Source organism: Lathamus discolor, chromosome 6 (assembly GCF_037157495.1).
Source record: "Lathamus discolor isolate bLatDis1 chromosome 6, bLatDis1.hap1, whole genome shotgun sequence".
NCBI classification, from domain to species: domain Eukaryota; kingdom Metazoa; phylum Chordata; class Aves; order Psittaciformes; family Psittacidae; genus Lathamus; species Lathamus discolor.
Window position 1 is genome coordinate 57,537,044 of NC_088889.1, and position 130,099 is coordinate 57,667,142.

General features: G+C 40.6%; 2 protein-coding genes across 7 annotated transcripts; one reads left to right on the forward strand and one right to left on the reverse strand.

Moving 5' to 3' along the window:
- The first annotated feature begins 3,673 nt into the window (after window positions 1-3,673).
- TUB (TUB bipartite transcription factor) lies at window positions 3,674-75,184 on the forward strand. Of its 3 annotated transcripts, none has more exons than XM_065682966.1 (13): window positions 3,674-4,168; window positions 34,580-34,631; window positions 36,042-36,204; window positions 47,600-47,734; window positions 59,434-59,601; window positions 63,038-63,109; window positions 64,026-64,147; window positions 65,017-65,208; window positions 65,740-65,852; window positions 67,034-67,148; window positions 72,169-72,267; window positions 72,675-72,846; window positions 74,063-75,184. In XM_065682966.1, exons 1-13 carry the CDS (start codon window positions 4,131-4,133, stop codon window positions 74,194-74,196), a joined length of 1,575 nt encoding a protein of 524 aa, XP_065539038.1. In that variant the 5' UTR covers window positions 3,674-4,130; the 3' UTR covers window positions 74,197-75,184. The 3 variants fall into 3 exon arrangements, with proteins under 3 accessions (XP_065539038.1, XP_065539039.1, XP_065539040.1); XM_065682968.1 differs by lacking the exon at window positions 3,674-4,168 and adding an exon at window positions 28,641-28,687; XM_065682967.1 differs by lacking the exon at window positions 47,600-47,734.
- A 10,101-nt stretch (window positions 75,185-85,285) lies between these two features.
- On the reverse strand, window positions 85,286-107,486 carry RIC3 (RIC3 acetylcholine receptor chaperone). 4 transcript variants are annotated; one of them, XM_065682970.1, is made up of 8 exons: window positions 106,464-106,557; window positions 106,244-106,381; window positions 105,572-106,150; window positions 97,646-97,869; window positions 97,006-97,084; window positions 94,764-94,857; window positions 88,711-88,859; window positions 85,286-87,614 (listed from the first exon to the last, which is right to left on the reverse strand). In XM_065682970.1, the coding sequence occupies exons 3-8, from the start codon at window positions 105,987-105,989 to the stop codon at window positions 87,121-87,123; spliced, it is 1,458 nt and encodes a 485-aa protein (XP_065539042.1). In that variant the 5' UTR covers window positions 105,990-106,150; window positions 106,244-106,381; window positions 106,464-106,557; the 3' UTR covers window positions 85,286-87,120. The 4 variants fall into 4 exon arrangements, with proteins under 4 accessions (XP_065539042.1, XP_065539041.1, XP_065539043.1 ...); XM_065682969.1 differs by lacking the exon at window positions 106,464-106,557 and adding an exon at window positions 107,285-107,486 and having other exon boundaries at window positions 105,572-106,381; XM_065682971.1 differs by having other exon boundaries at window positions 88,711-88,856; window positions 105,572-106,381; window positions 106,464-106,558.
- Window positions 107,487-130,099: the final 22,613 nt, after the last annotated feature.

Below are 130,099 nucleotides of genomic sequence, written 5' to 3' on the forward strand. Positions count from 1 at the left end.
TAAATGACCTAAAAAGTAAAGATCAAGTTAGTCTCTTGGATGTCTTATGAAGGGATTAGGAACGGTGAGTTAGGATGTGTTATAACACAGCATAAAACCAGGATGGCTCCGCAAATCAGAAAATCTATGACACGCATTACTGTACTTCTCCTTTTTCTAAAATCAGCCTTTTTTCAGGTCAGCTAAGAAGGCAAATGAGACAGAAATTTAATTGAATACATATCCTGAGCCTATTGTAGCAGCTGTGAGCTGTAGGAAACCTTCTAAACCACGTAACATGCAGACCTTCCCACCGGTAGCACACAAGGTTTGAACAATGCTGTGCTCAGTGCAGAAGCAAGAGTGGCTCTAGAAAGAGGAGTGATAGGAATACAGATAGATAAAAACCTCTCTATAAAAGCTACTCTGTGCACTTTTTCAATTCAGTATATACACTTACTACTTGATTATTTTTTTCTTTCATGGGCTAAATTACAAGGAATTAATTACCCCAACATGGGAAAATTAGACTTTTAAAAGTTATTAATCTGTACATTTAGGAGAGAGCTAATATCAGTTTCTTATTTTACTGCTTGCTTAGGTTCTCCCAACTCCCTTTCAACAGAGTCCTTCTGCTTTGATGTCTTGCTCTCTACCCAGATTGCCAGGAGGCTTTCAATTGCAAATGCAGGTGTTTTCAACTGTTAGATATAGTTGTGTTGTATTATTCATCATCTCAATCAAAAAATGAATTAGTAGGACACTTCCTTTACACAGAGGACAAAATAGGAATAATTGGAAATGTAGCACACTGTACATAGAGCGAGATGGTACTCGGTGAGACGTATTTGGCAGTGGAAGAGCTAGGTTTGCATCTGTGTTGTTGCTTTCCATCTGTTTCATGTATCCATGGCTGAACCTTTAAAGCACTGTTTTCCTAACAGGCTACCTTGCCTGTCAGGCTGGTATCTGAAACTAATTAAGCATGGCTTTAGAAAAGTACAATTCTCTTTACAGATAGCACTTAAAAATCATCATTGTGTGTAAGGGTTACTTGTTACATCCCGGTATTTTTTCCCTGTTTTTGTTGTAGAAGTACTTGGGGAAACCGACACCTGCAAAAACCAGGACTTCCCTGAGCTATTGAAAATTATTAGACATGTCAGTGAGCAGATCTGTACCTCACAGGCCATCTTGAGGCTTGTTACACAGCAAAATGAACACCTTGGTCACCCACCCTGCAAAGATTTTCTTGAAATTTTTGCCCTGTCATTCAGAGTTAGCTCTGTGTGCCATGTAGACAAAGCAGTGACATCCGTAGGAGACCGGTGAGCTGGGATCTTGCTGAGTTAGAGAGGTGCAGTAACCCTCCTCTTAACACTGCCAGCTTTAGAGAGCTCAGATTCACCTTTCTGCTCAGCTCACTGGCTTCCAAAATGGGGGCAGAGCATTGCCAATGAGAAAGAACTAAAGCTGGGGAGTGAAGCAGTATAAAAGCAAGCCACCCAAGATGGTAAAGAGATAAGGGAGAATCAGGGTGGGGGAGGATGAGGAACATGGTTGGAAGCATAAATAAACCCAATCAGAGATTTTTTTTTCCCTCCTCCCCATGCAATTTTCCTGATCTTTCTTCTCCTTTGTGTCAGCTCTCCCTGATTTACATTGTGCTCTGCACAATCCCATCTTCCAATACACCCTGACAGTCTCCCATTTTGAACATCTAGTAAACCCCATATCCTTTGCATTTGTTAACACAAACATAAGTCCTGGGCTGTTTAAATGACAGTGAAGCATTTCCATATTTCATATCCTTTAAAGGCTCAGAGGGATCTTTTTGATGTGTTCACATTAGTTCATCTATCAGACTTTACACTTACGGCTCTTTGAAAATAGATATTCTAATCATCACCTTTGAGAGCTTTTGACTCCCAATGACACAAAACTCTTCTAGTTTTCATCCTTCGTCTTTTCTACAGAAGCCTCAGTAAAAGGGTATGTTTACAAAGCACTCATCTTAGTGCCGGGAGATGGGATCTCTCCTGCAGCTGTCTCCTCACGCTACTACCACTGCCAGGACGTGGTGAAGCCTGCTGGTTTACAGTTCCAGGTTGTGCCTGACTGAAACGGAGGTCTGTGAAGTCCAGTGCCTGATGCTGGTCAAAAAAACCAGCAAACTATCCACATAGATGTGAGGGAATTTTTCCTTAAATGTAGATCTCATTCTGACTTTTGGAAAACGTTTAAATTCTGGTTTCTGGCTTTAAAACAAAACAGTCTCTCAGAAGTTTACAACAGTGAAGAAACTGGTAACATTCGTGTTATCTGTTAAGCATGCCATTTTCTATTGATTCTTGCTGGCTTCCTGTCCCTAGCCATGTTCTTTGGTAGAGAACTCTACCACATGTTCATGTGTGAAAAACTAGTTCCTTCAATTACTTTTTAATTTGTAAAATTGTAATAGTCTCCTTGGGTTTTTGTGCTATAAAACCAAACCCAGAAGTTCTTTTTATACTGTTCTGCTCCACTATTTCTTCACACTTTCTTCTAAACTCCCTACTTTCTTAGGTGAACATTTTTTTTTTTCACTCTCCACTCAGACATGCACCTTTCCATAGCCTTAATCATTCATCTTTCCCTCCAATTCTGCAATACCTTGCAATGGGATAATCTGTGCCATACCCTTCTTCCACATGAATTCACCTCATGAAGACTAATGTTGCAAATTGGTGATGGCTTCACAGGTCAGAGCTTCATGTCTTTGTCACCTCGGGGCCCCTTCCATCCTAGCTTCTCCGTTTTAGCCTCTTCAGGGCACAAAAGATGGCCACACTTAACTCTTTGGTAGTTTATCCCACAACACCTGTTCTGTGTGAAAAGGTGACTTCAGCTAACTCATAAAAGTCTTTTCTTTCAGTATCTCCACACAGTACAAACGTTACCCGCAACAAAACTTCTGAGTTTTGCCATTATTCAAAGAGATTATATATTTCATCCATCTTCATCTTTCACTAATTCCTTCTTTCTTCAGACAATTTTTTCCACAAAGTCAGGAATTGTTTCTGTAAGCGTATAGTCTGACACAGACTAAGGGGACGAGCAGGATTTACAATAGTTTAAATGGGCTTTATTTCTGCTGTGGCTGTAGGGCTAGGCAGAGCTGGTCTAACAGCCTGTAGGACACTTGTGTAGCGACAGGCGGGGGTCTCAGAGAGCCCTGACAGTGCTCTGTGCAGCCAGCCTCAGCCCCCCACCATGGTTTACCCCAAGAACGCTGCCGGTGCTCACAGCCGTGCTGGTCCCAGCTGGGGTGGGCGGCAGACACCATGTCCCTGCGGCTCTGCATCAACTGCGAGGCGCCTGTCCGGCACCAGCGAACAGAAATCACCGCTTTGCCCCTAAGGCCGCGTTAAGCTTTTACAGGCAGACCCCGGGCCGTGGCTCCTCAGCCATTTTGGGTCGAGCTGCTGGCACTGACAGCCCTTGCCGGTAGGGCTGCCGGAGAAGTCCCTGGGCGCAGGATTCGCTCTCCTCGCACCTTTTCCGCCTCAGCCGGCCGCCAGGGCCGCACGCCCGTTAGCCCGCGCGGCCCGGCCACCGCCCGCCCGGCGGGGTGCCCCGCACATGCCCAGTGGCGGGGCAGGCGCCGGCCGTGAGTCAGTGGCGGCGCGGCTGACGGGCAGGGGCGGGCCCGGCGCGGGGGCCGGCTCAGCTCGGCTCGGCTCGGCTCGGCGGGGTCCGCCTCGCCCGGGCGATGCCTCAGCGCGGCGGCGGCAGCAGCGGGGGGGCGGGCGGGTAGCGGCAGCGGGGACGAGCGCTGCTGCCCTGCCTTTCCCTGCCAGCCGCTGGCCCTTCCTCCGCCCCCTCCCGCCCCCCTTCCCCGCTCCGGCGCCCGACCCAGCCGCCGCTCCGGGCAGGGAGGAAGGGCTTGGAGCCGCCTCCCGCTGCCCCCTGCCGCCCCCCTCCCCATGCAGCCCGGCCCGCAGCTGGGAGCCCTCCCCGGGGGGATGTTTCTGCGGCCGCTGCCGGGATAACCGGCGCGCCGTCCGCCCCCGCCCCGGACGGAGGATGCTGCCCGCGCCGTGGCGGGTTCCGACTCGGCCAGCAGCGGCTGCGTCCCCCTCCTCGGCTCCGGGCAGCGTCGCCGCTGAGAGATGACTTCAAGACACCAGGCGGACTGGATCCCTTACAGGTAGGGGGGACCCCCGCCGGGCTGCGAGCGGCCACAGGGACCGGGGCTGCTCCTCGATTGGAGTCGCTGCCTCCCGGCGGGTTCGGGGGATGGCCGCCGGAACCCAACCCAGAGCAGATCTGGCTCCGGCGGCGGAGCCGACGGTCCGGACCATGCCCGGGGCGCTGAGGAGAGGCGGTGAGGAGCGGGTCGCGGGCCAGCCCCGTGCATGCCGGATGGCGGCTGCTGCCGGAGGGGGCCCGGTCTTGGCTCCCAACTTCGGGCGGTCCTGCTCCGCGAAGTTAAAGCGCTAGTTTCTGGGGAGAGCTGTCAGGCCCGCGGAGAGAGGGAGAGCTCTCCTCCGCGCTTCCGCCAGTAGTGACCCCCTCCCGGTGGGCCGGGCGGCAGCAGGCGGAGCGCTGCATCGGCGGCGGCTGCCGTCGCCCCTCGGCTGCGGAGACCCCGGCCCCGCCGTGCGCTGCGCGTTCTGCTGGGCGACACCGAGAGCGGAGCTGCGCAGGGCAGCGCGCGGGCGCTGCTGCCGCTTCCTCGCGGAGCGGAGTGGAGTGCCCGAGTCCGCTGGTGCCGCCATGGCGAGGAGCGGGATCGCCATGGCAGCGCCCGGCGGCCGGCTGCCATTGGCTCCGCCGTTGCCATAAGCTACGGGAGCCGCCGCGCGGCGGCTGCTGCTGTCCGGGAGCCCCGTGCGTCAGAAGCGGCGGGGAGCGGGAGCCGGCCCCGGGACGTGGCGCGGTACGGGCTGTCCCCCGGCCCGGCGGTGCTGGAGCGGCTCCTGCGTGCCCCTCCGTGCCTACCCCAGCGCCCGGCTCCGGAGCGGGAGCGTCTGCTGCTGGATGATGAGAACAGCTCGTTTTTGGGTCGCCGGTGCGAGGGGAAAGCGAGCCAAAGCAGGTCTAGCTCCGGGAGGGCTGGGCTGGGCTCCGAAGCGGGAATAAACCCATTTCTGCTTTTGCTTTTCGGAGTGGCATTAGGTTTCTGAGGCTTCTCAGTCTTCATGAAAGTGTCTTTTCCAAACGGAAACATCGCAGAAAGAAATCACGGGCGTTTAAAAAGGTGTTCTGGATAAGCAGCAAGCGTGTTTGTTTCATTTGGTTGGTTGTGAATAAGACAAGGTAGATACAGTAACGTAATATTTTTCTTCTTTTATTTTGTAAATACTCATGAAATAACAAATATTTCCAGAGTGTGCTTTAGAACAAAGGCAGATGTTTAAACGGGTCAGTTGTAGTTTGCCCTGTTCTAAAGGACAATGTTTATAGCGACCACACGCCACACTAAGTGCAGCGTAAACACAAATAAATCACTCCTTAATACAGAGAAAAAAACCCGACCTGACAGATACACAAATGGAAGTCTGCCACTTCAATCTGTGTGCGTGATTGATAGTTGTAATCAATAGAAGTATCAGAAAGAAAGAAATTGATTGCAATGAACCTGAGAATATTGCTGCTCTGTCCAACAGCTCCTTCAGACCATGTGCTTTATAAGACGTAATGAATTGGCAATAAGGCTTCAAAAATGAGTAGCGGATGCATTCTGATGCAATTTTGAAACCTTGTAATAATGGCAAAAATACCACAGGAACAGCTGTTCGTGGCGCTTTCCAGCAGCAGAGGAACTGTTTCTCTGTTCTTCCGCTGTACATGAGGCTCTGCAGAGGCCAGTGCCAAAAGTTTGCTGAGCAGTTTTGTAGCCGTGGCCTTGAAGAAGGAAATAAAACATCTCTTCAGTTCCTGCTTAGTGCAGTTCAGATAAGCAAAGGGAGGCAAAACAGTAGATTTTCAGGGAAACACAGGTCTGATAATGCTTGTATCTTTTCTAATATGTTATTATTGAATGTTAACCATATCAAATTGCTGAGGACTGCCCCAGACCAAAAAGCAAACAAACCGTGCTTCTGCTCTGAAAGTCTTTGTCTAGGCTTCTAAAATAGAGTTCCCTCAAGAAGTTGGCTTGTTTTTAATTCTTCAGAGCTACTTCCTGAGTTAGCAGTATAGCACTGCAAATCTCATTGAACTTGCTTGTTTAAAGCATCCTCCAGGATGTCCTGAGCATGCTTACCCAGAGAGCAATAGTTTCTGAGTGCACATGTGGCTGAGATTCCACATGAAAACACTGCATTAACAAATTAGGTCAGAGAACCGTTTTGTAGGAGTGAAACACACTATGAGAGGGGAGAGGCCTGATGTGCACCCCTCGGGATAGTTCATCTTCTCTTCCACCTTCTTTATGGCCTGGGTGGCCTGTGACAGCTAGCAATGTCACTGCTGCTAGTGTGGGGGACAGGGCACAGGCTCTTGGGCGTGCTGAAGTCTGTAAAGACGTATGTGACATAGCCTGAGCCTCACTGATGTACAGTATGGTAGAAAATACTGCGAGCCCTTTTCTGAGCTTGGCAAAGCTGTTTCAGCTTTGGCACGGACTTTAAAATGGTAGCAGGACTCAAACCTGTATTGTTCCTCCTGTCAATCGATCGTACATGCAGCTGTATACCTGAATTAATTCAAGCAGAAAAGTGTGGGATTTTTTCTTCAGTAGAATGTCATATTTTTCTTTACAAGTGAAAGGAGCCAGAGGGAATCAGTTCTGCGTGTGTCGTGCACAACTTATTAAGCAATCCACCTGCATGTCTAAAGCTCACAAAATCATAGAATCACAGAATAGCTAGGGTTGGAAAGGACCTTAAGATCATCTAGTTCCAACCCCCCTGCCATGGGCAGGGACAAATCCCACTAAACCATCTCACCCAAGGCTCTGCCCAACCTAGATTATACTTCCACTTTTAAAATGCTGAGAATGTTTTGGGAGAATTAACAAAAAATAGAAGGCAATTCTTTCAATGTCAGTGCTAGCTTTTTATACTGAGGTGGATAAAAGATTGATACTATTTGTGAGTTTGCTATTTTGGCATTTTGCTCTTAATGTCTTCTCTTATATATTCTGTTTTTGAAACACTAGTAGTCATAGGGTGAGGGGATTTGAGTTCACTAATATTATGAAATACAATCAAAAGTTTTTTAGAAATAAATATATGGCATTTATTTTCATGAAACTGCATAGATAGAAAGTGAAATATATGATTAAGCATACACACCAAATAAAATGAGCTAGGAATTATTCTTGAAACTTAATCCATTTCAACAGTATTTCTGTCCTTTATTACTAAGAATCAAAATAGTTTAGACTCAAGTAAAAAGTCAGTTGCAGTTCATGTAGCTGCCCCCAGCCATTAAGGTGGTTCCTGATAGCACTTAAAAGTAAGATGTAGCTTCTTGAGGAATTAAATTCTCAAGCACAGTAGTGTTTTCCTTTGGTATCCTTTGGCAGTTTCCAGTAGAAAGTAGCAGAAATATCTTGGAATCATTACAGATTCACAGGAGTTCGTTATTTTTGTTTTTCAAAAGTATGCTTTGTTTTCCTATCCTTTTCTTGCTGCATTTGCTGCATTTGCAAAACAATCTCACCTGTTTAATGAGAAATATATGAAGACTGTCAGCTGAAAAGTGCAGTCCACAAAGAAATGAATTTGCTGCAAGTCCCCAGAGTTCTTTGTAAAGCTTCTGGAATTCTACTGAGACTTGGTTTGTGCGGGAAAAACCTGCCGTACCCCAAGAGGACCCCATGAACCGTGCCACAGGGAATCAGGCACTTTGTGCAAAGGGCTCTGTATAAAACAGATTACACAGCATGCATTTTGCAGTGGCATAATGTATCTTGATATGTACATGATGATGGTAATAATATGCCTTATTTTGTGACATTTTTTATTATGCTCGGTTTTTGTAGCTTTCATGAATTTGCTCTGAAGTTTCAAGGCTGTGCTTAGATATTGCAGCTATAAAGAGTCACTAGTTATTTACTTGCAAAGTGAAGGATTACAGTTGCATGGAAATTGTGGAGCACATCAGTGTTGTAAATTCATGAATCATGGCAGAGCAGGTAAGATTTCAGAAAGTGTGATGTGTAAAGAAGTTGTGAAACAGAACAGCCTTGAAGACCAAGGGTGTCCCACACTCACTTCTATGCATTTATTTGAGTTATTGGGGTATTATCTACCTTTATGCCTCAACATTTTAAAGGTAACAGTGATAGCAGAGTGCTCACCCTGCTGCAAGGTGCAGTTTGTGACCGAGTGCATCGCAGTGCAGACAGGCTCACTCTCAGCTGCCTGCTGTGGGGAATGGCATGGATAATTTATGAGAGCTGCTTTTTTCTGAGGAAAAGGGTACAGAGAGCATGCGTCTCCTCTAAATTAGGCTGTCTTGTCTCAGGTTATTATGATGTATAAAATTAGCCTAGTCATGTGCTTTTAAAACATTTAAGTTAGAGCTTTCCCTTAATGGGGGTCTGCGCTCTTATACAGGGCGCTACTGCTGTAGTGCATAGAGACTCCAGCTGAGATCAAAGTCCTGTTTTGCCCAGCATTATTGTTAGGGAGCTGTACAAGCACATTGTCAGAGGCAATTGCTACCCTGAAGCTGATAGCCTAAGTCAAGCAGGCGGAAAAGAAAGGCAAGGAAAATAACGTATCTCTTCAGTTTTACCAGTAAGGGAAATAGAGACCTGTGGAAGTTAACTGGCTTAAATGGAAATGGGACAAGGCTCAAGGGATATCAGCCTCGGTAAAACCTAGTCGTCTTGTGCTTTGCAGTGTGCCAAGGGTGGATTTAAGTAATTGGCTCAAGGGTCTTTGCCACTTCTTGCAGGGCACACTGTGGGCCTTACAACAGATAAATGGCTGCCCTAACTGCCCTAGAGTATTGTTGCCCGCCACCACTTTTGCAGTATCAACATCCAGATAGAGACTAAAAGTCATTTATTTCATAATAGGCCAGTGGGTTTGTGATAGTGACAGTCATTTTCAGGTTTCTGGCATGACAATCATTTACAAGCCATCTGTGCCAGATTTGGATCACAGCTGGAAAGTGGATATGAAATGTTATGTCGTCTCTTGCAGTTCCCGGAGTTGGACAGTTTTGACTCTTATGCCTGAGGGTTTTTGGACATTTATGTAAAGCGCCATCCATTTAAACATGCAAGCAGCAGTGTTTCTGGAAGGTGGTACTTTTTGTTAGTAACTAAAAATTGCCATAGTAGAGAGCTGGATTCTTTTCACACTTCCTCCTTGTTCCTCATTCCCTCACACTAATGACTTATTTTCTAATTCATGCTTTTCTGCTCTTTCTCTTCATGAAGAGATTTATTTTTGCTCTTTGTCCCTACATCTTGTTCTCCTTGCCTTTTTTTTTTGTTTTCTTATCTTTCCTACATAATTCATTTTCATGAAAACAGAATTCTACCTTAGCAGCTATATGGTGCCTGCAGAAGATACCTTCTCTGTAGATGTTTGCTAGTTAATTTGTATTTTAGTGTTTGTAACTTTTGAATAAATCCACCTTCTTATTGTATTACTAAAATAGTTTTGCCTTTTTTTTGACATTTATTTTTGAGATTATTGAGATTTTTTTCCTTTTTTTTTTTTCACAGATTCTGAAAAGATGAAGTGTGGATGTTAAAATGAATGTTTATTTTCTATCTCATTGCTGGAGTTTTTGTTACTGTCGTATATGAAGGCCAGTAACTGGAATTAGGAGATCCCCTTCTTGGTCATAGTCTGTGTAATGAAAATGTGGATGGTAGGGAGCAGAAGGACTGTTCTCTCACAGTTCTGTAATCTCTTTTAACATTACGTAGTGGCAGGACAATACCTGCAAGTTCTGAAGACTCTCAGCTGAGAATGTAACACCTCTCTGGGCTCTGTTGCCATCTGTATAATGCTAATAGTATGCAGGTGTACAGCAACAGAGTCTTGAATTTTCAGTTTAGAAGATAAATACAAAAGAAAGGTACAAGTGAAAAAGATCAGGATGATTGTTGGCATACTTTTTGCTTTCATTTTTGTTAGCAGACATGATCATCAGCATCTTTTGACTATCCTGTTCATAAGAAAATGGGAATTAGAGGGATAGTGCTTATATAGTTAAGGAAATGTGCTCCCAGAGAAGGGTGTATTGAGTGTGCAAAGGTAACTGTGGGAGGTGGAAAGATTGGAGTAATTATTTTGGTACCACATGATAAAAAATGAAACTTTTTTTTTTTTTTCAGATGTAGTTGTTTTACACCAGCTCATTTTATCTAATACTTGATGGTAATGTAGCCTTTTTTGCTTTATACCTGTTCAGTAACTGTGGGTGTATTGTGGGTCATCTGTGGAGTAATTTCTGTTTAGATCTACATTGTGTAGCTTTGTGACGTTAGGAAGGTCTTTAAATACTCGGTTTGCTTTGTAACTAAATTATTTGCTAGATGTATTTATATTTTCTTCCTTTACATTAACAAGAACCTAAAATACATCTTTGCTTTCCCTTTCAGTGATTATAGAAGAAGTAGTATCCATACCTTTGGATTGCTAGTAAGTTGTGAGGTTATGTATTTATATATCATTTACTCTTAAAGGGAAAAAGTGACCTAATTTAAACCACTTCCTTTGGGGAAATGCAGCAGTGCTTTATACAGCAAATGATAGTAACTCCTTCTGCTGGTACAAGAACTTAGCAGATCTTGGATGCTGATTCTGTGCGGTCAGACTACCACCCTTGTAGTAGGGAGACTACTTTCCTGGAGGTAGGGATACCGTAGCATCTAACACCGTCCTCTGCAACACAGGTGTGTGATTTCTTGCAGGAAGCAGTCGCAAAGAGGTGCCACAAAAGCGTTTCTAATGACTTGAAAGGGAATTGGATTGGTTCCACGGCCTTCTCTGAGCTCATGTTTTAGTTGAGCAAATAATGGCAAGCAGTCTGTAATATGTTAATATGAATGTGCAAATGCACTTAGTTTGTGGGTGACATACTTACCTTGCTCTCTGACAGTACAAGTGCCCGAGTTATTCTTTCATGGAGTTTTAGCTTGAGTTCTTAGATGTTTACCAAAATTAAGTCTTGTATTGCAGATTTCAGTGGAAACTTCAAGGTTCCTGTTGAGATGCGTGTTAAGACAAGTTTATGAATATCATAATTCATAATTAATATAACTCATTTGACACAGGTAATGAAACCGCAGCATGACGTTTTTAATGGTAATTTTAATTGTAATCACAGTTCTAACTACCTGCAGGTGAGAAATTACAAGATGAAGAAATTCCTTGATTAACTTCAAGTAATGACTAAGTTAGAAACTGTATCTGCAAGTGAAATACAGATACATCACTGTTTCATCCATGTTTGGGGAAGGGATCAAAACAGGTTTGTCTTTCAATTTGGTCTCAGTTTGAAAGCAAAATAAAAAAAGCTAAAGGATGGATATTTCCATTAATGGTACCTGTGTTGCAACAAGAAGCATAAGGAAAATTGGTCTGTGTTTTCTCCAGAGCATGTTATTGCTGACCGATGCTATTGTGGCAGCATTTTCACTTGTCTACAGCAACAGCAACAACAAAATAATATGTTGCACCATGTTGCAATTCTTACTTCTGTAAATTTGAAGAAATTATTTGATATATTATAGAAGTTCAAGAATAAATAACTTGTTCAGACAATAACTTGGACTTACTGCTCAGGTCAGGTTGAGTGGCAACTGAGAGACTAAGACACTTACAGTGCCTTGGAATGCATCCCACTATTTTTGGCAGATATAAATCCTAAGACTCAAGCCAGGAGTGTGAATTTCCAATAACGATCTTTTGCAGACCTAGGGATTGTGTGAACTATTACATGCTTACCTAAAACTTTAAGTTAGTTGTATGGGTAAAGGATGCATCTTTTGGGACACTGCCTCTGTAGAGCAGTGTTAAATAATATTAAAGATGTCTCTTGCCAGTGAGACAGACCTTGACAGTTGACTCTTCCAGGTATTTTTTTTTTTTAACATTTTACTGAATGTTAAATCAGTTCACTGGCTGTTGCTGCAGATTTAGAAAGCGAAGTACAAGGTTTGAGAGACAGATTTTGTGCTTGCCCTAGAATAACACTAGCACTGTTTTATTGCCTGGCCTTAAGGCAGAGTTCAGGTGCCTCTGCACATTGCATATCATTAAATCTATGCAATCATAGAATCACAGAATGATAAAGGGTTGGAAAAGACCTTTAAGATCACCAAGTCAAACTGTAACATAAGACTCACTGCCAAGTTCATCACTAAACCATGTCACTAAGTGCCACATCTATGTGAGGTCTTTTAAATACCTCCAGGGGTGGTGACTCAACCACTTCCCTGGGCAGCCTGTTGCAGTGCCTGACAACCCATTCAGTGAAAAGAATTTTCTTGATATCCAGTATAAATCTCCCCTGGAGCAACTTGAGGCCATTTCTTCTTGTCCTGTCACTTGTTACTTGGGAGACCAACCCTCACCTTACTCCATCCTCCTTTCAGGTAGCTGTAGAGGGTGATAAGGTCCCCCCTGAGCTTTCTCTTGTCCAGACTAAACAACCCCAGTTCCCTCAGCCGTTCCTCGTAACACTTGTGCTCCAGGCCCTTTACCAGTTTCATTGCCCTTCTCTGGACCTGGTGCAGCAGCTCAATATCTCTCTCGCAGTGAGGAGCCCAGATCTGACCACAGGATTCAAGGTGCGGTGTCACCAGTGCCAAATACAGGGGGAAGATCACTTCCCTACTCCTGCTGGCCACACTGTGTCTGGTACAAGACAGGATCCAGCCTGTTCAGACCCTTCTGCAGAGCCTTCCTATTCTCCAACAGATCAACACTGCTGGCCCAGCTTGGTGTCGTCTGTGAACTTACTGAGGGTGTACTTGATCCCCCCCATCCAGATCACTGGCAAAGATATTAAACAGAACTGGCACCAGTCCTGAGACCTGTTAAATGGATTTAACTCCATTCACCACCACTCTTGGTGAATACTCTTGGTGAATACTCTGTAACCTAATTAGCTCCTCCGAGAGCACTGTCTCCAAATGGAGGAGCTCCCCTACCTGGGTGCACCTCCCGCGGGTCTGCTCACTGCTGCCACCCAAAACTGCCCTAAGAGCAGGGCAGACCCTGCAGCCTGGCACCCGAATGGGAGCATGTTTCCACTGGAGCTCTGTCCAGGCAGCTGCTTCAGTTATGCTGGTGCAGAGCTTGATAGGCCATGGCTTTCTGCTTTGTGGATGCCACTGCTTCCTGGTCAGGCTGTCAGGGCTTCAGCGCCCTTCTTGTACATGCCATGCTCTCTTTGTCCACCTTGTTGGCGGCATTTCCTAAGGGATTCTTTCATATGGGGTGGGGGGCTTGGCTGCTCTTGCTCCTGGCCCCACTTGGGTTCCAGCAGCTGCTGTTGCACAAGCTGTGGGCTTCTGGTAGCTCTCTTGGTTCCCCTGGAGGTTCCCCTGATTCAGGAAGTCCCCCACGCACCGGTGCTGGAGCGCACCACTGCAGATCGTGACAGCTTCGGAGTTTCTTGCCTTGGTGACAGATGGAAACACAAAGAATGGTGTAGCTTTACTTGGTGTTGAATTGGTTACATTCTTTCCTTCTGTATTTGATCTCTGTGGTATGTCCATGCTGCATACTGCAGTGCAGTAGAGAGACACTTGGGTGAGCTGCATATGAGCTGACACAGGTATTGAAAGCTGTACAACCACATAAAAAATGCAGGAGTGATTTACTCCTTTGAGGAGCAATGCAGTTCAGTCTGTGAGGAATTAGGGAATACCATAGTTAAATTGTTTCCAGTATATGTGTTAGCATGTTTACAGCTACCTGGGTACCTATCATAGCACAGTTCACAATGTGGATGTAACTTTTAATTTATTATCTGGTCTAAACAAATTTATTATCTGGTCTAAACTTTTAATTCAGTATCAGGTCTAAACAAAGAATGTTAATTTTTGGGTGTTAAGAACACCACCCACCTATGAGAGACCTAATCTAGGCTCTGGCTTTTCAGAATACTGGGATAACTCGTCTTAGATATGCCAGATACATTGGTAAGGGAATACTGTGTTAATACCTAGAGAAACTGGGCCATCATATCAGTGCAGAAAGATCATGACATTGCTAGAAGTTTGAGGCATCCTGGAAGATGCCTTTTAAACGTTAGCTATTTCAAAGAATGATATAATGTAGTATCCTGGCAGTATTGATCCAGCTTGAAAAAAAGTTAATTACTTCCTCAGGGCTTGAATATCACACACAGATTTTAAAGATCAAGAAAAACCAGCACAGGAGAAATTTAAATGAAATGAAAGGTTCTCCCTTTCTGCCCGCCTGCCTTCCCTTTTTCCTTCCTGTCTGATTCTTGGGCACCTTCTGTTATTTATTCATTTAATGCTATATGCCTGAGGCACGAGAGAGGTTGTTCTGTGTAGTATGGGAATGAAAAAAAGTTTTCCAATCCTGTGCACTCTGTATCAGAGTGATTTGCAGATTATTCTATTGGAAAAAATGTGAAATTACATTTCCAGAGCCTGGAAGGTGGGATATGCACGTTCAAGTGTTGAAGTCTCTGCCCTCTGTGTTTCATTCCTTAGGAGGGTATTTCTAATACCTTAGATGAGTGCCTGGACTTTCAGGTTATGTGCTGGTGTGGGCTGGGCCTGTCCCTCCCACCCCCAAAATTTTCTTCTGAAACTCTGGAGGTCATTGAATTTACGAGACCTGGATTTGATGAGCTGGCGTTCTCTTACAAGACTTCTGCAAAAGAGTCCAGTGAATTCTAGACTTGGGAGGAAAGATACTAGGGCTTAGAAAATTGATTTTACTTATACTAAGTTATAATTTCTCAAAGACATCATTTCACTGAAGTAGTACCAAATAATATAAGCCTTAACAAAAACTGAAGGAGACTGTAAGGCAACTAGCAGCTCACTGGCAATGAGTACTCAGTTGCTTCCAGTTTATTGATTGTTGCATTCCATTAAAATACAAAGATTTTGAAGCAGAAGATTTGAGAAATGTGCAGAATTGCTGTATTTTCACATTAGGCTGGTATAGGCCTTTCAAAAGATGGAATGTGATACTACACAGGGAACCTTGTAGAGTCTATGGCTGGATTTCCAAGCGTGCTCAGGGTCACTCTGATTCTCTGCTTATGTTACTTCCTAATCGTGAGCCTCTTTGAAAATCTGAAGTTTCTGATGGAAATACTTTGGTGGAGAGAGAAGAGAGGAGAATGACTATTGTGCTGTCTAGTCAAAATGACGAACTGCATATAGCACGTTGCAGGTTTTAAGTGTTCTTTGGCAAGAACAGCTCATTCTCAACTGAAAAAGCTTATTCTGATTAAAATGTAGGATACATTAGAGGCATTGAAGTTTTCACTGCATTGCACAATGAATTGCATGCCCAACTGACATTGCAAGGAGTCCTCAACATAATTCTCTAGCGCAGGGGATGAAAATTCATCCCAAAGGGTTTGAGTTTACAGCCAGCTCTGCAGTATTGCATTTACTGTGGACTTGGATTGACAATGCCAAACATGACTGCATATGGGTTTAAACTTAAACAGGGGAAGTTGAGATTGGATATAAGGAAGAAGTTCTTTACTGTGAGGGTGGTGAGGCACTGGGACAGGCTGCCCAAAGAAGTGATAAATGCTCCATCCCTGGCAGTGTTCAAGGCCAGGTTGGACAGAGCCTTGGGTGACATGGTCCAGTGTGTGGTGCCCCTGCCCATGGCAGGGGGGGTTGGAACTTCATGATCTTACAGTCCTTCCCAACCCTGACTATTCTATGATTCTATATAGCAATAAATAATAAATAGAAATATGTTGTTCTTTATGGTTTTGCTTTTCACTTTGCTGTTGATGACTTAATCTTGCTGCTAATTTTTCATCATGTCTGTGAAATTGTTTCTGTATTTTCTATTTTCACTCCATTAGAACAGGCCTGTACCTAACAATGATTGACTTACTATTAATAATTCCCTAGGTTAATTACTTTGTGAAATAAAACATCAATTTTCTTTTTGCAACACAAAATGCCTGCCTCTGTATTGTGGTGATATTCAGTACTTCAGGAAACTTATTCAGCTTCTGCGGTTCTTTCCCTTTTTGTATGAGTTCTCTGTATCTGGAAATTGGATCTGTAGTGCTCTGTCCAGTGTTCTGTCAAATGGCTGATGTTGGTTTTGGGGAGAATAGTGTATGTGCTGCTGGGAGAGTGCCCAGACATAATATGGGTTGAGTTACATTTATAAGTAAGTCAATGGCAGTATTTCCTTATAGTCTTCCATCTTTTCTTAAATTAAACGTTTTAATGATCCTAAAGCAGATAAATATTTGAGCAGGATTTTAGATCTGTGCTCGCATCCAGGAGCTGTCATCAAAAGTCTGTCTAAAGCAGATTTCAGATGCAAGCAGAGGTTCCTCTGTCAGCCGGTGGGAGCAGGGAGAGCATGTGTTCCCTGCGGAGAGCAGCATGGTTTGCAAGCACACATAGCTTCAGCAATGTGGGTGAGCAGTCTCTGATCACTGCTGTAGTCACCGCTGTGGGGCTGGCAGCCCAGTGAAGCATGCTGCGTGCTCCCAGTTTGCTGCACATAAAGGTGCAGCATGTGCACTGATAGCAGTACAGTGCTACCCCAGGATAATAAACTGTTCTGAAGGGTCATGTAGAGGAAGCTGTGCTGTCTTACACATTTCTAGCTTGCTTGTGCATATGGGCTTTCTTTCCATAATTCTTGGGCTGAACTGCTCCTCGTCCTGTTACGGTTTTGGCTAGGTCCTGAAAGAGCAAGGACATTGAGCTCTCTACATCTGACAGAATGAAGGTGAATGACACTCAGTGGGTAGTCCTGCAGGCTCACCTTGTAACCTTGTATTTACAATAAACACAAACTCATGGGTTGTACGTTGAAATGTTAGGGCTATAAAAAGTGCCCAAATAACAGTGATTGCACGCTTGATCAATTTTTGTGCAGTAGGCAATTAGTGTTCCATAAAGCAACCGAAAGATCCAAAGCCATATGTAGTTATCTAAGAGGAGTAGAAAAACATCTGCTGGTATATGAGTGTTGATTAGACCCAAAGGGGGATCTTATTTTTACTCTTTTTTTAATGGTCCAATAGCTAAAATGATACTTTCTGCCTTACTCAAATGCATTTGGAAACAGCTTCCCACAGTGCCAGAAGTGGTTTAATTACATCTGATACAGTTAAAAGGGGTCTCCAGCTTTGGTACAGCTTCCTCTCTCTGAGAGTACACATGCTTGCTTGTTATTCCTACTGATGTCTCCTTTTCCTGGTGCTATATATAGTATGGCCGTGGCCTGAGAGCTGAGTGTGACAGGTTCCTCGGTGGTGTGGATGTGCCTTGGTGTGATGCTGTAGTGCACTGCCAGTCCTGTGTCTCACCCTCACATGCTATGCTTTGTGTGGAGCTCTGGGAGATGCTCCAAAAGCAGAGGCGTATTACCCCATATTACAGATGAGGACACTGCACATACAGCAGAAGTGTGGCTCTTCCAAGATGAAATTTCAGTAGCAGGAATTATATTTGCTTTATCTTACACCCTTCTTGCCTCTAAAACAGATTATCTTTTTAATTTCTTTTGTATTTCTGTTTGTCTGCTTATAAGAAGTCCAAATAAGAGCTATGCATGTGTTGACAAGAAAAAATGAACCCAGTAATCTTTCTTCACCATGTGTTGGGGTTGGAAGGGATCTTCTGCATATACCTTGTAAGAATTGGTCCTAGGATCCCTACAGCTTTTGAAGCCAGAATTCCTATAGCTTTTGTACATCATGTTTCCCTATGTGAATTCTCATTAATAATATGATCTGAGTCTAAAACCTTCCTCTCCACAAGAGGCCATTTAAGGTCTTTGCCTCTGCCCAACCACCACCTTCATCATGAACGCTGTTGGACTTTGCTTTTAGTTGAAATTAATCAACTGAAGAAAAAAAAATATGGACATTACAAATGTATAAATCTCTCTTCCTTAAGAAACCAGGCAACCCCCCTCATTGTACAGATACTGAATTGGCAGTGAAGGAATATGAAGTTTGAGTGCGCTGGTCAAATTTTATTACAGAACCCCTTTGGACATGAAAATTGTTCCTGAAACTTCCAGAGATACATTTGTTCACTGCTTTTTGTCTTTTATGTAACATGTAGCGCTAAAATACGTGTTTCACGTGAGACAGAAATACCCCTTTGTCAAACAACTGAATGTTTTGAATTTAATTTCACTTGCATGGTATTATTTGCTTCCTGTTCTAGAAAAACAGCAACCAGTCTGATAATTGCATATTTCTATTCACATTTTACCCACATTTTAACTGAAAATGTTTCATAGGTGGGAACTAGCAGGCTTAGAAATATGTCTGCTTTCAAGGCTGTATGTGGCTCTTCAGTCCCCAGTGGAGATTGATTTTGCTGTAATTGTTGCTAACAGGCATTCTAGCAGGTGAATTAGAAAAACTAAAGTGGCAGCTTCAGAAACATACTAAAAAGAATATGAAGAGGAAGGTAAAAAGCCCTTTCCTGCAATGGGTTGCTTCTGATGTCGCAGCACCTGAACAGCTCTTTGTTCAACAAAAACCCTTTACGTAGGGTATTGAGGTTTAACCCCAGCCAGCAACTAAGCCCCACACAGCTGCTTGCTCACTCCCCCCCTGGGTGGGATGGGGGAGAGAATCAGAAGGGTAAAAGTGAGAAATCTCGTGGGTTGAGATACAGACAGTTTAATAGGTAAAGCAAAAGCAGCACACACGAGCAAAGTGAAACAAAGGATTCATTCACCACTTCCCATGGTCAGGCAGGTGTTCAGTCATCTCCAGGACAGCAGGGCTCCATCAATGTAATGGTTACTTGGGAAGACAAATGCCATCACTCCCAATGGCCCTCCCTTCCTTCCTCTTTTGCCAGCTTTATATGGAGGAAGAAGAAGGAAGAGCGTGGCATTCTGTGGTATGGAGCATCCCTTTGGTCAGCTGGGGGCAGCTGTCCCGTCTGTGTCCTCTCCTAGCTTCTTTTGCACCTCAGGCTGCTCAGTGGTGGGGTGGGGTTAGAGACAGAACATGCCTTGACTCTGTGATAGCACTGATCAACACTTAACAGAAATGTAGCCCATGCCACCTACTATGAGGAAAATTAACTCTTATCCCAGTCAAAACCAGCATAATCTTATTCTTCCATTCTTCACTTTACAAGAAGCTAAACGCAAAGCTTAGGACAGCCTTTCTGGTAAATAGATTTGTATGTTTTACTGTACTCTTTTTATCCACAAAAAATGCTGATAAAACTTTTCTGTGCTGTTTGTCAACATGATCTTTCTTTAGTAGCTAATCTGAATCTACTTCATCTTTGATCTTTCTAGTTACACAAACCCAGCAGTAGTTTATCTGTAGACTTTTTAAATGACACACTGGAGCAAATTAGTTTATGCTTGTTTTCTTTGTTGAAAAATAGAAAGCACAAAATCCAAGACCTGTGCATCTTGAAATTACCTCAGGATCTATTTGTCGTGCTTAAACAAATCTGCTACAAATCGTGTGGCTCTCATCAGTGATATCTCTCTAAACCTGTGCTGATTTTCAAGTTAGAAATGGAGGTGGCTTTGTACAGACATGGTTTTAATTTGTTATTCAAACGCTTGGGGTGGGAAACCATTTGCACCTTTTCGGAATACTTGGAAAGTGACATTTACAAAAATCTAGATTCTGATTATTCTTTCTATCTTGAAGTTATTTTTGTCAAGTTGTAAAGTCATAGGAAGCAGTACTTCTCGCAATATAATTGAGTACTGAAGATTTGTTGGAGCTCCTCAGGTTGAATCCACAGGTTGAAATTCGATGTAGGACTATCATTCATCTTTTCTTTAAAAACCAGAAGGGAATAAAGACCCGAAAAACCCCAAACCAATTGATACCAAATTTTCTGTGTCTGAATTATGCTTTTAAAAAGAGAGTTTGTCTACTCCATGCAGTACGGAGTAGATTTTTGCTTTGTTATTTCTGGCCAATAAACTTATCTCTGTCTTTCTGTGGGTTCATAATATGCCTGAATCTTGGAGAAAAGAGAAGAAAAAGACAAGGGAAACTGTTTTTGTCTTAATTGGTAAATGAACTGCAGTGTGCTCAGTATCTGCATTTAGCTTCAAAACAGTCATTAGAATTGCAGATTTTGCTATCCATTTTGTTTCGAGGAACTAAACCCGTACAATTTGCAATTCTGCATAATTATAATCTGGTTCTAGAGAACTGTAATTTCTACCGATATTCAGAAATAAATCATTTGAGCTTAAATTTTCAGTACACTCTGTGCAGGAAAAAATGGCACAACCTTAATGGAATTAGACTGATTACTTTCTTCGATATCATGCTGGTATTGTATCCTTTATCTATTTTGAGAGGTCAAATTATACTGAAAATCTGTAGCACATGACTGGCAAAGAATGCTTGTGGTTTTGTGTGGTAGCTCTTTGGTTTAGAAAACATGGCACCCTATTTGGTTAGCATTTTTCATATGCTGAAGGACAAAAATAATGCTTACCTTTGGTAAGAACAGTTTAAAAAATAGCAGATTGAATAGATGCTGAAATCTTTTCTTGATCTCATGCCGTTGCATGTTTTGTTACAGTTACAGATAAAACCTGCTTGCCAATTTAAGACCACCCCCCCCCAACTTCAATACACCTTTTTAAATCTAATTATCTTATGCATGCTTTATTTTAAAGAAAAGATTATTCTTTTTGCTTGTAAAATGTTTGTGCACATCATAGGACTTTGAAAAACAATTAGAAAAAGCATCTTTTATCTTTCCCCCTTTTTTTTGGTCATTGTTTGATGGAACTGGTGAATCTTTGACAAGCAGTTTAGAAAACAAAGATAAAAATTAATCATTCGTTATCAGCCTTTTCTTTTGGTGTTCACTAATTCACACGCTATAAGCTTTTATTTTGCAAATACTTACCCATTTGAGCAGGCTCAGATGGCAATATTTAAGACCAACAATAGCAATTTGTATTAGTCTGCTTAGGATCAGAACCCTAAAAATTAGGTGGTGTTCATGTATCAGACCCTATTTTAAGTCTTCTTCAAATACAGTGACATTGGTGTTCTAGAGTCTGAAATGTCTTTGCATGGGGGACCGATGGAGGCTCTCTGACAGTACCACACAGGCTATTTGTGTGAATATTTTCAAGGCTAGAACAGTAATTTGGAAAAGATAGTTGCAGCTAGAAATATGAATTAATTGGGTTTGATAACTAGCTCTTAATTTTCCAGTAATTTGATGACTGTGTCAACTATAAGCTGTGTACTGCAGAGAAGATTTTCAGATGGAAGTCCAAAGCTTTTTAGGGACATCAAATCCCAGTTCTCTGAAAGTGTGAGTCTGTGTGTTTTCTGACTCCTCTGCCACAGCCTTTCCCACCATTCTGATTTCTTGCTGGCAGCACACATTCTTGCATGTCCCATAGGTGTTGTAGAGCAAAATCTTATGTTTTGAAAGGAAGGATTGCTATACCAATTAACTGCCCAGTGCTAAAAGAATCCAGCATGAGTCCTACCAGTTAAAGACGATTGTTTTCCAAACTGCCCTAAATAAGGTAATAGTTTGCTAGGAATTCTCTCCCAGTTTTTTATATATATACATCTACCTATGTATATGTAGTTAAATATGAGGAAATAATGTCTTGCCCAGTTACCTGTTGAGAGGTCAAGCTGGGCATAGCAGATAATGTATTACTTTTATCAAGTCATCACACTTCTTGGTAATTAAATGCTATTTTGTATTTTTCCATTTATATGTCATTACAGCAAGGCATTTCACATAGCTCTTTGTAGCCCCACACAATATATTATAAAGTGCTGAGAGTACAATCCAGAATAATTATTAGACTAAGTGATAACTTCACTGAGGGCAGTCTGAGAGAACCAGACTAAGACAAATTGATAATTCTAATCAGTTAAAGGTCCCATTGTCAGGATAATTTGGTTCTCTTACTTGCTGAAATATTGAGGACATACAGTATATCTGTAAAAGCACTGGGGAAAATCCCAAGGTGTAACCCCCTCCCTATATTTTACATGCTCTACCTTCTGTAGTTTCCCGTCATTTTCAATTTGTGATGTACACAGCTTCCTACTGCTGCCCTTGTCAACTAAGCTTTCTTCAACTGTGCTTCATTTGCCATGAGATTCTGTTTGAATATTTGATTAAAGATTCCCTGGCTTAACATATTAGCTTTATAGTTGAACTTAAAACTTTATGCACCAGGTGGCTTCATGTGTGTTCATGATTCATATCAGGACAGAAAATTCTAGCTGCTGGAATCTTTCTTACATGAAGAAAGACTACTGCAACCCTGAAAACTAAATCTTTGTGTGAGGAAGGATCAAAAATTGAGTCAAAAGGTCACACGGTAGATTTAGATTAACAGTTTTAGTTTTCTGAGTGAACAGGTATTGTTTTGCGTATATATTGTTTTGCAATTTTGATGGTAGAAGTAGGAGACTTAAATAGCTGAAATCTTCCTGTTGTGTGGTACAAGAACATCCCAGGCATGTTTGTACTTCTTAATATCATTTCCTCTAGTATGCTTCCATAGGTAAAAGGTGCCTCATGATTGCGAGATGTAACAAAAAAGGCCTCAGAGCAGTCATCAAGAAGTACAGTTAACAAGTACTTATAACAAATATTTGATGTTTTAATTTTGACTAATTTATTTGAAATACTTGAAGCTGATACGCTAAACTAGGTATATAAATTAAAATTGGTGATTTAAGAAAATCAAAGATGATTAAAATTCATGCAAGGCACACATCTTAGTATACAACAAAAAGAGGTACGCTGCGTAACAGTGCTGCTGTTACTTGTAACACTGCAAGTATTTGTAAATGTAGTTAATGCATTTTACTATTAAAAAAGACTTTTTTTCTCCATTTGAAACACAAAAATGCATGCCAGCATATCTGGGGTTAAATAAAGTATGGTCAGAATACAGAAATACGGGTTTAATAAGACGTTGGATTTTTTTTACCTAAAATGTGTCAAAAAGTAGTATTTGTTCCCTTTCTCACTATGTCGTGTGACATGAGAATCTTTCACAGAATCACAGAATCCCAAGGGTTGGAAGGGACCTCAAAAGATCATCTAGTCCAACCCCCCTGCAAGAGCAGGGTAACCTACAGTACATCACACAGGAACTTGTCCAGGCGGGCCTTGAATATCTCCAGTGTAGGAGACTCCACAACCCCCCTGGGCAACCTGTTCCAGTGCTCTGTCACTCTTACAGTAAAGAAGTTCTTCCTGATGTTAACGTGGAACTTCCTATGCTCCAGTTTACACCCATTGCCCCTTGTCCTATCACTGGATATCACTGAAAAAAGCCTAGCTCCATCATCCTGACACCTACCCTTTACATATTTGTAAACATTGATGAGGTCACCCCTCAGTCTCCTCCAAGCTAAAGAGACCCAGCTCCCTCAGCCTCTCCTCATAAGGGAGATGTTCCACTCCCTTAATCATCTTTGTGGCTCTGCGCTGGACTCCTTCAAGCAATTCCCTGTCCTTCTTGAACAGAGGGGCCCAGAACTGGACGCAATATTCTAGATGCGGCCTCACCAAGGCTGAGTAGAGGGGGAGGAGAACCTCTCTTGACCTACTAACCACTCCCTTTCTAATGCACCCTAAGATGCCATTTGCCTTCTTGGCCACAAGAGCACATTGCTGGCTCATGGTCATCCTCCTATCCACCAGGACCCCCAGGTCCCTTTCCCGTTCACTACTTTCCAGCAGGTCAACCCCCAACCTGTACTGGTACATGGGGTTGTTCTTCCCCAGATGCAAGACTCTACACTTGCCCCTGTTAAATTTCATCTTTGCAGTATTGCTGCTTATTTTGTTTTTCCCTTCTCGTGTTTGTTCTCTCTCTACAATTGTTTTTACTAGAGAAAGTTGGAAACTGACACAGGATGAAACCTGCATGTAGTAGTTCAGCTTTCTTGGCTGGGGATTACACACAGGTGTGGAGAAAGTCTCTTCACACATCAGAAAGGAAAAGAAAGCTGATGTGCCTTACAGTAATGCATACTTTTCTCCTCCACCCATAGAGAACCATTTATAATAGAGATAATTTTACCCTGTGCTACAGCTATTGCACTCTGCCTGATAGTAGTTAGGATTTTGTTGCCTCCTGTCCGACACTGCTTTCTTCCAAAACAGCACCAGGACTTAACAACATCTTTGAAAGGGAGTTACTTGCTACAGAGAAGGGTGAAAGGTTGATGACAGAGTAACAGAATAGTTTGGGGTTGGGATTGGGTTGGGAGGAACTTTTAAAGGTCACCCAGTCCAGCCCCCTTGCAGTGAGCAGGGATGTGTTCAACAGGAGCAGGTTGCTCAGAACCTGTCCAGCCTGACCTTGAACACATCTAGGTATGGGGCATCTGCCACCTCTCTGGGCAACCTGTGCCAGTGCCTCACCACCGTGACTGTAAAACGTTTCTTCCTGTATCTAGTCAGAATCGACCCTCTTCCAATTTAAAACTATTACCCCTTGTCCTATTGCTACAGGCCCTATTAAAAGGTCTGTCCCCATCTTTCTTATAAGCCCCCTTTAAGTATTGAAAGGCCACAGGGAGGTCTCCCCAGAGCCTTCTGTTCTCCAGGCTGAACAGCCAGTGTTGGTTATCTGCCGCTGCTTTTCAATAGCTGTTTGCTTCCCAGCTGCAAAAAAAACCTCTGACCATGTCGTAAAGTTTTCCTGCCCCTTCCTAAGCCTTCAGAGTAGATTTCACTTACCCACCTTTGGCTGAACACAGAAGCAAAGGACAGAGAGTAGCTTGGTTCTGAAATGGAGAATAATGCTCTTCAGGTTGTTTACTTGCAAGATCATCTTTTCATGGAGAACTGATAAATTAGAAAAGATGAAATGTGTAAGTTGTTATGAAATTATCTTTGAATACTTCAGACATTACCATGTTTTAGAAAGAAGTGGATACTTCCATATCATTAAAAAAAAAGGGGGGGGAGGAGGGAAGTCACCATCCCAACCTTATTACTATGATTTTCAAAGGTTGTATTAATACCTGGAAGACTCCATCAGAAAAAGAGTCTCTTTTGTGCAGGTGCTGTATATGCACATTGTGAAAATAATTCTCTGTCCCAGAAGTTTATCATTAAAAGGCCCAGTCTGAAAGGGTTTATACACATGCATCATTTTATGCCATGTGAAATTAGTGGGAACATTTTCATGAGTTTGAATTAATATAGCTTGGGATCAGGGCCCGAGTATGCAGATCAGACTCCATGGAATACCTCATCTGCATAGAGCGCTGTTAGAAATAATGACTTAGTTTTCATTACTGGGTACAAAATCTAGGCCAAATGGTGTTTGTTGCTTTTGACAGCCATAAACATTTTGCCAGTCTTGAAAATCCGTATCATGTACTCAGGTACCAGCGTCTGACAAACTCATTTTCCAGGACTGTCCAGGATTGTCAGAATTTGCTGCCTGTATGGAAGGTAACTACAGAAAATGAACTCAAACCAAAATGAAAAATCTGTTTTCTTCAGTTCCACCAAAAGAGTACTAGATTGCATTATAAAGATAGTATGTGTGGGGGGAAAAGTGACAAAATATTTTGTTTCAGGGTTAGTATTTATCATGAAATGACATGTCTTCCCTTAGAAACTGTATTCCATAGAAACCGTAAAACCACCTGTAAAAAGGAAAAAGAAGCTTGGCTGTTTCACTACACTAACATTTCCTATCACAATTGTACTTCTTATTGTATTTCTCTTCATTTTTGATTGTTAAATCAGCCAAGAGAGACCAGGTAGTTTCTTTCACCTTCACTATTTAAATAAATTGATAGCTTAATTTTATTGTTTCTTTAAAGATCCAATAAATACCACTGTGACTTTTTCCTATCCTGTCCTAAAAACTAGGTAGCAGTGGCACCTCTTAATAAGTTGCTGCATTAGTGAATTACCTCAGATATCATCTCTTTCAGCAGCAGGGTATTTGATCTACATATTTGTGCCTGTGTTTGCATGCGTGCTGCTGGGAGAAGCCTCTCGGAACACCTGCAACATTGACCCTCCTGTTGGGATCAGTGTTTTGTTTGTTAAACACTTCACAATTAGACTATTATTTTGAAGGCCAGCATTGTGTTAACTTAGTTGCTGTACCTGTAATGCTTCATTCTTGCATCACAAAGTTCTTTCCAAGAGGAGTTAAGACTTGTTTGTTAATATCATTTTATGGGTGTCTTGGAAGGTTATACTGTTTGATGTAAAATAGGTCCCGTATGCTGCCAACTGGACAAAACCATGTTTCACAGACTAGGTATAAGAGAGAAAGCAGCCAGCAGTTATCTTATGCGGGTTTTCTCTTGTTTGCAGATCAGAATCACAGAGGTCTGTTCTAGGTGATGCCTTTTACCAGTGCAGCTATAGTGGAATGGGACGTATAGTTGCCACGGTCCTCTGAGGTCCAGGCACAGAGCTCCTGTTCTGAACTGTGTGTGTAAGCACAGTTTTCTTATCCAGACAGTACTTTTCCCTACTTTCTGCTTATTTGATTTGCTGTTTGTTGTGGTTGGCTGCTTTGTACATTAATGGGTTGGTTTCGTTTGTGCATATATTTTATGGTTTTAATGATTGAGATCAGATGAATTTTGATACTGAAAGAGAAATCAGATTGACTGTTAGGGCTGGATCTTTCCTATGGCTGGCAGCAATGTGTTTTCAATAAGCACACTTCCTGAAAGTCATGTCATTTGTCATCTGGATCCATCTGCATTGCAGGTAGTGTGTCTCCAGGTCTGCTTGTTGGTTTTGGTTTTTTTTTCCTTTCCAGTTTGCTCCTATTCAGGCACTTCTGATCAATCGACTTTAAACACAATTTTAGCATAGCTCGTAAATATCCAGAAGCTATTGTGCGTTTGTGCTCCATCATTCATGTTCATTAAATTCACCTCTCTCTTTTGGGACATAGATTTTCTTTCTAACATTGTGTTCAGAGTTTGTGTGTGTTGAGAGCAGGCAAGAAATAGCCCAGCCATCCACTCTTCCCTTAGGTGTTATTTTCATTACCTGCAATTTACTGCTGTGTTATCTTATTCAGCTCTGTGTAATTGCAGAGAATGAATCTGTACAAATATTAGTTCAACTGATCTTTCCAGGGCAATAGTGGCAGCCCTGTAATTCAGGTTATTTAAAATGCGTAATGTGCTTTAGGGAATAGTTTTGCTTTTTTTCCTCTCATTAGATCTCTTCCTGGCTTCTTACCATCCTCACTAAAGCTGTCAGCCTATACATTTCAGATTCTGAACTGTAGTTTCTTTTTCCCAGTGACTTCAGTTTTGTTCTTGGAAGGTGAATGGCAGTTTTATGATTGAACTCAAAACTGGATCTCATTAATACAAAGCATTATCTACAGTATCTGCAGAGCTCCTGTTGTTTCCTTTGGCGCAGAGAGTCTGTTGGGCTGTTTGCTCTTTGTCAGTGCCTGGTGCTTGATCTCCTGTTCCCTTCTGAAGAGGGCCTACATCTTCCCTAGCCTCCCTTTTGTCACTGACAGAAGAAGCTTCTTTTCTTGCCCTGGACATATCTGGCCAGATTGAATTCTGTCAGGGTTTTAGCTTTTCTAACGTGATCCCTGGCTGCTTGGACAATTTCACAATATTCCTCTGTGGGCTTCCTTTTTGTATTAGTTTGCCCAGGAGCTCCTTGTCTAGCAGAGCACCTCTTCTCATTGGTTCCTCTATCAGTTGGAGAAAAAAGTTACCATCAGTGCATTCCCGAGCCTCCTGGATTGCTTGTACCCTGATGTGTTGTCTCTCCAATAGATACTGGGGTGTTTGAAGTTCCCATGTGAATGTGATGCTGCTCCTATATGTCTATAGAAGGCCTCATCCACTTGGTCTTCCTGGTTGGGTGGCCTGTAGCAGACCCCCACTGGAATATCGCCTATCCCTGCCCTCCCTTTAATCATGACACATAAGCTTTCAGTTGGCTCCTTATACATCCCCAGGCAGAGCTCCATGCACTCCAGCTGGTCATTGACTCCAGCTGATCTTCTCATCTACCTTGCCTGTCCTTCCTGAAGAGCCTGTGTCCTTCCATTCCAGCACTCCAGTCATAAGAGGAGTCAGCTTGTCATGTCTCTGCGATGCTGATAAGATCATGCCTTGCAGGCATGCACACATCTCTAACTCCTTTTGTTTGTTCCCTGTTTGTGTAACCAGGGTGCTCAAAACTGGATGCAGTTTTCTAGACTAGGTCTCACAAGTGTGGAGAAAAGGAAGGATGTTAATCACTTTACTTGATGTAATGGCCATGCTCCTGTCAGAACAGTCCAGGGTGCTGTTGGCCACCTTTGCTGCTGGGGCACACTGCTGGCTCACACCCAGCTCACTGTCTATGCAGAGCCAGGTCTTATTTGTCCGGGTGGTCCCCAGCCTGTATTGTTGTGGAGCCTTCCTTCCCAGGTGCAGAGATTTACATTTGTCCTTGTTGAGTTTCATAAGGCTCCTGATGACCCATTCTTCCAGCCTGGCAGGGTCCCGATGGATGACAGCCTTGCATCAGGGATAACAACTAGCCCACCAGCCTGTCATCTCTGCAAAGGTAATAAGCGTGCACTCAGTGACTCCAGGTCACTGATAAAATTTTTATCTCTTGCCCAGGTGCAAATGTGACTGAGGAGAATGGAAGAGAAAAACATTAACAAATAATGTTCTGCATTGACTTACTGGAGTGCTAAGAAGTTTTCTGTTGTTCTTTTTAAATCCCCCAAACAGAACTGTTGGACAGACATAATGAGTATCATAGATCTTAATGTACACTGGACATTTAGATAAACCTTACTGAAGCAAATAGGACCAGCAATTTTGGAAGGACTCAATCATTTACTGATTTTTAAGGTAGTTTTCCAGCCAGGATTTGAAAAGAAAATACAGCATTTGGCTCTGTAATTATTTGTGCAACTACAAATTCAGTCTCTGCTTTCAGCCATCTGCCCTGCAAGCATTACTTTTAAAGCCATTTGGATCACTGGCACAGTGTTGGATCCTCTGCATCATCTTATGTTTTGTCACTGACTTGATGCTGATAATTCTGATAAAAATATCAGCGTTCATATTCCTGCCTTTTCTCCCTGTCGTTTTGTTTTATCTCTTTTAGGCTTTTTAAGGGTCTTCAGAACATCTGGCCAGGCAGGGGGAGCAATTCTGAGCAGGCATACTGTTATTTATTATTTACTGAGATTCACAGTGAAACAATTTTATTCCTCTGAAGCTTTACATAAAGAAATGCAACCTTCATTTCAGTACTTCACTGCTCAGTTCAGTGGTAACCGTTAGGTGTATCAGATAGGTAATAATCTCTGCCGTATGTGAATATGCTTCTGCTCTTGCTGCTGTTGGCAATAGAAGGGCAAACTACAGTTGAATGTCCTTGGGCTCCTTCTCAATGAAGAAGATGGCCAGGCTTTTGCTTGCTTGGATGGCCTAGGAGTGAAGTTACTAATTTTACCATAAAAATAGTAGCTGCAGCTTTTACTCTGAATCAGATGCCTGAGCAACTGCTTTGGGTCAGAAAACCTTGTTGATTCCTAGCATGAGGGGAGCCCTTGCAGTCTTTCAGAGTGATTTGTTTCATTTAAGTCTTTGATTACGGTGTGTGTCTGATATAATAATGTTCTTCCAAGTGGCTTCTGGTGAACTCAGCATATGGTGTGTGTGGAGGAGCAGAACTTATTTTATGTGGGGACTTGCAGGTGTAGGGCTTTGGAGATGTTGGCACTTTATAGACATTGCTGGCTTTACTGGTTAGGAATTCAGTGAATTTCACTTGTTTGAAGAACCTAACTGCGTGCTATTCCCTCTGGAGCATGACTTCAGCCTGCAGGTCCCTGACCCTTTTAATGGGCTTTAACAGTAGCATTTCATCGGTGCTGCTAGAAAGCTTGTTCCTAAAAGCTTAACAGTAATATTATCCAGAGCAGTTGGGTTTTATGGAACTACGGAAACTTCATGGAAGTATAGAGATTATAGAGAAGTGTAATTAGGTGAATATGACAGATGGTATTCAATAAGCCAAGTGCTATCTCTTTGCAGGAATTTTGTTTCATATGTTTTTAGAGACTTTATAATGTTCAAAGTGCACATTGCACCCATTCCTGTCCTTTTGGGGCAGCCGTGCTCTGAGAGATCCCACAACACAGCAGCATACCAGCTTTCTTCACAGCAAGAGTGAATGGAAAAGATTAGTCTGGTATGGTGTATTTTTTTTTCCCCCTCTATGTGGTTTGGTCATCTTTTTTTTTTTCCAAATTGCAGTTGACAATATGACAGAAGAAACTCAAGATGAAAATATCTCCTCTAATTTTCCATTGCTTCTGGTTTAGTGCTGCAAATGGGAGTAATATTTTCTTATCTATCTCCTTATCTTTTTATAATGTGAACTGTTTGTTTCAGGATTTTTCCCTGATGATGTATGTTCATTTTGCTTGCACAAAGGTCTCTGATTTCACATAGAATCTGTGGGTGCTGCTATTAGTAATGTGTTATTGTGAAGTGGCAGAAAGAGAAAATGCAAGGGTGATGCTTTTAAACAGTGTATGAAAGTTGAGTATTATGAATCTTTGCTTGTTTGACCAGGAACACTTCTCACTGCAATTAGTGCTGGGCTGCAGAGATGTGATAGATATGGTTTTGGACCTTTGTCCTGATAAAACAGTTATTGTCATGTAAAATGTTTCTTTATGGAGCAGTCTCAGGAAGGAACAAAAACATCTGCTCATTTGTCAGGCAGAAACAATAGAGATGCTTTACTGAGTCAGAGTTTTTCTTTAAAAAAAAGTAAATCAGTGTCTATATGCAATTTGCACACTCTAATTGGAAACATTTCTTCATTCTTTTTTCTTGCAGTAGCTGACTGAAATGCAAGCAGTTTGCATGTTCAGAATGAAGTACTTACTGTGAAATGTGTTCTTGGAATTAAGGCTTTTCTGATTTTACTTAAATTGAAATCAGTCCATGTGGAATTACAGTAAAATGCAGCAAGATGTTGACTTACACATTCTTCTGCCTTCATCTCAGAAGTAAATTGTGGAGCTTCGTGTAATCATGAAACTTTATCCTTAAAACTTGATTGGTCTTGGGTTTTTCTCTAAATGATTTTTAAGGAATACAGATTATGAAAAGCTTACGATTCTGAAGTTCTTGCTTGTATTTTTGTCTTCATTATTACATGCAGCAGTATAGAAAGCCTGGTTATTTTTTTGTAAATTGAATTTAACATTGAAACTGTCTCTAAAATATGATTTTATGTCTTAAAAAGATGGTATTAAAAGCAATACTTTGACAAAAAGGTGATTGTTCATTTGATGCATTTTCCTTTACAAAATAGGAGGTGGGAATATGTGAATCAAATGCCATGTTTAACTTTTGGAAAGAATACTATCTAAATTTAATACTTAAGTCTCTGTATGCCTTGGTCCAGGCTGTTAATACGAGTCTTTTCAATATATAGCTATACGCTTGACTCCTTAACCCCAGCATCCAGTAAGCTCTAATGCGTATGTTGCTGGAGTTGTGTATAGATGGATAGGGTCTTCCGTGGATAATTATTCGCAAAGAAATATATACAGGCTGTGATTTGTTAACTGAATTTGGATTAGATTATTCCTGCAGAGCTGAAGGTGCTGTTTACAATATTATATATAGTGTAAGATTGCTTTTTGTTTTAAATGGGCCAAAGCCATAGCCAATATGCCAGGTGGATACATGATACTTGATGAAATAGGAGTAAAAATAAACCTTACTGGATCTTCAGGATGCTTCAGCATGCTCAGGAGATTGCTAATATGTATGCATCCTCTTCAGTAATTCAGTTTTCATGAATTTTAAAGTTACATTTCTCTATTAAGACTGACTGAGTTTCACGCTGCTGCTGGGATCTTCTAGCATCATATTGAAGGTGGGGAGGACTGTTGTAACAGTTCTGTATGAGATTATTTTCTGTAGTGGTGTTGCCATATTAAAGCCATAGTTTTTCCACTGTGCTGGGCCTTTAGTCTCTGACTATCCCAGTTATTTGGACCACTGAGCAACAAAAACATGGCTGCTTCTGAAACTGGGCAGAAAAGGCTGTATCCTCACCATGAGCACAACTCTTCTGGAGGAGAAAGCAAATGATTTGTGTTCTTTTAAAAGAAAATGAAAGGCAAAGGCTGTCCTGCTCCTCAACTTTTGTATCTTCCAAAGAAAGAAGAGGGTAGGTTTTCTGGATTTCAGCTCTTGGCCCCTGGAGCATGTCAGAGTGCATGGGCTGACAGATGCTGTGGTAAGCTCAACTGCTAAATCTTTCTGCAAGGATTCACTGAAGTGTGAGAAAAAGGGTCAGTCATGGTTACACACATCTCGGAGTCCACTACAGATGTTTTTGAAAGCAGCAAGAGTGAGGGTCTGATGGAATTGCTGCAGAAACAGAGCTTATTTTGTATATGTATGTATGTGTTTATTGACAACCTGATGTCCGTTAGTGGGCAGTGTTGGGAGTCACGGAGTCTCAGGAGATTGAAAATCTGGGAATGTGAAATATTAGTTGCTAATCAGCAACTCCGAGGTCCACTAGTCCTGTAGAAAATATTAACAGAGTGCATAGTCTCAAGCTGGAGTGCTCTACTAAAGCTGTAGTGCTCTACTGTTATAGCAGAGGAATAAATGGGCTAAATTGGATCCTCTTTTTATCTGGACTTGCATAAGCATTATTTAGGCATCAAGAAAGGATAGAACTGCAGGCTTTTCAGTGATACTCAGCAATCGTTTTCCTGCTCCCTTGTACTATGCAGTGTGTTATGCCAGGATATGGATGGTAGGATGCTATATGCATTGCTACCTCTGCTGTTCTTATGGTCTGTATTAGCATTGTTACATTTTTTTGGCTTTTTTCAAGCATTGTCTTAAATGAGGAGGATTTTCTCAGGCTGTTAAGTCTGAAACTTTATATTTAGGCACCTTTTACACAATTGTTTGGCCAATCCATTAGGGTAGTTTTATTTTCTAGCAGTGCAGCTAATACGTATTGCAGTTGTAGTGAAGAACTATTGAAAAAAGCTGCTGACATTGTATACCATGGAGAAATGTGCATCTTCTTTTTATAACTTGCTTCTGTAATTCATCAAATTAAGAATGCTTGATGTAAAGAACATTTTTGTGAGTGTGACGGTTCTTCCTGTAATATGTTTTTTTTTTTTTTCTTTTTTTGTGGACTATGAGTAATGTTTTGTCTCTACAAGAGACTGTAATTTCATACCCAAGGTACTTGTACAGCACAGCTTAATTCTGTGGAACATCAGCCTTTTGTAACATAGAACTTGAGTGTAAATTGTGAAAAGCTAATGCTTGATTATAGTCTGAGATAATGCTGGCATTGGAAAGGTGGCATTCTGCATGCCTTTATTAGCTGTTCTAAGTCTACAATGTTACTGTCTCCTAAAGTGTATATAGTAATACATGAGAAGTAATATTTTTTTTTGCAGTACAGTTTGGTTGTATGTAGGTCAGAATCCAGGTTCGTTTGTTCTGGAGTTTTTTCTTTCTTTATCCTTTTGATTGCTAAGAGTGTTTATAAAACAAAAAGGAAGCTAATCTTTTATAAAAATGTGTTGTAAGAGAAAATTAATTCTACATGTAAGAGGCTATTTTTTTGCTTTATAGCTCTGTCTTCTTTGTAGATGACATACTACAGTTTAAAAGATTTAATTATCTATGTGCAATATTTAACCATAATGTTCTTACACTAGAGACCTTTGTTCTCCGGAAGAATAAAGTGTGGTCAGTAGTTTGACAAAATGCTTCACAAAAATAATTTTCTGACTTCAGTGCCATTGGTTTTTAACATCTAATTAATAAAAATAATTTAATGTGCCGGAGCGACTCTCCCAACTACCAACAATAAGCAGAAAGATTATATGGCAGTGCGCCATACTGTTTGTCTTGCCAGTCTCTAAAGTTGATGTGCATGGCAATAAGTGTGACTTTTCAGATATTCAGGAATAAATTCTGGTTTTCAGTGTACGAAAGATTAGCCAGTTAATTTTCTTAATGTAATTTTAAATACTGTGGAGTTGCTGAGCAGCTCTTTTGCACTCCTCACTTCTTATATACTTTACCTGCAAATTTTCTGACAAACCCCATTGCTGTGTACCTCAACATTTTGCATTAGAAGACAGTGGAGAAGGCAATCTGTAGACTGTGAATTTTGTATTTCTTTGTGAACTGTCTGAATACATATTTCTGTTGACGTTTATGTAAGCCATATTTATTCAGTTTTCCCTGGACTGCATTTGAATGCTCTTCAGCCAATGTTTGCAGGTTGGGGCACGCAAACTTCCCTGAAACATAGTGGGAGTTTTATATGGATAACTCCTTCAAGAGTTTGCTCCAGTGATTGCTGGTAGGTGTTATTTTGAGTGATAAATTTGTTCCAATTACGTACTCTTTGTCTTTGCAGTGTTCTGGATGATGAGGGGAGCAGCCTGCGTCAGCAGAAGCTTGACAGGCAGGTAAGATTTTGGGAGGGGGACCTTCTTGCTCTCTAAAATATAGATCTTGAAGTAATGAAATCACTGACACATGTATCTGGTAATTGATAGAAAATTGCATCCTCTGATTAGGGAATGCTGAAGAAAGGTCTGTGGAGGTTACAGCTTATTTAGACTTCCAGTAAAATTTTTCTTATGACTGTGGTTTGATTGATTCTCATATCCATTGCCTTGGACTTGTTTTAAGCTGATTTACAATGTATTTGTTACCCCTTTAATGGACCAGAAAGGACAAGAGGTTCTGGCAAACATGCCGGTCCACAAAGGTTTACCACAAAGGTTTTACATCTTTTAATTCCATGGATTTAGCCCCTGTGGCTGTACACTAGTGGCACTATCCACTATGTTGCCTATTTTGCTACTGTATTCCTACATGACTTGTACAAGAAAGTGATTTAGAAACTCTTCAGAATCTCTCCCACAAAATCTCAGGAAATTTTACTATCAAGTTTTAATTTGATGTTTGCACTTTTCCTTTGAGTTTTCTGTGGTCCTTTGTCATGTTTTTAGTTAAACCTTGTGGGTTTAATTTTATGTTTTCTGTGCATTTCCTTTCTCATTGTTTTATCAGCTTGCACGTCTACCAGCATCTCATTTTCAAATTCAAATGCTGTCTCTTAATGCCATAATCCTGTACTAGATTCTGATCATTTTGAAGTCACGTTGAGGTGTTCCACGCAACTTATGGAGCTGAAACAGTCCATTCTCCATTCTTGTTCTTTCCTAAAAGGAGATTTGTGTATCTCCTTTCTAGAAAAGAACAAAAAAAAAAAAAAAAAATAAATCGCTGTACAGGAGCAGGGAAATGGGAAGATAATGGATAAGTAAAATCAACAGTTCTCTGAGGTTGTGGAAGAGGGCTTAAAGAGAGAAGTGCCACTGGATGCTGAAGGTTTTGGTTTTCAGCTGGTCTAGCTGAGAAATTAATGTGTTTAATTACAGCTTGACTTGTATAGTTGTTGGATTAGGCTCACGTCCAGCATTATCACTTGATTCTAGTTTGCAGGTTTCCTGCTTTTAATTTACAGAAATTGAAATTGGTGTCTCTGTCTCATGCCCTTGCTTTCCCTCCCATTGCTTCACAGCCAGTACTCTCACACTGTTGTTTTCCCAAGGGTTATTTCCAAGAGGCTGTGACAGCTGGTAGACTGCTCAGAAAGATCTATTTTAATTATTTGCTGTTTTCAGCAGGTGTTTTAGCAGTGGGTTTTCTGTGGCTTTTTTGGAAAGATTTCCTATAACCCAGTATCCCAATATCCCACTTGCCAACTGCTGACACTGGAGAAGGTGTAAAGGTGTCCATTGTTTTTCATCATAGGTTGCTACTGTTTGGAGTCCAGTAACAGATGCTTTTCTTTGTATTTTCCTCAGCGAGCATTGCTAGAACAGAAGCAGAAAAAAAAGCGCCAGGAGCCATTAATGGTTCAGTCCAATGTGGACAGTCGCACAAGGACACGCAGAATGAAACATTCAGAAGAACAAGCACCATTGGTTGAATCATATCTTAACAGCAACAGCAGCACCATATATCATGGTATACAAATATGATCTATTGCATGTGTATTTACTGCAAGTCATAGTATGACATTTCTATGTTACATGTATGCTAATGGGAACAAAGGTGGTTGTTTTGGATTTTTTTAATAAATAATTGATATCCTTCCCTTGTATTTTGAGATAAAAACATCAGAACTTGCAATGCTAGCCTAGCAGGAGGGAGTGAGGTAACTACCTGCCATTTCAGTGCTGTGGGAAGAGAGAGTGGCTTGTCCCTTCTACCATGTATATACTTAGGTGTCTTCAGCCTTGATTCCTACAGAAGTAATGCTTATGCTGTTCCACTCTACATATTCTTCTGTAGGTAATTTTGCTTAAGCCTGTCAGTGTTAATGATAAATTGGAAACATGTTCACTAATTTCTGCTTAGTTTGAATATAATCAGTTCAAAGATACTGTGTTTCTGCAAGGATCATCAAAATTGGTAAGTAGGTAGAGAAGGACATTTCAAGCTTGTACAATGTGGTCTGTGCTTTTTTATTGAAGATTACAGAATCCAGAAGGGGTATAGATAGAATCATAGAATCATAGAATAGTTAGGGTTGGAAAGGACCTCAAGATCATCTAGTTCCACCCCCCCTGCCATGGGCAGGGACACCTCTCACTAAACCATCCCACCCAAGGCTTCATCCAACTTGGCCTTGAACACTTCCATATGCTTAAGGTGTCACAGACATAGCGAAAAAAAACCTAATGCTATTTCTGTATTATTAGATTTCAAAGAATTTAATCATCAGGAATAAATCCTATGGAAAACAGTTCTTACTTAGTTCTGTTCTCATATGGCCCTTGCTTGTTGGCTCCCCAGTGAGGATAGATGCATACTTTTCCTCAGGATTCCCTTGAGGGAAGCTTGGGTAACCCTTCTTCAATATCGTGTCTCTTGTAGATTTTGTTCCACGTTGCTAACACCTCCAAGGGTTATAGAGAACAGTAATTTTCAAATTTTCTTGTTTTGCAGATTGTTAAGTTGAATTTGATTCATAAGGGATTCATAAATCAGTGGAAAAAGGCTTCCTTCCCTCAGTATTAATGGGCATGTTAATACTCAGGGAATATTTCAGAGCTGAAATCTGCTTGTATTGGTAATGCAGTTGCCTGTTCTCAGGTTGGGAATGCTACTAGGTGCCAGAATAATTAAGGTTTAATGTCTAAAATCCAAAACCTGAGATGGCTTTGTGAATCTGCCTCTGGTAGAAATAAACCCAAACCAGCCAGAATCCTACTCTTAAAACAAACAAAAACTGAATCCATTGTTCAGTTCAGATCTCTGTACTGCATGTGGTTACTTTTCATCTACCCTGTCATTTCATTTTCAGTTGTTCATCACATCATTCAAAAATGAGATGGCAGGTATTTACTGGACTGGGTAATCATGCTGTGAGAAGTGCACTTCCAGAGTCTCTACCCCTGGTTTGCAAATTGGTGGCATTTTTTGCTGTGGTTACGGCTACAGAATTTATTGTTAGAAACTGGAAAATTGTGTTGATACATGTTAAGAAATAGTAACTTATGGTATAGAGGTGCCATTGTATGCTAAACCTTCTGTAATATCAACTGAACAAGGTTTTAATTTTCACAGATCAGAGAAAAAAACATTATCACCCCGTAAATGGGAGTAAATTTCATATCTGCATTGAGCTAAATTTTGAACAGTTTGCACTAGAGTGGATTTTCTGACTTAAGTAAGATTAACTGTCCTCTTAAGGTAAAAGTGACCCTTCCTGTAAAATTGCACCATACCATTTACTGGAATACTTATTAATTTATTCAACTTAAGTAAGTTTGTTCTAAATTTGCCTCTCAAACCCTTTCAATGTTTCATAAAGTTTCAGAGGAGCAAAAAAAATATAGCAGTATTTCTCATATTCAGCATGGAGTTTGTTAATCCCTGGGAACAGCTGTCCTTGTAATAAACTGTGCAGTTAGCAAAAGCCAATTTAGGAGAATTTAATTACCTAGTAAAGTGTTAGGAACATTGCTTTTGAAAATATTATAAGAACTTCAGATTTGTCCTTTTATGGTGTGGTCTTCTCTGTGAATGTGCCTTGTGTCTTAAGTTACACTGCATGGTATGTATCTAGGTTTTGATGACCATTTTTAACTATGGTATTCAGCTTCAGGGTAGGCATTTTTTTCCCTTTCAATGAAAACATTTGTATGTGGCAGTGTCGGATGCATGAGACAGCTGGGCTGTTTCTAAAGAGCTATTCTGCTCTTTTCCGTTCATTTGTTTCTGTTATGGGCATGCTGATTTTAAGTTAAGAATGACTCTTTGATGGGAGCTGATGGTCTACTGAATGAACTACATTGCTCAGATGAGCATGTTTGTGAAATCAATTCCTGTACTGCAAATGCTACAAAAAGATCACTTCTTTCCACCTATCATCCTCCTGTACTCTCTTTTTTTAGCTTGTACTGATTCTGTGTAGCACAAAAGTACTTGTTGATTTCAACAAATAATTGGATGCCTGTGTGGAGGTATCTGTATGGTACTTTGAGCAAAGTAGGTCAGAGATAACAGCAATTCTGAGATGTTAGGCTTTCCGTGCTGGGAAAATTTCTTTCATACACTGCTATAACTTATTCTGATGCAGTTATCTGTGCTGCGATAGTTCCCTGATGGGCAACTCTACTCTGGAATAAAAACTCATTTCATTCCAGAATAATAATCAGTGTGTGGAGTAAAAGGTCAGTCACTGCTGTTCTGGAATACAACATTGGCCTGAAGAGCTATATTGTAGGTAGATACGGTGGAGCAGCATATTTCGCTAGTTAAGCTGATCACAAGTTTTTCCATATAAAGAAGGCTTTAACTGGTTTTGATCCTCTGCAGGGAGTTACAGGGTGATCACTGCTAGTCCTCTGGCTGCACATGTATTTTGCTTCATCTAGCTTGGAGCCAAAGGGAAGTGTAAATAAATCTAAGATGCAGTAGGATGGAGGGGCTGTGACTGAGTACGGCTGGGGCAGCTCACAAAAGGGATAATACAAATGTGACTTTCCTACATCTGTGTTTCTTAGGATTGAGGATGCTGGGACCAGTTTAATTCGCTATGAAACTGAACAGGTACAGGGCTCTCTTGAGGTTTTGGTTTTTGTTGGTTTAATAAGTAACAAAATGGCTCTGCTGAAAGGGTTTCTTCACAGAGTAAGGAGGAATATTGCTGGGATCATTCTTCTTAAATACCTTCAAAACAGAGAGGTGACGCTTTGTTAGGATGAAATTGTGTCTCTTTTCCCTGACAAGTGTTACTAGCAATTCCTCTGCGTGCTGTGAGACTTTGAAGGACATGGGTGCCCTTCCACTGGGGAAGTGGCTCTGCAGAGTTCACCATGCACCAGTCTTCATAAAGATCACTTCTTGTCAGTTCCTACCCATATTTCACCTACAGGTAAAAGTTTTCCAATTCTGTAGCTTGTAAATGACTTGCATGTAATATATATTTTTTAAACCATTTGGTTGTTGGCATAATGACTAATTAATAACAACAGAAGTATTTGAGTTGTTTGCAGGACCTGACATGAATTAAGTTGAATAGGCCAACATGAGATAAAATGAATCTTTGGCACTCTGGTCCAAATGGAAAGTGTTCATGTAAAATGATGATCATAGTGTCTCTCCCCATCTTTCCCCTGCCCTGAAATGCAAGTATTAATATACTTTTGGGACCACACTTGTAGGTTAGACCCTAAATTATCTTCCTGCTGTTTCAAGCAGCAGGTATCCTTCCATTAACTTCCATGATGTTTGGCTCCAATTATTACAACTATTACAAATAATGCATCTGTCTCTTGCACTACCAAATACAACTTCATCACTATTTCATCATTATAAATAGCGAAATAAGAACCAATAACAAAATTTTCTATTGCTATGAAGTTTACATTGTATATAAAAGGCGACAAGGTCATTTATTCACTGGCATAAATTTAATTCTTCTGCGTAGGAGCGATCACTTACAAATTGCTCTCTCTTCTCTTTTTTGTATTCTTGTTTATTTTCAATTCAGTGTCCTTCATGAGAACATATTTAAACCTATTTGTTTAAATTTTTTATTAAATTTTACTTGCCATTCTGTAATGCCTTTCAGTCACATTTGCTGGTTTGTTTTCCTGTATCTCTACACCATGTATTTTGTGAAGTTTGTTGAAAACCTGAACAAACATTTTAGCCTGATATGACATTGCCAAATTCTGCTATGAGTTCTTTTCAGTCTAGATTGAAAATACATACTGAGCATTCCTGGAGCCAAGTAGCATGCAGAGATACAGTAGTTACTGCAACAATTTAATTACATTATTTAATTACGTTTAATGCAAATGATGAAAGCCCATTTTTACAGAGAAGAGTAATTTTACTTCTGTGAAAATGGTGAATATCCATTGGGGAGCAATTTTTCCTTTTGCAGCACTGAGGAAGGCAGAGATTTGAATGAGTGCCAGATATGCTTTCATTAATATTACCATACTTCGTTGCAGCTGTGGCTTGGTTTTTTCTAAGGCTTGAAATTAAAAATGTTTTCAATTACATATTCTCAGAGTAATTTTCATAGCAACTTTCAATTTAGAGATTTAGATTAACCATGTGTAAAAATTACTTTCTTACTTTCCTTCTTTGACATTTGGCAGCACATTTAGATGTAATGGTTGTGTTGTGTGTTGAACAGACTTCTGACGATAAGTCGTAGCTCTGGATGGTTAATTTTGATGTGTCATTCTGTTCCTTTACCACGAATGATGAGAGTTTTTTGAGAAGTATCAAGCTGTCAGTTATATAAGATGACATCAATTAACTACCCGTTTAAAACTCCATATATTTGCATGTTCATCAAAACAGTGCCTTGCCATCCCTGTTTTCCACTGACCTTGAAATGACAAGGTATTTGTTTATTTTTTGAAGATAGCAAGGAATGTTCTGTGCACAAGACTATTAATACTGAGAGATCAGGCAGCACTCCAAGTATCGTGTGGGCAAAATACTTAACTTCCAATAAACATATATTCTGAAATTTCCCTTTCAGCTGCAGTCTCTTCACCTTCATTCTTTAAAGCATCTTTTTGATTTATCAGCAACCCTTACTGTGCTAGTACATTTCCAAAATAAACAAACCAACCCAGCAACAACGATCAGAGAGCAGTGGGTAGCAAGAGGTTTAGAGGTCTTTTTGTGCTTCTTGGTGCTGAAAGATTTGAGATAAGATCCACTTACATTGTATTTACTTTCAGTTACTACTTCAGCACTAGCTGTTATTTTCTGTCCTTGACAATCTCAGTATCTGGGAGGAGAAGGGGCCAGGAGATGAGGGTGACCCCAGCATGGGCGATGCCCTCGCAGATCAACCCACCTGCTTCAGACACGGCATGCAGAACTGGCCACTGCCAACAGGATTCTCAGCAGATTCACAACAAGGGATGAATCCGGGGCTCTCCAGGGTGCTTCCAGGTTGGAAAGGAGATGGGGCTGCAGTGTACATATGAGGAGTCCATCATGCAGGTGAGCTACCTAGAGTGTAGCACCACGGTCCTCCCAAGAGACATAGCTGGGACACAGCACACCTGCATCATGAGCTGAAATAGAGCCCATGCCCATGGGCAGGATGAGGGTGGAAGCCCCCAGGGATGCTCATTGGGGCAATTAAAGCCTACTTGTGCCCTCAGGGCCCCAGTACACTAAACAATTATGTAATTCTTTACTGTCTTTATGGCATAGGTTTTTCATGGATAATTTTAGCTCTCCTTATTAGTTGTCTGCTTCCCAAAGAGTCTAAATCATTGCTATTAACTCCCCATTTCACATGATTCCTTTTCTTTCCCCCCATCCCTAGGGTCAGACAGCAATTATGTGGGGGTTGAGAAGAATTTTTTGTTGAATTCTTTCCTTTGTTCTTTCTGAGGAAATCTTACAGCAGTGAGCTTTTAATAATGACCTTAAGCACCACCAGATTCCCATGTACACTTGTTTCTTTTTTCGCAGCTCATTCCCATTCAGTTTTGCTTATGAGAATTTTCACCTTTGTAGAAGCAGCCTAGTCAACACATCAGTGTTAGATACACAAGCTGCAAGGAGACATAGGGAATTTATGGGCAATACAAGTTTTTGGGAATATGATTGTTACTAACTGCAGTGGTAATGCCTTTGATTATAGGCATTTTGAAGCAGAAATCATGTGATTGAATATTAACTAACATACCAGTGTCCTTGCCCTGATTCAGGCCCTAATTTTATTGTTTTTATAAAACTAATAAAAATATTGTATTGCATTGTAAAATACAGTGGGTTTGCCCATCTTTACAATATTTCTGGTAGAATCAAGTATAATTTAGTTGGATTGTAGACCAGATCAGAATCTCAGTTGATAAATAAAGTAATAGTGAACAGCCCGAATCAGCAACAAGATTCACTAAGGTTAGAACTTTACAAAGTAAAATAGCAAGCTGTTCTTACAGTGAAGCCCAAGAACATCTCAGTCAACTGTAAGAAAAGGACAATCAATTTGCATTGATTTGTTAAGGTACACTGAACTGTAATTTATGGTTTTTTTGCATGGTTTTTATTCTGGATTTCACTTTAACTGTTGAGAGGACATTGGTAAATAAAATGAACACTTGCCTTACCCAGTGGAGCCAATAGTTTTTCTCACATACCTCATCATCTGGTTCGTCCTCTTTCTACTTCGGGTGTTTTCCACAGAGACTGGCAAATTTTTAATGTAGCCATTTAATTTTATTTTCTTTTTCCTTTTTTTTGGTGATTTTTCACTCATGTCATTCTTCAGATAATGTACTGATAAAACCCACTGTTTTTCAGCACATGGTATTCTAATATGATGGAGATTGGTAAGTTTTGATTCATAGAGACTCTTTTTTTGTTTCTTCCTCTAAGACCATCAGAGTGTGCAAGCACTCCTGTCAAGACAAATGGTCATGCAAATGGAAAAAAAACCCTGCATTTTCATTGCATGCTACTTTGAAACTAATGTCCTGTGTGAACTTCTCATCATGAGGGCCAGACAAAAAAGTATGCTTTTCATTTGCTCATATAAATGTGTGTGGATAACTGTCTTTCAAATTTTTTTTCCAATTCTGTGTTATCTGTCACAGATAACACAGAATTTGTCACTTCCTTACAAATTGCATCTTTTTGTTTGATTGTGCACCGTAGCTTTATCCCTGTTCCCTGTAACACGCAGTGTTGTCCAACATGGAACTGCTTCATGGGAGAGGCTTCTTTTTTCCCACTTTTAGCAGTTAGGCCATTGGTGATGCAGGGCAAAGACAGGATACTGCCCTTCTCTGCTTAGATGCGAGTCCTTCTACACTCACCTTGTTAATGGACTGTTTGTTCCTCTTTCCAGCTCAGATCTTGAATTAATATAGCGCTATGTGCTATTTTCTATTTCCCTAAGAGTATTTTTTTTCCTAATCCTGTATTGAGGATAGTAGTCAATACTTGATTTAAGGAACATGAATGAATAACACTGAAATTAAAATCATGTCATTGTTGTATTTGAAAGCTTGCCAACTTTGTCAAAACTGTATCTTACAATTTAGGAGTTGAAATGAGAATGAAACACCCTATCTGAGAGTTCATTGCTATTTGCTGTTAGGAATTCTGTCTCCCCACAACATATGCTCCTCCATTTTTGTCTTGTCCAAATGCAAATTCTAGTACAAATGAATAATTCTAATAGAAAAGGAAAATATTGGAGGGGGTTGGGTGCTTAAGTGAAGATTTTAACAATTTGGGGTGGGGCTCATGGAGTATCAGGCTAGATTTTCAAATGTAGTCTTCTATTGTTTAAGGTAACTCTCATAAGGATTTTTGAAGTTGTCTAAATTTCTCTTTGTACTGAAATGAATGCATTTTTGAGTGACAGTCTTTGAAATTTCATCCCTGTATAGCTGCATTTAAGGTTCTTTTTTTATCCTGTGTTACTGCCTGTCATTGTTTTTTAACTCTTTAACATCCAACTAAGGACGTAATTTGTTGTCATATCAGCAAATATTATCCAGGGAGGCCAGTTTATCCTATTTTCCTTATTCAGACTTTCTTGCGGGGAACTGTTTTATGGGGCTGTCTAAAAGCTGTGGATAATGCAGGTTAGAGTTCGCCTCAAGGTTCCCATCCTGCTGAGAAGGGAAATTCTTGTCAGGCTGTTACTTAGTGATCCAAAAATGTAGTAAAGGGCAGAGGGGAAGACATTTGATCCCCTGACAACATGCTTGGAGATAAACATTACCTCTATGAGTTGCTTCATCTCTACAGAAACAGACTAGGAGTTCTGGTTCAGTAAGTTCTAAGCTCCGCATGCTAATGGCCAGCTGCTGAGTGAGTACACAGGGTATCAGAAATGGTTGTTCTTACAGCTCTCCAGGGCAGGAGAAAGCGCTGGAAACAGAAAACAGAATTTTTTACTTTGTTCCACATCTAAATCTGTTGGACCCACTAAGCAAGGAAGGTCTATAGAGCTCTCTCTGCAGGTTGGCAGGCTTCAGAAGACAGCCCATTGCCCACTCCTCTGCAGGGATCAAAGTGTTGACTGGCCCTGTTGGCAGGAGCTCTGCACTGTAAACTTCACTTCCTGCCTTGTTGCCATGGGCAGCACTTACCCATGAGGAGGTTAGTGCTTATAGGTGGGGGAGACCAGTGCTTATCCTGTGCTTAAATGCATATATGTAGCCAAATGTCCAGGAATTCAGTGCTGTCCTGAACTGAATTTGTACAGTCAGTAGCAAACATACGTAATTTCTTTGGTATCTGCAGTCATGAGAGAAAACATTAGTGAGTAGATGAGCCTTAGTTGAGATTTGCCGAATAATTAATAGCTAAGAACAAGATGGTTTTGTGGTGCAGATGGTATTTTGGGATTAGATTTGGATTTATTTTAGAGGTGGTGCTTTAAATGTAATTGTAAAGCTCAGAAAAGCATCCTTTAGGAACATTTAAATGTAATTTTAAAGCTCAGAAAAGCATCCTTTAGGAGCAGGAAATTCTGTGCCAATTCCTTACATGAACCCAGCTGCAGCATCTGCACATTTATAGTTTAAATCTTATTTTTAAGCCTCTATCACTTAAAGTGAAATTCCTGTTTACCAGAGACAGCAGTGATGGTGTATGCTCAGAATGGCTACTGGACTGATATCTTGTTCTCTGCCTTATAAAGCAACGAAAATATTGCCTTTTCTGCATTTTGGAGCTCCATCATGTATGTACTTATAATCAGATATCTCTTGCTGAAAGTTATAGCACAAAAGTAATTCAAAAAGCTTCAGGCTTTTAGTTGTTAGATCAAAGGATGGCTGACAAGATAGTGAAGAAAAGTCTTTAGCTTTTCAATTAGCAGTGTCAGAATGTTTCATCCTTTGCTGATTAATCGTTGCTTTGGACCAAGTAAATGATGCTTCATCTGAGTGAATGAATATGGCCATATTTAAAATGATTTAGAGAACTGTCTGCTCATTTAATACAGGCAATTTGTACTGAATTTAATTATAATGTGGATTAGCATTTTCAAAACAAAAGAACCCCTGTTTTTTAAAGAGAGACTGAGCTACAAATACAGGATAGATTGCTGGGTTGGTAAGTCACACATTTAAAGACTGTGGAGCAGAGACTCTTTGGTTCCCTGCTTAGCCCAAGGCTGCCATGTCCAGGAATATAGGACCCAGTGTACTGTCTTTAATGTGACATTTTCCCTAGCATCCTGTGCACTCACTCCTTTGGTGATGTCTTATTCATTTCCAGTGCTCCTCTACACTCAGCGAAGGGACTGCAGTCTTGTGAGTAATGGTTGATGAAGACACGTATGAGGTGTTGGGCAGTGACAAGCTATTTCATTGGGCTCTTAGTCACCCCTCTACTAATTTAATGTGTATTTTCTCTAAATCTGGAACTCTTCCGCTGTGTAATGAGAAAAGGAGCGTGTGTTTATTGGGTGCCGCAGATGCTCATTGTGTTGTGAATGTAATGCTACTCATGACAGATTGCTGTGCTGAAGAGGGTAGCTGTGGGTTTGTAAGCTACAGTCTCCACAGACAGAGATAAATCCATTTCATCTTACTCCTCTAAGAATTTCCTTGGTGTTTCTATTGCTGTTCATGTGCAGGAAGGATTCCTGATGAACAGGGAACAGGGAAACAGGGAACAGGGAAATTGCCTCACAGACCAAATTTCCCCCTTCAGAGAGACATTACTGGCAGTCCACATGTCATTGAGCATCATTTGGCCTTTTGGGGTTTATTTAGTTTCTCAGGATATTTTAAAAGTAATTTTATGGGGAACCAGTTCTTTCTGGTAAGGTTCCTTAGTGGACTGTTTTTATCCTTTTAAATAAAGCACTTTGGTTTTGAGAAAAAGAAAGGGATGGTGGGAGGCCGTCTCCATCTGAGATAAACCACAGTCACCACGTGAAGCCAGTGGAGCTTAGTAACTGACAGTGACCAACAGCTGGCACCAACATCTCTTAGTGCCCACTTACAAGTTGTTTCCTTAGGGGGGTAAAGTTGATTATTTTGTTGTATTTCCCAAAGGTAGTTACATTTATGTCTTTGTAAACTCAGTATTATTTCACTTCAAGGTTTGGCCTGGCTAGAAGAAAGAGTTACTGTGTGTTGCTTTCACAGATTCAAATATTGACCTCAAAGTGTGTCATGCTTTTAGAAAATGATAAAGCATCCTTTTACTTCGAAAACAATTGGCATTGCATGAATTACACTGACATTCACAGTTCATGCCATGCATATTATACTGAGACTTCTAAGGAACTAATTAGTTTTTGCATATGTTACAAAATAGGAGGAGTTTGTGGTTTTGGCTTGGGTGTAGTTTCACCATAAAATACGTGGCCATTCTGTTCATCATGCTGTGATATATACAACTGTGCAAGCTGTATTTTGAAAATAACCTTCCAATGATTCCTTGTTTTCAGGGTTAAGATGTAGGTTTAAGCACAGCCAGTACAAACTCTAAATACAATTTTTCTGGCTTCATGCCGCCACAGTTGATGATCAGTCTGGCAGAGCTTTACTGTGAGGAAAAGTGCTTCCTACAATAGCTCAGCAACACATTAATATTCTGATGTCACTTTTGGCCTGAAAGTTAGGAGCTAATAGATTATTGGAAGGAGGAAAAAAGCTAGGCAATACATTCCAGCTAACCTAACACTTTCAGGTTTACTGTAGCTTTGCAAATTATGGTTTATTTGACTGTCCTGTCTGCATGAATTGTCTGAAATACCAAACAAACTCTGCTGTGTCTGCTTATGCTTTTATACCTTCACAGAGTTCTCAATTCGTTCTCTCATCTCTCTTTGTTTCTTTCTTCTCTCTCTGTTTTCTTTACGGTGGGGTACCCTGAATCTCTCAAGCAGTGCAGGAGGCCGAGCAGGAAGATGTAAAGGTGGTAGTGGATGCCCAAGCTCCGAAACCAACTAAAAAAACCAAGGCCGCAGCTGCGAGCTGTCAGACTGGCGGCACCAGAAAGGAGAAAAAAGGGAAACACAAAGGTTAGCTGCATGCAGCTGAATGTCAGATGTGGAATTGACTGCAAAATGCATCTTTCTCTTTTCTTTAAGAAAAAAAAAAAAATATATTCTTTGAATTTTTGTAAAGAGCCTGAAAGTAATTTCTTGAAAATTTTGTGAGATTGGAAAATGTGAGTGGTCTGGTCTTGCTTTGGCATGTATAACCTGGAAGTGAAGGAGGGCTGAAATTTGTAAACTGAGTCTTTTCCTAAAGGAGAGCGTTCAAATTGCAGAGGAGGGAAAAAGTACTGGTGGAAAAATAGCTGGTGTTTTCCTGCTGTGTTAAAGAAATGAGAGTCATCATACATCAATGTGGTTTCTTTAGACTGTCTGCATGTAATGCAGTTTGGCGAAAGAGCCTTAAATTGCAGTCAGTTCTTTCCAGTCTTGCTGAGGCTTGAGCTGTACAAATTAGAAGTGTAAGTAGGCATTTTGTAAATCAATTCAGCAAAACTGGGATAGCATTCTCAAAAGGGTTCTTCAGGTTGTTATTTCAGTGTTACTCTGTCTCACCTGGTCGACATATGGGGGTGTTTGTATGAAAAAAATTCTGTAATGATTTTGGGTGAGAGTAGGTAGACAAAAAATACACTACTGACAATGACAAAGGGGTAGGTGGAAATGACATTGCCATTATTAGATTTACTATTTGAGCTACATAGTGATGGAAGAAGTAACATGATCTACTTCAGAGGTATTCAAATTTTGTGTATATGTGTGTGCGCACTCACAAAGAGAGGTTTTTGTACCACATACAGTTTCTTTTTATTTGATGGTAAATGACTAATAAATACCTTTCCAGTTATGTGCAGTTCTTGGATAAAGTCAGTGTAACACTATCCTGCCTGGACTGTACTGTATTCTTGTCTTGTGTATGTCCAACAGTCTCTCCATTACTGCTTAAGTAAGAAAATAGTGTATATCCTTGACAAGTCTATTTAAAAGTAGCAATGACTAATAAAGGTAATTACTGAGGTCAGACTATTGGGGCTTACCTACAGGGATTTTGCAGGACTTGAGCCTACCTTTTCCAAATCCTTCACACATATTTTACATATTGCAGCTCCATTATTGAGATCTCAATCTACAGCATCACTATGTCTTTAGTCTCTCTGGCTAAAAAGAAAGCCCTAGGTTAGACAGGCCTTGGTCTGGCCCTGAGGCAAGCACTTTATCCAGATATTTAAAAAAAGATGGTGTGTGTCAATACCTAGGCTAAAAATAAATAAAAGTCGAAGGTAAAATAATGAGAATATAAAAATTGTTGGCAAAATAATTGAACATAAACTTAATGTTTCTCAATTTAATGCAAAAAGTAATGCGACTGCAGCATAGTGATACAGCTGCCAAATTTTACTTTGAAGTGCATCTTGTTGAAAAGTAAAAATTCTTTTACTAGTTGAAAGGTAAACCTGTCATAGGCTGTAACTGAGCGTTGTGCAGGGTAGTACTTAAATCATGGTTACTACATGACCTTGAGGCTCTGTTTGATCTTATAGTGCCTGGTTTGCTTCATGGGGTGTCCGTGTCTGTGCTATGTTCAGAACTTCAGAGCTGTGCTGGTCAGTTCCAGCACAAAGCGAGAAGCAGTAATCATTTGAGTGTGATTTCCAGGGCCGTTCTGCAGATGCCAGTCACACGCATGCTGGGGCTGCCCAGGATCGATAGCTGTCTTCAAATTTACTGCTAGATGTAGGCAAGTTAAGTTAGCCCCTGAGCACTGTGTGCTTACTGTGAAGGAGTTGCACAGTTTTCTATTACCTCTCAGCAGGTAACACCTAGTATTTTTCTTATATGCCAATAATATTTTTATTAATTTTCTGAAAAATTCCCCAAACAGGCAAATGTTGACATACTTTAATATAAGCAAGCTGTGTCAGTAAAAGTAACACAACTTAATGTAGACCGAGAGCTTTTGCATGCTAATAACTGCTCTGCATGGTGGAAACTAATATTCTTAGCTGTAAAAACCTCTGCTTTTGCTGCAGTTCTTATTGCTTATCCTGCTGTAGTCTTCTCTCGCCTTCAGCATTTGCCCATCAATGGCATCTTGTGTATATTTCCATGGAGTGGAGGTGTTATTCATCAACTATACTAAAGAAAATTTTGAGTACCTCCTCTCCTGAAGGTTTTGTTGATGACTAGTAACAAATCTCAAGCAACAAGCATCCCTGTCAGTTGAAGTGTGTTCAGAGCATACACGCAGCATCTTCTCATCCAGCTCATCTACTTTTTTTGCACAGTGGTATTTAACTGTTCATTCACGTATAATTTCACCCTTGGAATCATACCTAGTTTACGTTTGATAGTGTTGTAAAACTAGTGTTTGCAGGGGATTATAACTGGATTTCTGTTCTTACATCCCTACTGAAGCTGCAAAATATTTTGGTTTTGGTTGAAAAAGTAAAACCAAATGCAACTTTAAAATTCCTGAGGGATTTTACTGATCAATCCACTGCAGATATAGCTAGTTCATGTTCTTTAGGAATGAAGAAAATGGAAGTGATAAGCAGGACCCTGTAGTAGAACTTGTATCATTTTTTCATTACTGTTAAGAGTGTGAATCTTGAAAAAAAAAATAAATTGAATGGATTTGCTAACGACTTAAGATCTAAGTATTGGAAATGGATGAAGGGTGAATTGTTTTATGCCATTTTGTGGCACAAGAGATTTTGTTGGAGAAAGTTCATTGGTAATTAAGTGAAATCTTGAAAGTTTTAGGTTCTGCTTTTAGCATTGCAGGTTTTGTCTCCACTCTGACTACTCTGGCTGTAACCTTTGTATGTCCTGTAAACAAGCAGGATAAATGCCCTTCATATGCTAAAATAACATTTTAAAGGTTTCTGTTAGAATTTAACTACAGTGAGCATTACCTTTCCAAGCATAGCCAATCTGTTTGTGATTTAAGAAAAAAGAACCTATAGACCAGATCCTGTGAATAATAAGCTAATTCAGAAAGAAAATCATTGACTTATACATGAATAGCTCTTGAAGATGTAGTGTAATGATTGTACTCTGGTCTTAGATGTGTAATGCATTTTTAAGTGGCTCAGAGAACAATGAAACTATGATCAGAACAATGTGCTAAAGACAAACGAGAAGGAAACATTAGGTTTAATGAGGTTACGCTGACATTAGGCAACAAGAGGAATGTGGCTAATTGCTCATGTAGAGCTGTTTGTGCCTCTCAACTTAGGGGTCAGTGCATTTTGTAATTCTGTGCTGGGTAGTAGGGTACTTAGCTTTCTTTTCCCCTATATCGGTGATTATTACTGGTATTTCATTATTAATGGAATTATCAAGTTATACACTCTGCCTGTTTTTAAAAAGAAACATCACTTTGGTGAGACAGAGCCTGCAAATGCAGTAAATTTAGGATGCTTTATAGTAGCTTAGCTCACTAAGCTGGTATTCCTGAAAGCTTTGGTCTCCCAGTTTATTGTTTGACGTAGTATTCAGTATTGGGAAGAAACCCAAACAAAATATGTTGTAGTAAATAGATCAGTGTCTGGCAGGAGACCTGTAATGAGTGGTGTCCCTCAGGGATCGGTGTTGGGACCGGTCTTGTTCAACATCTTTGTCAGTGACATGGACAGTGGGATTGAGTGCGCCCTCAGCAAGTTTGCTGATGACACCAAGCTGTGTGGTTTGGTTGATACACTGGAGGGAAGGGATGCCATCCAGAGGGACCTTGACATGCTTGTGAGGTGGGCTGATGCCAGCCTTATGAAGTTCAACCATGACAAGTGCAAGGTCCTACACCTGGGTTGGAGCAATGCCAGGCAGAGCTACAGATTGCGCATAGAAGAGATTCAGAGCAGCCCTGCGGAGAAGGACTTGGGGGTGTTGGTCAATGAGAAAATGAACATGAGCCAGCTTCAGTGTGTGCTCGCAGCCCAGAAAGCCAACCGTATCCTGGGCTGCATCAAAAGGAGCGTGACCAGCAGGTCGAAGGAGGTGATCCTGCCCCTCTACTCTGCTCTTGTGAGACCTCACCTGGAGTATTGTGTGCAGTTCTGGTGTCCTCAACATAAAAAGGACATGGAACTGTTGGAACAAGTCCAGAGGAGGGCCACGAGGATGATCAGGGGACTGGAGCACCTCCCGTATGAAGACAGGATGAGAAAGCTGGGGCTGTTCAGCCTGGAGAAGAGAAGGCTGCGTGGAGACCTCATAGCAGCCTTCCAGTATCTGAAGGGGGCCTATAAGGATGCTGGGGAGGGACTCTTCATTAGGGACTGTAGTGACAGGACAAGGGGTAATGGGTTAAAACTTAAAGAGGGGAAGTTTAGACTGGATATAAGGAAGAAGTTCTTTATTGTAAGGGTGCTGAGGCACTGGAATGGGTTGTTGCCCAGGGGGGTTGTGAATGCTCCATCCCTGGGAGTGTTCAAGGCCAGGTTGGGCAGAGCCTTGGGTGGCATGGTTTAGTGTGAGGTGTCCCTGCCCATGGCAGAGGGGTTGGAACTGGATGATCTTAAGGTCCTTTCCAACCCTAACTATTCTATGATTCTATGATTCTATAATGAATTAATATGAATATGGTTGTCTTTCCAGTGGAAATAGTGGATTAAATTCTGGTTTGGTTTGTGATGCTAGTGAGGGGTGACTAAGGCCATTACTGAACAGGATTGTTGGATTGTTCAACAGAAAAATACTGCAAACAAATGAAAACGGTTGTGGCAGGAACCTATGAAAAGTATTTACCCTGCATAGTATTACAAGTACAAAACCACAGCATCTTTAGGTATCAAATACCTTGATGATTCTTTAAAAATCGAGATTCATGAAAGTATTACAGGTGCATAGTGGTGTGGGGTTTTTGTTTGGTTGTTTTTTCTCCCCAATGTATGTTTATGAAGAAATTAATAAATATCCTGGATAAAGTGTTTTTTTTGACTATGTGCAATGAATGGAGCAAACACAAATCAGGAAGATAAAATGGAACCTTTAAAAAGACCCATAAAATCTGCAAACCAGGAGTTAAATCAAAGGGAAATCTTTTAAGAAAATTCAGGAATCATTCTGTGAAAAGCTGTCGTTTTGGGGTTTTCTTCCTAGCACTCTTGTACTTACAGCATGTAAATACATTCTACAAAACCCCTGCTTTGAACTGCACTGGTTCACTCAATGCCTTGGGCATTATGATTTTTGTCATGGAAATCAGAAATCTTGATGAATTTAAAATGTTCAAATAAATGATACCTTCCCAGCAACTTTTTTTTTACATTGTACATTAAATGTATATATAGTATGTTGGGTATTCCCTGCTGTTTTTATGAGAGCCAGAAAGCAAGCGAGCTGCTTTGACATACAGCAGTTTTTCTGCCAGGATGGCTATTTCATGTTTTGATTTGGTTTGCTGCTTCTGTGTTTCTGTTCTTTCTTTCACGCTTGTCTGTCTGTTTTGATTTGTGCCTCCTGTTCCATTTTTATATGTAACAAGCAACTGCATTAGCTCTGGCTGCCTAAGAAAGCAGGACCATTTGTTGGATACTTATCATTTCTCACTGTAGCACTTCCTTTTTGACAGGGGGAGGGAGGTTCATGTATAGTAGATTTATCTTGGCTTCTGTTCCTTGCACATTAAAGAGAAAGGGCAGGAGGAACAATAAAAGAGTTTCCAGCAAGAAAAGTCCAGTTATTTCTAGATCTGACAACCCTTTCAGGATGTGCTTTGGCAACACATGGACTTGATTGCGAAAAAGTCATTTTAGCCTCCTCAGGGTAGAGATTTATGAAAGCTGAGTTCCTGCCAGAGTTTTTTAGATTTCATCACAGTGAATGTAGAGCTTGGTGCTCAAGCACTTGCTTTTTAGTGACCTGATCTGGTGTTATCAATAGTCCTTCTTTTGATGGAAGTTTGGGCTCAATCACCTCCAGAGGTCCTTTCCTAAAAAAGCTTTCTATTTGCCCCCCATCCCTATAAACAAATCCCTCTGTGATTTTGCAGTTGCTTGAACCCATATCAGTGAGTGAACAGCTCGTATGAGAAAGGGCGTATACTGGGAAATGGCTTGCAAAATATTGACAGCTACAATGTACTTGAGGTTATTCAGTCCTAAAACAGACTAAAAAAAAAGCGTTTCCCACCTTTTAAACATTCTTGGTTTTCAGTAAATTCTTTCTCTCACCCAGCAGTGAGAGAAAGAGATTATTTTTTTATTGTTATTTTTTTAAGCAATGGAGTTCTAAATTTCTAGAAGATGAAGTTTCATGATACTTGATTCTAACCATTTTCTTGGAGCTTCCTAAGCAATCATTCTGAGAAAGAACCTTTTCCACTTACTGATTTGTGCAATAGTATTTTCTTGTACCACTGTTCTGTGATTAAATGCTAATATACTCGGCTCAATGCTGGCCTCAGCATTGAGCATTTTTCACATGGGTATGACTTCTGTGTCAGACCTAATCTAACCTGGTATCTAGTGTGCCTGCATTTGCTGTCAGCTTGTTTGTAGAGGAAGGACATAATTATTGTATAACCCTTATTGTAGGTAACTGAGGTCAGAAAATGTGGCTTGAGATTTTCTCTGGTTCCAGAGACCTCCCACCTGACCTCAGTCAACTCTTCAGATCTGATCTGCAAAGGGTTCAAGCATATTCTTAAAACTTTGTCTGTGAGCAGTATGCCTGACTTCACATGTTGAATTTGTGCCCTAAGTGTTTTATAAAAAGAGAACAAGAATTTTTGTATCTATCTTGCAGTTCCTCATGTGTAAAGTAGGGACAGAAATACTTGTTCTCTGTGCTGTGTTCCTTTCCTGGTATGTAATCTTGTTTGATGTTCAATCACTGAGCAAAATCAGTTCTCTCTGATGTATGATACTTTTGTTTTAGTTTCTTTCTTAGTTTGCAAATGTCCTGTGAAGAAATTCTTCATTTATTCTAACGGTTATTGTCAGGTAATTTAGGAATCTGTCTTTTCATGGTGTCCTAGGAGCATTAAAGACTCTGTAAATAATCAGTTAATCATTCTTTCCTGTACTTACAAGTTCATGTGAAAGAACCAAGAGGAAATAACATTTGCTGAAAATCTTTTCACAGCAAAATCTTTGCATGTATAAATACATGCAGAGAGGAACATGCTGTGTATAAATACAATTAGATTCTTTTCCTGCAAGATCCAATTACTGGGGATTCATGTTGTATATAGCCAAATACTTAAATAATGTTCTGGAGAGCTGACTCACCATGCTTATGCCTGTAATTTGCTGCTGGGTAGTTTGTCACGTATTTAATCTGTAACTAATTTTTTCAAGACTACCATTGTGCATCGTGTACTACTGTCAGATAGCAAAATCTTTCCTAGTGTTTGATCTCGTGCTCATCTATCAGTGATGGCCACATGCATCAGCTGTCGTACATAGCTTGGTAACAGGTAATCTTTTCCTTCCATTTGACATTGTTCCTCCACCCCTTAAAACTTTTCAGTACTCTTTCTTAATTATTTCTTGAGTAGTGAAATAATAAAAATTGCAGTTCTGCGTATCCTCTTTAATTTTCTTACTTTGCTGTAGCATTATAGTGCCTTTGGACTCTCATGACTGAGAATTTCTCTGGTGCAGTGTCTAGAAAGGCTTAATTTCTATCCAGTTTTGAGGGAAAGTTCCATTTAGACTTAATTCTGTTACAGATTCTAGGTTTAGATAGGACTATTCAAGGGACTGATCTAAGGTTTGAATTCAAAATGACTAGGCCCTTAGTTACCCCCTTGCAAATAGGGTTAGGAAGTGTATTTCTTTTCTGCAAAATAATGTTGAAGATTGCGAAGCTGAAATAAGAATGCATGAAACTCAAATGGGTACCCAGAACTGCACTTGTAATGGTCTACTAGTGCTATTGTGGGGAAAAAAACCCACCCCAAAACTGACCTCTAGATCTGTAAGGTCAAGGAGGAGGGATATACTTTAGGATACATAGACATGTAGTCTGTACTTACTTTGTCAGAAAGAAATTTGATAACTACATCTAGTAGAACTGAGATGGCTCACCTATGTTTATTTTAGCATTTATCTATAGGACATATTAAAATTGTTGGAAGCTATTCAGCGTCCAACTGATGGAGACCTAGGACAGAGAAATTTATGCTCCCATAAGGAGATTTCTTTAAATTGAAGGATTGGAACAGTAAAACAAGCTCTTGACTTCATATTCTTGAAATGTATTGTTACTAAATCCAGTGAGACTGAATGGATTTTGGGTTGATACATCCTTAGAAGCTGAAGTTTCAAATAGGCATAGTGAGGTATCATAAGATGCATAAAGGTTTAGATTTGTTTCTCATACATCAAAAACACTAAGCAAAATTTTACCACTTAATTCCTTTCCCAAGGCTTTCAGTAGCAGTCCTTTTTTTCCCCATACCTTTTTCTCTCTTCCCTCATTCCAGGCCTGGGTCTTGTGCTTTTTGTGTGTAGATAGCCAACATTTTGTGTATTTAAAGCAAAAGAAAAAGATCCTATCTAAAAATCCCATACCTGAGATCAAAATTAAGTGCATGTCCACCTAATGTATTTTGAATTTCTTACAATTTAGATTAATTCAGGTTATAAAAACATTCTACAAGGTAGTTTAGATTACTAGTTTTTAAGAGCATGGTGCTGTCTGTTTATAAATACTCTAGATTAAGTGCTGACAGAATATAGGCTTTGATAAATAGTAGTTTATAGGGTGGAAATGCCAGTGAATGCCAATTTTCTGTTGCATTTTTTTTTCATTATCTCTTTGTTTTCATTTCTGGGTTTCATCCAAGACATCACCATGTTAAAGTTTACCAGAAGGCCGTTACTGAAGGGATTGGTATTCTGGGGGTTGTTTCAAGTCTTCGTATTTCCTCCCTGCCCTCCTTCATAGTCAAAAATTCCCTTTTCTTCTTAGCAGGTGTTCAAGGACATCTCTATCAGGCTTTCTTCTATCTGATTTTTCAGAAAAGCTGTAGAAAATGCTGACTGTATCAATAAAGACTTTCTTTTTTGGCACAGCCTGCTCAGCTTTTTTGCCTCTTTTGACCCTGTCCTTAAACTGGGAAACTTATAACTATAGACATGAACGGTTTGTTTTATTGCACAGTGAACTGTCTTTCCAGTAAGTAGGTAGGAAGGAATCACAAGGTAAAGAAAGTGAGAACATAGGGAGACATCCACCTTGAGTATCACAATTAGACAAGCTTGGAAGTGTTTTCAGACAATAGGTGATGGTAAAGCTGCCTTTTGAACTATGACTTACAAAGATATACACTTATATCTCATGATACAGAAAAAAGAAGCATGTATGTGTGTTTGCATTTAATGCCATTTTATACATCTGCATATAGCAACCAAGATGTGTTCATGCACACAAATATTAAATAGTTAATGCTGCATTTGTCGCGAACCATCTACAGTATTCTAATGCAGTGGAGGTTCTTTTTTTTCCTCCTTTCTGTCTGGGTGCATCTTCCATTCCCTTAAATGGGGTTGCCAGTGGAACTGTTCATAATGCTTAATAACACACACTATCAGTGATGCACTCCTCAGAACACTGAAATTGATTATTCTTCTCTAAAAGTGTGACCTAGCAGTGTAGCCTTTGTCCTAATGCCTAGCAATACGTGATGTTCCTGACAGCATGGGATGTGAGCGCAGATGTTCTGCAGGCATCAGAAAAAAACAGCCTCAGTGCAGTGTCTTAACACTGTTGAAGGCATTTCATTTGCTGCAGGTCAGTGTCTGCTTTGAACAATAAGATGGTTTGTTCCTTTTTGAAATGAGTTCTCAAAATTAGGTTTGTGTTGTCTGAAGCTTAATAATGGGCTAGACAGATATGCATGAGGTATGAGCATTTTGTTAAACTCGTGGATGCTTAATACTTTTGAAATTCAGAGTATTTAGGTAAGAACTTAACTTTAGGCAGCCACTTTAGTGATAATGGTTAATATGGTTAAAGCTGTTGAAAATGCCATGGTGGATCTCAGCATCTCTCTGTCTGTTCTAGAGCACCTTTGCTGTAGTACTTATCCTGAGGTTTTAAGAAGAATGCTGTTCTGTTCACTGCCGTATTATACCTGCAACGCAGGAAATTGTATTTTGCATCACACAGAGCTTCTGTCTGAAACCATCATCCTACCAAAATGAAAGAAATATTTTCATGGACTTGATTTAGTCCTTCAAGGTTGGAGAGACAGCTTGTTTATTTGTAGCAAGTTGTTATTAGCTTTACTGTAAGTAAATCAGAATTTACAGGGTTGGTGCAGAAACTGCTAGATAAGGGTCTGTGTGATGTAGATGAGTCAGGAATTCCTTGTGGTCTTGAACTCTGTGAATTTAATGTTTCTGCAGTGTCGGACTGCATGCTCTTAGGTAGTTGCACAGCCAGTGCTGTTCCTCAGGGTGTGGACCACTCTTTTTTCCACTTGTGCTTTATACTGCAGCTGCAGTGAGAGCAAGTATGGAAAGTACAGTGAAGCATGCTAAATGTATAATCCAGTTGTCTTTTAATGCAAGTTGACAGCGGCTGGCAGAGCAGGTTGGAATGGTGTTCTTGGAGACTTCTGCTACAGCTCACACTGAAAAAATCCCAATCCCTACAGCTCCTTCTTACAGAATTTATTTAGCTCTGTTTGGTGAGGGAAGCACCAAATTCTTTTACTCAACTAGTTCTCTATAATGTTTGTTAATTCTTCACTGTGTTGCTTGCTTTTTAACAAAGTATTTCTGAACAGCAACAGTATACAGTCTGATGTTATTTACTACATCATACGTAATAATACTAGCATTTTTGTTGGTGCAAGTGTGCATTTTTTTATGGCTAACATAGTAGTACATGCTAGCACTAAGTCTTAACCAAGAGTTGAAGTATATTTGCAATCTCATGTTTTAACTTCGTATCGTGAGAAAAAACCCAAAGTTAACTTGTGATAAGAACACACCCCACCCCGTGTTTTCATTTTCTGTCTTTAGAGGTGATTTACAGGTGTAAGGAAGTAGTTTCTTCCTGGCTGTCATCAGAAGCCACAGCATAGCAGCATGAAGCAGTAAGGCGCCCCTGGGGACTCTGGGAACCTCAGAGTGGGTTTCCCAGGACCATGTCCATCTCAGAGGATGGAGGAGTCAATGAATATGTATTGTCTTCTTTGTAGTTTAACTCTGATGTTTTAACTGTATAGCAATTTACTAATTCAGCAAGCATATTTAGGCTTGTTAATGTGCTGCTCTTCCTGTTGTGTACACTGCTAAATATACTTGTGAGTTGTCCAGGTTTCTGAAACTTTGAAGCACTGTTTCATACCAGCAGTGTTGTTTATCAGGGGACATGGAATAATCTGGGACTCACTCTTACCTGTTTCTGCAGCAGTTGTGTGTCCTTATGAAATCTGCATGTGTTTTCTATGTTGATCCTCTGAAGTGCATTTATTTTCTGCTTAGTTTTCAGTGTTTCTGGTGCATGGGTGGGTGTGCTTTAGGGGTGAGGCAGGCAACAGCGAAATCCGGTTCACCTCGTGGAGATTCTCTAGTGCAGTGTGTGGGAAGTAAGATATTTGCCTTGGAGGCTAGTTTAGTCTTGTTTAAGTCTAGAAGTATTACTGAATGTGAATCTCTGATCTCTGAGTCTTAGAAAAGATGCTTTTTGTGAGTGAGCATGTCTCTTTTCAGTAACTCCTTGACACAAAGACAACTGAGGCTTTTGATGTTGTCTGACAGGGATTGATGGCCCAGCTGCTTTTCAAGATGATGTTCAGAAGATAGGAGGTCAGGTACAGATTCTTACTGTTGGACAGTCTAGCCATGATGAAGATGATGGAGAGAAAACAGCTAGTGGCCAACAACAGCAAAGCAAACAAGATCTTAGAACAGCAATGCAGAAAAAAGGTAAGTAGTCAAAGATGCTTTCATGGTCTCATTGCTTGCTAGATGTATGCTGCCTCCTTTTCCTCTTCTCATTCTCGGCCCTAACCTAAGCAGAGAATGTTACTTTGTGTTTCTTCTCCTAAGAGCTTGTTAGGCTCTATTCTATTATCTAAAAAAAATAAAAATGTTCTCACTTGTGCCAAGGAACAAGAGCTCTCCAGGCTTTCCCATCTGCAGTGCAGTGGTGTTGTTAAGGTACCAGGCAGATGCTAACGCTCATATCCACCTGCTCACATTTTTATGTTGTACAGCTCTGGAAATCACTTACTTGAGGGTTAAGCGGGATAGCAGCAGAATAGCAACATTCAAACTAGAGTATTAATTTTAGTTGTGTTGCCAGTTAAACATTGTTCGTGTTTTCATAATGTGTGTTTGTGCTTGCGAGGTGAAGATTACAGCCCTGTGTATTCTGCAGCATTTCCCATGTATAGTCCCCAAATGTTGTGGAATTTTTGTTTTGTGGTTTTTGTTTTTGTAGAGGCACGCATGATTTGGGAGATAGATTGTGTATGTACACATTCATGCATCTGTCCCTTCCTTCCTGTGCTGTTATTAGCTCTCATTAGACATCAACTGTAGGAAGGAAAAAAATTCCCAAAATCCTCACAAAGCTTTTTCTGAAGGCTTTTGCTTTGGAGTTGTTCTTCTTCAGTGTGCAGCTTTTGAAGCAAAGATGGCTCAAGCCAAGAGTGCTCTGAGGCTTTAAGAATAAACTCTTTGTGTATAAAGAGCAAAATGTAAGTACAAACTTGACTTATCTAGAATAGACTATTCATACCTAAATGCCCGCTTCTTGTCTGCAGAGCAGTTCTCACTAAGATTCATTTTTTTCTGGGACATTACTCTGCAGATGTGAGCAGCTTCAACTGAAATGGGCAGCTTTTCTCCAAGTGTGGTGTTTCCTGGGCATTTGAGTCCGAGGGATGCTGGGCATGACTAACAAGTTCTGATCTGTGTGGTGATTGTGTTGCCTTAAACTGTGGCTCGGAATGTTTAATCATCAGGCACACTACTAAAGCTGCTTGATTTAAAAACTACGAACATACTTCTCAAATTAGGTCAGAGCACTCGGATTTTTACTCTAGGGGACATTTCTACTTTTGATGTTTTTTTTCCCAGGATATATTTTTATTCTCCCCAATTTTTTGTTGATTTTTTAATGGAAGCAGTGGATTGCTGTTTTCATTTTGTTTTGGTTTAGTTTTGCTTTGTTGCTCTATATTCTTAAATATATGGTATGATGGTTTTTTTATCAGGTCTGAGTACACACACGGCTAAGAGTGGACCATCAATATGCTTCAAGTCGGGGGAAGGCACTTTTTAAAGCTGGGAATGCTGAGGTTTACTCATTTTAATTAAAACCAGAGCTATGCTCTGTGAGACACAAACAAAAGGTATTAAGACAAGACTGCAGCTAGCAGCACCTCCATACAATATTTTTACTATGTGTGGTTTGCTACTTGGTACCAGCAGAGGAGGCTTGTTAGAAAGTTTTGAGTATCCCAGTATTCATGGGAAACTTTATGTAGAGCTAGGGGCTTTTCATATGGGTTCCCACTGCCACTTCAGTGCTTGTGTTATGTCCTTACTGGCATGTCCCCTTTGGTCTGAAAAGCATTTAGAATTATTGTCTCCCACCAGTTCTTCTCTTGCATGGAGTAGGACCAAAAGGAAAAGAACACAGAAGTAAATGCTAACTGGTGCAATGGGGAAGACTGAGTCCCACCAGATTTGCATAGCCCTGATTTGTACCCATGCTGCTCTTTGACACTAACTTTGTGGAGAGAAGCCTCTCTCAGCATGTCTCTGCTTCCCCAGCAAGTTAAGTTCTGTCACAAGACAAGAACCTATAGGCTACCCAAGTGTGAAAAAAGTAAAGAAAATGCCAAATGTTTTATTTGATTTCTCCATCTGTTGGAAATTGCCATGCTAGAATCGTTTTCTTTTTGCAGGAAGAGTATTTGTCCTTTTGATTTCCGAAGTCTTAATACGTAGAGTTCTTCTGTGGCAGATGAGTCACTAGGACAGAGACAGACTTCCATAAGTTTTAACAGTGAATAACTAGCACTTAGTCTTCACATTTATCAGATTCCAGTATGTCTCTGTAAAGAGTTGGAATGAGCAATTTGGTCTTAGTTCTTCTTTACCACCTGAATTTACAACTGTTTTGAGATTTAGCGAATGAATAGATTTGATTTCTGAGTTCAAAAAGGAGCTCTCTGAAGCATTCTTTCCCACAGATCACGAATGCAGACTTTACTAAGGCCAGCACAGAATTTTTAACACCAAAATATTGGTGGTGAAATAGTGAGGACAGATGTAGAAATAAACTAAGAAATAATGCTTAATATCTATGATTATTAATGAGTGAGTTCTACAGGCTTGAAAATACCTGTTGACCTGAGAACTCAGGCCTCCATTGCATAAGCAGATGCTATTGAAACTTCTTGCTGTGGGGTGTATGACTGGAGGAAATGAAGAAACTAATAATGAGACCATTCATGGTGCGGCTGAATGGAATATAAGCATTGCATATGCTTCTGGTTTACTTTTATCCACTTGCTCTTACCATTCTAGTTTTGTTTCATCATCCAGTGTGCATCTGGTGTCAAAAGCTATCTTATAGGGATGGGCATTGAAGTTATTGGAAGCAGTAATAACATAAAAACTATTTAAAAACCTTTTTCATGTCTCTTTCTTTTCATTCCATTCCAAAATTTGAACTGAAGAAAACCATTACTGATATCATCTCTGATGTTTATATTTCTCTACATTAGTTTGGTTCAGTCTCTGCTTGTTGCAGACCAAGCTTGTGTTCCAAAAGACTAACTGATGTGAAAGTCTCTGTGTATCCTTGGAAGTCCCAGAAGAACAGTTTATAAATCCTGAGAAAGATGATGAGGACTCAGTAGGGACGGGGGTATAGGTAGAGTTTATGCCATCTGGATATGAGTCTAAATACTTTTTTCAGTGTTACTGAATGAGTATTTGTATGGGATCTGTGTATACCACTTGTGTCGATTAGGGTTTTTTTTGGTGTGTGTTAGAATTCAGGAGTAAGCTGAAAACCCACTGTGCAGAGCACATCATGCACAGAAGGATTTGTGACACAACAGTTTAGCGTGGATGATGTTTTCTGAAGCTTCACAGTATGATCCAGGGCTTTTTGACTTCATTCAGACTACTAAAAAAGAGGGTCATAGAAGGTATAAACAGATAGAAGGTGAATTATGATTGTACAGAAAGAGTAAATCTCCATAACTGAGAATTCAGGCAGCAGCATTATGGCCTTATCCAGTAAGCCTTTAGCCCTGTGTGGAGTCCTGTTGGCAAATTAGGCTTGTTCACTCAATTAAGGGTTTGCAGAATCAAGCCCATGGATTTTTTCCTTTCCCAGATCCCCATGCAAATACATCCTGGTCCTCTTCCACCTCCCAATCCAGTCTTGTCGCCCTGGATCATGTTCCTGGTAAGTATAGAAGGAAAAAGTTAATTACGCCCATGCTGCTTGGCTCTGGAAATCTTTGCATTTCATTTCTCCTTCTGCACTGGGCTTACCAATAGTGGCAGTTCTGGACCAAGTGTTTCCTTCTGTTTGTTTGGTTTAGCAAAAAATATTGTGTAGGTAGCCTGTAATGTGGAATGTAGAGTTTGAACCTGAATAGAGGGTAGCTTCATCTGCATGATACTCCTTGAAAAACTTGGCTTGGCAAATGTCCCACCATTGACGCTTTCTGCTGCTAAGTCCTATTTGATGTTCAAAGTTCTATTTCCCTTTGAAATGTCTGAAGCTTTGAATTCTTGTAAAGTCAAATTTTCAAGTGCTGTAAGGCAGTTCTTTTGGCCCAGGCTGATACTGGTTCTTATGTGAAATAAATATGCATGAGAACATTTCCTTGATGTGAATGTTTCTTCTCAGTCTAAGATCTGCTTTTCATCAGATCACATAGGAATAGTTGAAAGTATGCTGTAGAAGGGTTTGTATTTTAATTGCTAAGGTTTCCAAGTGGCTGTGACAGGTTGTCTGCTCAACTCCAATTTCAGGTTTAAGATTTTGTGTTGTGCTTGAAGTACTTGAGTGAATGAAGGAGATCTGGATTTAATTCCTAACTGGATATTGCTCCTGTATCTCTGGGTAACTCAATCCTCCCTGTGGAATGGGAACTGTATTTCCTTTCTCATTTGCTGAAATGTCTTGGCTTCTCAGGGCACGTACTGTCTCATCCTTGTATGTGTAAATGGCCTCACACAGTAAATCCCCTCTCACACACCCTCTCTCACCTGTGAGCCTAAGGGTGCAACAGTATAATAAATGCTGCTTTACAGCAAGTATAGACAGTTTTAATGTATTAATATTTCATATAAGTGTGGTGCTTTCTCCTCAGGCATCTCAAGCAGCATGAATTTTGATGAGGAAGAAGATGAGGAAGATGAAGACAGCTCCAGTTCTTCACAGTTAAACAGTAATACCCGCCCTGGATCTGCCACGAGCAAGAAATCCAATAAGGTAAGGAGTGAGTGCCAAAGAAAGATCATGCAGGCTACTATGTACTGCATGATTTCAGAGTGCAGTCACAATAGGCCTGGCTTTCTTGCTTCATTTTTAATATGCACTAGAGTATCTCCAAGGTGATTTACTGTTATAGCTCTCAGGGTTCACAGGAGCAAGCAATGAAAATAATGACTTGGAGAAAAGAATAGCAAATATTGTCTGAACTTGAATGAAGAGAAAGGTAAACAGTAAATATTTACCTTTCTACCTCTTGCAGGTGCTCAGAAGGACCTTTTGTTTCTATTGCTTATTTCTGAACATTTTCTCACCCTGTTCTTGCTGCTGCTATTCAGACAAAAGAAGGCTTTTTCTTGTTCAAATACTCTAGATCACAAGCTCTTGCTAAACTAGTTCATGGTGCCCCACTCTTTTATGTACTGCACTGACTTCACACCTCTGTTATATCTCTATCTAGTTAACCTGTCTCTCCCTATTTCTTCCTTTCAGCAATGGCCATTACTGTCCTTGGGTATGGCCCTTCTGAAGAAAGCAGTGTGGTGAGATGGGGAGGTGGGGGCCAGGTTTTGCTTTGCTGCCAGTGCAGCCACCCTATTCTGGTTTGCCAGAGGTATCTGTATGCTGAGCACCAGTGGTGCAGGGAACTGCTCCCTGGGCCTTCAGTGGTCAGGAGCTTGACTGGTTGGAGGAGACTGATCCTAAGCTTGGTAAGCTGCCTTCAAGGCTGCTGAGGAGTCAGGATGAGGAAGACAGTATGTCCATTGTTCTTACTGTTTTAATGTGCAGCTTCTATCAAATGTCATTCTTTGGACCTATAACCTTATAAGTGAAAGTTGAGGAAACCTGAATTTTGCTTACTGTTCTAGGAAGCGGCCTCAGCCCCCAGTCCTTCCACAAATGAGCCTCTCATAGATGTCGATGACCTGGAGGAATTTGCCATAAGACCTGCTCCACAGGGTGTCACTGTCAAATGCAGAATCACAAGAGACAAGAAGGGAATGGACCGAGGGATGTACCCTACTTATTACCTCCACTTGGAAAGGGAGCATGGTAAAAAGGTCATAAAATAACTTGAATGGCATACCAATTGCACCTCAATATAAAAAAAAATATTAAAAGTCTGAAGAAGTTTTCCTAAGAAAATATAATCTTGTATTTTAAATACATTTTTGCTTGAACTGAGATCTGCCCTACAGTCTTCAAAAAGCAAAACAATACTATCACTTTGTTCTACTGCCTTTCTTCGTATGTCAAATCTTTGACCTTAAATAATCTCTGCATGGCACCTTTATGGGACAGTCAGCAGTTGGGCTGTTTGCATTCTGTGGCCTGAAAAACATCTATTTTCAATTCAGTTGAAAGAGCTAGAGCAACTTCGAATGAAACATTTAACAAAATAGATACAATTTAATTATTTAAACTGTAAATAATGAACTGAATGGTTGAGAAGTCACTTTCCAGATTTTCTGTTGCTTCTCTAATGATGGTGGAAGACAAAAAAATTGCCTATGGTTTCCTTATGTCAAAGCAGGAAGTGGCGTGTGCTATCTCCTTTGGCATTCTAGAATATGTTTTTTTGCACTGCTTAGGTGTTTCTGTTAGCTGGAAGGAAACGAAAGAAGAGTAAAACCTCTAATTACCTCATCTCTATAGACCCAACTGACCTGTCTCGGGGTGGAGAGAGTTTTATTGGAAAACTGAGGTAAACACTAATACATCTACGAATTGTCTTTATATGATGTAGTTCATTTGAAATTAGGAAGCCTGTAAGCCACTATGACCTCTTAGAGGCTTGACTGTATCATGTGATAGCAGTCTTTAAATTCGCCAGTATGCAAGGCACGTTTTCAAAACTTCAAGTACTTACAAGACCGCATTTTATTAAAAGTTGACAGGATCGAAGCTCTTAAATGCTCAAAGGCCAGATTCTCAAGGGGGTATGAGTACAACTTATCTTAATGAGATTTTCAGGAGTGCACGAGTAGATTGTGTCTAGCCCCTCATGATATAAATACCTTGGAATGGAAGTTCTCTCTGTTGCACAATCTGAAAATCTCTTCAGTTTTGCCTGTTTCTTAAGATCCTAATTAGAGTTATTTATTGGTCTGGTGGGAGGTGTCCCTGCCTGTGGCAGGGGGGTTGGAATTAGATGATCTTTAAAGGTCCTTTACAACCATAACCATTCCATGATTCTATGAAGTAGTGGAATTCTTTCAGAACCATGTTTCTTTTCTGTCTTGTCGCCCCATCATACATCAGTCTGTCGTTGACACCTACGTGGAGCCTCTCAGTGTATGTTTAGATTGTCTGTGCCTTGGGAGAGGGGCTGTGCTGTTAATGGCCACTTGCCTGCATGGATCTTGGAACTTCATCTGCTACTTATTGCAGTACAGAATGAGGATAATGTGGTTTTAGTATGTTCTAAGTTATATTTTGCGCTTCTTGGTGTGATTTCCGTTTAAATAGGAAAGGTTCATCTTAAAACTTTATGAAAACACTCTCTGTATTCTCATAGAGTTAGTAGTCAGGTAACAAAGCAGATAGTTTTGTAGAGAGTAAGCATATTTTTTAGCCCAAGCAAACAACCAAAATAACTCCTCCAGAGTGTTTTCTTACCGCTTTCTTGAATTTACTGCTTTGCAAGGTGTTATGAGAAGTCTCTGGTGTAATGATAATGGACCTTTAGTATACTCTGCCCTACTGTACCTTTACATTTTTGGTACAGCCCTTAATCCAGGAGTTGATACATAGATGGGGTAGAATTAACAGCTATTTGTACTCAGTGTTATCTGTCTTTCCTTTGGGGCTGCAGTGCAGGAAAGGATAGATGTCTCAGGCAGCATTGCTGACAAACGGTGATTGGATTTTCCATTTTTTTGATAGATCAAATCTTATGGGAACTAAGTTTACAGTTTATGACAATGGAGTAAATCCAATGAAAACAACATCAAGCCTGGAGGCGAGTATCCTGCGTCAGGAGCTAGCTGCTATTTGTTATGTAAGTACTGCTCACAGGCAAAATATGCAAGAAGGGCAGATCAGTTTCTGAAATAGCACACTGAATTTACTTCTCACTTATGATTATGTAAATCACCATTCATACTTAGATGTAATCAAACAGCTGCTCTTCACTAGAGAAACCAGGAAACTCAGTGGAAAGTAGAGGTGAATAAAGTTGTGCACAGAACCAGGCTGCCCGGTTCTCACTTTTGGTCAGAAGGTGAGAAGCTTTTACATAACCCTCTGGAAGAGGTAGGGTGCTTGACAGCCTGCAGGCATCATCTGAGAGAGCCTGCTGAACTGGAAAGAGTTGTGCACATGGAATTACTGCACTGAAGTCTGATCACTTGCAATAACATTTTGGAGGAGGACTGATCCAAAACACAAGTAGCTGAACAGCTAGGTCTGCCGCATTGGCTTGGAGACTGAGGTAAAAACCTCTGTAATTCCTTTTTACCAGAAAAAAACCAAACAAACCCTAAACACAATCAAAAATTCAATTTAATAAGAGAAACCAGCCTCTTATAGGACAGTAAATAGCATTTGTCAGGAGCAACACAGACAATTGAGACTTGAAATACAGTTGCTGTGGTTTTCATGATGACTGGATGACTGTTTTGGTGAGAGTATTCTTTCTGTCCAGAAATCTCTGGTCCCAAGAAACTCTTCCAATCAAAATGGGTATGTACACTGCTACAGAAAGTTCTGTTTTCACAAATCAACACCTTCTGACAAAAATACCCAAGAACCACATTTGTGGAAAGCTCCTGCCCAACTCTAATCAAGGATGCCTGGAAATCCATCAGATCGAGATCTAGCATATATGCAGAGAACGGGTTCCTAGAAAGGGCAGCTTCAGGTTGTGGGGAGCAATGCCTCTGGCAGATTTCAGCACATGAAAAGGAAAGCAGAGAACTATCCTTCCCATGCAAAGTGCTGAGAGCACTGGAGGGTGGCTGACGTGTTATTTTCCTGCTGCTTAGGATGCAGTTTTTCTGTGAATATAGCATAAATAGTGCCTTTGGTCACATGTGCTGTTATTCAGGCACATGGCCTGCAGTTGCAGACAAGACAGACAGAAAGATACATATCCCTCCATTGCTGTTGAATTTGAAACTCTCTGAAGGTTTCAGAAAATCCATCCAACAGGATTTAATAAGACTGTCCAGAATCTGATGTTAGTTTAGAGTCTAGAGTCGGAACCTAGGAGACCTTAAATGTTTAGTAAATAGGTTTATGTAGGAGGGCGTTCGCTGGAGGCAGGCAACTAATCTGGTGGAATCTGGAAATGCAAGGAGGAAAATACCCAAACCCAACAATTAAAAAAATAATTTATATATTGAACAATTTAGACATTGCTTGTTTCAGTCAAAACCCACAGCATTTGAACCACTAATGCTACCAACTAAAAACCTCAGTTGAGGTCAGCAGAGGTGAATAGAAGTGTGAGTGTTGGAAAGAACAGAACCATAACCACTGTTTGGAGAATGTGGCGAAGATAAGCTGCTTTCATATGTCTATTTTGAGATCAGCAGTTTAAAACTTGTACTTTTATGTAAGAGAATGATTTGTTGCATTGATATTTTGATACTCATGAAGAAAGGCATCAGGCTTTCAGGTGTGCTGTGGCCAGAGGACAAAAGGAAACTGGAATGGTATTTCATTACTAGCAAAGCTTGCTAAAGTGAGATCACTCAAGATTATTCACTCCTGAAACATCCTTGTCCTAAGGTAACCTTTTAATTCCTGCCCTGAGATTTTTCCTGCAGCAGAACCTATAACAAACAGTACTTTGAAAGCACCACTATGCCTCTCACTGTCTCTCAGCACAGCCAGTTGGCTACCCACCCAGAGAGGAAGCTGTACCCACTTCCACCAAGTTACTGAGCCTGACCTGCTGAATTGTCTCAGCAGGTCTATTTTGTACAGGCAGAAGTTGCTGGTGCATCTGCTGTTAACGGTGGGGTAAATGTATGAGAACTCTCATTGTGGAGCTCACCTTAGGGCATGTTTCAAGCAACAGGAATAAAATCAGTGCAAGGACCGAGTTTTACCAGGCGCTGTAAGCCATTTTTACTCTCTCTGCGGGTGGCAGTGTAGCTTATTAATAAACCTGCAGCAGCACCTAATGGCTGATTTCAGAATAGCTTGGCGAAATTTATCAAGAAGCAGTAAGGTATGACGACCATTTGTACCAGAGTTTTCTGTGCTGGATTCCTTTATATCCGTAGTATCTTACAACTCAGTTTGCATCAGACAGGGAGCTCTGCTAATATTCTGGGGTGTGACTCAGGTTTCAGCAAAGCAATAAAACTGCGACTTTCTACTCAGGCCTCGGTCACCTGCATTCTGCTCCACTGTAGTGGGTTCTGTGTTTTGGGCTTTCTATGGAATGCTAGTTTCTACACAAGTCCAGAAAGGGAAGTGGCTGAAAGAAAATTGCGGTAACTAAGTTGTGAATCTCTTGAGAGTTGCTGCAATATACAGCCTGCTTCTTTTATCATGAGATATTTCCACTTTAGTGAAATGCTCACATAACTTTATGGAAGATTTTAAAAGCAACCTTAAGGATAGACTCCGTGTTCTTTCAGTCCAGTGTATTGTGACACATGCTAAGCTTACCACCTGAGCAACGGTAGAGAGTGCAGCCTTGAAGCAATACTGGGCCAAGTCCTCAACTGATTTAAATCACTGGCATGCTGGCTCTGTCAGTAGTGCTCTGCCAGTTAGCAACCCTTATTTTGAATTCCTGTGTAAACCAAGCCTGTCATTGTCATTAAAATGGTGTAAAATCAGAATCTGGCCTATGCTCCCCTAAAGATTTGTAGTCTTGAACTTACAGACAAAATAGCAGAGGAGGGAAATAAGAGAGAAGGAGGGAATGAGACAGGAGTTATGGGGAATTAATTTTACTTGGGTGCAGGTAGTTTGGAAAGGTGTACTTTTAATTAGAGCTCCTCTTCTGTCCCTACTGCTTTTACTCATATATTCTGTGTTTCTAAAATTTCAGGTCTATACCTTGGTTTTAGCAAAAGGGTTGCATTTGCCAGTAAAATGTTTCATTAAATTGGTGAATGATGTAATGTGCATCTAGAAACCTTCCCTTACCATTTGGTAGAAGTACTGATTTTAATGTTTCTGAGTAACTCCAAAGAATACAGTCCTGTTTTTTTCAGAGTGATAATACTGTTTGTTGGTGAGGAAGTGGTTCAGTGCTATTATTTAATTTTACCTTGAACAAAGTCTAAAACCAGTTAGCATCTAAATTAGTTGTATGTAGCATAACTGCAGCTTGGTGAGAAGAAAAGCTTGTAAGACATTACAGAGAAGACTAAAACTGTCAGTAGTTAGTGGAAAATAAGCTTAAGCATGAGTCTTTTCTTAGAAACTGGCCTCTGCTGTGCTGAATTTCTCCTGCTTATAAAATCTGCTGGCAGTCATTTTAGTTTGAGTCTCACCATGATGCAGAACCAAATACAAATTTTCAAATGAACTGATAGCTTTGGTTTACTCTGCCAAAGGCCATGACACAAATGATTCAGGAAAGAGGTAGGATCTTCCCATTGAAGTACAGACTTGTGGAGATGTATGGATATACCTGGATTGCTTCAATAGTATTCAGTAAAATAACTCAGTGGAATTTTGTTTGCATGCATGAAAATCTTTTAATGGGTTGTGTGAAATCTCCAGATGGTTTGCTGAAACAACCAAAGTTATTTCAAAGGTCTGATGGATGACAGAACTTCTGTGCAAGTAAATCTCAGGCAGGTATTTTCAGATGTTTACAAGGAGCCGAGATGCATGGACTTTTATTTGCGAATGTAGAGATACCCTACAAAGTTGAGTGTTCCTTAAAATCAGGACACCTTAATTAGATATATAAAAGCAGGAATACCTGAAAATGTCACTTCTAAATGTCCCAGTGGTAGAGCCACACCAGCTGGAGCACAGGGGTGGCATTTCATAGTATGATGTTGCTGGGAATAGCACCAATGGGAATTTCCTTCCTGAGATTCCTTTGTGTGTGTGTGTGTCCACAGCCCTTCCCTTGGGAAGAGCAGGAGGGGAAAAATGCATGTGACTGAAAAAAAAAGTAAGTAGCACAAAACATGAGGAGATGAACTTTCAGAAGTGTCAGTGCTTCACTTACCTGATTCATGCCAGAGCAGGCAACCGGGTTTTACTGAGTGGATTGGAAATACCACCCTTTAGTTTTTATTTTTCAAAAGCAGATAGATGATGACTTGCTGAAATAGTTGCTTCTGTGGAGGAAAAAAGGCAAAAGCATAAAACTTTAGGCCTATTTAGATTTTAGTGGTTGTGTTTTGAGAGGACACTGTGGAGCGCTCCTGTAAAATGCTGGTCAGAAAGGCATTGAATCATGTTTATTGGAAAAAATTGCATTTTCTGTGGATTTTTTTTTTCTGCCCATGTTTCTTTACTTTCCCTGCCTTCACAGCTCAAAAATTTGCATTCATGCTAATGTGTTTGTTTTATACCATGCTTGTCTCTAAGCATAACATATCTGAAGACTTTGAGAACCGCAGCACTGCTAACAGATGCTCTTACTGGCAGCTTCTTCTTGTTTGCTTTTGTGCTGGCTCTGGAATAAATGGAGTTGGTCCTGTATATTTAATTTTGTCTCTCATCAAAATGTGTGACTGCATTTTATGATTTTTAAATTATAACCACTTTATTTTAGGATCTAGCAGTAGCCAAGCAATCTGGTTAGTTCATATCCTTTTTAACAAAGGACTAGGGTTTTTTTAATTGTATTAAGGTTGCTGGCAGCCACTGCTACAAATGTTTTTGGAAACTTCTCTATTTCCATTTTTCCTGTTGTCAGAGCTTCTAAAACAAAGTCAGAAAGTTTGGCAGTGCCAGCGAAGGTAGGAGTTTCAAGATGTTTTTTGAGTTGACTAACAAGTAAGTCCCCTGGGCTGCCACTGTGTCTCTCTGTTGAAGAAATTAACTTCAAAAATACAGAACATGCTGAACTCTTTTTAAAACATTTTTAGGAAACAAATGTCTTGGGGTTTAAAGGACCTCGCAAAATGAGTGTGATCATACCAGGAATGAATATGGACCATGAAAGAGTTTCCATCAGACCACGAAATGTAAGTCATACCATCAACCAATGATAAAAATTACTTAAATTCTTTTTCAGTTTGAGTTGGGGTTTTTTGCATTGCTGAAGATTTAGAGGTTAAAAACATTTGAATGATTGAAGAACAATGTGATGTGTGACTAGTTCTGTGACTCACAAAAGTACTACAAATAATAATATACTTAGATAACAAAAGGCAGAACTAATACTTTCGAAGCTGTGGAAAGGATTCTAACGCATATTCCCATTAAGATACTCAAGAGTTCTCAGTTTTATTCAGTGATGCTGTTTTGGAGGTTGAAGGTGACAGTTTAGTCTTCGGGCTAGGGTTTATGAATGGCTTTGTTTTGTGTGCATTAATTTACTTTTTGTCTTGTAAGAGTGTTGAACTGAAGTGTGTATCTGTGGTGTGTGCAGGAACATGAGACGCTTCTTGCAAGATGGCAGAACAAAAATACAGAGAGTGTCATTGAGCTGCATAACAAAACACCAGTCTGGAATGATGACACGCAGTCCTATGTTTTAAATTTCCATGGTCGAGTCACACAGGCCTCAGTGAAAAACTTCCAAATTATTCATGATAATGATCGTAAGTATAGCTCTAACATGTAGAAACACTACTGCTTTCACAGTCCGACAGTCATTTTGCCCTCACTGTCGTTACTTGAGTTTACCTTATGTGGGCTGCTCTGCCTTGTGGCCATGACATTGATGCAAGTTGGTTGTTTACATGCTTATGCTCGAGACAGGTGATTCTGCTATGTGCTATCTTAGTTTTCTTCTTTGGCTGCCTAGCTTGTGAACTGAGCACTACCTTAAGAGTTGTTCCTGCTCTCAGAGCTGCGGTACTTCCAGTCAGCAGTGCCAGTATCACCCCGCTCAAGCACAAGTATCATACAGTCCTTCCACCCTGAAAGTGTCAGGACAGCTTTTCACTCCATCACTAGGACCTTACCAATGTGCTGCTTTCTGCCAGCAGTGTGCAGCCCCCTTTTTTCTCAAGCTTAGGTACAGTTGTTGGAGCAAGGATGAAGACAATTGCTCCAGTGGAGTGATGCTGCCCCACTTTACGCTGATTGTGGGCAGACAATAGTCACTAGCTGCTTGAGCGCAGTGGGCTGCACTAGTTCTGTGCTTAGACTGTAGGGAATATTGCAGTCTGTTGAAAGTAGCTGTCCTGGTCTCTGAGAGCAATGCTGAATTTGAAATGGTGTATGCATTTCCTGCATTTTATAAGGTGAAACAAATACACCTGCTTCTGCAATTAAACATTTAAAATTGTGAATGAGGCTGAGATTTCCTTTTGCATGATAAAGAGTACAAAAGGGGGAAAAAGTTGAGGAAAATTTCATTAAAATGATGTAACAGGGAGACGTGATCACAGTCATGCATTTCCTTCTCCTGTTATCCTTGCTCGTCCACTCACCTGAAGTTAAGTGGGAATAGAATTAATTGGTACTTGGCACACACATGAAACTTGCACTAAATCTGTATAAGAGCATTCTATACAGTAGCAATTTTCTCTCTGTGCTTGCAAAACCCACTCTTTATCTGTGCAATTTTTTTGTCAGTAGCAAGTCTCGCAATCTTTTGTCACTCAGCTGTTCCTCACTCAAGCTACCCTTGCTTCTCTTTGATGCCTGCACACCCACTTGCATTAATAAGTGTTGTGAAGTTTGATGAGTGAACATGTTTTGTTTGCATTTTGTTGAAGTGGGCCAGAGGATGATGTTGAATGCATACTTACTAAGTAAGGGCTGCAAACAAAAATAATGCTTTGTCGCCTTTTATGATGTTTCTTGCAGCTGAATATATAGTGATGCAGTTTGGACGCGTGGCTGAGGATGTGTTCACTATGGACTACAACTACCCAATGTGCGCACTACAAGCCTTTGCCATTGCCCTTTCAAGTTTTGACAGCAAGCTGGCTTGTGAGTAAAGGGGCATGGGTGAGCATCCTCTCAAAGGAAGCAGTTTGCTATATGATTCCCAGTTCCTGCTGATGTCACTTATGGTCCATACTAAACAGGGCAGGGAAAATGTAGTTGTGGAGGATCACTCTGTTGCTGAACAGAAAGTAAAAGGAATCTTCTAAAAATTCAGGACATTCAGGAAATACGTTTTCCTTTTTTTTTTTTTTTCTGTCATATTTTTCTGAAAGTGACATCAAGTTTGTGTAAATAGAAGTTCTCTCTCATGTCCTTGAATATGTTATGGAGATGTGCCATGATGTACTGTACCGTGGCTCTAGTAGCACCATTATAATGGTGTCTTTTTTAAATCCAGAAAGGGCGTGCACGCTCGAAAAGTTCCTTTTTACATTTAAGAATTATTCTGAGGCTGCAATCGTACCTCAAGGTTGCATTCCTACATCGACTAATCAGAGCTTCACATCAGGCAACGTAAAAGAAAGATCACAGAAAAGATGCACTTTTTTGAATGTGCAAGGATCTCATGTAGTATAAAGCAAAGTGTGAAGGTTGAAAACCTATACTGGACTGAACTTGATGCATTGCTATTGCGTATGTAGTAGGGCATGATGAATTTTAATTGCAGTAGGAGGAAACGGAGAAGTAGTAAGCACAAAACAATGTTGCACAAGTCACTTGAATTCTAAGCTGTTATGTTTTAACATCTACATGCTTTTTTAATTTGTTTCAAATGAAAATGTATTTGGAGCACAGAAAAGGAAAACATCTAGATGCCAAGAAAGCATAACTTATGTTGAATTTGGCATGTCGCGTGTTGGGGATTTATATCCTTGTATTGCTGTGGTAATTCAAACACATATTTTGTATGAAGTGATACAAACAGTTGGATAAAGGCTCTCTGCAGAGAATCTTATTATTTTGACCAGGCTGTGTAAAGCTGAAGAAGGTAAATGGAATTATTTTATTAAATTTGTCTGGCCTTTCGCGATTTTACAAGTTGTTGATTGCATTATTTGAACTTTCAGCAACAACCACTTTTCGTATTTATTTCCCATTGTAAGAACACTTGAAATCGATTGAAACTGTGTATGCTGTTCTTTAATGTAAATGTGCCAGCTACTGAGCTAGATCCTTCTAGGCAAATGTAGTGTATGCCACGTACAAATGAGACACTGGCAGGACACGAAAGAGCTTAAAACAGTGTGGATTTTTTGTTTCTCTTTTTTCTGATTTATCTGGAATATAGAAACAAATACCATTTCAGAACTCAAGCAAAGAATAAGTCATTCTCTTCTCTTCTGAACATTTCGAAAGCCAGGAGCTGTAACTGAAAGCACACCGTAAAACACCTTTAAAAATAACGAGTCTTTCTGCCATGTTCTGTACAATGTTATCCTAAATGGTGCACAAAATAATAGAATTTATATGTAGTTCACCCAGAAGGATATTGAAATGTGAATGAAGTAGTTGTGTTTTATACTGTGTGTATTCAGGTCCCCTTTTTTAGTCTTTACAGACTCTTGCATTGCACAACCAAAGATTATGTAATGAGAAAAATGAGATCAAATCTGCTTGTTTCATAGGAGACAGGCCACAAGGAGAGGTTGTGCCATTTGGACTGTTTAATTTCAACTAATAAAAGAAATCTGCTCTCTTCTTCACATTTGCCTTCAGGTGTCCTTCCCAGTATACAAACAAGGAAATTTCAGATAAGAGATGGAAATAAGTAATTGCCAGCATTCTTTCTAATATTTTTTAAAATCTATTAAAAAGTGTCAGCTGGCTTTGAACAGTGTTTTGTTGATGGACTCAGCCTATCAAATGTCATCTTTCAATACCAGGAGGCTCTTTCATTGTTCTATGTATTCAAATCTTGTTGCAAGAAGCCTTCCCATGCAGTGGTATAAAATAGAAAGACACCTTTTGTTTGTGAGAAATGAGCAGTCAATTCCCTCAGTGAATGATCAAAATTCATGCTCATGAGCTGCGGTGTGATACTGAGGCTTTGCACATGGATGCTTTGCTTTCCCTTGTAGTTGGTGGTTTCTCACCACTTCACATCCCCATCTCCGATCTCACTTTGGATTTTAACAGAGAGGCCCTTAGGCCTCACGTCAGTCTTTAAAAACCAGCTCCAGTGATAACCAGAATTTTTATTTAGACTACTGCAAAACCAGATGGGAATTCCCACTGCTGGTATTTAGGTGGGATGTGCATTTAAAGGATCTGCAGCATGGGAAGGGCTGAATCTGCATGGCTTTAATTCTGTGGCTCTCCAGTCATGTTTGCTTTAAAGCCTGAAAAGAGTGGCACCTGAGAGTTTCCTGCCTCTCCCTGTGCACAGCACTGTGTCAAAGGAACCAAGTGTCATATGGTGCAAATACACAATCTGCTGGCTTTAATAGTGGAGTTGGTTTAGGAAGGATTATTTTGAACATGGATCATAACAATGGTCTGGCTTGCATCATGGCCCCACAGGGAATTGGCACAAAAAGGAAGCTCATGTGCAGTGAACTCCTGCACAAGGGTGAGAATGAGAGGCTGGGGAAAGGCAGAGTTCAGTTTCTTGGGACAGTTTTGCTGCCAGCACATTGTGTAACTTCACTCTCCCTGTATGTTCTTCCCAGCCAGGTATTTTTTTAACCTGTAAGCATGCCAGGAGGAAAGTGGTGACTCAAATTCCCATCATCTTAACAGAATCATACAGGGACATCAGCCAACGAGACGCTGAGGAAAAAATTCCCCACCATAAACTGAGGTCACTAGAGGGGGATGTTAACCCGGGACTAAGAGGAATGAGGCGCTCTCATTAAATCTGGTTCAGTTACAGTAGGATTGTGCCTAGTGGCCATTGCCAAAACCCTAATTCCTCACTGATGTTGAGCAAGGGACTGAGTTCTTTTGATTCACTTGACCATTGCCATCTGCTTCAGAAGCACTTGCTTTTTATTGAGCATCTGTATAATTTCCAGTGGACATTTTCTGATGCAGATTGCTTTTGGTGGTATCGCAAGTTTTCCAGCACATCTCCAAATTTTGTTTTTCTAACTTGGTAAAGTCACAGCAGGTTCTGTCTTAACATACAGTCATACCTGAGATTACTCATAAGGTGTTACACAAAACTCACCAAGTTAGTTTTTCCTCCACACCAGTAATAAAATCTCGACACCAGTATGTGTTTTCAGAGCTATATGCATACTAAAGCGACCAAGGAGCGGTTAGTGGCACACTCACATTAGTAAGAGCTTCTGCAGGGCCTGCATGTCAGTGTGCATAACCTTGTTTACTTAGTGTCACAAAGAATATAATGGCACTGAGCTGTGTATTTCCATCACACAGTCCTAGTGAGTGTTTGGATACGGTAGATTTAATATTATTTAAAATCCCAGTATTGATGATTTTTTTGCACCTGCTGTTGATTTTGGCAGAGAGTTGTAAACAACTTCCCTGTCTGAATTGCTTATAGGCAAATAACTGCATGCTTTAATGAGAGTTCTTAATCTAACTTGTCACTCTGTTTACATCAAACAGTTTCTCCCTGGCCCTTTATCTAGTTTTCTTCATCTCTGATGTTCTCTTCCTTCTCATTCTCTTCACAATCCCTTTATCTTTTCTGCAAGGTTGTGCAACTCAAAAGCGTTTGACGATATTACTCAGTGATCTCTCCACAGATGAATAATGCCTTCGGTGCACATCCAATGATGCTTCAACAATAGAAGCCTGATCAGAGTGGTGAATTTGGCCCTTTGGCTTTTCAGTGGAGTAAATTAACACATTAAAAGGTAGCAGATAAAAAAGCTTGCCTAAAATATAATCAGAATTTTTCTCAGTAAACATTCAGTAACCGGAGTTTCCAAACCATTAGTTGCAAGTCAATGAGCAGCACTGTCCACAAGCCTGGAGGCAGGCTGTTAGATTGCCTTTGTAGTGCTGCCTTATTTTTCCTTTTTCAAAAGGTTGAAAGTGATTCTGTGAACTGAAGTGTTTTGATGCCCTAAAATAGAGTTTATTTTTTAGAAACTAGAAATCTCTCCTTTTGTAGAATAATATATGGCCTTAAAACAGTAATGTTGTAGGCCATTGTTAGAAATTCTGATGCTAAGAAGTCCGTGAGAATGTTTTTGTAATAATGACTGGGCAAAGCTCTCACTATTCAAGTTGCCTTAACAATAGTTCTGGAGTTCCCAGCTGGCTGTCCTCGTGAGGTACTAGAACTGAAGGAACTTTAGTAAAAAGGGCTCTGTAACAAAATCTGATAGCTGCACAATTGAAAAACATCATTGTGGAGTCAAATGACACCAGAGTTTTATCGGTCACAGTGAATCAGTGCCATCAATTCAGACTTTCTTATTTTTTGCTCCTTTTTGATGAAAAAAGGGAGGGACTTTCAGCGAGCAGAGCTATCAGAGAGGTCTCTGCAAGTATTGAGCATTAGTCTACTTTTCTACCTATAAAAATCTGACCCCTTCCTGAGTGCTGCCCATTAAAAAAGGAAATCACCCCACTCCTTAGTATAGAAAATCACTCCCAGTTCTTATGGCTTAGCTTTTTACAAATTTATGGGGTTTTTTAATTTAATTTACTAGTGACTTCCCATAAAGATACAACAAGGAGTGGACATCACACAGCAAACAAGAGTTCTTGCCCTGAAGAGATGATGAGTGTAGACCGGTATTTGTCTTTGATTATTCTAGTCGGATAAGACAGGGTGTTGCCTGGTGGTTCGGGCAGAGAGATATTCTCCTGATACTTGGCAGGTGTCTGGAAGATTTTGGGTTTGATCCTGTGGCATTCTAACTAGTTCTCCCATGCTATCCTATTGCTCTCCTAAAACATCATTTGCAAGTTTTTCCCTCATTTTTAGAGAAGCATGTGTTCACCAACAAAGTATCTTTGCTTGGCAAATAAGGACAGCAAATGTGATAAAGCAGCAGTCACCTTGATTAGAATTATAGTCTGATAACTCTCGGATTTATCAAAAGGCCTCATAGGTTACTAGAAGAAAGTAGTTTTATATATATAAATCTTGCACTAGAATTACTTTAACTGTAGATGCAGGCTTCCTTTGTATGTGCTACTTGATGAAAATGAGTTTTGGTTGTTCTTCATGTATGAAATGTACCTACCAAGGTTCTGATGTGTGTTTGAAATTAAGTAGATATTTTTCAGTTCTTTCTGTTGCTTGCCATGGAACTAAGAAAAGGATTTGCACAACTAAAACTTGATGCTTTGTTATTTTGCTACAGACTATAGCTCAGTAGCTGATACTCACAAATGCCTGTATATTGGATGAAAATGCATTAAAACTTGTATGTTGTATTTTATTTAACTGCCCTGAAGCTTTAAATTCCTCTTTTTCAGTAAGGGTATGTTTATCCATACCTTCACTGAGAAAACTTGAATTAACTCTCTGTCTTGAAACTGTTTAAGGGAACCAATACACAGATTTCCTGAATTGCTTTAGGAAGAGGACACATTTCAGAAAAAATTATGCTTATGTTCTTGAGAAAAAACCGCCCTTCTTATTCACTTTGTAATTGGATTGCTCAATAACACTGAAAGCTTATCATGGTTCTATTCACGTCTACAATGGCAGTTTGAATATTACTCTGACAAAAGCTTGCTAGCACATGAACTGGAATGCAGTCCTACTTGAGAGCCAGAACCGAGCAGTACCAGTGGATACTCGTGCATCTATTCTGTGCCTAGGTACTGACTGCATGCAGAAAAACCCCCGAAGAGTCACAAAGCTGTGTTAAAATCATCTAGTCTTTTAGGCTGTCCAGCAGCTGAGAGAACACAGGCCTGCAAATCAGGTCGCCTGGGTTTCAGACCCAACTGACTGTGTGACTGTGCAAATCTTGTAACCTCTTTGTGCCTCAGTTCCAATGAGTTGAGTGGAAATAATGGTTTTGGGACCTGCCTCTGTCTATCCCTGTTCTGCTGAGAGGCTTCTCAGGAGGGTTTTGAGGCTGGCGGGTGGCAGGAGTGGTTTGTGTGCTCAGTAACCTGTTTGATCCTCACTGAAGGAACCGCAGTAAAATATGAACAGTTTTCTGCCACCTGTGTAGAAACTGAATAGCTAACAAATGTCTTAAGATAAAATCTTGACACTGTTGAATTCTATAGAAATCTTGTCAATGATTTTAGTGAAGCTTGAATTTTTAAACTTATGTCATTTTTGGTCACTAAATGTGCAGAACAATACCAGTAAGGACAAACCATCTGATACACTTTCCCTTCTCACAGTGGTATGTTGTTGGTTGTGTTTTAGTTTGCACCATCAGTTGTTTTAAAGCTGTTATTCTTGAACACCTTGCAGAGCTTCAGTTAATGCAACTGCTTATTAATGCTTTTATGTAGCAGCAAGCCGAGACACTTGGCAATTGCGCTGCAAATTGCCTTTGTGCTGGTTTTGGTTTTTTTTTCCTTGGATGCAACTCGGCTGTTCAAAACTGTTGTTACTGCAGACTTTGACTCTGTCACGCACATCTGATTTAAAAATGAGTCTCATGTTTTATGACTACCTTTATACTCAAATGGGATGTTTACAATGCAATCTGTTTCTCACATTTGACCCTGTATCTACGGCTTCTTACTGAGGTTATCCCAGTTGGAACAATGCCATCAAAAGTACCAGTACTTTGTAAAGTGAACTCTTTCAAAGTAACAGGGTGTAATTTATAAACATTTTTAGAGATTTTAACATTAAAATCTAGCTTACAGATTGGATGAAATTGCAAGGAAATTATTTGTTCAAAATTTTGTTTTCCTTAAGCTTGTCTTGACATTTGAGCTCTCATTTAAGCATAAGCTCCCCATCCGGCAGCTCCATCTGCACAAGTGGCATACAGGTTGGCCTGTGCAGCAGACTGCCAGACTTTGGCTGCAGAAATCTGTCAGTGTGATCAGGACACAGTAAGTGATGGGATTTCCAAAGTCCTAACAAGAGAGCACTTCCTAATTCTGTTAGGCATTCTTGAACATCACATAAGATATCATGTACTTTTCCTGTGCTGTCTTACCAAACAACAGCAGGCCTATTTTACTCCCTTTGATTTTCAATTTTTGTCGCCTGTCCAGGCTCTCACAAGTACACAAAACCAGAGTATGTTTTGTGACAGTGGGCTTTGGGCACTGCTCATGCTATGAAGTTCAGTATTCAAACAAGGCTGTGAACTCTGACTCCTCTTAACAGGAGGTTTTCATTCCAGTCTGGGACATCATAAGATAACCCAGTTATTACCATCCTGTTCTGTTCCCCAGGGAGAATCTCCTGTCCTCACTGGCTACAAGTAGAACTGTATTGATCCTGAAGTATCTTTAAACATTATGGTACTTTGTAGATATTTAAAGATGTTTTCAAAGTTATAGCTTGAGCTCAAAGAAGAGAGTCTTTGAAGTAGCTACAGGTGTGCCAGGTTGATTTGGTTGAGTGGCAGCTGCCTTTTCCAGCAATTTTCTCAGTTGACATATGAGCAGTGCTTGATAGTCCTGCTGGAAAAAAACATAACATAGCCATTTTAAAACGCTTGCTTTGGGTTTTGCCTTATGACACTGCTTTTTTGTGTACCACTACATTTATTTCTGAAGGTCAGTACTTACTGTGCTAAACGCAAATAGAGCAGTGTTTTCTACTGAAGTCTCTGCCTCATTTTCTGCTGCCTTATTTGTGGAGGTCTGATATTTTATACTAAAAATAGAAACTTTTCATCCTAGAAGAAAACCATCATTTCTAGGTGACATCATTAACTTGTTGAGCTATGTGCCTGGATTGACAGAGGGCTTTTTTTTCCAATCAGGAATCTCATTACTAGCAGAGTAGTGTGTGCCATGAAACATCCCGTGATACCCCACTGCATACTACATCTGGGATGCAGTGCAAGGACATGGTCAAAAGATACAGCCTCCTCTCACCAAAATGGCACCACTTGCCTTTTGGGGGGGCTTTCTGTTCATACTTTAATGCTTGTAGCAGTATCTTCTATCTTGGGGCCAATCTGTGATTAGGCTGGTAAATACCAGCTTTAACAAACACTCACAAACTAAAAACAACACTTCACAAAGACATTCCATATTAGCTAGTAAAGCCTTACAGCAGCCCAGGAGCAGCAGGTAAGTATTATTACCCTTTTAATGCCAGTGAAGCTGTGATTCGGAGCTTATAAAAGCAAATAGACAAATGAAGAATTATATATAGAGCTGTCACTAGAAATTAGTTCTTAGTCCCTAAGCCTGTCTTCTTCTTGTTTCCCTGGGTGACCAACTAGTAGACAGAGGCTCTTTGCTTTGAACTTTCTTGTGAAGAATAAACTGGTTCATTGCAATTTGGAATCCTGGAAAACCACATTACTACAGAAAGCTCTCATCAGGCAATTGAAATTACACTGAAATCAAGTTTCATGCATATTAATTCATGAGGATGGCCTAGAACAAACGCGAGGGTACTGTACAAGTATCAGGAACTGAAAAGTAACTTAAATTCCTGTTTGGTATCACTTCAAATACTTTCTTGCAGGTGGTAGATGCTTTTCAGTTTAGTAATCTGTGTTACTACAATTTCCTTGTTTTGTTTTAAGCTCCTGCTTTTTTCTTTCATCTATAACTTTCGCTTGTCTCAAACATGTACAGGTTTTTCCATATAGAGACACTCCAGAAAGCTAAGTCAATGAAACCTATAAAGTTAATGCCTGTGAATTAAAGTATGTTAAATCCCTGTGTATATGTTCTCATTTTGAAGTAGGTTGGCCTCCAATTCCAGTTGCATAATCCTCAGCGGGGATATTCATCACATTGCGCAATTCAAGGTTGTTGGTGGATTTTAAAGTGCTGAATACGTTTCTGATCAAGACACGGGAGAACATACGTAAAAGGATTCACATTCTATATTCTCAGGGTGGCAGTTATGACTTAGAGTGCAGCATTTCTAGCAGTTGGCTCCTTGAATTGTATTTGCAAAGCTCAGCACCTACACACTACAGGCCACATTTCCTAAGTCCTCTTTTTCTACTGCAGCGGTTTGCAGTGCTCCCTGATTTATTGCCACCTGTATGATGATGAATTTAAGCTTCCTAACAACACTGTGCTTTCTTCCTTGCATTGTGTGATGCCAGGGATCTGGGGACTGTATGCTGAAAGCAAGTGCTTTACTATGGTTCCAGAGACTGGTATGGTATAAATGATGCCAATATAACTAGATATCTTTTTATAGTATCCATCAGAAATACACTTGTTTCTCAGAAAATAATATTCCTTTCTCTTTTTCTTCTTCATTTGCATCTACCTGGATCTGGAGGATGAGAGCCTCTCTTAGCATTCACACAAGCAGCCACCACATAAGAAACCACACACAACAGGTTTATTACGGATGGGTTTATCGCTAAGTAATGCAACTAATACATGCTAACTGACATTCTGCTGTGTAACAGTGCATGTTTTGACCTGTGTGCTGTTTCCCATCCCATGTGCTTGGCACCAGTCAGAGGATACGGCTGCAAAGATGGGCATGGAAGCTTAGCATAGAAACTGCAGAACCAAAGCCATTAAGATACAGCTCTCCTAATACTGAAGAAAGAGCTCCTCCTGAAGGCAGAAACTGGGACCTGTGGCTCTTAAATTCTTTGAACTTTCCATGTGTTTGTGTTGCACGTAAGACTTTTTTATTATACTTGCACTATCTTGAGCCCTAAGCCCAGAAAAAGGAATGTACGGTCCAAGGAACGCAGTTACGGAGAATCAGACTAAAGTGCAAACAAGTTCCATGTACAGGTTTGGAGGAACTCCAGCATGTAGGCAGGGCAGCAGCATGTGCTGGGGAAGGGCTGCAAGGTGATTTCTTGCTGGAGAATTAGCACGCTGCCTGGCATCGCTGATCACAAGTAATGGATTTTAGTATTCATTGATAGACTGATGGTCACCGCTTATGTTGCATCATATTGATAAAAACTATGACAATACCATTTGTATGTCTCCTAAACAGTTTATGTGTAGATTTCTCCATTATGACATTTTCACCAATTTATTTCTATTTCAGGCCTAATATGAAGCCTGCTGGTGTAACTAAATGTTTCTTTCTAACTTCTGTCGTGTCTCTGTAATGCCCCATTTGCATGTCTCTGCAAGAGTCCTAATGTTTTCCTGTCTGTCTTTGTTTAAAAGTGGGCTTACCTGGATCTCAGAAATTGGGCAGTACTGGCATGAATACTTCAGAAAATTTCATGTGTAAGGAAAGCCAATTTTTGCTCCTATATACAACCCGTGAAGCCTTGTTGACATTCAAAGGGGTATCTAAAATATCTATTGGTGAAGAAGTTGGCATCTGTTAAATGTGCTCTCAAAGTCTATGATGTCATTACTGCAACTAAACAGGGTGTTTAGAAAACAATCATATATAGTCTTAAAACATTTCCTTTGGTGATATATGAAGATTACTCAGTCTTCTCTCCCACTGTTGAGACTGACAACATAAACAATGATAATAATTTCTCTTGGCACTATATATTGCAAAATATCTCTAAAGAGTCTGTTATTTGAAACCCCTCTTAAAATATTGAACAGGTGAAATCTTTCTTTGGAAAAGATTAAAAAAAAATCTCTTAAATGCTCTGCCTATAAGTGTCTGTACCTGTTACAGACAGACATCTGCTTCTCCTTTTCCCTTTGAGCTGACTTCTCAGTGGGCTTGATCCATAGAGGGTGTCTGTCTGTACCCTATCGTTACAAGACCGGGGCTTTTGTTTCTCCTGTTTGAACAATTTCTTTTACTCAAGAGTAGGAGAAGAATGGTAAAACTATCTGTGGAGGACGTTTTGTAATTAGATGCACCTTTAGAAGGGTCTCAGAAAGCAAATACTTCTGAGGTGGTTAATTTCTGAGTGTTCCTAGTAGACACTGGCTTGTTTTTTTGTATTTCCCAACACTGTTTTCATCCCACTTACGACAGTCTGAAAGATCCAGTGTTTGGGAGCAGCTGCAGAAATACCCCTTTTAGAATGTGCTGGGACTGTATCTGCCTGCAAAAAAAAACCAACAAACATCTTTGTTTCTGACTTGTTTACTTAAACTTTGAGAAGTAGAAAATGTCAGTAAGTGCTACATGAATGTTTCCGTCCCCGTAAAATTAAAAAGCAGTTTAGATAGGGTTTTTTAATTATTATTTTTTTTATTTCCACAATTAACAAGTTAGCATCATCTAATTAATCACTTTGCCTTTCTTAAATAAACCAATGATATACAGTAGAATTTGAGTATGTTATGGTCTAGATTTCCTTTACATTATATGGGGTTTAAAGAGTGGAAAATATCAAAACTGTCAAAAGATGTCTTAGCCATGAGAACTAATATTTAACCAGTCATTTTTTTCATGATGTAATACGTTCACTTGTTTGCACACAAGACTGTCTTGACCTGTTTTGAGTTGTTGGAAATCTCATTTTTGTTCAGACCTATATAGAGTTTTAGATAAACCTGCAAGAATGTGCTTTTACAAAGTAAATTTTTTAAAGAAACTCTTTGGTATTCTGTAGTAAATGTATTTATTTACCAGTATGTGCAACGACTGATTTTTGTATTTTCACATAATTTACCTTGTATATGTCATAGAGGTTCTGGTGTTTGTCAATACAGAACACTGTGCAGAAATATTAAACTTGATTTGTTTGAAGCAACTATGTCTTTCCCTACCAAAGGTAGAAACACCGTGGTAAATTACCTACATAAAGTAAGGAGTTTATTTAACATAAGGAGTTTCCAGTACTGTTTATACTGTATTTTTACCTTTAAAGCTAATAATACAAATTCAAACCAAAGGTCAGTGATCCCACTGGTGGGAAGGGGAGACACTGCAGCCTGCGTGAGGTCTCCCAGCATTCCATAGAAGAGCTGCTGATGGCCAAGTGATGTGTGGGCTCTTCTTCCCCAACTCCTGGCCCAGCCCCTGGAGCATGGGGAGGTGCCATTTCCTCCGCATAGAGCCTGGAGGGAGACAGGGGAGAGGCCCTTTTGGCAACATCCTTTGGGCCGTTGTGCCAATGCCACATGAGGAGTCTGTCAGAGGACACTGTGGGAGGTCCTTGGGGCCTGGAAGTGGTGGGGTTTCTTTTCAGTCTGAGGTTCACCCTTACTCTCTTCTCTGCTTTCAAGTTCAGACCTTCCCGCTGCCTTTTGTTCTTTTAAACCGCGGGGGTATTTTTAGTGTTCTTCTCTAACAGTATGGCCTGATTCCTCTACTCATCTGGGAGTTTCACCAACCAAATGTTTCACCACAGCTATAAGCAAACACGAAGAACAACTCACAATGCTTCAGTCTTTCTCATGGAACACACAGATTAGGCTACTGGTCCCGCAGCATGGAATAAGCTGGGAAATGGGCTGTGGTTTGGGGTAGCATGTGAATCTTGTGGACTGTAGTGACAACAGCTTCTTGGGCATACAGCAGCAAGAACTCTTGAGAAAGAGTTACGTGTATGACTATGGTCTGTTCTGCTGACCAGTTAGTTTTCAGGTAAGAGAAAGAGGGTATACTTCCTCCTCCAGCTTCATGGTAATCTCATAAATATTTATGAATTTGATTGATTTTCGTAACTGGTAGCATACAAATAGATGTTTTTGAGAAAGAAGAGACATTTGGTGAACTCTGGGATGACAAAGGGCAAAACCAAGGACTGTTTCTTCAGAATTAGAAAGAATCTGAATATCTGAACCAAATAACCTGCTCTGAGATACCAGTCTCCAAAAAGCAAGGACATATTGCTGTTGGCAAAGCAGTAATAAGCCATGACAAGACTGCATGAAAGAGGGCATTGGCTTCCACTTCAGGTAGATGATGTTATTGATTGTTACCATGGGAATGAAATGGTACAAGGAGATGAACATGAAGTTTTCACACGAGTAACAGTGTGTGACCATCTAGGTAACATCGGCCATTGTCCCTATTACTCAAGTCCTTTTGTGTTGCGCTTTCTCAGTGTGGCTGTTTCATCTGAATCACCAGCTTTTTGCTTTTTCAGTGCTGCATTTTCATTTTCTGATTCCATAGACAGATCCTCTTGGGTTGATTCTTCTGCTTCGCTGCAGCTCTCAGAGTGGAATACAGCATTCTCTGCTATGACAGCAGGATCGTCATCCTCGTAACAACAGCAACACTGCTCAGTGCTTTGGCTTTGATGAAGTTCCCTCTCCTCTTCTTCACTGATGCCAGTTACCTCATCCTTTTTCTGCATTAAATCATGACTGCCCCTTCCCATGATGAGATCAGATAGCAGGGTTTCATTGCACAGAAGATCCTCATCTTCCATGCCCTCCATTCTTTCCGCCAGCTCTTCTGCTGAGGGCTGGCTCAAGTCAGGGTAGTCTACTAGGATTGTGTCCTGTTTCCTCTTAAAGCAATCAGAATTATCATAGACAGGATAGGTCTCTTCTGGATAACCTAAGGATTAATAAAGTGATATGCAACTTGAAGTGTTACCAGCATTTAAAAGTAGAACTGACTTCAGTGGCAGATACATAAGTTTATTAGAACAGTTGATTTTAGCACTGTCAGTATAAGTCTCATCTATTTAATGGCATATATATCTCACAGTATTAAATCCATGGCAAGAATGTGCAAAACATGAGTTCTTGGGTAATGATGAGACAACTCCAGTTATTTTTAGGGAGCCAGGATATCAACCCTACCTTTCAGGAGTGAGTATCTGAGTTTTGCTGAAAGCAATGGGAGCTATCAGGTAAAAATTGGGTAATTTAGATCTTTAAATAGATCAATTTTTTTGTTTGTTTCTATCTACAGATGGACGGATTCATGTTTTGAAGACTTTTGCTTAAACAGCATTATTTATAAAGTTGAAAAAACAGATATGTGAATTATTTTGTGCATTTTATTTTAGAAAATGCAGCATGAACTTGAGAAAACAGAGCTCGAGTCCACTGTTTGTGCTTTATGTTTTGGATCATTTTGAAAGCTTCTTAAAGAGCAAGGATTTAAGTCTGCATTTAAAATTATGATACTGAGCAGCTCAACTAGGGTATCTTGAAAACACATTTATGTAACAAGTAAATTCCAAGGAAGGGAAAGGACATGAAAATACAGAGTTATTGAAAGACAGACTTCCTGGAGATCACTTTTACAACACTGGAACGAACAATTACTAATCAAAAGTAAAAATTGTACGTTACTCAAAATGTACTGACTCTGTTTTCCAAGGGGTTTATGATTTTGCATAAAATCTAGCCCAGCAAAGAAGTGAAATATACAAACAATATAAACAGCAAATAAAATAAACAGCAGCCAAGACCCAGAAGCAGATGGAGTGTGTGTGAATGTTCATATGCCACTTTGGCAGCAGATAGCATAGTGACTACACTAAAGGAAATGCTGGATACCTCAAAATGCATTTTTTTAATTATGGTTGGGAAAACTAACCACCTTTCACAAAGTTTAGAACACTGACTTCTGAAAGGAAGGATATAAGTAGTCCTAATTCAGTTTTTCTTGTCAGGGTAATGGTAAGAAAGGCCTGGCTTACCTTCCCAGTCCTCCATGTAAGGAGCTTCTTCAGCTTCCTTCTCAGGAGAGTTGCCATCTATGAATTTTCCTTCTTTCATAACTCTAGTAATTTCTCGAAGTTGCTGAAGTAACCTTTTTTCCTGGTCTGTTGTAACATTTTGAGTCCTGCTAGAAAATATTAGACACCAGAATTCAGTTCACTATTATTACAAACTATTAACAGGGTTTGAACCCAACTGTTTGGTCTGTCCCAGCAGTACGGTCTGAAGAAACCTGGCTGCAGTATGATCACTGCTCAACATCTGCATGTTGTCTGCACTTCAGCTTTGTATAAAGTTTATCCATTTACCCAGAAAACCTGCAAACTTAAACAGGCAAAGGAAGGTAGGTACAGCCAACGTGAGAGCAAGATGAAAGTGACACACAGGGAAGAGTTATGGTACTAAAGATACTACAGAAATTTCTGGCCTTTAAAAGAGGTGAGAATCAGGGGGCCATGCCTTGTTTAAAGCATTAGAAGAAAATGTAATTCTAAGCCTATGCTACATTTAAAAGAGGTTGTAGGGCTGATCAAAATGTCTCACACAGACTAGTCTCAAGAGTCTGCTGAGACCTAATTATGACCACTACATGTATCAGATTTGCTAGGCTTCATTAAAAAATGTCAGTTGGACAGATCACGATGTTGTTACAGAGAGTCCACAACGCTGCCTGGTGGGGCGCGAAGAAGGAAGATTTGAAAACGAAAAGAAGGTGTTACATTTAACTTTCACTTGCCCTTTAGAATCAGATGGAGAGTGGGAGAGGACTGAGATTTTTATCAGATTGAAAGCAAACTCTGATTTTGACTGGTTCTACACTGTTGATTCTATTAATTACTGCTGCTCAGGTAATACAACTACTGTTGTAACAAGAATGCTTCCAACAGATAAGATCATGTAGTCATTACGTGTTATTTTCTTGGGAAAAAGAAATAGTCTTCTAAAAATATGGGCAAAAATATTTGAAGGGTGTTGATCTGAGCTCTATTGACTAACTCAGTAGGTCAGAATAAGAAAAGATACTGGCTGTACTTACGGGTGAAAACGGTGCTTGTTTCATCTTGAGTTTCAATTTGCTCTTGAGCAGGTGTTTGACCTCTATGTAAGTGCCACTTTGAGCCTCCCAGGGGACTGAGGCACTACTCTAGTGCTCTTTTGAATCCTGATATGTTTCAGGCAGCATTCATTGCCCCTAGTTGCTCAGAGAGGGTGGCCCTTGGGATGTGTGTAATGCTGTACTATAGGAGGTAAGCAAGGTCAGAGCAGTGATCGCTGGTGAGCTGCAGACTATCAGAGAGATAATCTCAGACAGATAATATCAGACAGCTGCTCAGGGAATCTTAGGGGTGAGATGGGAAGAGGGGAGCTGGAAACAGGTTAATGATTTTGGATTTAGGTGATTAGTATTTACCTAAACCTTGTTTCAGTGCCTGAAATCTCATAAACTTGAAAACTTGTGGCATCCATCTTTAGTTTTCCCTCTTACTGTCATGACTACAGCAGCACTTTTAAGAGGAACTTTGTGCTATTCTACATATCCAGGAATGGTGATGACATGATAGTTACTTCAATAAAGGCAGCAGAGTCATACAGGTTTAAAGCCAAAAAAATAAGCATTGTACTGCTGATTTGTGTGATGCTGATCACAGTGCTGACAATGGGCTAGATTTTGTGCACAGTTGCACTCACAGTTGTCTGTAACTGAACTTAGTTTAAGAGCAGGCCCACTGGTTCCATTAGCAGCTACCCAGATTAAACTGTTTGAGATCACAAAGCTAAACATCACTTCTCTGTGCTTCCCCTGAGAGGCCCCGCAGTTTGAAAGGCTGATTTGCCCCCAACGTTTTATGGAGGTTGCGCTGAGTCTCCTCAACTTGTGTTGGCAGTTTGTTCCACAGCACAAGTGAAGGTGTGACACTGCATCTTCTGAAAAGCCTGGGCTAGGCAGATGTAGAATTTGAGATGTGAATTAAGAGACACACAAAAAGAAATGGTTTCATCAGCCAGCTGCCGTTGACAGAAGCTTTAATAGAACTGCCAAGCTAATCCTCCTCTTACAGACAAAAGTGTATGTAATTTGAATATATATCACCTGGATGAAGACAGGCCTATCTGTTTAACACAATGGGGAGATCTGCTAGCTCAGATATAGGATCAATCAAAGCAGCTGCATCACTGTGGTATTTCACGTGTGAAAATTTCTAATACGCTGGATACTCCCATTAGAGAGCACTACTGTCTTACTGCAACACAAGGGCTCCGTATTTAGAGTATTCCTCCTCCAGATACCTTGCTTAAATGACAAATCTCCCTTTAGAGGGGGAGAAATCAAAGCCCATGCACTATTTCTGCTTCATTTAAGGCCTCTAGGAAGACTTAGTGTAGGATGCTGGCAATGTGTAAGACATCTTGCTGCCTGCATATGAGGTACTTACCAAGGTGTAATGCTCTTCAGAACACTAAGGACAACAGATGCGAAAGGTTTACAGTATAAGAAAAGGTAATTATTTTTCCTTTGTGTGCTTGTGGCTCCAACACAGCTGTTACTTTTCATAGTGGCAATGCACTAACAGGTAAAGGTTTCTTATTCTTACACTGAGATCAGAATGTCTCCTAAAGAGCTATCATGACTTCAGTGAAAATCCATAATCTAACATAGTATCTTAGACATGTCAACTAGTGTGTTTTTTCATTCATGACCTGAAAATAATCACTATTAACAATAGCCCAAAACTGGCACTCCACAGATTACAGCCTCTCTCTTTCTTCCATATTACATTTGTTTAGTTTATAGTAAAAGGATATTTTTTTCCAACTGACAGCCTAGTAAAGAAGGTTTTAAAAGCAGGTAATTGAGCTGATTATTTCTACCTCTTACCTAATCAGCAGAAACTGAGAATTTTTCACAAGAGAGCATTGTACAATACTCCCATTGAGAACAATATTTACTAGTATTTTTCAATTTAAAGTGGTTTCAAAATACCAAACTTTACAAACAGTGGTGAGAACAATATGGGCAAGACATCCATGAGAATGGGTAGCGAAAAATTTTGTACCCATTGTATCACTGTTCCAAAACTGAAAGACTGCTAAAAGCCTGGGAAAAAAAGCAGTATGCATGCTTTTAATGTGGAGAGCCCTATTATAGCCATCAATCAAGTCTTTATTTCCGAATCACCAAATTTCCAGCAAAACTTTTCATCTCTGCTGAGAGATACTGGACTATAAAGGTCTACATTTAGAGGCTGGAGATACTGGTGTCCCCTTAGTGATAGGATGTGATGATAAATTATAAAACTGTGTCATTTAAATTTACAACCTGTTAAAAAAGTGCTGGGAAAAGTGCTAGATTTTCTCAGAGCTGTGAATCATTATATCCTTAGGTACTATGTACTACCCATTTAAATATGTGCATTAGGTAACGATTGGCTTTGTCCATCTCAGTTTAGATTTGGTTATGTTGCTAAGGACCTGGCCAGGTAGTTGCTTCTTCCTCTTGCTTTCCTTAACTTGCTTCTAGTCCTTGCTACTACATGCTAGGCCTTTTTAAAAGCATCTGTGCTTTTTCTTTCTGAAAGTAAGTTCTGCATTTCTGCAAACTCTGCTTAAGGCTGTAGCAATTCCAGTTAGTATGCTGGTTTGGAAAGAGGCCTTCTTGGTTGGTTTGAAGGTCGGTCTTCCAGCCTCATAAAAAAACCCCAACCAGCCTACCTTCTACAACATACAGCTGGATGATATGAGCTATCCCATCTGAGAAAACCTGCTAACAGCATTGAGAGGTCTTTCAGCCTCATTCGCTCAAATGCTTTTGACAGAAAAAGAAATGGGCAGGACACACCACAGCAAGAAATCAGCACGTACACTTGCTACAGAAGAAAGAGTGAAAACACACAGCGCAGTATACACTACTCCTTTGGAAAAAGCTTTCTTTGAGGTACAGCATTATCTGAGAATAAACTGTCCTTCCAAACGTATCCAATTTCAAAAGCAACAGCTTTTTTAAGAAAATACACAAAATGAGAATTTTTTTGAATTCTAAAAATCTTCACCAGGAGAAAGCCAGGATGAACCCTGGAGCAGTTTGGTCATGAGAATAATACTCCTAAAGTACAGTGAGAGGACACAGAGGCATGAGCTGAGACCTCAGTGCTGTTGCAAACACTGGGTTATGGTGATACATTGTTTTTGTGACAATGCAAAGTACAACTTTTGGTTTGGGTACTAACACCTCACTTAGCAGGCTGGCAGTCACTTTGCCATATCTATTATAATGGGCCATGGTCTCACCTGGGTTCTTTCAGCATTAGTTTAAATTTGATACCGTTTATTTCTTCCTCTGCCTTTTCTGTTGTATGTAAAAAAAACCCCACCAACTTATGTTCAACTGCATATTAATAAATGAGGCTCAAGTATTTTTGCTCTCCTCTTTCATGTATCAACATCCAGATTGAATAATCCTAGCACTATACTCTGTGCTGTAATTACACTTTCTAACCATACATTTTCCTTTAAGACCTTCATCCAGTATTACCGAACTTAAGGAGTATCACAGGATAGATAAAGAAAGCTTCAAAGTCTGGGTCTTTTCTTCAAAGTCTGGTGTCTTATTTTAAAAGACACCAAGTCTGGGTGTACTTTAAAAGAGCTATTTGCTCCATCTAGAGGTGCTTTTTCCCTTTGCTTTAAAGAAGCTACATAAAAAATTTTTCATTAGGTTCAGATTCTGATTTCCCCTGGGGCCTTTAGATCCATCTATATAAATAGCTTGGTTGAACAAAGAAGGGAAGTTCCACTAAATAGAGGCTCTGAGCCAATAAGAGTGGAACAAACACTGGATCAGACCCTGAACCCATTTTCTCGGTAAAAAATATCCTATCTGAGAGTCAGCACAGTATCTGGGCAGCTCATAAGCCTATTTCTGGCAGCTTAAAGGTAAGCATAGAGTATTGTGTTAGCTCTCCAAAACAGAGATAGACAAAATAGTATCCTTCTGTTTCACTAACAAAAAAAGTGCAGTTTAGGGGGTTCTCCTGCTGGAAACTGGAGTAACACAGGCAAGTCTGGCACCTCATCTTGCTGAGATGAGTGCAGCCACAATACAGGGTGTGGTGCAAAGTGGGCAGAACTACACACTCAAAGAGAATGCAGTTTGAAGCATAAATAAACATCATGTGCAAGTTCAGCACAGATTTATTCCTACAGAATGGGTTAAAACAGGCATTGACAGATCCAAAGCTAACATGCATTACAACCTGAACAGCTATTCATTTTGCTTGCAAGCATCACCTCAATATTCATGATATTTAAATTTTCAACACTGCAGTTATGCATTGTCCTATTGATGTGCTGTTACACTCCTCATGAAAAATGGACTTGTTTCCAGTTTCCTTAGAACAGTGATTTCAGATTTATAGCAAACAATAAACATAATAAATTTTTAAATCCTGATTTTACAACTCTTATTTTTTCTGTTATGTTTAGAAACAAATGCATGGATTTACTAGTTACAGGGTGGAACTAAGTTATGGAATCAGATTATTATACAATTCTGTCCTTTAAGAAATATTTTATGGCTATTCTAGCACGCACTTACATAGATTATAGCAGCATTTCTATTTAGAAAAATAATTCATATAACCATAAAATAATATAAAACGAATGGGTCTCTTAGGAATTATTCAGAATATTACTTTGGTCACATAAGACAGGTTGTTTTAGATACTTTAAATGTAGATGTTTTGTTTTCTGTTTACACATACTCGTTACTGTCTTGCAAATAATGCACCGTACAAAGGGGAAGTTAGGGATAGTTGCTTTTCTGCTTAAGAAGAAAGGAGTTGGAAGAAATTATTTATTTTAAATCTAGATGCTGAAAAGATAAAAACTGCAGAACAAAAAGTGTGATGTGTAAAACCAAATTCCTACAATTTGAAGTAAGAATAAAATGCTATTTTAATATAGCAAAAGTAAGAAAGCTTAATTTCTAATCAGAACAGAATCTGTGTGTAAAATGCTGTAATTTGAAACATACCTGTCACAGTTAGGTCCTACTCTGTTGATTAATTTTTCCATAGCTTCTTCTGTCTCCCTCAGTTTTTCCTGAAGTTGAGTGAGCTCATAGTCAGCTGTAAACCAAACAAAATCCCACGATCTGTCAGTAGAAGCTTTGAAAATGTATCCCTGTCCCATTATCACAGGTAGCACATGCTGCACCAAAGCAGACTGGTTGCGAGTGAACTAAAACATGCAGCTTAAAGAGTTCTACGTACTTTTCCTGGTATAGGAAGGTGAAGTCTATTGCTAATGGTAACAGGACACACAGAAAACACTCCCTTCCAAAAGGCTCCCGAGCAACCCCACAACTGAGTGGGCCACTGTAAATGTCCTGGACATTAAATTTAGGGAGCGGAAAATAGGTTGGGTTTGTTGTTTTTTTTCTCCTAAGGAAACCATACTGTTTTACTGTCTATTGCTGAATTAATAGTTCTCATGGAATTTCCCTGTTAAGTCCATTGGAACAGAGACAAAATGTCACTTGAGCATTTTTAAGAAGTCTCAAGGTTTAAGAAACCACATCTTTATCAAAGAGAATTAAGTTCATGGGCATGATGGCATTCAACTAACCCTGTATAGGTGTGCTACAGCAGGCAGCAACTGCTAACCGTCTACCAGGCTTACCAGGAAGAACAGCTAGCCTGTCTGGGGAGCAAAGCATGGTATGTCCATAGTTGCGCCTCTTTACAAAAAACGTGTCTACACTGCAATAGTAGACACATGTGCAGACATGCAGGAACACCCATACCGGCTTTAATGTAGCCAAAAATGTTAACAGTAAAGATGCAACAGGATGGACATCAATAAGAAAGCTTAAGCTCCTTGTTTGGCTGTTGCAACTCATGCTCAAAATCCTGTAGCTGAGACTTCATTGTTCCCTGCTGCAGAACAAAATGAAGCCAACCTAGCTTAGTTAAACATTCAGCTGCTACAGGTACATCCATTTAAGCAGCACAAAGGCACGAGAGAACTTCAACACAGTAGGAATAGAGAAAGCCATCCACAAACATCCTGCTTTTAGAAAGATCTCTATTCTGCACAGAACATCATTACTTAATGTATCACTGATGTCATTGTTTTGTATATCTGAGACTTTAAAAATAGAGGAAGAGAAACTGGCATAGAAAAAGGAAGTTACTCCCTCCAAGTCCCTATGTAAATGGTCACTCGTCTTCAGGTTCCTAGTCCAGTGACTCGTCCCCTGCTCTGCTACAGCTTACCGTGAATGCTTTAGGAATACAAATGAAGACCTCTAGAAGAAGGCTGAATAATTTTTGTCACTAGTTCTTTGGGTTATAATGATGGCAAATGTTTTAACTTACTGCAAAGTTAGTTTCTCTCACCAAGCATTAGAGGAAAAAATACAATTACTGTTGCTAATAAATTGCACAAAATTTCCAGGCACAACGCAGAACAAGTGCACTGAAAACACAATCTGTAGTGCTGAGTACATTAGGTATTCCTAATATACACATTAATGTCAAGGTAATTACAGCATGTTAAAGAAAATTACCTAGTGGCAGCACTTTCTATAAAGCCCTAAGTACTTTCCTTCCCTATTACAATTTAGTCAGCTAATTTAAATACTATTATAGTAACTACTCATCCAATCTTCAATAGTAAACTTACTAATTTATCTAATAAATATCTACAAGTAGTTGAATCTATCCCACGGATTGTTGTTTAGGTAAAATCAAAATAATATTTCAGAATACTATTTGCTTTCTTTATTGCACACATGAAAACTTCCAGCATTGCAAAAGGGGAAGGGAGAAAGTAGGGAAGTACCTGAAGGTGGCTAAGAATTCACCAATTCAAATAAAGGAAGCTAGCTTTTAATAATATCTTTATATACTATTACTAGAATACCACAGATTATAGCATAATTATAGATGGACATCCTATTATCCCTTTTTAATCATTAGCTACATAGCTTTTCAGCAAATCTGTACAGTTAATTCAGTGAACCTCATGAGAAGCCACTGCTTCCAGGGGGGCTTGGGATAAGTCTGCTCTCGCAGAGTCTTATTAGCTGAATGAGATTAGAAAGTGACAGTGCAGTAATTCACTTTAACTCTTGCTCATTCCAACACAGAAGCTTCTGGCTAGTTCTTCATGGGGGAAAACAACAGCTTTACAGTGTGCCCAGAACGTGAAGAACAGCGTTGGACTGTACCTCCACAGAGCCAACACAGATGTAACTCAGAAATCATACGTACTGATTTTCCTCTTCATGTTTCCATGTGCAGCAGTAGGGCATTTCCGCTCTCCAGTGGTAGTTTTCCCCTTGGAAGCCAGCTAATGAGTGAAAAAAGATGACCCTTCTATGAGTTACTGCAATTGTAAAATATAAGCACCAAATGCAACAGAAAAAGGATAGAAGATTAAAATATGCTAGAAAGTAACTACAGAAAAGCATGCACAGCAGCAAAACCAGCAATCATGAAAGATGCCTGGGAGATTGTATAAAACACAATACACGACATACACAGTATATATAACATGTAGTCACACATTAAAAAAAAGAGAATACTATGTGTATATTGAAAATTAATCTAACGATGTTCCAGACATACACAATTTCCAGGGGGAAAAGAAAATCCTTAAAAAAATTGTATGAGGTCAGAGGCCAATACAGGATTCCACCAACCCACCCCTACATTCTCTGCTACAGTCTTTACAATAGCAAAACCCAGAGGATACACCAATCTTTCAACCGCTAATCAAAGGTCCAGCATGAACACTTGTGGGGTTCATTCTGGAGCTAGGCTGAAATGGAACCAGGCACAGAAATTAGACTGCTGTTTTGAGGGTTTTCAGTTGTTATTTCCCTGACTTTTCCATTTATGTTGGTCTTACCTTAAATAAAATGTACAGGATATATAAGAAGATGCCAAATCCATATATAGGGATAATCTGCCCCACAAGGCCTCTCCCGGTTCCACCAGTGCTTCCACCACCACTTCCACCTGCCTTGGCTTTGGCAACTGCTTCAGCAAGGTGAGACCTTGGAAAATGAGGAGTAGCTCGGCTGTCGGGAGCAGCCTGGTAATGCATCCTCGGTGGAAAGCGACCGAGCTTCCCTGCAAAAAAACCCACACAACCATTATTCTTATTCTGTTACTCTTCACCCTTCTACAGGCAGCCTACAACTGCAGCAGGTGCGGCTGACCTATTCTCTCTACTTTTAAACGTACCATCACTGATGAATAAAGTAACTTGTTGGACTGTAAGTACTAAGTCTGTAAACTCAACCCTCAGTCACTTACTATGTAGGGCTAGGAGTTAGATATATGCAATTACTCTCTTGATTTCAAGAAGAGAAAAAGCTGGCAGGGCAATTAACAAAATACAGATTTTAATAGGTATATAATTGTCTAAAGAATCCTATCAATCAGCATCTCTAACAGGATGAAAACCTAAAGTCTTACTTCTGGATCTCTACCAAAAAAAATAAACCAAACTAGCAACGTATCAGTTTTCTGCTGTGAGCTTCATCTGTCAATATTACACAAAGGTATGTTAATGTATAAACCCATCCATTTACTACTACATGTACTACCCATCTACATCTTGATACACAACTCCAGTGTTTGCCCAGTATAGATTTTCAGCTATAGGCATAAGAAATAGTATTTCACCTGATTTTGACAAATGAACAATGAAAGATAAAGTGGTAGTACCTCAAATGGTTCTGCTTAAAAAGGTGCTAGCTAAAGCAATGTAAGAGGAGATTGAATATAGTTTTGGACATACTATCTTCAGCATTTTAGAGAAAAATAAATAGTTTCTAGCCTTGAGAGCAGCAAAGACAAGAAATGGGAGTGAGCTTACATGAATGCATGGATGCTACAATAAGACTGCAGAGAGCCTGAAACAGTGCTGTGGATGATTTCATTCAATCTCAACAAACGTAAGCTCACACATTATCCTATTTTCTTACTGTTATGAATTCAACACTTTTGCCATGTAATTCACTATTTTACTCCTGCATGTACTTGACTTCTTTCTTTCTATCTCCATATCCAGCTTGGATTTGCACCTGCAGTCCCTCCCACTGGTCGGGACTGAACTGAATTATTCAGCTCCTCTGCCACCGAGTCTGGTGGTGGGAGGCGTTGAATGGAAGCACCAGAGATGGGGAGTGCCACGCGGAGCTGCAGCTCACCCCTTGATGCCAGCTGCAGAACTCTCCAGCCCTGGCACATGCAGCAGGAAAGCCAGGCAGCCTGCTCACTGGCACTGGGGCAGCCTGCATGCATTTGCATAAAGAAAATGAAAAGCAGGTTTGAAATAGCACTGAAAATAACTAACTTTGCTTCTGTGAGTACCCAGCTGCAACTATTTTTTATGAGAAGCAAGACAAGAGAAAATTAAATTAACGTTTACTCCTGCTAGGAAACACCATCATAGGAAGCTAAATTCCCGAGCATAGAAAATTACAGTAAATATATATTAGGAAGTGATATCAATAATTTGTGAAGTGCTACTATTAACAACACATTTCCTTATAAGTGATGGCATATATTCTTTGAGTGCTGTAGGCTTCAGTGGAACTGTCCAGGTATACCACCGCTGACCAAAACCACTCTCAGATTAGCTCAGGGTTAATTGTGAGGAAGCTTTATCATGCACTTTAATATTAGTGAATTATTCAAGGTCTGTGATGGAAAGCATAGCATCTTATATACAAAACAGTCCCATTGCTCCAGCAGGAATGCCTTGTAGCAATAGGTCACTGTGAAAATAAGTGTGATGTCGTGCAGAGAGCAGTATGACTGAGGCAGGGATGAAACAGCAGGGTAGATAAACCTTTGTAAAACATCTTACAATCATGCAAATATTTGTTATTAAAAAAAAAAAAAGAGATAAACAGAAAATAATTGACAAACATGAAACTGTATTTAAAGGAAATAGTTTTCTAATTTATACACAAGGCCTTGTTTGTGCTTTAAAACCTTCAATACAATTAAAGATAATCAGGCCAAAGGGACACATACTAGTCATTTCAATATCAAAATAATTTAAAAGGGGAATTTCATGGCTCGAAGTTCTAAATCTGTTGATTTTTAAACTTTTATAATGATTTCCTTATTAAAATAGACACATATTATTTTTCATAGCTTTTTATTGTGAAGAACTCATGCAAACTGTAGAGGAAATTGGCAGCACGTGACTCAAAAGCAGTATATGCACAAAACTGTCAAGTACACAGTATATAGATGGAAATGAGTAACAATTTGGATGCCACTGTCAAACGAACAAGATACCCTGTGTTATTACAAACGCCAACATCCTAACCCCATCACCGAGTAGGTGATGTGTCCAGATACCACGTTTCCAGGGATGAAACAAACCACTTTCAAATGAAGACAACAACATATATTCCATCAATAAAATCAAGTGACACTTCTATAGGAGCATGGAAGGGCACGCATTGGGCCCTTGTTTTGAATACACCCTACCTGGCTTTGCAATCTTTTTACCTAAGGTTTACCCAATAAATTTAATAATTTGTCTGTTTAATGCTTCAAACCAGCTTTGCAAAGCAGCTACAGGGCAAGCAGAGCATGCTTTGTCTAATCCTGGCCCTTCAATAGCTGTAAGTCCAAAAATGAAATTATGCCCCAACTAACATTTGTGTTGTCTAAGAGACTGTAGATTTCTGAACGTAGATAAAGTCCTTAATAGCAGAATCATGTTAGAATTACTGTGGGATTTTTAATCTCTTAACAATAAGAACACTCAACTGAAAAAAACAACTCTTAGAAAGTGTTTTACACAACAGCCAACAAGCTGGTAATATGCAGACCATCCAAGTATCTGGTTTCCAAGAAAGCTGTTCTGTGGTTCTGTTTGAATGGGATTTAGGAATTGCTACTGAGCCCAACTTGACTATTTAAAAAGTTATTTAGACTTCAGTTATTGTACAATTCAGCCACTCTTAGTCTACATAATACATCTTTCTGTGACATCTGACCAGCTGTAAAATGCTGGGACACATACATATACACATGTATAATAAAAAAAGAAAAGTTTGACATACAGTACATACGGGCTGCTGCTATGTTAACTTTGTACTCAATTCATCAGGAAACTTACAATACATTACTTCATTTATAAAATGTGCATGCACTTCAGACACCAGGAAGCGTAGGAGAGGGGTCAGAGACAGGAAATGGCAATCTGAGAAGTGCATGTGATTCTTCCAAGCTGACAGCAAAGGATGCTGTTCTCATTGCTCCTCAAATCTCAACTGTGGGGGACAGCACCCACAGTTCTGGCTACTCTCTGCATTCGGCGCTCTGCTTTTTAATTTGTTTCCATTCCAAAACCATGATTATACCACTTTGGTTTGGAAATGCTAAGATTAAGTGTGTTTTTTTCCAAGTAACACATTTACTTTTCCTTGCTGTGCATGCAAAACCAACCAACCAAAAAAACCACAGCCCAAGAGCAAACAGCCAAGAACAAACCCCGCTAGATGTTTTGCAAAAGCTTTAACCAAAAAAACCCATGTGACAGTGGGATACAGAACTACCCTCCTTCCTCAGCAATGCAAATTCCAGTTCTCAAACCTGTCTTCAAACTGTACTTGGACTCCCACATTTAGGGGTACTTATTTACATTAGCTGACATTTACATTTGCCTGGTAAAATGTTCATCGTAGTGACTAAAAAAGAAAATCAGCATTTTTTTCAGACAGTCCCAGGGATCAGCAATGAAATATGTTTCTGTGAGAACCAGAACTCACGAGTTTTGTACATTTTTCTCCCCTGCTCTGTTGAACTTGATAGTGGAACAAGATATGTGCTCTAAGCAAAGCTTTTCCTGAGTTGGCTATGCAAGACCCCTCTCTCTGGTAGATGCCAATAAAGAGGCATTCATACTGAAACCTGCATCTCAGGACACTTGAATCAATCTTCGGCCCCTCTCAGCAGTGTATTTTCATAAAACATTTATTTTTTCACCCTCTGTCTAACAAGATGAATTGGCCAAAGGGTTCTAAAGCTGCAAGTGGCAACACACAGGAAATCCCATGGACTCCATGATAAAGTAACTTCATCTTCTCTTGGCTGAAAGTGTCCTCCTAGGTTTTCATGCATAACCTCCATGTTTGGTATAATAGCTTAGACTAATATATACAGAAACTGTTTTCTTGACATTTAATTTAAATCGTCTTTCAAGCCACTATATCATTTCTGCTGCTATTCTTTAACACCCTGTAATTTCCCCAACTCCTCTGCCCACAGAAAGCCCAAGTAACTAATCCTTTATATAACACTACAAGTTCATGTTCGGTTTATTGTTGAGGCCACTATTACATACCATCATGAGACCCATGTTTTAGATTTTTTACACATGTAGTAATTTATATTTTTCTCTTCTAAATCTTTTTATAAATACTTTTCACTCTGGCAGACAGTCTAACATCAAGATAAAATGGACAAACAGTATGCATTCATTTAGTTCTTGTTCTTTTACTGACATTTACAGAATAGCTCTAGCTGTGCTTCCAACAACACAACTTTAGAAACATACACAAAAAAAGAAGGAATGACGGTATTGAAATCCTAACTGTAAACCACCATATTAGTGCTTTTAATGGACACAGTCAAAATGCTTCAACAATTTCTATTAAATGTTGCAGGTGGAGGTTAAAAAGGAAAACACAAAAAATACCCCAAATGGAAACAAACATCTCAATTTTCCTAAGGACAGCTGCAGCCCACTGATACATGCATTGCACAAACCCAAGCTGGACAGATGCATTACCTGAACAGTCATGTATTTTCCTGGTAAAGCTGATGCCACTTGATTGTTCATAAGAATACAGACAGACTAAACACCCGTTGTCATGGAGCTGAAAGGCTTTTCTTAAATTACCATCTCAGAGAGTAGCTTTACAAAAAGCATGGTAAATATTTGTGAACAGTAAACTTAAAAGTACTTTTGAAATAGCTAGTAGCTCTTTCTTCCTCGTTTCCAAAAGATTAAAAAAAATTCTAACGCCTCCCCACAAAGTAAACCAGAAATGTGATACATTCACAATGAGCTCTTTAAAGAAGTTATCTCAAGGCCTACAAGGGTGTTGGGGAGGGACTCTTCATTAGGGAGTGTAGTGACAGGACAAGGGGTAACGGGTTAAAACTTAAACAGGGGGCAAGTTTAGATTGGATGTTAAGGAGGAAGGTCTTTACCGTGAGGGTGGTGAGGCACTGGAATGGGTTGCCCAGGGAGGTTGTGAATGCTCCATCCCTGGTGGTGCTCAAGGCCAGGCTGGGCAGAGCCTTGGATGGCATGGTTTAGTGTGAGGTGTCCCTGCCCATGGCAGGGGGGTTGGAACTAGATGATCTTAAGGTCCTTTCCAACCCTATTCTATGATTCTGTTCTCTATACATGAAACTACTACTGTGATAAAGAACAACCATTCTGTTTGAAAGATCATATTAACCTCTACTAATACAGAAGCCATGTTCATAATTATCCTAGGAGACTTCTGAAAATGGCTTTACTAGAGGAAGCGACATTTCCATGCTTAAAGCCTGTTTGAATAAAAAGCCTTCTTGGTAACACTGAGTTTTAACAAACAGTAGTAAACTTTAAGAATGTTTTATTCTGAGGCATTTTGCCCCCAAGACTACAATAAGCACTTTATTAATTTCAAGAATGAAATGATTACTTCAAGTCCCTGAAACTTTTGCCAGGTAACTGCAGTTACCAGTTCACTGAAGAGGACAACTAATGACAGAGATATGAATTGAACTGTTCTATCAAGATTTATTCTTCCAATAAAAAAATAACTTCAGGTGAAATTAAGTTTGGTCTACAGAGCAGTGTAATGAAATTCTTGCTATCAAATTGAAAATATTGACTATAAATTCTCACCTGAAGTGTATAAGCTGAGGTGAGGTATTGCATTCTCAGCCAAAGACAGGTGCTAGGCTACAAGAGGTGCATGCCAAGCATTCACTCTGTGCCAGGCACACACTAACCCATGCTGAACTGTTATTTCCTGCAGGGTGATGGAGAGAGTATTTAGACTACATGTTTATGATGGAAAGAGTATTTATGTTAAGCATTCAATGGTGGCTGTGATTAGTCAGCTTATGATAGCACGGCTTAAAGCAGGCCATGCTATAGCAGGTATGAACATTGCTCATCATACAGCTGTGACTGAAAACAAGTTGGGAGCAAGATTTTTGTTTTGGCTTGGGTTTTTAAAAGCTATTTTTTCTGTCAGACCAATTCAATCCAGTCCAAAGAAAGAAGCCCCACAACATTAACCACAACTGCCTAAGACTTCAGTGCCACAGGAAAACGGTTTGTCAAACCTCATCATCTGGTATCAGTGCGGGATCAGTCAGGAGCTACACACATCAGAAGTTAATGGACACAGGCACCAGGTCCCAGAGCATCTGCTCCCATCCCTGCTTCAGGCAGGTGTCTCCAATGTCCTTACAGAGCCTCTGTGATACCTTCTGGGCCTCTGCGGGCCCTCATAACTGCTCTTGAAGTTCTGCCAAAAGAACCATCAGCTACCATTCAGGACTTTGGTGTTCAGGGATTCTGCAGTGAAACTATAGACCTGTAGATCTACAGTGATGATGAACCTATACTGACATTCTTAAAAGACCAAGAATACAAACCACCATGGGAGAGTAGCTATAGAATGCAAGACACAGATTTCAGTTCAATGTAACATTGTTTTGGCAGTAACTTCAGCCTAAGGTCCTTAAAAAATCCTGGACAAATGACAATAATGTTGCAGAATGGTACAGTCACATCAGTACCAGGCTGTTACTGAAGATGAAGTGACTGAACAGGCGTCCCTGTGGGACAGCATTCAGTGCCACCCATAAGTTCTCTGTACTTCCACCAGACTCACCTTTCGTTTGCTGCCAGACATGGGGCTATGATACTAGCTACCTGGGGAGAAAAACCTACAGCAAAAGGCAATGGGCATAAAGAAAATGGCAGATGTTTGTATGAACTCATTCTTCCAGAACTTAAAACAAAACATGCAGCAGGAGGCCAGGCAAGGATACAGCTTGAGGGACAGCATGGACACGACCTGACTCTAAATGAGGCACCACGTGCACACACATTATGGTGCATGAAAACCAAGTTTAAAATACCAGAGTAGGAAACTAAACAATGAAGACAATTCAAATGAACCTTTATTTCATGTGCAACAACAAAAGCATTCTGTACAGAAAATAATGAAGTAATGAAGTGTTCAAATAAAAAGTGATGTATCACAATGGGAAAAAATAAAAAGAAAAAAAAGTGGTATGTCTTTCCAGTAGCTTTAGTACCCCACTTACCCAAAACAAAGTGAACTTTGGAAGATTTTAAACTATTTTTTCTGTATGGAAAAGCGAAAAGTAAATCACAGAGCAGTGTCAGCCTCTGTCACGCCACGCATCATTAAGGACAGCATGAGAGTGTCACCGGTAACACTCATGGGAAGGATGCACTACGCTACGTTTCCATACCAGGCGGCAGCGCACCCTCCAGACGCTCCGTGCAACCGAGGCCCGCTCGCACCAGCCCGGCCGCCGGCACCAGCAACCCCGGCAGCGGGGTCCTCACGGGCCGGGCCCAGCGCAGCACCGACGCCCGCCGCCGCCGCACCCCAAACTCGCCGCTGAGCCCCCGAGCAGCCGCCGGAACATGGCCCTCGGCGCACCGGGGCAGGAGACCAAGGCTGGCAGCGGCGAGCGACCTGCCCTCGCCTCCGCGGAGCCGCCGCCGCCAGCGGGGCCCGCCACGGCCTCTTACCCTCGGGCGGCGCGGGCGCTGCGAGCGGCGCAGCCCCGGGCTCCTGCCGCCCGCCGCCCCGAGACAAGAAGGTCCGCGGCAGGAGCAGGGACACGCAGAGCACCAGGCAGGAGACCACGGCCACCCTGCAGCACGTCGAGTACGCCATAGCGGGCCACCGCCGCCGAGCCGTTACCGGGCCCCCCCTGTAGCTTACGCGCAGATGCGCGCATGCGCCCTGTGCTCGAGGCCGGGAGGGAGCATGAGAGGCGAGGGGCTGGGCGTCGCGGGCAGCCCCTCTGGCTCTGCGGGGTGGGCAGCGCCGATCACGGTCTCGTCTTCCCGGAGGCCCTATGGAAACGGCCCTCAACCTCAGGTCAGCCAAGGGCGGGAGGGAGCATTTGCGTCCCTTCTTAACCCCGCCATAAGTGTTTTCCATACTCAGCTCCCCCCCCAGCCTTGGCTGTAGCCCTGGAAGCGCTTACTGAGGGAAGATACCAAAAATGCACACTTGAACAGCTTTTCGTTGCCTGTGAAGGGGTTTCGGTGGTGTCTCTGCTGGTGGCAGTGGTGGCAGGACACAGCCCCGAGTGCTGGAAACTACAGTTACTGGTGCGCTATGAGCTGGTAGCAGCAGCACCAGCGGTGTGGTTAGTGGTGCTCTCGCAGCCTGAGAAGCAGGCAGAACCTTACCTGGGGTAGAACTGATGCTGGGAGGGCAGCAGTACTTGAAGGGGCATGGAAGAGCTTGGCTTAAAGAGCTGGTTGGGGCCGTGGCTCACTTGCATTGTCCATGTGGAACTGTTCCCCTCCTTTGAGCACATGGGACAGCTGTAAAAAAGTCCAGACCGTGTTTAAAATTAATTCAATTTACTGCAACTAAGAAATTTCAAAATTACAAACGTGCATATACCTTCAGAAGAGAGCTTGGGATTTGCATATTGTCAGTGCACTTGGTTAGGTTGCAGCTGCATAGTCATTCTGAAAACACCTTCCTGCTGTACTGACAATAAAAGATGGCAGTAAAGAGGGAAGTTCAGTGTTTGTACTTGTTCATTTGCACCGACTTAAGCAAAAAACTGCCAGTCATGTCAAATTAAATTATATGGTTTTGTATTTCCATTATATTTATATTACACTGTATTACTGTAGTTGAATTAGACTATTTTCCATGGGGTCTGGGCTGTGACTACTGAATTTAACTCACTTTACGCAAGAGCTACCCTTAATTAGACTTGAGCTGAGAGCAGAATTGCTTTGACTAATGCCGCAGACCATTGCGGTCGCAGAATACCAGACTCTTAAATTACTACAAAAGAGATAACTGCTGTCTGAACAGCTGGAACTGGGCGGATGATTCCAGAAATTGTTCCTGCTGAGCATCTCAGCCACAGGGAGATGGCAGTCCTTGGCTAGGTCCTGCCAGCCGTTACCAGACTAACTTGATGGACTGTCTCCTTCCACAGCTCCATCACACACCACTCATTCACCAGAGTGCAGGCACCTCACAGTAGGATTTCTGGGAGTCCGTGCTTTGGTCCTAGAAACAGGAATTTCGGGGAGCTATCATTTCAGTGTCTGTATCTCTTTTCTAAATTGGCCAGCTGTTCTTGATGCTGGCAGTGGCAAAGGTAGCATGTAAGGGCATCAAAAGGAGCATTGCCCTGATCAGAAATGTGTCATCACTCGATCCCTCATGAAAAATACATTGTTCTTTGGCAATGATGTACTTACCAGGAGCAGCTTTTGTCTCTTCATGGAAAAAGAAAGGTTTTTTAGCATAGTAGTGGTGAGATTTTGCAGTTGTTTCAGTCATCCTCAGCATCTGATAACTGAAGTTACCCAAAGTATCAATCCTTCAGCAAAATGCAAACAACCTTCCATGACCACCAGGAGAGCACCACTGGCTTGACACAGCACTCCTGGGAATCACTTCTCTTCCATTGTAACTCTGGGGATATGCAGGAAGGATCACCAGCAGCTGGAAGAGCAGCACTATCACCTGAGCCTTTTTAGGTATTAGCTACAGCTGTCAGAAGGTGGTTTCACCATTGTTAAGTGCTGTGGTGTCATCAAGGCAGTCTAATCAAAATGCTTCCTAGGTAATTAGGTTTGGGTGGATTAGATTGTACCTTTCTACTCTTACCTTGCTCCTAAGAAGGTCACCAGAAGGAAAACATAAATGCTTATGTCAGTTTTATCAGTATTTTTCCTCACATCATTCAAAGCCAAGGAGAATGGGAAGACAGGTGCTCTACAACTAGCATTTTGTGTGGAACCCCAGCTTTCTCATCCCTGCATGGCAGTTGGTCCATGGCCACTCAAGGAGCCTACAACAGCTCAAAGCCAAAGCAAGGAATTTGATACCGGGTTTATACGTAGAGACTGCATAGGTGTGATTGCTCTTTGTGAAGTCTTCAGTCATCAAGAGCTATGTTTAAAAAAACAGGAGGACTTGAGAAAACATATTTTTCTTCTACAGCCAAATACAGAACTCGTAGGAGTTCAGCCTAGGATACAGGTCTTGAACTTCACAAAAAGGACAGGCCCAGTCCTTTGTCTGTGGAAGTGACAAGTGAAATCCTTCTGTAAGGGGAGCAAGCTGAACGCTTGCTGCAGAACCCTTTTCTAATAATACAAAACAACCATTGAAAACAGCATCCTAACAAAGAAGATCATGTTTTAGATGATTTCAAGTTCTGTAAAGAGAAATAGAAAATACCATAAATGTGTTCTGGTCTGAATATGTGTTTTCAGACCACAGTCTGAGTACTACAAATGTACTGATTGCTCGGACAGGCCTCAAAAGGCCAGCCTTATGAAGAGGGTTTTGCTGCATTTAGATTGCTTTGAATTGTGCTCGCCATTATGTGGAAAGAGATGTTTTCATAGAATGATGACCTCATAAGTGCTGGTATTCATAGATACATTGTTTATGTTTCAAAACTGATTTAAGTACAGCCTTGCTAGTATTCAGAAAAAACACTTACCTAGCAAAATAACCTTCCAGGGAGTATAATAGATATTCAGCAGGTATTGATAGCAACCTCCATTAGAGGGTTTTATTTTGAACTTCTGTAAGGGAACATTAGAAATTAATTTCATTTTCTTCCTATTCAGGAGGCGATATTCTCGCACTTATTTGCCTATTATCCTGTGCTTACCAACTTTCCTAGTTTCTCCTTCTTATGCGACAAATGTTGACAAAAGTTTTTAAGGAATTTACCCAGTATGAATCAGACTTTTTTTTTCTTTCTTTTATGTTTGAGTTTTTTTAATTACAGATGTTCTAGGGCTACTTTATTTTGCAAGAAAGCTCAAAACCCAGGAAAATTATAGTGTGATTTGAGGAAACTGTACATGTTCATGCCGCTATCTACACTGGCAATATTGGCACGGAACCAACCATCCATTTGCACAAATATTTGCAACTTACTGTAACTTTTTCCTTTCATAAGGGAAGTGTTGTGTTCAGAAGCTAGAGCCTTCTCCATATGTGTAGGTAAAGATCTTCACAAGCCGCAGACTATGGCCTAATGAATACCAAACTATGGATTATGTAGAACAATATTCAACAATGCTGAAAAACAGGAAGGGCACAAATGCTGGAGTATGATTGCTGATAATTCAGTGAAAAGAATATTAATGTGAAAGAACTTGAGATAATTAATTTCAAGCCTATCTTGTTTTTTGGTGGGGTGTTTTGTTTGGTTTTTTTTTTTTGTCCATTCTTGACTGGCCATATAAAAATTGCTATAAAAATGAATAATCTTTGATATAAATATAAATTAGGAACAAATTTCTTAGCTTAATCAGACTAACAATTATCTCAAGAGCCTTCTCATCTGTCTAGGTTTTGCCAAAAGGTGTGCTATCACATCTGCCCTCACCTAACTTAGGAAGGTGCCTACATGTATGCCGCAAGCATACTTCTCATTGCAGATTATCTTAGTAGTAAAGGGCCAAGTGCTGCAGTATTAGGTAAATGGCAAACATCCATAGGAAGCTGGAGAGTTTTTTTTTGAGGCACAATGTAACGTCTTTGTAATTCCCAAATCTGTTAATTAGCTGCAGAGCAGACAAAAATTGATGGTTAGGCTGCACTGCCAGTATTTGCTGGTAAGACCTCTGTGGGGTATTGTACTCGCTGTATTTGTGGGATCTTGTGCAGCGAGGATTTAGTGCACAGCACAGGAGCTTGCACAGCCAGCATCCTTGCAGCATGCTAAGCCAGTGCTATACCTAAGCACCAAAAATGGGTCACATCCTCTGTGCCTTCTGTGGGTAGCCTGGAACAAGGATGTGGTTTCTTGTCTTCTGTGCGTGAGCAAACCTATTTGGCATATCTTCAAATCTTTCCCACACTGAGAATTGGAGGCTTTGCCCCTAAATGAGCAGTGTTGACTAGAGGCTGCCTGTGTGTTTGCCAACTCCGTGGTGAGTTGATAAGGTAACATCAGGTAACAGATGGGATTGCTTACACAGTGTGATCAGGAACACAATAAGGGGGATGGTATAACCTATGGACAAGGTGTTGCCTTGCAGAGGGAAGACCTTTTCCCTGCATTTTTCTTGCTGTCATTGATCAGCAGAAAGAAAGCTCAGACTTGAATTCTGTGGGCTGTTCTGTCACAAAAAGAAAAAAAAAATAAATAAAGAAGTAGTATTCTGCTCCAATTAATTAAACAAACTGATATAAATTCCCCACTTAAATCGCACTTTGCATATCCATAATCTCTGCACTACATTTTATGTATACTTTACCCTTGGGTAAAAATTTGTGAGCATGTAAATGCTTTCTCATATAATCTTGCTAAAGCACGCTCTTCCCCATAAATATTCATACTACCACCAAAACATTTGCAAGCTTTCCCCAAAGGTGAAATATGTGTAATGTACTTTGCCTTCTGGGTATAAATATTATCCAATACATTTTGATTAATATGAATACACTAATTATTCTTGTAACCCTTTTTAAAAGGGTCATCCTCATGATGTGAATTTTTTTAAAATGTAATTACAGTAATTGGATACTTAATCTAATTAAAATTGGCTTTATCTTTAATAGGAATTTTTCTAAAGAGGCAGAATGACAATTGGCTTTCTGATAATCGCTGTTTTTTTTCAGCTAGAGGATGCACTTAGTACAGTAGGAACCAGAGAAGATGGCCTCTTTACTACATGCCAACCACCTATAGGGCCAGTCAAAATATAATTTTACCCATGACCAGACACAACTTTCACTTCACTTAGAAATAAAATTTCTTCATCCTGAATTGATTTCTTTGTGGCTCAAGTACAGATAATTTAGTGAGTGTTTATTGTGCTGACTATGATGCAAAACTTCCCTTAAAGAACATGCTGGGGGAAGTTGCCAACCTCAGAAAGCCAGCCTCTGTTGGTGGTTGTAGGCACATTCCAATGTATAATGAGCTCCACTGTCTCCAGAAGGTGCACCAGGGTGGACCCCAGCATGCTTAGGGTGCATGGCAGTTCCCACTGAACTCGACAGAACTCCCACACAGAGGTCATTTGGATTACCTCCTGGGTGCTGATCCTGGGATCAGCATTTGTAGTGTGTCCTCTAAAGGCATTTACTTGCACAGTGTGACTGGTAGGACTGTCACTGTTCAAAAGGTGAAAACTATTTTGAGTCCACATTGCCAGGTATAGGGAGCATCCTTTACTGTGAGAAGCTAGGTAGAACAAGGCAGTGGAAAAGCTGGGAGCTGTGTAAGAATGAGACTGGAGAAGTGGATTCACGTTGCTAGCATCAGATACCTGTGATATACGCATTTATGTTGCAAGACATGTTTGATTGGTGAGAAATTAATATTTTAAGGTGTGATTGACCTGATCATAGGTGGAGGTCTACTTTCAATTGTGATAGATCACACTGTATTTTTATTTCTTGACAATAAAGGGTGCAGGGGGCGCCTTGCTCAGAGTTTGGTAGGCACCTTGTAAATGTGAATATTGAGTCAGATTAATGCCACCAACTGAGAAGCAACACATATCCCTGTCTGTGGAGAGCACCAGTTAATTCAGGAAGAGCAAAAGAGAATGCCAGCCTTAGAAGCCAAGTGGAGTTCATAAAGTTTTACTCTCTGGATCTCTAAAGATGCAGAAGCCCAGCTGAAGGCTGAGCTGAAAGAAGTAAGAAATAAAAAGGGAAAAAAAATAAATCTTGAGGAAGAAATTAAAATCTGTGGTAAAGTGTGTGATTTGAACTGTCATTGTGAAACAGTTCAAAACTGGGGAAGAGCTTCCCTGGTGAGCACAACAAATGAAAATCTGGAAAAACAAAGAGAAAAGGAAATTCCTGTGAGCAAATATGACTGACCCATATCTGGTGATGTTACAGAGATGGCACTGTCTGCAAAGACACTTTGTCATTGGATTGGTGTGAGCCCTTGACATGCTGTTTGATCCAGCCATCAGGCTGAACTAATGCAAGCACGACTTATATCATGACCTGGAGAACACAGCTTCAGGTTGAAATATGTGGAGGCAGATCTGTTATAAAGCTGCTGCACCTTTCATGGTCTTTGCTTCTAGCAAAAGGCATTACTGGAAGCATGTTTTCACATGACTAAAGTCAATGCGAGATATTTAGTAGAGGAGCTAATCACTGTTTACTAAGAAGGATAATTATCTACATCTACATAGTGATTGCTAAAAAACCCACCCGAGATTGTGTTGACTGTGCCAAATCACCCCCCTCCCCTTGGTTTCTGAGGTACCTGCTCTGAGATGAAGTCAGTGCCAGCTGGGGAATCATGCAATTGCCAGAAGGGTCTTTTGGGTTTCAGCCCCACAGCGTGGTATCTTCTACAGCAAGACCCACTTGCAGGATAGCTGTGGCAATGTCCAATAGAAAATCTGTGCTCCTGCCTCTGTAAATGCTTCTTGTGCCTCTCACATCTGCCCAACTGCTGCGCCTGGGGAGCCTGAACTGGTAGACCAGAAGCATCGGCCTTACAGTTTCCACGGGAAGCTGTGATTTGTGCCCAGAGAGTTTCTGCTGAGCTCAGCCGTCTTGTAGCGTCCTCCAGCAAGCAATCAGCTAATGAACAAAGAGAACTGGTTGTATTATTGTATTACTTTTTGATGAATAAATATGCATCTAGTTCTGTTGAGCATGATGTAAAGTAGCAGTGACTGCAGAAGAGCTGAGGAAAAGGAGGATGGAGATGACGCAGTGATTGAAATGTTTCAGCACCAACCTGTACATAATACATTTGATATAAAAGAGGCTTCTTAACAGCTATTGAGGTACTGAGAAAAAAAAAGTCATTAATTTTGGAGTGAAATTAGCACTGATTAGAAAAAGTGTTTCAGTTAAAAACAGTTACCAGAAAAATGTGAGCATAAAATGAGTGCATAAGTTCAAAACAGCACCAAGGGAAGCCTCAAGCTTCATCTGAGAAGTTCTGGTGGTCTTGAACTGTAGTTCTCAGCTTATTAAAAATATTTGCCATGTGAAAACCTTTGATGCTGAGAATACTGAAAAGCATGGCATTTCCCATCAGTTTGTTTTACCAAAGTGGTATCTTTGTGTAACCTGAAACATGGGATCAAGAAATAATCATAGAATCATAGAATAGTTTGGGTTGGAAAGGACCTTAAGATCATCTAGTTCCAACCTCGTGCCATGGGCAGGGGCACCTCACACTAAACCATGTCACCCAAGGCTCTGCCCAACCTGGCCTTGAACACTCCCAGGGATGGAGCATTCACAAGTTCCCTGGGCAACCCATTCCAGTGCCTCAACACCCTTACAATAAAGAACTTCTTCCTTATATCCAATCTAAACTTCCCCTGTTTAAGTTTTATCCTGTTAACCCTTGTCCTGTCACTGCAGTCCCTAATGAAGAGTCCCTCCCCAGCATCCCTATAGGCCCCCTTCAGACACTGGAAGGCTGCTACGAGGTCTCCACACAGCCTTCTCTTCTCCAGGCTGAACAGCCCCAACTTTCTCAGCCTATCTTCATATGGGAGGTGCTCCAGTCCCCTGATCATCCTCGTGGCCCTCCTCTGGACTTGTTCCAGCAGTTCCATGTCCTTTTTATGTTGACACCAGAACTGCACACAATATTCCAGGTGAGGTCTCACGAGAGCAGAGGGGCAGGATCACCTCCTTTGACCTGCTGGTCACACTCCTTTTGATGCAGCCCAGGATACGGTTGGCTTTCTGGGCTGCAAGCGCACACTGAAGCTGGCTCATGTTAAGTTTCTCATTGACCAACACCCCCAGGTCCTTCTCTGCAGGGCTACTCTGAATCTCTTCTCTGCCCAACCTGTAGCTGTGCCTGGGATTGCCCCGACCCAGGTGTAGGACCTTGCACTTGGCATGGTTGAACTTCATAAGGCTGGCATCAGCCCACCTCACAAGTGTGTCAAGATTCCTCTGGATGGCATTCCTTCCCTCCAGCGTATCAACCGAACCACACAGCTTGGTGTCATCGGCAAACTTGCTGAGGATGCACTCAATCCCACTGTCCATGTCACCGACAAAGATGTTGAACAGGACCAGTCCCAGCACTGATCCCTGAGGGACACCACTCATTACTGGTCTCCAGCCAGACATTGAGCCATTGACCACAACTCTTTGTGTGCGGCCATCCAGCCAGTTCTTTATCCACCGAGTGGTCCATCAAATTGATCAAATCATCTGTTAGCCTTCATGAAGTTTAAAGCTTCCAAATAGAAATTAAGCATGGAGATAACACTGAACCATCCAACAGAGGCATTTGTAGGTTTGGCAGTACTTCAGAAATGTTGTAGGAGGTGAGGAAAAGGGAGCATTGTAATGGTCAGCTGCATGAACTGTCGTATTTTCAGAGCTGAAGATCCTTCTAGTTAGTGGTTTTGCTTTGGGGTCAGTATTGGCTAGTCAGTACAGGGAAGCTGGGATGATAAAGGCCAGCTTGAAAAATCTGAGCTCTTCAGAAATAATTTTTGGAGTATTGTAGAATACCCATCCCTATTTATTAGGCCAATTCAAACTATGCTTCTTGCAGTACTCTGTGACTGAGGAATCTTGGTAGATGACCATCTGAATGCTTAGAAAAACAAGCAATTTGGTTATGCAATCTGTCTTGGGTAAAAACTCTGCATTGCTGATGTTCTCTCCGGATAGGCTTATTGGAAAACTAATATCAAACATAGCCCTAAGGAGAGAGAACTATTGGCAGCTGAAGGGAATAAATGTGTTCAGGGAGGGAACAAAGTCTGTTGTCTCTCTTCTCTTTGCAGACATACAAATGTTCCTCATCCTTCAGTGGTACACTTGCAGGAAGAGACTGCCAAGTAACAAACCTGGCATGCATGTATCCTACAGTACTACAGGAAAAGTTTTCTTTTCTAGAAAACTTGTAACTTTCTTCTAGGTTGGGAAAAAAATCCTCTTAGATACTGATACCAGTATCAACTGGTTATATGGAATTTATTTAAAAGAAAATAAAATCCTGATGCTATTTTGTAATTTTAAAAAGGAAGCATGGTCTGCAGTTACAGAAATTTTAGCAAGTCTATGACAAGGCGTGATATAAAAATCTTGCAGAGGAGATTAAGAATAATAAAAAGAAAATCCTTAACAGAGCAGGATCAACTTGCTTTGACCACAGTCAAAATGGGTGCCACCTTCCACAGTCCTATTATCCCCAGGATTATTTCAGGGAGCAGGTTGATACTATGCACGAAAAGAAATGCACAGGCTGGGCAACTGAGTGCTAGTGACTTCGTTTGCAGCAGCTTTGACGTCTTGCATGCATCACAGGAATTAAAAAAAAAATATTTGAATCCAGAGTATTAGCAAAAGGCAGTGCAATTTCTGGATGTCTACGAGGCCAGCAGGCCTGCAGCATATGGAGCGTGGTGGAAGGGGGAACTGTACAGCTGGAGCTGTGTGTGACTGGCTGACCGAGCAGCCAGCATACCCATATTCCAGCATTGTGGAGACGGGAATGGGACCAGCTGAGGCAGGTGTGGGAGTAATGGGTTGCCATTACAGAGACTGTGGATAGTAATGTGTGGATAGATCAGGCATAGCTTCTCCCCAGCAGAGAGACAGTAATTGTTAAGAGGAATTTGAGTAAAAATATCCATGGTTGTAACTGGAAATATGAAAATACCCAGAAAACAAGGCCTGACAAATTTTAAAGTAATTAGAATTGTATTTTAATTTGGAGGGTTGGATAGGGTATAAAATGCATGGTCTTACAGGTTACCTGGTAAATGCCAGTGGGGAAGGATTTTATCTTTTGTAGTTGAATGCAATTCGATAATTTGAAGAAGCAGTAAGAGGCTGTTTTGCTGCAACAAGAGCAGCCCTGTCACTATGCAAACAGAAAAGGCATGCATGAAGAAACTGGGCCTGGAGGGAGGTTTCAGCCCTGCTCGTGAGATGCCACTGCTGAGCAGCTGTGTGCTTCACGTGTCTGTCTCCTGGGGAAGGGCAGTCCCACGTGAGACATGGGTGCCAGTCTCCTACTATTTCTGCAAGAGGAAGCTGAGGCAGGGAAAATAGTCCCCTTCCATTGTGGGCAGAGCCACAGCTTCATCCTCCAGCTGGTCTTGGACACAGTCTGGGAAAGCTGAGCCTTGGAAGAGATGAGAGACTCTTACTACGGTTCCTTGACCTCAGGCTGAAGGTCACACATAGCAGCCAGAGGCCCAAGCTAATTGATGGAAAAGCTGGCCCTGGGGCAGAAGACAGCTGGGGATACGGGCAAATGTAGTATCTGAGTAACAAAACTGGCACAGCACCTAGACACATAGAAGGTGTGTTCAGAGCTGGGGGAAATCCTACAGTGGCAGCCAGAACCACTGCTTAATAAGTTGGTAGCATAGCCAATGCTAATTACCACAGGTGGCTCAGGAAAGGCTACAAAAGCAGACAAAAAGATACAGTGCCATATCCTATCAGATGAAGACTGCAGCATAAACCTGTTTACTGCTAAAATTTCATAATCTCAAAGTATCTGTTTCTGGGTTACTAACTGCTGGGGGCATTAAGTAAAGTAATACTGCAGCACTTCTTGGGCAATTCATGATGTATTTAGGGAACTTATGTTTTGTAAAGGAGCACCAAAGCACTGGAGCACCAAGCTGTCCTCACCATCTCCTTTGGATAGGAGTAGTCCACGACACTCGAAATATCACATACATTCTTGTTCCTCAGCAAAATCCTTTAATAAAAGAGTCATGCAGCCATTTCTGACACTGCAACTAGGTATCTCAGCACGTTTGAATGCCTTAAATTTAACCTCTTGTTCTTGAAAAGTTTCTTTCAAGGTGAAAAATTTGGGAGCACAACTTACGTTTTTCCAGGAGATGGCAGTGCCACTACAGAAAATAGCTCAGCAGCTGAGCTCCTGAGGTGACTGTTCTGTAATCTGCCAGCTCAGAACTCATATATAACAAGTTTTGATTTTTTTTTAAATAGACTATCAGATAATTATACCTCAATGACTATCAAAGGCAATAATGATAGCACTCATTACAACTTTAAAGTGTGTCTGGTTTCCCAAGGCTCACAACAAACGTTAATTCATCTGAATGGAAACAGGAGACATAATTAGGCAGTAACTCATTTCTATCGCATACAGTATATGCTATAATTAATTTTTGCTTCACGTGTTCACAGTGGACTTTGAACTGCCCTCCTAATATGTGTCTCCTCTGCCCTTACCTGGGGTAAGCATTGCAGGAGGTTCTGTCACAGGCAGGTAGAATCTAAACCCTGGATTCAATCTGAGGAAATGGCTTAACACATCTGGCAGCACCTGGCACATCTGAACCATAAAGCAGGTGAATAAATGTGTTTAATACTGACCACAGCACTGCACCAGATGCAGTGTAGGCTAAACACATTGCTAAATAGGTTGCAGTATGCTAACTAGACCATCTAAAATGCATTCTTGCTTTTCTTTGTGAGCTGATGCCTTTAATATTCAGGTTGAGCTTGATTTCTGATTATTTTTGTCACATCGTATTTCAAGGATTTTGTGTTGTGATTACATGTGATTTACTAAAAATAACATTTCAATGAAAAGATGCAGAACTTGCTGTGCTTCTCTTTCCATTCATTTATTATATTTTCATAAGTCTTTCATTACAAAAAAAAAAAAAAAGGCCTCTATTCACACTAGAAAGGCTACCTACCAGTTCAGTGAGAAGAAGGCAAGCAAAGAGTTATTCTACACCCTGCTAACATATTCATATAAAACTCATCCAATTTTGTTAAGACCTTTTGTGGAGAATCAAAAGTTAGTGAAGATTGTATTGTAATTCCTCTTCCTGACCTGAAAGTCACACAGCTGGATTCAAGTAGGCCAGAAATATGTGCTTTATAGAAACACCTTGTGGTTGGGGTGTTTTTGAAGCTCTGAAAGTTTATACCGATGACCCTGCCCTCCGTACCAGCAACCCAGTCTCTAGCAGGACCTTACAGCAGAAGACAATTTGTCTCAACTGTCAAATAGCTGGCGGAAGGAAAGATCCACCTTGTTTCATCAATGTCACCCTCTATGTTTTCCTTGTAACAGGGCAAGAGTTATGCACTGCTCATTAGAGCTGAGAGATTCTAGTTTTGCGGGACATAATCAAAATTTAAATACCCTGGAGGAAAATAATTTGCTGCTTGATCCAGCAGCACCTTCTGAAATAAATGTAAAAATGTTCATTAGCATCAATGAGATTCAGATTAGATCCTTGTTTAGTAGTCACTGGTAATATAATTGGCTGTTCAACATAATTTTTTGTAAGTAAGTCATAAGAACTCATGGAAAGCCATGTCAACAGCAATCTCATTTATTGTAACAGCAGCAGCACCACCCCAGTGCTCTTTAGAACCTCATAAGAGTGCAAGTTATTGGCATCCCTCCTAGATGGTGCCAGAACTTGTCGCATACTACACAGAAACCTGTCGCAAAGCAGTCACTGCAAATTTCACTGGTGGGTGCTGGTAGAAGGGAATACGGTATTTGTGATAATGGAGATCAAGATACGAGAAGGAAATACAGATATCGTATAATAACATTTTGTATATCAGTTACTTTTAATTCTCAGTGTTAATGATGATGATGAAGTAACTGGTAATGATACTTTCATTACATGTGATAAAAATATTAGGAAATTAATGTGTGTTGTGGAGAATCTCCCCATTAATTATACCTTTCAATTTATTGCAGAGACCTTATGACAAAACACATAATTAAGGTATTTAAACAATAACTTTTCAAATATAACATTCCATATGTTAAGCTGTGTGTTGGATGAGTAGGACAGGTCAGCACTAAGAGCTAATCAAAAAGGAGCTCAGGTCCTATAAGTGATACTCATCATCTTAGGATAAAGAAGAGCATAAATCATACTGATTCCTGAATAAGCAGCACTCCAGCCAGCCTTGTGAAGTTCATCCTGTAACTCTGCTGGTGGGTAAGAGTACAGGTAAGCAGGACTTCAAAACTGCAGGTTAGTAGAGAGCCATCTTGTTTCATATCCACTCAGGATTTAATTCGTCACTTATATGAAATGCTGTCATTTAATGCAAGCATGCCAGCATACGTGTCATGAACCATATTGTTCAGAGGTGGTACTCTGCACATATGAACAACAATGAGCTAATACTAGAGCACATTTCAGTGCAATGACTAAACAGGCCAAGTACTTGTGGAGTGTGAGGCATCAGAACTAGCAAAAAAAGCACAGCAACTTTTTGTCACACATGAGAGACAGCCAAATATCAGGGATAAAACACTTCCCATGCACATATGTGACAGCACACACGTGCACAGAACATAAAACTCCAACCAGATCCTGGGGGAACTCTCTTCAAATACAAGATTGATATAGGGTGTTTGTAGTCACTTTTGTTATCACCAAGGTAATTTTCTTAAGTGCCAAGCTCGAGTGCAGATTACTTTGGGGTGTGACTCAAATGCCATTCTTCTCATACAAGAAATGCATGGACGGCCCAGTGCATGCATCCATCCCTCTGCAGCACCAGGCAGGACTAGTCACCAGAAGACAGGTGGATCAAAGAGCAGAACATTAACCAAGGTCACAGGGGACTTGTTATTTATATGTGTCCTTAAAGTAAGTCATTCAACCTCTCTGTGCCTTTTTCCTTCTGCTTGGTAGGGCTCCTCCAACGGCTGCCAGGACTTCAGCTATGGTCCCCATTTTATATGTTAGAGCTTGGCTGAAGCCTCTGAGCACAACAGTACTGCTACTGCAGATGATTCCCACAAATGAGGAAAGGAAGAATGACATAAGTACCTTATTGTAGGAAGTCCTACTCTGAGAAGCTGGAAGAGGAGGAGACAGCCTCAACTAGAGACACTATAGCTGCAACAGCACAGGGATGAAGGAAGAATCAAGGGCTTAGGAAAAAGGGTAGAAATAATAGCTCATGATTTGCAATGATAAGGGCTGAGAAGACATTCAAGTTTAAATAATTTTTGGATGTGCAGCTGTAGGGACAGTTAATTCTGAATTCCCATTAAAAATCTCTCAGGAGATCTTGTAAGATTAAGTAAAATTAGCCCAAAGGCTCAAATTCTACCTGCAAATCAGGCATCATGCACTGAAATTAAAAATCCCCATAAGAGCACAAGATGAGCCCAGCTGCCTGGACTGTCAGTCACCCTGTGCTTGTCTTCCCAACTTAGTCTTCCACTCAGCACCTCCTGCCTGTCCAGCCCTGCTGCACTGGTGCTGCTGTGATCCAGCCACTGTGACAGCAGACTATCAGGCTTGAAGTTCTGCTCACAAGCGCAGTTATGCTTTGAAAAATGCATAGATGAAAAGCAGTTAGCTGATCCATATATGACTGCTCTTGAAAACCTGAAGTGGCTGGGCACTCACCTTTTGGCTAGGTATGGCTGTGAGGGCTGGGATTATAGATTCACACCTCAATGACAAATGCGAGCATGTGTGTCTTGTGTTTTCGAACTTCTTATGGCTAAAAATTGATGTAGCTACAAAACCCAGTGCTCTTAATTTGATTAAAAAAAAAAAAAAAGAAAAAAAAGAAACTAAAGGAAGTGGGGAAAGGAAACAGGGAAAGGAAAAAACCCAAAGAGTTATTAAGGAGTATGAGCTGATGATGCTGCAGGTTTTCCTTACTTTCCCCAGTCATGCCCATTATGTCCTTGGGCTGTGCAGCAGACTGCTGCGTTGTGCCGCAGACTGCTTTTCTGGGTGGTACAACTACAGTGATGAGGCGCCTCTCCTGATCGCAGGCAGATATCTGGTGGAACTGCTGCCGAGCTGTGAGCAGGAGCTCTGCAACCCATGGCTTTGCAGTATGCTCAGTTCAACTAACACACCAGCCAAACATTTTATGCCAGTCATCACTGCCTTCATTTGGCAAGCTCTGGGCATTGCCAAGTACCTGCACCTGCAAGCAATTCCCCAGGAGTCACTGGCCTTGCTGGTGCAGCTTGGAGCTCAGCAGCCTCTTTGCTGGTCCATTAACTGTGAGAGATGTTTATTATGAAGCTAAAATTTATCCAACCAAATCTCACGATTAATAGAAAGTATGAGATAAATATTAGAGCTGCGCTTAGTAGAAACAGTAAAGAATATGCTATTTACCGGGGTAGATAGGAAGGCTGTTTAATTTGTGTCAGAAGTAGTTGCAGGAAGAGACCTCATTACATTGCTCCAAAGCATAGCATTAAGCTTTCCTCTGTGATAATTCAGAATGTTTCTGTGCAGAAATTACATTTTTTTTTTTCTTAGAAGGACTAAATGTTGGTACCTTTTCCTTTTAGTAACAGGTTATTCCTCTGATACTTTTACTTTCAGACAGTAACCTAAGATAGTACTTTAGTGCACATTCTTAAAGTGAGGTAATGTCCAACTCCAGTAAGAAATTACACCAATGGGAGTTGGTCACCCATACTCCAGTCACTGGAAATGCTTTAACGAGTTAAAGGCAGGTGCCACGACAGTTTGAGGACCTAAACCTTTATGCCAGATTCTAAAAACTATTGATGCATCTAGCTGACTTACAGAGCACCCCAGGGCAGTCCTGTGCTGGCTTTCAGGCCACCTCCGTGGGGCTGTACCACTCAGGGGCACCAGCAGGACTCTGTCTCTGCTCCATGTCTGCCTATTTTGGGAGTGCTTCCCTGTGTTTTTGGCCATGGGCATTGGCAGTAAGCAGACATGCCAGTGCTTACAAAGCTGTGGTGATCTAAGGACAAACTGGGGCTCTTAAATCCTGAGAAAAATCAATGGGATTTAGGCTAAGGAGGCTTGTGGTCTGGCTGACCAGCTTGTTGAGGCTCGGGGCATAGTGCCTGTGCATGGATCCATCCTGCTGCACTGGCAGTTACTCCAAGACTTGGTGTAACTGCTTCAGAAGTGCATCTGTACACATCCATCATCAATAAGGGACAGTTTATAGATTGAAATAGAGGACAATGGGAGGACAGTAATTTAAATCATAGTACTTAATTGAACGTAAGGATTCCTAACATCCTCTTAGTTTCTTAATTGCTAATATACTGAACACTGATTTTATCAATAGTCCATGATATATAAAATTACTTCATATCAGATGATTAGTTAATTAATGATAGAGAGGACACACAACAAAGCCAAAAGTAGATTGAGGATGTAAACTTCTTCAGTGAAGGGAATATCTCTGCTGTTGGTGTAGTGGTGCTAATTCCCACTGGCCTGCACGTTTTTTGAGATACTTATCCAGAGCAATGTAGCTTGCAAAGTACCACTGAGAAGGAGATGAGGACATGCCACTGGGACAAGCCCTTCTTTTCAGCTTTTTGAGGCTTTATCTTCAGGGGCAAGGAAGTTCCCAGGTGAGCCTCAGAAGAGCTGTGGCTGAGTAACTGCAGAGTTAAGCTTAATCTATGTACACCATTTAAAAAAACCAAACCAACACTTATAAGTAGCTAACAAGTATACTGAGAAATGGCATATAAATTTCATTTTTCCATGAGTGGATATCTCAGATAAACCAAAGGAGAAAAATATTAGTTACCCAAACAAGCGCTCTAAGCTGTGTTTAGGGAATGCCTTCTGTATGACTGTTTTTGGTGAGAGTGAAATACGATATATTTTTCCTAGATTATGAAAGAATTGGGTGAACTAAATGTTTCTTATTACCCAGCCAACATAAAGTCATTTCAAGCCACCACATTTTGCTTCTGAAAGAAATCTAGAAATGGACAGCAAGCCGTTTTGTGTAGCTCAGCTGATGTGCAGTTCCTCTCGAAGTGATGGTCTGTCTGCATCTGAAGGTCATCTTTACTTACAAGTAAGATTGGGTAAGACTATTCCCTAGTTTTGGGGGCTTTTGTTTTGTTTTCTGGTCAAAATGGGGCAGGAAATGAAGGGAAGCTCCATTCCAGGCTTTTTAATCACACAGCAATCTTCCATTTTACTGTCCAGTCAGCCAAAATTAGATCTATTCTCTATTAACATCATTCAGAGAACAAGATGGTCACAGTTTCTTCCCAGCACTGGCAAATGGTGTCATTTTCCTCATGTAGGATCTCCACCTATGTGCTTTTTACTAGGCTGGAGACCCCGCAGCCCAGCCCATTTCCAGTCTTTTTCCCTTCAGCTTCTATGTGTGGTATATATAAAAGTATCTTTACCAGTGAAGAAACTGTGATCATATCACTAAAGCGAACAATGTGAATTCTAGATTTTCAGCCTTTTGATTTGCCCAAGCTCCAGTGTTCATGGCAATTATGTCTGGGGATAGAAAAAAACCAAACACCAATATTTCCTTTACCCCGGTTACCCTGTTGCTTCGATGCAAACAGTCTCTAGACACTGTTACAAGACTTCTTCCTTCTGTTGAAGACAAAAGTGAGGACTTTTTACAGACACAAACTGTTACAACTGCCACTCTTTGTCCCGTTTCTCACCCCATCCTACACTTACCCCCCTGGTTTCATGTGATGAGTTACTGCTAAAGAGCGTATTTTGCTTTAGAGGAGAAGAAGCAGGAGGGAAGTACCAAACAAACTCCAGTGGCCGTATTCAAAGTGCAGTGCTTCTTATCACAAATAATTTAAAAAATGCAAGAACCCCAATTTGCAGCTAGGAGGCCCACTTGAGGGATCAGTTAAAATTTACTCCTTTATACGCATGCCAACTTTGACTTCAAAAAGACTTTATTCCCAAGGATAAACAACCCAATATTTGTGTAATATAATTAAGTTAAGGCATCCTTAAATGTCATACCAGCTTGTGCCATGCTTTAAATTGTTATGCATCAACAGAATTTAACGAGATGGCCAAGGATCCTGCTTCCTGCGTGAATGCGATAAGCCACAAATACTGTATAGCTCTTTAATAGATTGCCAAAATAAAGCATTTTGTATGCAAATTATTCATGGAGTGGCAAAGCTAATATAGTGCCAAAATTACGCCCACTGGTCCTCTGCAATTAGTAGTTAAGTTGAAGTATCTTCAAACTGCAGAATTTCTTTCAGTGTCTCCCAGTACTTGAAACATCTTTTCATTTATGAAAATAGGAAATAGCAGCTTTTATTTTCCTTTTAAGGTTTAGGGTATGCATGCGCTATAGCAAAAAAAGTGGCGAGCGGGATCTAATCAGAGTAATTGCACATAGACTACCCAGGAAATAAGTATAAAAGTCCAGTGACTTGCAAGAAACTTGAAGGAGAAACAAGAATATTTCCCCCTCCCCAGCCTGTGTCCCGAAAACAAAACACGTGAGCCCTGGGAAGTCAGGCTGAAAAAGCCAACTGGAAAAAACACAGAAGTGAAAACACAATCACCTGGCTGATGGCTTGGAAGGGCCACCAGTGCTCACCACATATCACACCTTCCTGTCGCCTCCCCAAACCTCCCTGTCCAACAAACACTGCATCCTCCTGACAGCTTCAGGAGGAAGATTCTTCAGGGTGCACCAGGCAGAGGAGCCACCACCCCAAAAGGCCAGCATCTGTAAATCGTTTAACCTATAGCTTTGCTGGCAAGAAATTGCCTGAAATGTTCTTTTCCAGCAGATTCAGGGATAAGCCATCCTTAACCAGGAGCCTCTAATTTCAAGTTAAGTACATAAATAACCAACAGGCACATCACCTGGGAAATACTTGCAAAATTCTCGTACTATTTCTTTTCAAGTAATTATATTTCCCCCTGAATATACCAGCAACAGGGATCCTAGAAATGGGAAGGGAGAAAGAAGGAGTCAAAAAGGATTTCCCAGTTTCTAAATTCCCAGTGAAAAACTTTTCTCTCTTCTTCAGCTTTCCAAGAGTATCTCCTAGACAAACCTACGAGGGAGCAGCGCAGAGCTGGGGAGGAAAGCAGAATTGCTCCTTGACGGAGAAGTTTTTGGAGAAACTTTAGAGTTGAATTAGGCATCTGCAAAGTAACCAGGCAACTTTTAGCCTCTTTGGTGTCACTTGCAATAGCACATGGAGATGAAGCTTGGTGAAGAAGTGGAGGGGAAGGTGGGTCCTGTAGATCAAGTCCCCATTCTGTAGAGTTAATGCCAACCATATTTTTCATTTATAACCTAATCGTCAGAAGAGTACGGTACACACCAGGGGTCTGGCACAGTGATTTAAGGAGTTTATGTCAAACTGCTTGGACCTAGATGGCCTTTCTGAGCTAACCTGGAGGATTTACTGCCAGCTAAACAACAAATGTAATTTCGGTCACACACTGTTTTATGAAACGTTGTGGAATACCATAAACAACAGTACCCAGTCCACTGAACTCCAAAAGCTGTAATCTACAACATTCTGTTAACCTGGGGGGCTGTGGGGAGACCTAAACCCAACAGACCCACTTCCATATTTTGCTATCAAGGGAAGAAATGGATAGCAGGTCTTACAGCAGAAAACTACAACCTCTTGGAAGAATAAATAAAAGCAACTACCACTTAATAACATAGATCTTGCATTTTGTCTTTTTTTCATAATGATACTGGTTTAAATGTGTCCTTTTTTCTAGTGATACTGGTTTAAATGTCTGTCCTGTTAGAAGTGAGTGCTCCCGCAAGGTATCTGCCAAACAAGGTCCAGCACCTTGCCCTGGCACCTTAATAAGCACCCAGCCAGCAGCACCTCTTGCATATGGGGAGGACTTGCCGGATGCTATTGGTCAGGGTCCTGCACTGCCAACTTGTCATTGACTTCCTTAAAAAAAAATAAAAAATGGCAACCAATGAAAATCAATCTTCTGATGCTCTGCTGCCTTAAATACCAGCGGAGCAAACAAACAGCCCGAAACAATACGGCAGAACCCATATATCAATTACCCTAAATGCTCAAGCATTTTTACTTCACAGCCTGCAACATCCGATGGTGGTACCCGCACCCACTGCGCTGCAATGATAATGGTGCTGCATTGTTCCCGGGCGCCTGGCGGCCAGATAAGGGCTGCCTGTGCTTAGATGATAATGAAAGTGGGCAGACTTAACATTGTGATTGGAAAATTTCTTGGGTCTCAGAAGAAGGTTCTATTAAGCCCACTGACCCCAATTGAATATTAATTAGCTAATTAACAGATTTATTGTTCCACGCAATTTCTGGAGAGGCAATTTTTTTTCAAGTGCCATTATTTTTTGAAATTATTTTTTGCATTGTGTATAATTGAATCTTTGCAGCTGCCAGCATCTTCTGCATGATTTGGCAAAAAAAAGAAAGAAAAAGCACTTATAGCTCTCCCTTTTTCTTCAGGCCCAAATGTTTCCAATCGCTTTAGCGAGTGTTTGGGGGTGGGGGTGGAAGAGAGGGAGAAAGAGGCAGCTGATTTATGTTGCATTCTACAGATTTATTTATTCTTAAAAGCTTAACTTTAAAATGCCCACACTTCTTCCCCCCCCCCCCCCCCCCTTATGATTCAGTGGTCTATCTTTTACTACACAATGCACTATTATTCCCAGGAATGACCCTGAGGTCTGTGCCCTCCCTCTCTTTATACAGCCTTTAAGCAGTATGCATCTTCCCTCAACAGAAACCTGTTTGCTCCTGGTCTTTTCTGCTGTGCAACTACTTTCTGCCCATTTTGAGAGGACAGGGGACTCGAGTGAGCCAGTCTCTGCCCTTCTACAGGAGGGTCCCTTGCACAGCTCACATTTTTTTTGCAGAGTTTTTTTCTGAAGACTGAATTATCGGTGAAGAGAGGCAAGAGGGTTTTTCACCATATGATTGCTGACAGTTTCAAAGAAGTTTACTTGGCACAGACTGCTCCAAGAGCTTCACACTTAAGTAAGCAAGGCCCCGCGGCGATCTGTCGCATGACGCTATTACTGCGGCCAAGGGTTTGTTGCAGATTTCTTACAAATCATTTACTGCATCATCTCTTTTCCTAAAGAAGCAGGCTGTCTCTTAAATAAACCATGGTATTTTTGCGAGTGCTGTCCAAAGACACTGATGTAAGCACTCTTTAAAGTTCCATGATTAAAAAAAAATCAAGATATTCTTATAATGTTACAAGCTGTAGTGGAAAATGTCAAGAGAGAACCATCATTATCCCGTTAAAAGTAGAGAAGACAGAAATAATCTTGCATTAGGGAACAGAAAACATGCAATTTCTATGGTGCAAAAGAGCATGCAGATCTCTTATGTCCATACACCTGGGTTTAGGGCTACTTCTTGTGCCAAATCTGGGATTTGCATAATCTGCTGTAGGAAGCGTGGCTCAAAACTGAGACCTGGATCTTCTAACATTGTCTTCTTATAGGGCATATATCCTGCTTTTCCCAGTGTCATACAAACGCACCAAGACAGCTGCATATTAAAAATAAGGTTAAAAATTATGAAAAGAGACCTACTGCAGAGGGCTGTGAAAAATTTGGCATCAACAGAAGTGAAAACGCATTTACCTCATCCCCCGTGGACAGCAGAGTCTACAAGAGGGACAAGGCTGTACCTGCCATAGCTACAGGTGGGTCCAAAGATAGTGAATGCTCACAGATAGCTCCTCCTCAGTTTCCTCCTCAAACTAATGATTTTTCTGGGTGGTTTTTTTTTTTTGTTTGTTTGTTTGATTTTTTGTGGGTTTTTTTTTTTTGTTTGTTTGTTTTGTTTTGTGGGTTTTTTTAATGGAACTACCACTGTTCAAAGGAAAAAAATCATTCATAGCTTCTAAGCTGTTCACATTTCTACAGCTCACAGGACACTTTGCAGATACACAGAAATGCTGACCTGCCAAATTAAATGAGTCAAAAATTCATCTATCAAGTATCTCTTTAGACCATTAAAGGTGTCACTGGTGCGGATTATGGACTATGCTTGCAGTGACATAGAAAAACCAGCTTATCACCCCATTTCTGAGGGTAGACAGACGCTTTCACTCAATGCCCACAGCTACGTTGTACAACTCAGAAGAAGACAAGCCATCATAGCCAGCTTTGCACCCCAGCTTAATTTGGATCTAGCCATCAGTGCCAGTCATGAGGAGCAGAAGTGCTGGTATCCGGATGATCTTGGTCACCACAGAGACCTACTTCTGGTCCAGCGTGATGTTGTTCAAAAGATTGGCCTAGGTGAATCGAGACATTTTAATGAAGTGCTGCTGTCATAAGCTACCTTTTATTTAGATCTCTCTGCCTGTTTTACAGCTATAACCTATCCTGAAATACGCTAGTCAGGGAGGTAGTGTTTAAGCCACATGATAATTTTCTTAAAAATATTATATGAAGTACTACTGGGGCTCCAAATGGAAACTAATAAAAACACCAAGAAATGTGATTTCTATTTAAGTATGAAACCGTAAGGAATAGGGAAGGAGAAGCACAAAGCTTGCACTAGGATTACAGAGATATGTGAACTGTGCCAGTAAAGAGCCTGGGCTAGACTCATCAAAAGGTTGGTGGATATTATTTCATATTGACTTTGACCTTCTACTCTAATGTAATTACTCGGAACAATTTAAATAACTTTTGTCTTTTTCTTTAGGAAAAAAAAAAAGAAAGAAAAAGAAAGCATTTTACATTGCTTAAAACTGGAAAACAAAATGTTTGATTGAGGTCATCTTGACATCCATTAGTGTGATAAATGAAGTGGAATTCAAGGCTGCTCCATTATCAAGGTTTATTTTCATTGTTCAGATCTGGTTTCCCCTCTCTCTCCTCTCCCCCCCTTTTTTGTTTTTTTTTTTTTTTGTTTTTTTTTTTTTTTTAAACAACATGGCCTCAGACTCAAGGCTGATTACAATAATTGCATTTTCTACCCGTAATAGTACAAATGATTCAAAGAGTTATTCAGAATGTTTCAATGTCAGCACTTAGATAAATGCTCCTTCTTTCCCAGGGATTGCATTTTTTATGCAGAAGGTTAGTTAGCAGCAGCAATAACGGTATAGCTGTCAGAAAGCCGTGAATTTACGTGCCCAGTAACTGCAGTCACAATTGTTTGGTACTCGGTGTGGCAACAAGACTGAATGGGATACCAGATAATTTATAACTGCTCCCCAATACAAGAAGAACAATTATATTGTGTGCAGTATAAAATGGCCATTATTTAGCTCAATTTTTAAAAATTATTTGAACAAAATGCCTATCCCTTGCAGGGCTATTTTCTTCTTGGGCCTAATTAGATACCCGAGGAATACAGGACCTATAAATTTTAGCCAGCAAATATATTTATGGAATTTTAATTCCCTTCTTGTATACCTCTGCCATAAACCTTGTAAGCCTTCTTTGGGAGGTTTTTAATCTTAAAGGCAAAAAACAGTAAGTGAAAGAAAGCAGCAGTCGTGCAAAAGGTAGCTGCCATTTTTTCTGATGGGCAGCAAGACCCTGGCTGTACCTTGTGTATCATAAGGTTACTGCTGTATGTTTCATAAGAACACGTTTGTTTCTGCAGACTTGACAGATTGCTCAGCCCTGCTCTTCCCTACGAGCAGGGCTGGCTTGGCCAGAGCTTCAGAGGGGCCTCAAGCAGGCTGGGGTCCATAGGACCCTCCAACACTTGAGCCAAAACCTCCATCCCCAGCCGCAAGCTTCCCCTTGGCTTTCGTAACGAGCAGATCAAATTGCTGTGGATGAAACCTCTTTGTCAAAATACTCCATGTAGGAATTCCAGCATCTCACAGAAAACAAAACAACCCCCAAACCAGTGAATAAGCTCACAACTACCTGCTTTCTTTTGGGGGTGCCTTTCTGGAGGCAGAGGGGCTTTGCAGAGCTCACCACACCAGGCTGCGGCAGAGAGTAGTTCTCTGTAAAACATGGAAATTTTGTTCCAGAGCACCAAATTAATTTCTATTCACAAGGAGGCACTTTTCCTCACTTTCTTCAAAGTATTTCAGGGACAAGCAAAATACATAGACGAGTAGGAATCCGAGGAGAGTGAAATTTTACCCGTTTCTGCATAATTTGCTCCTAAATGGGAATTCAGGTAGAGAAGGGACAGACAGATGGACAGGTCAGAAAGCTCAGTTAGTAGCTGGGCCCAGTTTAAGACATTGTCAAAACTTAAATGTTGCCAATTTGGGAAGGAAATTAGCCATGCTATTACCAAGACGGGCTTTCAATCAAAGTCTAAAATTAGGCTTTCTTCCCTTGAATGAAAC

Coding starts and splice junctions, on each gene's coding strand:
- TUB (XM_065682966.1), top strand. CDS start 4,131: ATGACTTCAAGACACCAGGCGGACTGGATCCCTTACAG. Junction 59,602..63,037: donor AACAGCAATGCAGAAAAAAG/GTAAGTAGTCAA, acceptor TTCCTTTCCCAG/ATCCCCATGCAAATACATCC. Junction 72,847..74,062: donor AATTATTCATGATAATGATC/GTAAGTATAGCT, acceptor TGTTTCTTGCAG/CTGAATATATAGTGATGCAG.
- RIC3 (XM_065682969.1), bottom strand. CDS start 105,989: ATGGAAAACACTTATGGCGGGGTTAAGAAGGGACGCAAATGCTCCCTC. Junction 94,858..97,005: donor AAACATGAAGAGGAAAATCA/GTACGTATGATT, acceptor TTTGGTTTACAG/CTGACTATGAGCTCACTCAA. Junction 88,860..94,763: donor GTAGGACCTAACTGTGACAG/GTATGTTTCAAA, acceptor AATATTTTCTAG/CAGGACTCAAAATGTTACAA.